This window comes from Jaculus jaculus, chromosome 15 (genome assembly GCF_020740685.1).
Source record: "Jaculus jaculus isolate mJacJac1 chromosome 15, mJacJac1.mat.Y.cur, whole genome shotgun sequence".
Lineage (NCBI taxonomy): Eukaryota > Metazoa > Chordata > Mammalia > Rodentia > Dipodidae > Jaculus > Jaculus jaculus.
In genome coordinates, this window is record NC_059116.1 from 62,180,981 (window position 1) to 62,302,876 (window position 121,896).

The window sequence follows — 121,896 nt, forward strand, 5'->3', positions numbered from 1 at the left end:
TTGATTAATTAGATTGATGAGGCTGCAATTTGCACACTTCTGTTTTCCTCACAGTAAGCCAAAGTAAATGTCATGATTCATGATTTTGAAGGTTCACATTAATTTTTCTGAGTGAGCTATGGAGATATGCATGTGTAATCCCAGTACTCAAGAGGCTGCAGACACAGGAGGGTTATGAGATGTAGGCTAGCCTGGGCTACACAGTAAGACCTATATTATGAAATAAATTATTTTTTCTGTTCAAGGAGTATATTTTGCATTTCTTACCTGTTTAAACTATTTGTTAGTTCCAGAAAAATCTCCTAGTTGAAGAGCAAACAGCCTCAAGCTACAATTACATGATCCTTAGAAAAAATATCCACCATTAAGGGGACTGAGGAGATGGGTCAGTCAGTAAAGTGCTTGTCAAGGAAGCATGAGGAACTCAGATTCCCAGTGGCCATGGAAAACCAGGCATGGGCTGGCAGAGATAAAGGATCCCTGGGCCTCGTGGCTAGGTAGTGTAGCCAGCTCAGTGAGCTGCAGGTTCAGTGAGAGTCCCTGTCTCAAAAGTAAGGCGGAGTGAGAGATTGCGGAAGACACCCATCGTTGACCCCCAGCCTCCATACACACACACACACACACATGCACACACGCACACAAGCTCACACAAGCTCACATGCATATGAACATGTTATGGGAAACTAGTCACACAGAGATGGCACCAGAAATAGAGTAGAAAATCAGAAAATTTATTCATGTTGACATGAACTCAGGGACATAACTTCTAAAGCCTGAGTACTGAGCTCTGATAGTTCAGAGTTTTCTTTCTTTTCTTTTCTTTTTTTTGAGGTAGGATTTCACTGTAGCCCAGGCTGACCTGGAATTTACTATGTAGTCTCAGGGTGGCCTCGAACTCATGGCGATCCTCCTACCTCTGCCTCCTGAGTGCTGGGATTAAAGGCATGCGCCACCACGCCCGGCTCAGAGTTTTCTTTTCTTTTTTCTTTCTTTCTTTCTTTCTTTTTTTTTTTTTAACGAGAGTTTTTAAGGCAGCCTGACATCACTTTGAGTTCCTTACACTGTTAGTGGGTTGCAAGTTTCTAAGGTTACATGATTTTGGAGCACAGACAAAGAATTCCTTAGCAATAAGTCAGCGAGAAGAAAGTACAAATGTAGAGGAGAAAGCTGCTTGCTCAGGGTGTTTGTGTCCACGGCTGCTCTAACCAGGCATCATACAAGCAGGTGCAGCTGCAGAGACAGGGAGGAGACTCGGGGTCAAGCTGTGTCCCTGGCAAAGGCTTGTACAATCGAAGCTGTGTTTTAGAGGATCTCTGGGGTCTGGTTTCTTTGTTAAATTTCTTCTGCCACAAATACACATGTAACATGCAGACGCCACACACACATGCAAACAGCAGAGGAGAGAGAAAGCCCAGCTTTTGGAAGGAGGACTGCAATCCCTCTCACCGCCCCTGACCGTGCGTAACTGTCAGAACGTTGTCCTGGAGCTTCAGGGTCATTCTGAAAGAGCCTTGTCATTAATGACAGTACCTGTGTGGGGCATCAGATAACCAAAGCTGCTCCTCTGTTTGTTGCCAAAGTTGCCCTGACAACTCAATTCTGTGGCAATGGCAAGAAATTTGATAACACTTCTTTGACATTTCCCTGACATGTTTGAACTTCAAAAAATATGAGCCATTATTTTGCTCCCCACATTGACTTTTAGAGCCCCATGCTCTTTGAACCATGATAAACAGAAAATGAATCTTTGCATGTGACTGCATCTCCCAGCCCATAGCTCTCAGACTTTCTTCTTCTTGCTTGATCTTTTGGTGCTACCGAGTTCACCTGTGCCCACCAACACCCCCTGATATCATTGGTTATACAGTAGTCAATAAATGGTTCGTCCTTACAATACCAGGGAGGGCATTCTCAAATGCTTATTGGCATAATAACATGAAACAAAAAATTGGATTTTTTCTTAGATGGAAAATAAGATCAAATGGAGATAACAGATAAGAGATGGGAAGAGTTTAACTTGAAAGAGACAATAGTTTTGTCTTATCTGTGTCAAAACTAATTTGGATTTTTTCCTGATAAAGTCCCATTTTATGTCCTTCCAATTCTTTGTTAAAGCTGATGAGAAATCCTCAAACAAAAGTCAGGGAGGGTTAGAGTGAAGCAAGCTACTCTGCCCACTATATGCCTACGCCTTAGCAGGTTGGCATGAAGTTGAAGTGATTGGGTATGCAGCTCAACTCTGAGCAGTAGTTCAGAAGCCCAGGCTTCTTCTACTTTATGACTGTGGTGTCTTTAATACATGACGTCCAACGTCAATGTGACAGTTTATCACATTGTGATGGTCAACTCTATTGGGTTGAGGAGAATCTAGGAAATTAGTAAAGCACACCTCTGGGTGGGTCAGTGAGGGCACTTCCAGAGAGAGTCCATTAAGAGAGGAAGATCACCATAATGTGAGTTGTGAAATCCCACAGGTGGGGTCTGGATGGAATACAAGGAAGAAAGGAGGATACCAGCCAGTGCAGGCCTTCTCTCTCTGCTTCCCAGCCGCCATCACGCGAGCCGCTCTGCTCTGCACGCTCTGCCCTGACAGACTAGAACTTCTGAAAATTCAAGTGGTGGTGGTTCAATTCAGGTGTCTCCCATAAAGTTAGATGTTCTGATACTAGGTCCCCAACTGATGGCATTTTGGGAATTAAAGCCTCCTGGACGCAGTGTATTATTAGGAGTGGACTTATGGGTGTTATAGCCCGCTTTCTCTTGCCAGTGTTTGGCACACTGTCCTGTTGCTGTTGTCTACCTGATATTGGCCAGGAGATGATGTTCACCCTCTGCTCAAGCCATCATTTCCCCTGCCATCAGGGAGCTTCCCCTTGAGTCTGTAAGCCAAAATAAACACTTCTTTCCCACAAGCTGCTCTTGATCAGGTGTTTTTTGCCAGTAGTGTGAACCTGACTGCAACATGCGCCACAACAAATCATTCCACTCTTAAGTTGTTTTTCTCGGGTATTTTGTCTTCGTGATGAAAAACTAACACAGAAAACTGGTAGCAGAGAAGCGGGGTTGCTGCTGTGAATACCAAATCATAATGGACTGTGGGAAGAATTTAGAAAATTTGGAGAGCTTGGATAAAGCAACAAAAGCACTGACCAAAGGCACTTGATAGTAGGATTTTTTTGTTTTTTTTTTTGGCTTACCGTCTTGCAGGGAAGCTTCATAATGGCAGGTGAAAGCATAGTGTGAGCAGACTGGATGTCACCTCCTTGCCAACAGAAGTTAGAAAACAGCAGCAGGAGAGTGAGCCAAGTTCTGGCAAGGGGAAGCTATAACACCTCAAAGACCACCCTCAACACCACACCTCCTCTAGCAAGGCTCCACCTACCAAATTGCCATCAAGCGGGGACCAAGCCCTTAGAACATGCATTGTGGAACACGTGATTCCAACCACCACAAGCCACTGCATTCCTTTGAGCAGAACTTAATGGGTGGTTTTAGTGTGAGCTCTTCTGTTCTGGAACTCCCCCGACTTCTTGGCCTAGTCATGAAGACAGAAGAGTATGACCAGTTTCCTGATTGGAAAGGAGAAATATGAACACCTCATGAGAATTAACGATTGGGCCAGAACTATACTTCCCTATACCACAGTCCAGACATTTTAAAGATCAACTTATTTCTTTAGCCAGAAAGCCTTATAAATGCTTAGACCAAGACACTCATTGGCAACCTGCTTAGGTCCCCTCCCTGCTGTGGGCAGCTTTATGCTTTTGCATTTTTTGTTTATTTTTATTTATTTATTTGAGAGCAACAGAGAGAGAGAGAGAGAGAGAAAGAAGGAGAGGGAAGGAGGGAGGGAGGGAGAGAGAGAGAGAGACAGAGAGAGAGAGAGAGTGAGAGAGAGAGAGAGAGAGAGGGAGAATGGGCGCACCAGGGCCTCCAGCCACTGCAAATGCCCTCTTGTACATCTGGCTAATGTGGGTCTTGGGGAATGGAGCCTCAAACCGGGGTCCTTAGGCTTCACAGGCAAGTGCTTAACCACTAAGCCATCTCTCCAGCCCTGCTTTTGCATTTTTAACCTTTGTTTTTCTATATAATAGGGCTTGCTTTCTCTCTGTAATAAGCTTTATTCCCTCTAAAATCACTTTCTCTCTGTAATAAAGATTCATGCTTGAAACGCATCCTTTATTCTGTGAGATTCATTGGAGTTCCACTGGGAAAAAAGGCCAGAGCCCTGACTCATCAGAGCTTTGGAGACTGCAGGGAGTCCAGCACCCTTGTTCCTGAGGTACGCCCACCCAAAAGCTGAGCTAAGGCACTATAACTCTCAAACAGGCATCCTGCAATATAATTTCTCTTTTAGAAATTCATTTGATTCTGGGCATGCATACCCCATATATAAGATCACAGTGAACCACTTCTGAATCAGTTCTTGTTTCTTTTAAATTGGTTTCTTATAGTTATAATTTGAATTATTGTGCAATTCTGAGGTAAACACATTTCAGCAGATAGATTTTTTTCTTCTATTGAATTATTTTCATAAGCTTAATATTGAACAATTATATTACTGGAATCAATAGTATGATTATTTTAACAATCGTTGATACACTTTTTCATCATACTGCTTATCCAGAAATTCACAGTGATTTTATTAAATTTGTTTTTTGATCCATGTCCCTCCAAAATTATATTTTCTTAAACTTATTCAGTATGTACAAATGGTACTTCACATTTGCCTTAATATTAATTACTTACATGAATATGTTTTCACTGTTGGCATCTATGGAAATCATGAGGTTTTATTCATTTGTTTGAAAGAACTGTTTATCTGGTAGAAATATTGATCATTTGTCTATTGTTTTGGCTATAGTTCTCTTCCTTTCTGTGATTTTAAAAAAAGTTATTTTTTATTGAAAACTTCCATAATTATAGACAATAACACATAGTATTTCCCTCCCTCCCCCCTCTTTCCTCTTTGCAACTCCACTCTCCATCATACCCCTCCCCCCTCTCAATCAGTCCCCCTTTTATTTTGTTGTCATCGTCTTTTCCTCCTATTATGATGATCTGGTGTACATAGTCATGGATATCCAGGCCATTTTATGTTTGGAGGAGCATGTTTTAAGGAGTCCTGCTGTTCTTTTGGCTCTTACATTCTTTCCTCCACCTCTTCTGCAATGGACTCTGAGCCTTGGAAGATGTGATAGAGATATTTCAGTGCTGAGCACTCCTCCATCACTTCTCAGCACCATGGTGTCTTCTGAGTCATCCCAAGGTCACTGCCATCTGAACAGAGAAGCTTCTCTAACCAAAAGTGAGAGTAGCATTAATATATGGGTATGAACATTAAGCAAAGCACTTACTGGGAAGTTTGGTGAGCATAGTATATTCATTTAGCCAGACAGCAGCAGATGGTACACCCCTAGGGCTCATGACTACCCCTGTCATAGGTTTTCAGTATCAGGGATGTATTCCCTCCCATGGGGCAGGCCTCCAGACCAATTAGAGAGCAGATGGTTTCCCCCATAACAGACATGCCACTATAGAACCTATTGGCTCATTTGACCTTGCTGACCAAATTTAAGGTTTGCAATGTCCTCTGTTGAGTATCTTTTTTTTTTTTTTTTTTGAGGTAGGGTCTCACTCTAGCCCAGGCTGACCTGGAATTCACTATGTAGTCTCAGGATGGCCTTGAACCCATGGTGATCCTCCTATCTCTGCCTCCCAAGTGCTGGGATTAAAGGTGTGTGCTACCACGCCTGGCCACTGTTGAGTGTCTTTACTGGTGATTTCTCTCTTTCCCATTGAATTGTATACAGTGTGGCTTTTCCCAGCTTTCTATCAGCTGGTCTACATGGAGGAGGTTTTCAACTCAGCTCCAGAAGGATTTCTCAGTGTCCTTGCAGCCCAAATATGTGGAGTCTTCAGCAATAGGGTCTTACCATTTATTCCTGGTGGGAAACAGAGCCTTGGCAATGGCCTGTAATGTTTTGGTAGCATCAGGGAGTTCCCTGGCCAAAAATTCACTGGAAGATATCCCATCAGTTGAACTGAATATTTTCTAGCAACAATCTATGGGTCCTGAGTGTTCCATTGCCCAAAAAAGTAAGATTCCATATGATTTATTTATACCCTCTTAGATTTTGATTAGCCCTCCTTCTACCTTTCCTTTACTCAATCTCTTCCCCTGACCTCACTTAGGCCTTTCCACTCCCATTAATCTGTTCTTCTACTTACATGTATACAGTACCACCCTATTAAGTCCCCCCTCACTCCTTTTATATTCCCTTCTAGCTTACTGGACTCTGCTACTGAGTTTTATTCCAACTCATATAGCAGTCCAATCATTTGTAACTATGATCCACATATGAGAGAATATATGACATTTGGCTTTCTGGGTCTGAGTTACCTCACTAAGTATAATCCTTTCCAGATTTATCCATTTTCCTGCAAATTTCATAATTTCATTTTTCTTTACTGCTGAGTAGATCTCCATTGCATAAATGGGTCACATCTTCATTGTCTACTCATCAGTTGAGGGGCATCTAGGGTGATTCCATTTCCTAGCTATTGTGAATAGGGCAGCAATAAACATGGTTGAGCAAGTATCACTAAGGTGATACACTAAGATGAGTCCTTAGGATATATGCCTAGGAGTGGTGTAGCTGGATCATATGGTAAATCTATTTTAACTGTCTCAGAAACCTCTACACTGATTTCCACAATGGCTGCACCCGATTGTATTCTCACCAACAGCATACAACAGCATACTGCTATATTGGCCACTTTTCCCTGGTAGCTCATGTAGCACCTTCCAGCACTAGATGGGCTAGTTGTCCGAGGACTGGCCCTCTTCTGCATTCCACCAGGTCTCTCCATGTTCCATGCCAACAGCATATGGTGTCTTTAGCAGTAGGGTTTTACCATTAAGCTCTGGTGGGTAATCAAGTACTTTGACAGAAGTCTGTCTTGTTTATTTTAGGAGATCTAGTAGGTATCTCTGATCAACAGCTCATTGTGGATGTAGATTACTCCCTGGCATAGGGCTCATCAATTTAGGGGCACCCTCTAAGGTCCTCTTGAGGATTCCACCTTTTAGTCTGACTTCAAGGATATAGAATTCTATGGTACCAGTTCAATTTGGGTTCAGTTTTGTGTCCCTCCAAACTTTCCAGTCCCCCAAGCCCCACCCTCCCTATTGTCCAAGCCTCAAGATGCTATGTCAGCCACTCAGGCTGATCCAGGTCAGGAACTGCAGATGAGTGAGACCATGTGACAGTTGTCTTTCTGTGATTATGTGAATTCACTTAGAATGATCTGTTCCAAGTTCAACCATCTTTCTAAAAATTTCAATGTGTCATATATTCTTACTGCTGAGTAGAATTCCATCATGTAGATATACCACATCTTGGTTATCCATTCATCCAATGATGAGCTCCTGGGTTGATTCCAGTTTTTAGCTAGTATGAATTGAGCAACTCTAAACATGGTTGAGCAAATTATCTCCAAACTGAGATGTGCAGCTTTTAGGGTAGATGCCCCATAAGGGAATAACAGGGTCTATTGGTAACTCAGTTTTCATCATTTTTAGTAGTCTCCACATTGATTTCCAGAGTGGTTATACTAGCTTACATTCCCACTAACAGTGAATGAGTGTTCCTATTTCTCTACAGCCTCACCAACATTTGTTTTCATTTGATTTTTTAAATGTTTGCTACCCTTACTGGGGTAAGGTAGAATCCCATGGTTGTTTCAGTTTGCATTTCCCCAATGGTTAGGGATGTTGAGAACTCCCTATTTAGTTCTCTGGCCAACTTTTGGAATCGGTTGTTTGATTTTTTTTTATTGTTTAGTTTTTTAAATTCTTTGTAGATTCCAGATATTAGGCTTCTGTCAGTGGTATAACTGGCAAAGATTTTTCTTCCATTCAGTGGGTAATCTATTGGCTCTGCTTATGATATATTTGGCTGTGCAAAAGCTTTTTAGCTTCATGAGATCTCATTGGTTGAGTGCTTGTTTACATTCCTGGGCTACTGGGGTTTTGTTCTGGAAGTCTTTTCCCAGCCTGATATTGTGGAAAGTGTCTCCTGTTTGTTCTTCCAGTAGTTGAAGAGTTTTATGTCTTATATTGAGGTGTTTAATCCATTTGGACTTGATTTTTGAGTGGGTCTAATTTCATTTTTCTTCATATGATCATCCAATTTGTCCAACACCATTTGTTGAAGATGCTGTCTTTTCTCCAATCTATGTTATTGGCACCTTTGTCAAAGATCAAGCAGTTGGAGTTACTGGACCTAAGTTCTGGATCTTCTACCCTATTCCATTGGTCTATGTTTCTGGTTTTTTTTTTGGTTTATTTTTATTTATTTATTTTGACAGTGACAGACAAAGAAAGAAAGAGGCAGAGAGAGAAGAGAGAGAGAGAGAATGGGCGTGCCAGGCCTCCAGCCACTGCAAATGAACTCCAGATGCGTGCGCCCCCTTGTGCATCTGGCTAATGTGGGTCCTGGGGAATCAAGCCTCGAACTGGGGTCCTTAGGCTTCACAGGCAAGCACTTAACCGCAAAGCCATCTCTCCAGCCCTATGTTTCTGTTTTTATTCCAGTACCATGTTGTTTTTGACACTATGGCTTTGTACTATAGCTTTGATTGGGTATGGTGATACCACCAGAAGAGTCCCCCCCCCACCCCCAAGGATATGTTAGGATATCTGAGTCCTTCTGACATTCCATATGAATTTTGAGATCATGTTTTAAACACTATTATTTTTATTGGTATTGCATTAAATCTTCATATTGCTTTTGGTAGAATTGCCATTTTTACAATATTAATTCTACCTACCTATCCAGGAGCATGACAGGTCCTCCTCAATATGTTTATTGAGTGCTTTTATGTTTTTTTTTAATTAAAAAAATTAAAATTTTTTTTTGTTTATTTTTATTTATTTATTTGAGACTGACAGACAGACATAGGACGAAAGAGGCAGATAGAGAGAGAATGGACACTCCATCCATTGCAAACAAACTTCAGACGCATGTGTCCCCTTGTGCATCTGGCTTACATGGGACCTGGAGAATTAAGCCATGAACCAGGGTCCTTAGGCTTCACAGGCAATTGCTTAACCACTAAGCCATCTCTCCAGCCCAGGTCTTTCACATCCTTGGTTAGTGTTATTTCAAGGTAGTTAAATATTTTTTTTGTTGATATTTAAAATGGTATAGCCTCACTGATTTTTTTCTCTGTATATTTGTCCTTTTCATATAGAAAAGATACTGATTTTTGTGCATAGATTTTGTATCTTGCCACTTTGCTGAAGGAATTTACCACCTTTAGAGGTTTGGAGATGGAGGCTTTTGGGTCACTTACATGGATCAGGTAATGTGCAAATAGGGTTGACTTGACTTCTTCCTTTCCAATTTGAATCCCTTTTATTTCTTTCTACTGTCTTATTGCTTGGGCTAGTACTTCTACTACTATGTTGGAGAGCAGTGATTAGAGTGGGCATCTCTGTCTTGTTCCCGATCTCAGTGAGAACTCCTTGAGTTTTTCCCCATTAAGTATTATTTGGGTTTTAGGAGCTTTATATATATAGCCTTTATTGTATCCATGCATATTCTTTACAGTGTTTTCATCATAAAGTGATGTTGTATTTTGTCAAAGGCCTTCTCTGCATCAATTGAGATGATCATGTGGTTCTCATGGTTCAGTTTATTTATGTGGTGTATTACATTGACCGATTTCTGTGAGTTAAACCATCCCTGCATCCCTGGGATGAAGCCTACTTGTTCAAGGTGGATAATGCTTTTGATGTGTTGTTGAATTCAGTTTGCAAGCATCTAAGTTCATTAGGGATATAGGCCCATATATATATATATATATATATATACATATATATATATATATATATATATATCACTAAAATGTGAATCTTTTAATGTAAAAGTAGAAAATAGAGTAAAAATTCAGTATCACATATTTGCCTCAAATATAAGAACAGTATTAAACAGGAACAACAATATAGTAACAACAATAGAACTTGTACATTTGCCCAAGCTGAATTAAGTTTCTTTGAATCAAGGTGAGTTGTTTCCCATCAGCATCCATTACCTGCTCATTTTAACACTGTTCAAACACTAGCAGGAGCAACTGTCTATTCAGATTTAACTAAGCACATGCTGATTTGTAAGTAGTTTGTCTTCTGCATTTGATATCTAACTATCAAATACATGTACTTCAAAAAAAGTGTCATGTGATGGTTTAGCCTCACCAGAAGCAGCATAAGGTATTTGGCAAATGTCTTGAGTCATTAACTGTAAATCAACATAGGTATAGGTCTTCATACTATGAAAGCTTCCCAAATGCTTTTATACTGTTAACATTGGGTGGGGTGGGGAGGAACCCCATATTTATCATCGATTCCAATTCCTGAAAATTCAGTTGAGGTAACCTCTGCAAGTCACTGCTCCACATTTGCATTCAGTTCTCACCCTCTTTTTGGCAGGGCTGGAGTCAACAGTATCTGAAGATAACTCACCAGAACTTTTCATTTGATGATCAAAAGTCAGCTCTTTTCTAGCCTTTATGGTTCTGGTGGAAAATAATGCTATTCTGGGAAGAAGAGTATCGAGGTTATTGATGCAAACATTAAACACTCGAAGATTTGGGTCACAACCATGATTCACAAAATGAGACACATTTCCATATTGAGCAGCATCCACTGTGAACTCATCAGATTCATAGTCCAGATCAAAGAGGTATGTGATTCCTCTGTTGTCACACAACTGCCCCCACCTTTCAGCTTCTTCACTCGTGATTACCTCTCCAATAGATTCCATGACAAAACTCATTTTTTTTAATCTTCACAAGGGTTTTTACACCCCAGCCACAGCCATTGCTAGTTCAAAAAATGCACAGTGAATACTGTGTGCCTTCCTGTACAATCCTGTTGGCACAGTCAGGCCCACACTGGCACCTTGAGTTGCCCTCGTAGACGGGAGTGCCAGTCTGGATCCTGATTTGCTGGTTCTTATTATAAGCCATAATGACTCCAGCTTCAGCAGGACAGCACTTCTCTAAGAAGCAGTCTGTGCACGAACACCCAAAGGTCGCTTCATTGTCTAAGCTGAGCTGGCTTGTACGCATTGATGCAGTAGAAGTCTGAAGGGGGCCCCTCCAAGTCCACAGTGTTTTCGACAAATATCATCCCCTTATAATTTTTTCTTTTTTGAGATCAGTAGTAGCCAAGTTTCTGGTCTTATATTGAGGGCTTTGATCCATATGGACTTGATTTTTGTGTGTGGCGAGATGTGTGGATTGTGTTTCATTTTCCTGCATATTGTTACCCAATTTGTCCAGCACCATTTGTTGAATATGCTATCTCTTTTCCAGCATCAATTGTTAGGGCCTTTGTCAAATATCAAGTAGCTGTAGTTACTTGACCCAAAGTCCAGATCCTTGTTTCTGTGAATTTTGGGTACAATATTCTATAGATGTCCATTAGGACTAATTGATCTATGGCTTTGTTGAGCTCTCTCATGCCCTGTTAATTTTCTGTTTGGATGATCTATATACTGCTGATAGTGGACTATTGAATTCTCCAACTATAATGGTGCTGGTGGTTATTTCTGTTTTGTTGTCAAGTTGGTTTTATTTCATGAATTGTGGTGCACCTATGTTTGGTGCATAAAGATTGATGATTGTGATATCCTCTTGTTGGATCATTCCCTTGATAAGTAGGAAGTGACCTTCTTTGTTTTTTTTATTACTTTTGATTTGAAGTCTGTTATATCTGATATTAATATAGTTACACTTGCTTGTTTCTTTTTTCCATTTGCTTGGAATACCATTTTCTACCCTTTCACCCCTAGGAGATGTCTGTTTTTCATGGTGAGGTAGGTTTCTTGAAGACAGCAGATTGAGCAGTGTAATTTTCTGATCCACCCTGTTAGCTTGTGTCTCTTGATAGGTGGATTAAGGCCACTAATATTTAGGGTACAACTGTGAGGTTTGATTTAATCCCTGCCATATTTTGGAGGTTTATGTGGTTTGGTGTTTTCCTGGACTTTGTAGTTTTTTGTTTCTTCTATGAGTTTGGTTATTGTGATCTGCTTCTTATAGGCCCTTGATGTTGGTTATTTGATTCTTCTATATGGAGAATTCCTTGAAGTACTCTCTGAAGGTTTGTCTTTGTCATATAGTTGCAAAGCTGAGTTTTATCATGAAAAGTTTTTCTTTCACCATCTATTATGAGGTATACTTTTGCTGGGTAGAGTAGTTTGGGGTGGAACCATAGGTGCTTAGACTTTGCAGCTCCATTCCAGGCCATTCTGGCTTTCAGGGTTTCCACTGAGAAGTTTGAAGTAATTCTTTTGGAGTTGCCTTTATATGTAATGTGCTGTTTCTCTTTGGCTGCTTTTAGGACTTTCTCTTTTGTATCAATGTTTAGAGTCTTAGTGATAATATGTTTTGGAGAATTTCTCCTTTTGTCCAGACTATTTAGAGTTCTTTTAGTTTCTTGTAACTTGATGGGACTTTCTTTTGAGAGAGTGGGAAAGTTTTCTTTAATAATTTTGTTGAATAAGTTCTCCATGCATTTGGTCTGAATTTCTTCCCCTTCTGGTATTCACATGATCCAGTTGTTGGCACCTTTAAGGGTATCCCACAATTCCCTCATGTTCTGTTCACAATTTTTTTTTCAAGGTAGGGTTTCACTATAGTCCAGGCTGACCTGGAATTCACTATGTAGTCTCAGAGTAGCCTAGAATTCGCAGTGATTCTCCTACCTCTGTCTCTTGAGTGCTGGGATAAAAGGCATGTGCCACCATGCCTGGCTCACAAAGTTTTTTTGAACTTTTTGAAACTTTTGGACTCATGAACTGTTCCTTCTGTTTTTCCCTCCAGTTCTAAGTTTCTATCCTCCACATGACTCTGTTCTTGAAAGCTTCTAGAGAATTTTGGCTTGTTCAATTTGGTTTGTATTTTCTACTGATTTTTTTTTTTTTTTTTGGTATAGTTTCAACCCTCTGTCAAGTTCCCTTTTCATGTCATTTTCTGATTTTATTTCTTTCTTTTTTTTTTTTTTTTTGGTTTTTCAAGGTGGAGTGTCACTCTAGCTCAGGCTGCCCTGGAATTCATTATGTAGTCTCAGGGTAGCTTTGAACTCATGCTGATCCTCCTACCTTTGCCTCCTGAGTGCTAGGATTAAAGTCATGCACCATTACTGATTTTCTTAATGCTTCTTGGAATTCATGCTTGCATTTCTTTATGTCTTCATTGAGCTTAGCCAGCTTGTTATTGAGGTCCTCTTTTTTTGTTCTTTTTCTCCTTCAGATAATTTAACTGTTTTTGGAACCCTCCTGGTTTTTGTCTATTAGGTCTTGATCTAGTGAGGACAGCATTCATATGATTATTGGTCCTTTGTTGCTTTTCTTTAAGTTCTGCTATTTGCTTGGTCAGGGTTGCATAGCTTGTATCTTCATGTTTGGGTTCTTATTGTCTCTTCTATGTTTTGGTTAGAGACGTACATTGTGTGACTGTGCAATCTTATTGGATTTACTTGCATTTGATTTTTCATGTTATTACTTTTGTGCTGTAGTCTGCTCATCACAGTGTAGGGATCTCATTTAACATAGGTGGAAGCTGTAATCTACCCTTGAAGTGTCTTCAGTGATTACTCCCTTACATGTTTGCTTCCACTAGGCTTCTGATTGCAACTGGGTCTGCCTGCTCAGAAGGAAGGAGGCCAGTAGTGGGGTCCTGGGGACCTGATGGAGGGTCTTATTGTTCCATGATTCAGAATATGGGACTGTGAGGTCAGGTGGCCTGAGGGGATGGGGAGTAGGGGGGGATGGGACAAAGGAGACTGTTGTTGTGCCTGGCTTGTGGAGGTGGGGAGGATGGGAATGCCTGGGTTCTGTGAAGCTGAAGGGTGAAGGGATGGGACAGTGAATCCCTTGGAACCCTGTAGCAGGGGTGAATGGGACTGCCATTTCCTGTGACAGGGCAGGGAAGGGATTTGGGACTTCTGTGGGTCAGGTGACATGCGAGGTGTGTGTGGAGGTTCCTTGTGATGGGAGAGCCTAGGGAGTGGGGAACCCTAGCCTGCTGGCCTAGATTTGTGCACGGAGGGGCAGTGGTATGTGGAGGTCCTTGGTGGCAGCAGGGGGAGTGCTAGCCTGCTGATCTGGGTCTGCATAGGGAGATGGGGTGTAGTGGAAAGTGGAAGGCATTTGTATGTGCAGGTCCACTGGGGGAACACTAGCCTCCTGGCCTGGGTCAGCAAACTGGCGGCGAGTGGAATAGTGGTCCTGCAGTCCCCTGGGGGAACCCTAGCCTGCTGGCCTGGATCTGCACATGGTGGTGAGGGGATGGCAGAATTCTCCTGTGGAACTCTGTGGGTGCAGGAATACCTGGTGGTGGGGGGGAACGCTAGCCAACAGGCCTGAGTCGGTAAATGGGTGGGGGTGGCAGCAAGTGGGACAGTGTTCACACTTGGTGGTCCCCTGGGGGAGTGCTAGCCTGCCGGCCTCGTTCTGTGCACAGGGGTGGGGGAAGGCGGTGAGTGGGAAAGTGGTCATGCATGGAGGTCCCCTGGGGGAGTGCTAGCCTGCCGGCCTGGGTCTGCGCACATGGGTGTGGGGTGGTGGCAAGTAGGATGGTGCTGGCAAGTGTGGAGGCATGGAGCTACCCTGGCCTGCTGGACTGGGTCCCCTTACCTCTGGTTAGTGCAGGATGAGCCTGCAGCTGGGACTATGGCTAGGACAGCTGCTTGAGAGGATTGGGGATCCGTGGATTCCCTGCTTTGATCCTCTGTGCCCTCCCACTGGAGGTCTTTTAGAGTCTGCTCACCCCTAGAAGACCCAGTGAACCCTAAACATCTTGCCTTTCCTTCCTGGAGTTGTGGCATGGTTAGGCGGATGCCATCTTGACCAGAAGCCTGCTCTAATCTTAATTATTTCTTTCTGTCTGGAGCTCTTTGGGTTGGATTCTTCTTGCTTTTCCAGCGTCTTTAGGTGGACAGACAGGTTATTGATGTGGGATCTCTCTGCCTTTGTAATAAAGGCATTTAGGTCTATGACTTTTCCCCTTAGGACTGCATTCATTATGTCCCATAAGTTTAAGTCGATTGTGTTTTCCTTATCATTCAATTCTAGAAATTTTACAATTTCTTTTTTGATTTCTTCCATAACCCATTCATTGTCTAAAAGTGTGTTATTTAATCTCCAGGAGCTGGTGGAATTCATGATATGTCTCTTGTTGTTAATTTCTAGCTTTAAAGCATTGTGATCTGACATGAAGCAGAAAGTTACTTCAATTTTCTTGACTTTATGAAGGCACACTTTATTGCCTAATGTAAGGTCAATTTTGGAGAAGGTTCCATGGGTTTCTGAGAAGAATGTGTATTCTGTAGAGTTCAGGTGGAAAATTCTGTAGATATCCATTAGGTCTAGTTGATCTATGATGTTTTTGAGATCTATTATTTGCCTGTTGATTTTCTGCTTGGATGATCTGTCTATTGATGATAGTGGACTATTAAAGCCTCTGACAATTATGGTTTTGCTATTTATTTCTGTTTTATTGTGGAGTAGATTTTGTTTTATAAAACGTGGTGCACCTGTGTTTGGTGCATATGTATTTATGTTTGTGATGTGCTCATGTTGGATCATTTCCTTCATGAGTTAGAAGTGTCCTTTTGGATTATTTTGTTTTGAAGTCTATTTTATCAGATATTAATATAGCAACACCTGCTTGTTTTTTATTGCCATTTGCTTGGAATATCAGTTTCCAACCTTTCACCCTGGGAGGTGTCTATCTTTAGTGGTGATGTGGGTTTCTTGAAGACAGTGGGTAGAATGGGCCAGTGTTTTGATCCATCCTGATAACCTGTGTCTTTTGATGGGTGAGTTAACTCCATTAATATTTAAGGTTATTACTGTAAGGTCTGAATTTATCCCTGCCATGATGAAGAGTTTTATGGGATTTGGTGCTTTCTTATGTTTTGTAGTGTTTTGAGCCTGGTCTATTCTGGTTATTGTGATCTTCTTATTGGCTCTTGAGATGAGTCATTTGACTGTTCTGTGTGGAGTATTCCCTTATTCCCTCAAGTATTCTCTGTAGGTTTGTGTTCATATAATCATAGAGTTGACTTTTTTATGGAAATTTTTGTTTCACCATCTATTATGAGGGATCCTTTTGCTGTGTACAGTAGCTTGGATTGAAAGCCATAGTTTGAATTGTTCCATTCCAGGCCCTTCGGGCTTGCAGGCTTTCCATTGAGGAATCTGATGTAATTTTGATGGGATTGCCTTTGTATGTTGTGAATTGTTTCTCTCTTGCTGCTTTTAACACTCTTTCTTTGTTTTCATTGTTCTTTGGTCCTGTCTGTTTGGTGTTCTGTGGGCTTCTTGTATCTGGATGGGCCTCTCTTTTGAGAGATTCAGAAAATTTTCTTCAATAACTTTGTTGAATGTGTTTTCTATGCCTCTAGCCTGGATTTCCTCTCCTTGTGATATACCCATGATCCAGATGTTTGATCATTTTAGGATGTCCCACATTTCTGTCATATTCTGTTCACTTGATTTTTTTTGAACTTAGCAAAGTTTTTGGCCTTCTGATTAATTTCTTCTGTCTTATCTTCCGGGTCATGGGTTCTGTGTTCCATATGAGTAACTCTGTCAGTGAGGGATTCTAGAGAAGTTTGTATAATTTCTCTTTGTTTTTTTTTTCTCTTCTATTATGTTATTTTGCATTGTGTCCATTTCCTTTTTTAGGTACAATTTCAATTCGAGTTTTTTCTGATTTTCCTTTTTTTTTTTTTTTGCAATGACTAGCATTTATTCCAGGCTAACCTTGAAATCTTCAGTGAGGTCATTTGTATATTTATATATTACCAGCTTATAGAATTTCATCACTAGATCAAAGTAAAAAAATGTATAGGACTTTTCCAGAAATATTCATTAGGGTATTATACCTTATCCAGAACACAGAAATTATACAAGTCACTTTTTGTACAATAATATTTGGCAATGTTCTGTTCAGATGAAATGGCATTTCATTTATGAAAACCATCTTCAATCAAAACACACACACACACACACACACACACACACACACACACACACAAAACCATCAGAAACTCCATTGGTTTTAATCTGCTTTTATAACTTGTCAAAGATTCCTGCCCTCTTATATTCTTTAAGTAATATTTTAAGAAAACCACAAATTAAAAAATTAATCCCAGATGCAAATATCATTCCTAAAAATGAGGCCCTCCCTATGCCCACTTTTGATTATATCAGAGGGAGACCTATCTTCAACAGCAGCTAGATTCCCTTGAGGTAGTCCTACAAAACAGGAGATGATTAGACCTACTAATGGCCAAAAAGGGAGGCGTATATTTGTTTTTACAGGAAATCATCCAGGACAAGATTAAGAGGCCCCAGCAAGACTTGGAGACAAGGCAACAGGACCTCCAGGACAGCCCACTGCGGATGGGCTTACATGGCTTCTTACCCTACCTTTCCCTCTACTTGGGCCCCTCCCCCTCCTTCTCTTTCTCCTTCTCCTTCTCCTCACTGTCGGGCCTTGTGTAATTAACAAAATTACACAATTTATTCACCAATGGCTAGAGGCAATAAAACTTCATCAGGTCAAAATACCACAGGCTGGCAACTCAGGAATTAAGTTCCTCAAATGACCCACTGCCACTTCCTCTGCCCTCCATGTGACCAATGATGGGTAAGATCTCAGACTGACTGAGACAACCTAAGACAGACCATGGAGTGGGTTCTCAGTGAGCTAAACACATAGTACCCAGTGACGGGTAAGATCCCCAGAGAGGGACAACCTAAGAAAGGGGCCATGGTGACTAATGCTCTTACAAAAACAAAAGGGGGAGATGTTGGGCCCTGAAAGGCCCAGGTGTGAGGCCTAGTGGAACTTCCTGAGCCTAGCTAAAGTTTGGAGACCTGTCTCTGGCCAGCTAGGACTCAGCAAGATGCCTAATGACTTCTGGCCTGCTACTTCCATGCAGCAGTTGGAATTTCAATAGTCATAGTTTACTATTGGTCTTTACTTCTTCCCCTATCCTAAAATCCCTGCCTTCATCCCCAACATGATATAGGCAACTGATTTTAACAATAAAGAGAGTTCCTACTTCCACAAGACTCCCGACTCAGTGTGTTTTTTCTCCAGTGACTAGAAGAGATTATGGGTCGACCAAATCCCACCCTCTTCCTCAACACCTTGGGAGGAACCAACAGGCCTGGTCCTTCCTCAGCACTGGAACCCGACATTTTCTGGGTCCTGAGGATGTAGCTTGTAGGTAAGTCTCTCATCTACAGAAACCATATTAGTGAATGAAATATCAGTACATTTCAGCTCCATTGTCTTCTTCACAGGGTCAACCACAGCATGCTCCTGCACATATGTTTTGGTTCTTGCTGCACCAATATGAGACTTCACAATGGAGGGTAGTCCCCACTCAGTGCTGAGAAGCCTGAGGCAGTGCAACTTTCCAAAGGATCTGTATATCAGTGGAGTACATCAATGCCAACCACACTTGGGTTCATTGGGCTTGGGTATTTTTGCATGGCAGCAGTAGTAATGGTTTCCCATGGGTGGTCAAAATGTGCTCAAACGTCCAGATCTTCATGGTGCCAGGGCCTGCCCCATGCCTGGTGGCATGAGGGAACAAAGATGAACTGAAGTTCACCTGTTCCTGTCCTGCCCCGTAGCTTCTGGCTGGCTTCGCTGAGTTTTGATTTTCTTGATGCTTCCTGTAGTTCATTCTTGCATTTGATCAAGTCTTCATTAAGCTTAATGAACAGGTTGTTGAGATATTCCATTTCTTGAAGTCAACTTATTTATACATCTTTGGAGGGTTCTAATGTTTTCTTCAATCAAGTTAAGCCTACTTTCAAAAGCTGAACACTCTAGGAGATGATTCTGTTCAATTTCATTGATATGATTGTTGGTTCTTTGATGCTTTGCTTCCAGTTTAGTGATTCTTTTCTTTTCTTTTTTCTTTTTTTTTTCAAGGTAGGGTCTCACTCTAGTCCAGGCTGACCTGGAATTCACTATGGAGTCTCAGGGTGGCCTCGAACTCACGGTGATCCTCCTACCTCTGCCTCCCGAGTGCTGGGATTAAAGGCATGCACCACCATGCCCAGCTAGTGATTCTTTTCATTAGGGTCTCATTGTTGTGTTTTCATTTTGGGAATGAATTTCTGTTGATTTCTCTATGAATTCACTGGAAGCTTACACTGTAGGAATAGACATTCCTGGTGGAGATCTCTTGTTTTTTGAATTTCATAGGCTTTTTTGGGTTGTTGGCTACCCAATTTAGGGAGACTATTTTATTGAGGAAGATGCAAGATTTTTGTCCTTTGTCCCTAGTACCATCTTACTCAGGTGAACAGGATGTTGGTACCCAGTGACCAACCAGGATACCAGAGCAAAAGACCTGATTCCACAGCTCACACAGGGACCAGACCTCCCCAAGCAAGGCACATTGGGACCAAGAGGAGCAGGGGACTGGGAGGAGCAAGGAAACAGGTATCTGGCCTACTTTGTGCTGTGCTGCACAGCACCCAGACCAGCTCAAGAATCCCAGACCAGGGAGGTGGGAGAAACCCAGAAACAGGGAACTGGCCCACTCACTCCAGACCACTGTGCTCATTCACACTCAGACCAGTGCAGGGCACACAGACTGGGGAGGCAAGAGGTGCTAGGAAACAGGGGTCTGACCTACTCACTCCAGACAGCTCTGTATGCCCTCATACTGTCTGTGCTGGTAACCTAGACTGGGTAGGTGGGAGGAGCCTGGAAACAGGGGTATGGCCTACTCATTCCAGACTCCTGCACCCACCCACACACTGTCTGAGCAAGGAGCTCAGACTGAGGTGGTGGGAGAAGCCCAGAAACAGGGGTCTGGTGTAGTCACTCCAGACTGCCACACCCATCCACACTCTGTCAGTGCAAAGAACTCAGATTGGGGAGGTGGGAGGAGCCTGGTAACAAGAGTCTGGCCTACTTACTCCAGATCATTGAACCTGCCTGCCCACAGCACATTGTCTGGGCTGACAATCAGACTGTGGAGGTGGAAGGAGCCCAGAAACAGGTGTCTGGCCTATTAACTCCAGACTGCTTGGCCTGCCCACACACTGTCCACGCAGGCAACCCAGACCTTGGAGCAGCTCTAACAATTTTCTGGTAGAGTCTTTAAGGTCGTTTATTTCTATTTATTTATTTATTTATTTATTTATTTATTTATTTATTTTTTGTGGATAAAAGGGTTTATTTTGGCTTACAGACTCGAAAGGAAGCTCCATGATGGCAGAGGAAGAAGATGGCATGAGCAGAGGGTGGACATCACCCCCTGGACAACATAAGGTGGACAATAGCAACAGGAGAGTGTGCCAAACACTGGCAAGGGGAAACTGGCTATAACACCCATAAGCTCGCCTCCAACAATACACTTCTCCAGGAGGCATTAATTCCCAAATCTCCATCAGCTTGGGATCTAGCATTCATAACACCTACATTTATGGGGGACACCTGAATCAAACCACTACAGGGTGGAATCTGGCACCTTGTTCATGCAAGACCCGTGCTCTGCCGCTGAGCTCAAGCCCCAGTGGTACAGTCAGGTTCTTGGGGTTTCCAATACTTTGTCCATGTGGCAGGAAATTTTAGTTCCTTCTTCTTCCAAAGTTGCTGACAAGGTCCTTTATTTATAGAATCATATCACCTGCAAATGATAACTTGATCTCTTCCTTTACAAATTGTATCCCTTTTTTAATGTGTGTCTCTTGCCTTATTGCTATGGCTAAAACTTCCAGTACTATTTTAAGTAAGAGTGGGGAGAGTGGACACCCTTGTCTCATTCCTGATTTTAGTGGAAAAGTTTCAAGTTTTTCTCCATTTAGTATAATGTTGGCTGTAGATTTGTCATAAATATCTTTTATTATATTGAGGTATGTTCCTTCTATTCCCAGTTTTTGTGGGACTTTTATCATGAAGGGATATTGAATTTTGTCAAATGATTTTTCTGCATCTAATGAGATAATCATGTGATTTTTGTCCTTCAGTCCATTTATACAATGTATTACATTTATTGACTTGCATATGTTGAACCATCCCTGCATCTCTGGGATAAAGCCTACTTAGTCAGGATGAATGGTTTTTCTGATATAGTCTTGTATTCTGCTTGCCAATATTTTGTTGAGAATTTTTGTATCTATGTTCATGAGGTAGATTGGTCTGTAATTTTCTTTTTTATTCTGTCTTTGTATGGTTTTGGTATCAGTGTGATTGATGCTGGCTTTGTAGAAGGAGTTTGGTATGATTCCTTCCTTTTCTATTTTATGGAAAAGTTTGAGAAGCATTGGTGTTAGTTCTTCCATGAAGGTCTGGTAAAATTCAGCAGTGAATCCATCTGGGCCTGGACTTTTTTTATTTGGGAGATTTTTGATAACTGCTTGGATTTCTATACTTGTTATAGGTCTATTTAAGTTATTAATCTCATCTTGTTTTAATTTAGGTAGGTCATATAAATCAAGGACATCATCCATTTCTTTCAGATTTTCATACTTCTGCTTTTGTCGTGGAATGTCCTTATTTCTCTGTCTATTTGAATGGATAGCTTTGCAGGATAAACTAACCTTGGTTGACAGTTGTTATCTTTCAGGACTTGGAATACATCACTCCAAGCCCTTCTGGCTTTTAAAGTTTGTGTTGAGTAATTTGCTGTAATCCTGATGGGCTTGCCTTTGTAGGTAACTTGATTTTTCTCTCTAACTGCTTTCAATATTTTTTTCTTTGGATTTTGTGCTTGGTAGTTTTATTATAATATGGCGAGGAGAGATTCTTTCCAGGTGTTGTCTGGCTGGGGTTCTAATGCCTTCCTGTATCTGCATTGACACCTCTTTCCCAATTTGTGGAAAGTTATCTTCTATGAGTTTGTTGAAGACACCTACTATGCCTTTGGAGTGAAATTCTTCTCGTTCTACTATGCCCTGAATTCTTATGTTTGGTCTTTTCATAGTGCCCCACATATATTGAAATTCCCATTCATACTTTTCTATTAGTTCATGTTTCTCTTTGTTGGACTGTATTAGATCTGCCACCTGGTCTTCTAGCTTAGATATTCTGTCCTTTCCTTCATTCATTCTACTGGTGAGATTTTCTACAGAGTTTTTTTTTTTTTAAATTTCATTTACTGTGTTCTTCATTGCTAGTAATTCTGACTGGTTTTTCTTTATTATTTCTATTTCCTTATTTATGTCTTGTATTGACTTCTTTATTTCATTAAATTGGTGTCCTGTGTCTTCTTTGATTCTTTTGATTTCTTCTTTGACTTCTTTATAGTTCAGTCATGAACATTCACTGAAAGGTAGGGCTGCCTGAGGATTATTTGAATTTCTAATGGAGGGTACCGATGTTATATTTCCAAGCCCCTTCAGATTTCTTGATCACTTACAACTTGCTGACAGCAGAGTTACTGACAGTGTGTGGAGTCTGGGTAGATTCCAGGATCTAGTTCAGTGCAGAGGACAGAGTTTGTGTATTGAATCTACAGAGGCATGGTGCAAATAAACTTTCTTCTATTTATTGCAGTCACAATCTGGTTATGTCCCCTGCCCAAAGCTTTGAAATGATTACTATTACATTTTGTTCACTGCTTCCTAGAGAGTTTCAGTTCACTATGATACGTTTCCACAAAATGGTTTGTTAAATATGTGCTTTTAAAGTTTGTTTTGTTTTTTGGGCTGCAGAGATGGCTTAGCGGTTAAGCGCTTGCCTGTGAAGCCTAAGGACCCCGGTTCAAGTTTCAATTCCCCAGGACCTAAGTTAGCCAGATGCACAAGGGGGCGCACGCGTCTGGAGTTTGTTTGCAGTGGCTAGAAGCCCTGGCGCACCCACTCTCCTCTCTCTCTGTCTGCCTCTTTCTCTCTCTGTCTGTCACTCTCAAATAAATAAATAAAAAGAAACAAAAAAGATTGTTTTTAAAAAAGTTTGTTTTGTTTTTTAGGTAGGGTCTTGCTTCAGTCCAGGCTAACCTGGAACACACTGCAGTCCCTGGCTGGCCTTGAACTCACAAAGATCCTCCTACCTCTGCCTTCTGAGTGCTGAGATTAAAGGCATGAGCCACCAGCTAATGATGTTGTTTGTTTATTTATTTATGAGAGATAAAGAGCAATATATATATATGTATATATATATATATGTGTGTGTATATATATATATATATATATATACATACACACATATATACATGTATCTATCTATCTATCTATCTATCTATCTATCTATCTATCTATCTATGGAGAGAGAGAGAGAGAGAGAGAGAGAGAGAGAGAGAGAGAGAGAATGGGCACACCAGGACTTCTAGCTGCCATCTGGCTTATGTGGGTCCTGGGGAATTGAACCTGGGTCCTTTGGCTTGGCAGGCAAATGCCTTAACAACTAAGCCATCTCTCCAGCCCAGCCCATGATGTGCTTTTTTTTTTTTTTTTAAAGATTTTATTTATTTAAGAGAGAGAGAGAGAGAGAGAGAGAGAGAGAGAGAGACAGAGACAGGTAGAGAATGGGCACACCAGGGCCTCTAGTCACTACAAATGAACTGTAGATGCATGTGCCACCATGTGCATCTGACTTACATGGGACCTGGAGAATTGAACCTGGGTTCTTAGGCTTCACAGACATGCTCCTTAACCACTATTCCATCTCTCCAGCCCCATGATATGCTTTTTTGATTATTTTTGATTATTATTATTATTTTGATTATTATTATTTTTTGATATTCTTGCTAACTTATATTTTTGATAAATGGATTCAGATTAATATATGGTTTTGTCTGTTTCACAACCATGTAACAGTTTTGCAATGGAAAGTGGAACATTTGTGACCTAAATTTGTAATGTATTACATTCTCAAAGGATGGAGTGAAGCAAAATGAAATGAAAATCTAGTGACAAAAATCACTGCAAGGGCTGGAGAGATGGCTTAGCGGTTAAGTGCTTGCCTGTGAAGCCTAAGGACCCCGGTTCGAGGCTCGGTTCCCCAGGTCCCACGTTAGCCAGATGCACAAGGGGGCGCACGCGTCTGGAGTTTGTTTGCAGAGGCTGGAAGCCCTGGCGCGCCCATTCTCTCTCTCTCCCTCTATCTGTCTTTCTCTCTGTGTCTGTCGCTCTCAAATAAATAAATAAATTAAAATTAAAAAAAAATCACTGCAAAATGCACAGAGTTCTTTCTTGAAGTGACCTTTATGTGTATGTGTGAACTAGTATGTATGGTGTGGTGTATGTGTGTGTGTTTATAGTATGTACATATGTGTGTGCAGATGCCTGGCCCCCATGCACATATATGTGAAGGTCAGAGGAGAACACTGGGTGTCCTCTATTCCTCTTTCTCTTGTTTCCATGAGATGGTATCTCTCATTAAACCTGGTCAGATGGGCAGAGCAGCAAGCTCCCATGATTTCCCTGTGTCCACCCTATCTATCTTACTCTTCTCAGTCTTTCCAGGGTCTCCAGCTGCACCAGCTTCTAAGTTCTGGGTCAGACCCATTGCCTTCACATTCAGTCTCCTTATATTCCTGGAAGGAAACCTGGGAGAGGGGCTGAGATTCCAGGGTCAGACCTCAGTTTTCCTACCTCTGAGTTCTAGTTCCTCCATTTGTTCTTTGACCTTGCTGGGTTACATAATCTTAATTTTCTTGTGACTTGGATTACTAACACACATAACTATTAGGGCAGAACTAAGGATGGAGTTGAAATAATCTATACAGGGACTGAAGAGATGGCTCAGTGGCTAAAGAAGCTTGCTTGCAAAGCCTGCTATCCCAGGTTCAATTCCCCTGTGCCCATGTAAAACGAGATGCACAAAGTGGCTCATGCATCTTAGGGTTTATTTGCAGGGGTACGAGGCCCTGGCACACTCATTCTCTCTTTCAAATAAAAAATAAATAAACAATGAGCTTGACATACTGACTGGCAGATAGTAAGTGATCAGTAAAAATATCTTTCATTTTACTCCCCCCCCAGGAAATAAACCTCCCCCCAAACCAAGGATCTTGTCTACTGTAGTATGTGTTATGATTAAGGTGTTGCTATTTTAGAGAAGGTATAACTAACTGATTACAATGGATTCTCTTATTGGTGGGTATAAAGCCAGTGAATACAAACAGAACATGGACTAAAAAAGATTTATTACTTGCATCAAGGAAGAAACCAGAGCAACGCATCCTCTCCAACAAAGAAATGAAGAGCATTTCTTGAGGAAACATGCATATGAGGAAGGATTTTATCAGCTAGAGAGGCAGGCACACTCCTGAGATGGGCAGTTCACAGTTTGAAGTCATACATGACCTGTTAAAAAATGGCAATCTATGGACTGGAGACATGGCTTAGTGGTTAAGGTGCTTGTTTGTGAAGCCTAAGGACCCAGGTTTGATTCCCCACATAAGCCAAATGCACAAGGTAGCACAAGTATCTGTAGTTCATTCTCAGTGTCTGGAGGCCCTGGAATGCCCATTCTCTCTTTATCTGCCTTTTCCTCTCTCTTTTAAATAAATAAATACATAAATAAATATATTTTTTAAAATGGTGATCTAGAAAGCCAAGATGAATAATTCAATAGTAAAAAAAAAAAATAATGAGTTGACTGCAGGTCCTCTAGGAGAGGGGCAGGAGGCTGCTTTAAGCAAGCTACTTGGTTTTTCTCCAGAGGATTGTACCCAAAACACCAGATGAAGTTCTGTGATACTGTGAGTAGCCTAGCTGGAGGGGCAGAATTGAAACTCCAGAGACTTGTTGCTGGTTAGAATTATCACACTTGGATATTTGTCATTGATTAAAGTTGTTGAACTTGGTGCTATAGAATTTGATGTTTGCCCTGTTTAAATCCTGTATTGGTTGAATATTTCTTTGCTATACTCAATGCTATCTTTTGCAGTGTGAATGTTTATTCTGTACCGTTATTTTTATTTTTTGGTATTAGGGCTCAGTTAAAAGACCTTGGATTATGGAGATGTTTGGACATCATTAGGGTTGATAAAAACTATGGGGTCTTCTTAAAAATTAATTTATTTTTTATTAACAACTTCCATGATTGTAAGCAATATCCCATGGTAAGATCCTTCCTCCCCCCACTTTCCTCTTTTAAACTCCATTCTCCATCATATCCAAAACTATGGGGATTTTTAAAGTTGGGCTTAATGCATTGCATTTTGCATCACGTATGGTTCAGTTTATGGGATTCAAAGGCAGAATATGATAGTTTGATTCATGTGTCCCCCATAACTTAAGTGTTCTGAATGTTAGATCCTCAGAAAATGGCAATTTTGGAGTTGGATCCTCATAAAACTTCATCTGGTGCCAGCAGATCTCCTTGGCAGCCATTCCACAGTCCTGGCATCTCCACTGGTTCTCTGCTGCAACCCACAGTTCATCCTCATGGCTCCATCAGGTCTCCCCACAAGTAATCCAACAAGCTAGCTTCAACAAGCCTGTGCTGTTGGGGATGGACTTTTGGGTGTTATAGCAAGCTTCCTCTTGTCAGTGTTTGGCACACTGTCTTGTTGCTTGTCCATCTGATGTTGGCCAGGAGGTGATGTCCACCCTCTGCTTATGCCATCATTTCCCCTGCCATCATAGAGCTTACCCTTGAGTCTGTAAGGCAAATAAACCTCTTTTCCCCCACAAGCTGCTCTTGGTCAAGTGTGTTCTGCCAGCATTGTGAACCTGACTGTAAGAACATGCACCTGCCCATGCATGTATCTACATTATGCATACATATACCACACACACTTACACACACACACACACACACAATCAGTTACCTTCTTGTTGCTGGAAAAAATATCCAACCAAAAGCAGCTTAAAGAAAGAAAGGCCTTTATTTTCGGTTGAGTTTCTAGGCAAATTCTATCATGGCAGGAACAAGAAAGCAGAGTTATATTGTTACATCCATAGGGAGGAAGTAGAGAGATATGAATGCTCAATACTCAGCTGGCTTTTTCCTTTTTCAAACAAAACAAAGGTTTTATTTTTATTTATTTATTTGAGAGAAAAGAGAGAGCGAGAGAATGGGCATGCCAGGACCTCCAGCCACTGCAAATGAACTCCAGAAACACGTATCACCTTGTGCATCTGGCTTATGTGGTACTTGGAGAAATGAACCTGAATCCTTAGGCTTAACAGTCAGGCTGCTTAAGTGCTAAGCCATCTCTCCAGCCCTTTCTCCTTTCTGTACAGTCCAGGATCCCCACCCACGGAGTGCAGCTGCTCACAGTTAGGGTGGGGTCCTCACACCTCAGCTATTCTAATCTTGAAAACCCTTCACAGACATGACCAGAGATTTGTTTCTATAGTGATTCTAAATCCTGTCCAGTTGACAGCTAGAGATTAACCATTACACACACACACACACTAGAAAATGTGATTAATCTTTCAGTTTGTAGACTGAGAAACCACAATATCCTTCATAATGTGTGTGGGAATCAGGTAGCTAAGGGTGGTAAGAGGTAAATGTCAAGGAAAGAATTCCGCCTCCAGGTGGGCTCCTCCCACCTCAAGGTGCAACGTCATTCCCCAGCCTGCAGGTTTGTTCTACTCTCTTCAGACTTGCCTGTCCACAGTGGCACAAGACAGCTCCTTATAACCAATCTCTATTTTTCTGTGTGTAGATCCATACTTATGAGCTCACTCTGTCTCTGGTGACCCTGACTGATACAATTATCTCAAAAAGCCATGATTGTTCTCCAGGAACCTCTTTCCTCTTCAGTCCTAATAAACTTTGACCACAGCAAGAATTTAGGAAGGAGGTAAATGCATATTAAAACTGGTCAAGCCAAATCAAGATTTCTGAAAAACACCTCATTTTTCTTTCTCTAACTTCATTTAGCTTGGTATTAACCTTTCCAAGTTAGCTTCTAAGTTTTTTGCTGATTCCAATTAGGAACTCATCATCCTATCTAACACCACTGTAGTTTGACACAGTTACCCCATGTTGACGCAAAACAGCTAAAGAAATACAAAGAGTAACCTAAATGATATGCATTTAATGTGTAATACTTGATTCAGCCCTGTTAACAGAGAGAATACAGTCACATCCTTGCCTTTATGATGGTTCACCTTGAATGTGACAGCTATGAACAAAACCAGATTCCAGTGTTTGACATCAGTGATGTGGTTTCCTAAACAGGTGAACAACTCAGCAAAATTCCCAACCATTTAAAATGCCCTTGAATATGGTAGTTATTGTAAGGTGGCTGATAAGTATATCTAAGTCTTGAGCTCAGATACTTATCAACAGGTTTTCATCTGCATGCAGGTCACAAGGGACGGGTGCAGGACTCAGTGGGGCAGGATTCTCCTTGAATGCCAGTTATCTAATATCTGATCCTTGGTCACCAAATAGCAGTGTATGCTCTGTGACAATGCAAGCCCCCACTTTAATTTCCTCACAGAGCCTACAGTGTGCTTCTTTAAAAAAATTTTTTTGTTGTTTATTTTATTTATTTGAGAGTGACAGACAGAGAGAAAAAGGGAGAGAGAGGGAGAGAGAGAGAGAGAAAGAATGGGCCTGCCAGGTCCTCAGCCACTGCAAAGGAACTCAGATGTGTGTGGCCCCTTGTGCATCTGGCTAATGTGGGTCCTGGGGAATTGAGCCTTGAACCGGGGTCCTTGGGCTTCACAGGCAAGTGCTTAACCGTTAAGCCATCTCTCCAGCCCTACAGTGTGCCTCTTGTTGAGAACAAATTATTAGACAATCTATTTAGAAAAGATAAAAGAAGATACAGAAATGGATGGTGGTGATGGATGCATAACAGTGCGAATGTGTTTATTGCTGCTGAACTAGACAGTTAAAGAAGTTAATAATTCTACATGAATATTTTTATATAATAAATATGTTTTCAGAGATAAGGGATTTTAAAATCATTTAAAAATCCAAGGATAAATTTCACTTTTAGTTTATAACTGCTTAGTATTACATAAAGGAAACTTTTTTCCAGTTATGTGCAGAAATTAGAGGTACTTCCCTATCACTGGTTTGAAGGCAAAGACCTCAGTAATGAGGACAATAAGTTCTCTACCCATCACACAATGCCTCAGCTGCCTTCTGCAGTGGCTCACAACCAGCTTTCTAGTTTCTGTCTCTGTGTACTTAGGGTGGAATGCATGAAATCATATATTGTATGTACTTTCATGACCACCTACTTCATTTAAAACAATCTTATCCATATTCCTGCATCTGGTAGCATGTGTCAGAATTCCCATACTTTGGAGGCTGAATCCTTTCCCAGCACAAGTCTCTGTTGTATTTTGCTTGTCTGTCCACTTATTGGTAGACCCTCAGTGTGTTTTCACTTTCACTACTGTGAATAACGCTGCCCCAAACAGAAGTGCAGAAACATTTCTTCTGGTCCCTGATTTCAGTTTCTGGGTAAAGCCCCACAAGTGACTCTGATTCTGGGGTAATTGTACATTTCCTTTTGTAAGGAATTTCCCTACTGTTTGTATAGCGGCAGCTACACAATTTTACTTTCTAACCATGCACAAGGTTTCTAGTTTCCCCATATTGCCAATACATCATTTGCTGGTTTGGTTTTTCCAATCAATAGCTGTCTTAAAAGCTGTGAAGTAGTAGCCCTGGAGTTTTAACAGATATTTCATATCTCTAGGCCATAAATTACATTATATTAAGAATGAAGATTTATGAAAAGTATAGTGTATTTAATGATTTTTTTCTTTAAAAAAAGCTTCGTGCTTCAATGACAATATGTGCTCACTATAATAATAAAGTTGCTAAATTCTGGACAAATAGGCAGACAAATTATATGAAATGCATGGGTGGGGTGCATGCACGTATGCATGTTTGTGTGCATGTGTGAGTGCAGGTGCATATGTGTGCATGTGCATGTCAGGGCCAGTGGTTGATGTCAGTCTTCCTCAGTCATGCTTTGCTTTGTTCTCATTGAATCTCGAGCTCACAATTCACAGAGACTAGCTAGCCAGTGAGCCCCAGGGAGCTCCATTTTCCACCTCCCCTGTGTTGGGATTACAGTTGCACACTTCAGTGCCTGGCATTTTATGTATGTCCTGGGGATCTGAACTCAGGTTCTCACGCTTGTGGAGCAAGCACTTTACCACTGAGCCATCTCCTCAGCCCCACAAAGTGAAACTTAAAGTCAATACAATATTCATTTGTGGGATACTTGGAAATTATTGGCAGGTAGAAGCAAAACAATGAGTATTTTAGTGTGATTTCTTTGTCCTGTGGGAAAAATTGTTTCTTTCACTGCTGGGAACTAAACTTAGGATATTATGTATGTTATACCATTTCTGTACCACTGAGCTACATACATCCTTAGCTGTCAACAATTTTATTTATGTAGTAGCAATCACACAGTCTACAATTGTATATCCTGCTTTCTCACTTAACATGAACATCATTTCATGCGATTATTACTAGTTTTGATAAATATTTACTAATATGTAACTTTCTCTTTAGTGGTTATCCAACAACATACTTATTATAACATTGATAATTCAGCTAATCAAATCCACACATCATAGTTGAACTACCAGACAAGTTTTATATGAGTAAAAATCAAGTAGACAGAAATAGCAATATAATATACCATATAAGTATGTTAAAAACAATTGAGAAATTTCATGTTAGCAGTTCATACATTTTACAATACAGAAAATACTTTTAAATATAATTGTTTTGGGCTGGAGAGATGGCTGAGCAGTTAAGGTTCTTGCCTGTGAAGCCTAAAGATCCATATTCCATCTATCTCCAGATCCCACATAAGCCAGACTCACAAAGGTGAGGAAAACACAAGGTTGCACATGCCCACTAGGTGGCACAAGCATCTGGCATTCGATTACAGTGGCTGAGGCCCTGGTGTGCCAATTCTCTCTCTCTCTCTCTCTCTCTTACTTTCTCTAAAAAAGAAGAGAAATTATTATTGTATTGTTATGAACTTCATGTTAAGAACGTATTGCATATTGGTTATATTTGAATAAGGTTATACTCATATCTCTTCTCTCTTACTCCCATTCTATTGAGGGCCTCCTCAGTGGAGTTCAGACAAGACTTAAAAATTTTTTTTGTTTATTTTTATTTATTGGTGAGCAGCATACAGACAGAGAGGGAAAGAGGCAGATAGATAGAGAGAGTGGGCATGTCAGTGCCTCCAGCCACTGCAAACGAACTCCAGGTGCATGCTCCACCTTGTACATCTGGCTTATGTGGGTCCTGGGGAATCAAGTCTTGAACTGGGGTCTTTAGGCTTCACAGGCAAGCAGTTAGCTGCTAAGCCATCTCTCCAGATCCAGAAAAGACTTTAAGATTCATGTGTGTTCATGAATGTGTGGAGGCCAGAGGACAACTCACGAGTCATTCCTTAGACACCATCTATCTTTTGAGCAGGAACTCTCATTAGCCTGAAACTTGCCAATTGGGCTAGCAAAGCCAGCCTACAAGCCCCAGGGATCCTCCTGTCTCTGCCTCACCAGCCCTGGGATTATAGGCATAAGTCACATATAGCACTTTCACGTGGGTCTTGGGGATTAAACTCAGGTCCTCATGCTTGTGAGGCGAGTACTTTACCAGCTGAGTCATTTCCACAGTCCTGTGAAGAACTGGCTGCATGCTGTATGACCCCAATCCATGCACAGATGTCCCATTTTATAATGGTTAGAACACATTTTTCTCTGGAAGCCCTATCATTCAAATGCCTCCTTAAAATGCAAGGTGATGACCTCAGTGTGAGTAGTTTGAGTTCCCAGAAAGACCCTGGGAATTAAAAAGCAATAAAAGCAGAATGAAAGGCTCAGTCAAGTGAAGGCTATCTTACCACAGGGAGCAAGTGGAAGAGATAGAGATGAGATGTGGTCGCACGTCAGTAGCTTTATGATGACAAAGAATAATAGGCAAAGTGGAAAGAAGGCAAGGAAGGAGGGAGGGAGGTACCATGTCTTGCAGTCAGGTTCACATTGTTGGCAGAAAACACCCAACCAAGAGCATCTTGTGGGCAAAAAGGTTTGTTTTGGCTTACAGACTCAAAGGGAAGCTCTATAATGGCAGGGGATAATAACATGAGCAGAGGGTGTACATCACCTGTTGGATGACATCAGATGGACCATAGCAACAGGTGAATGTGCTAAACACTTGCAAGAAGAAGCTGGCTATAATACCCATAAGCCTGCCCCTAACAATACACTGCCTCCAGGAGGGTTTAATTCCCAAATTACCATCATCTGGGGACATGGCATTCAGAAAACCTGTGTTTATAGAGGATGCCTGCATCAAACCACCACTCCATGTGAAGAATCATAATCATGGGGGCTGGGGAGATGGGTCAATGGATAAAACCTTTGCCCTGAAATTGTGAGGACCCAAGTCTGGATCCCACATAAAACTGATACAGAAGCAAGTACTTGCAATCTCAGTGTGCCTAGGGCAAGGAAGAAAGAAGCAGAGACATGAGAATCCTCTGGAAGCTGGAGGTTTACCTAGCCTGCTGAAGGGAGCAATGAACAAACAATCCTGCATAAAACAAAGTAGAGCAGCATTGGAAAGCTGTCCTCTGACCTGCACAAGTGTGCTGTAGCAAGCATGTGCCTGCACTCACATGTATGAACATGCAAATATGTACCATACATACACCATAAAAACAATTGTGGTCACTGAAGAGTGATGTTCACTTTATTCCAGGACAGTGGTTTTGGTTGATGTTCTCTGTAATATATATTCTGGACTATTAAAATTCCAAGGCAGCCTGGACAGAGATTATCCCTTGCACAATTAAGAATTATGGGTCCTAAAAATATTTCCATGTTTGAGAAGCACAGCAGCAGATACTGACAGCAGGAAAGAAGAGAAAATAGACTTACCAAGTATGGCAGTAAGTCCATCCTGAAGTGTTAAGTGTGGTAGCAGCAACCTGTGCGGTGGATTCTGTGAGCAAGAGATAAAAGATAGGAGCATTTATGGGAAACCTCCTATTTCCTTGTTTTTCTGGTTGGTTAATGATATAAAGAAATAAAAGAGCAAATGCTTCAAAGAGAGAAAGAGAGAGAGATCAACTATGCATTCAATGTCAAAGTGGTGTTTGCTTTTGACATTAACATGTTAAATAATTGAGAAGGGCAATGCTGTCTTTTAAAGCAGAAAAGAAAGAAGTGGAGATAAAAATACAAGAGTGAAAGGAATAATGTCCAACAGTAAGTTTTCTGGCATTGCTGTACTTTGTAATAAGCATATATGAAGTACTAGTTGGTTGAAAAATAACATATCCATATAATGAAAACGTATTTGCAAATCATGTATCTGATTAGCAAATTACATTTAGAATATATAAAAATGTCTTAAAACTTATTAATGAAAAGAAAACTAACTCAAAAACTGTTCTGAATTTGAATCTCTATATGAACAGTTCTCCAAAGTGTATATACAAATGGCCAACAATCACATGAAAAATATGATTTGAAAAATATACAAACACACATCAATACCACTACAAGGCATGCCAAACAGGATGGCTCCCATTTTAAAAAGGCTGTAAGTGCTGGCCAAGATGTCTAGAAATGTATTGCTGATGTATTTGTGAAATGTGCAGCCACTTTGGAAAATAGTTTGACAGTTCCTTAAAATGTTAAATATGAAAGTATTGTGTGATACAACAGTTGTGCTTCTAAGCATATGCCCAAGTAATGAAAACTTGTCACATGAATTATTATACACAAATGTTCATAGAATTGCATAATAGCTGTAAAGGGGAAATACCTAAAATGTCCATCAGTAGATCCATAGACATATTAAAAAAGATGGTATTATTGAAATGAAATGTTATTGGACCAGAATTAGGAACTTTGCAAGCAAAGCTCTTTCTCATCCTCATAAGCTAAACCTCACAAACCATAGTTCTTACTGCATTCAGGTCTTTCAACTCTGACCAGAAAAGTCCATCAGCACTTCAAGGCATCTCTTAGGCTAAGGTTTCAAATCCTTCCACATTTCTCTTGAAAATCAGCTCCCAAAAGCCAAAGCTACGTGGTCATATGTCTAGCAGCAAATTACTCCACTCTTGGTACCAACATAACTTGTTGCAGTCAGGTTCACATTGCTGGTAGAAATCACCCAACTAAGTGCAGCTTGTGGGCAAAAAGAAGTTTATTTTATCTTACAGCCTCGAGGGGGATGCTCCACGATGATAGGGAAAATGATGGCATGAGCAGAGGGTGAACATCACTTCCTGGCCAGCATCAAGTGGACAGCCAGAACAGGAGAGACTGTGCCAAATACCTGCAAGGGGGAGCTGGCTATAACACCCATAAGCCTACCCACAATAATACACTGCCTCCTGGAGGTGTTAATTTCTGAATCTCCATCAGCTTGGAACCTAGCATTCAGAACACTTAAGTTTATGGGGGACACCTGAATCAAACCACCACAGGAACTAAATGTAAATTTATGCTGCAATGTGGACAAATCTTGAAAATGTTAAGTGAAAGCTAGTCCCATGGATCCCATACATATATGATCCATGGGACTGAATATTATATATATATATACATACATACACACACACACACACACATATATATATATATATAAATAAAATCTTATTTTATTTATTTATTTGAGAGAGAGAGAAAATGGGTGTTCCAGAGCCTCTAGCCACTACAAATGAACTCCAGAAGCATGCACCACCTTGTGTATCTGGCTTTTGTGGGTACTGGAGAGCTGAACCTCAGTTCTTAGAGTTCACAGGCAAGCACATTAAAAAGTAAGCCACCTTCCCAGCCCCATGGATCTTTTATTTATGGTTGGACCTAGGGTTTCTTTTGCAGTTGATGAAAATATTTCAAAGTTAATAGTGGCACAACTTGAAGTCTGTGAATGTTATTACACCCGTTATCTTCTTGTTGCTGGGTCACAACACTCAACCAGAAGCAGCTTATGAAAGGAAAGTAATATTTCCAGCATTTTTTTTTACCTTTTTCTTGACAGCTTCCATACTTAAAGAAAATAGACTGTGATAATTCCCTCCCCACCCCCACTTTCCCCTTCACAGATCTACATTCCATCATGTCCCTTCCCTCTGTCCATTAGTCTCTCTTTTGTTCTGATGTCATCATCTTTTCCTTTTTTTATGAGGGTCTTGTGAAGATAGTGCTAGGAACTGCAAGGTCATGGATATCAAAGCCAATTTCTGTCTGGTCAGTTGCATTGTAAGGAGTCCTGCCCTTCCTTTGGCTCTTACATTTTTTCTGCCACCTCTTCTGCAATGGACCCTGAGCCTTGGAAGATGTGGTAGAGATGTTTTAGTGCTAAACATTTCCCCATCACGTCTTCTCAGCACTATAGTGCCTTTTGGGTCATCCCAGTAGTTACCACCATCTGAAAAGAGAAGCTTCTCCAACCAAAAGTGAGAGTAGCATTGATATATGAGTATGAATATTGAGTAAAGTGCTTACAGGGCAGTTTGGTGAGCAAAATATATGCATTTAGCCAGATAAGTGCAGGAATTACACTCATAATGGTCATGACCTTCCCCACCATAGGCTTTTGATTAGGTTTTCAGTACCAGGCATGTAATTCCCTCCCAGAGTGGACCTCCAGTCTATTTAGACAGCAATTAGTTTCCCCCATAATAAACATGCCAGTAGCTTCTTTGGCCTGGGTGGCCAAATTTGAGGCTTGCAGTGTCCACTGCTTTCATCACAGATGGTTTCTGTCTCCCATAAGGCTGCATGAAGTGCAGCTTTTTCCAGCTTTCTGTCAGCTGGTCTACTGGGAGAAGGTTTTCAGCTCAGCCCCAGTTTGATTTCTTGATGACCTTGCAGCCTAAGCATGTAGTCTTCAGCAATAGGGTCTTCTAATCTATTCCTTGTGGGAAACCAAGAGCCTATAATAATTTGGGGGCATCAAGAACCTTCTTGAGCAGCAATTCACTGGAAGATATCTCATCCCTGGCACTGAAATTTTCTAGTCTATGGCTTCTGGGTGTGCCATTATTCAAAAAGGTAGGTTATCATGTGGCTTAGTCACAATGTCCTGGATTTTGATTACCACTCCCCCGACATTCTTTTACTCAATCTCTTCCCCTAACCCAGGCCCCAAAAGCCAAACGTCATGTATTTTCTCTCATATGTGGATCTTAGTTACAAATGTTCAGACCTGTGTGTGAGTTGGAGTAAAAAGTGGAAGCAGAGGTGAGTAAGCTAGAAAAGGGCTATAAGGGAGGGAGGAGAGGGGTGGGCTTAAGGGGATGGTACCGTATATATGTAAGTACATGGACAGCTTATTTCCAGAGTTTAAATTCAACTTTGCTCAAGTTTTCCCGACATGAGCAGAACACCACCACCCTCTCCGCTAGAATATCACATAAATTGCCTATATCCTAGACCCAATAAGTCCTTCATCCTCCCTCTGAAATTTCGTAAGCTGAGCTTCCACAATCCACTCTTCTCTCTGCATTTTGATCTTCCAAACTCTCACAGAATGGCCTGTGAAGGTCTGCTTACAGAAATGTAAAGCTTCTCTTATCCAAAGTTCCACATACTCCCACATTTCCCTTACAAACTGTTAGGTCAAAATGGGATTCCCAGAAGGGAGTCACCAAAAGAAAAACAGGATGGCTACAGAGAGATATAAAGAAATGGATCATCCACATTCCTCAAGAATGATACCCCAAGAACAGGATTTACCACCCGCCCCTCCTTATCTCTCACCAGGCCACTTTTGGTCTCACCCTGAGATCAGAGATTTCCTGCCCCCCTATCTCTCACCAGGTGACTCCTGGTCTCTCCATATGGCTAATGTAAAAGAAGAGAGATTTCCTGTCCCCCTATCTCTCACCAGGTCATTCCTGGTCTCTCCATATGGCTAGTGTAAAAGAACAGAGATTTCCTGCCCTAACGAGGAAAATTCCTTCCCCTTTCTTACCTTCCCCCAATTGAAAAATCTTATAAAGCCCACTATCTGCTATAACCCCAGACTGACTGTTCCGCTCTTGAGAGTCAGTCCTAGCAACTCATGTCCCACCCCCCCCCCAAAAAAAACTTACATCTTTGCCTTATGTGGTCCTTGGTCACTCCTGAACCTTACACAAACCAGTTCTAAAAAGCTAAAAACCATATTGTGGGCTTACCACAGAAACAGCCTCAGTACCATTTTTATTTTTTTTTATTTTTTTTTTTTTGGTGGCAGTTACCTTCTAATTACTGGTTAAAAAAAAAAAAAGCTAGAAGCAGCTTATGGAAGGAAATACTTATTTCTGCTTATAATTTTGATGGGACACTTCATCATGGTGGGGAGGGCATCATAGGAGCAGACAAACTTCATATCAGTAGGAAGTCAAGGAGAATAAGCTGAGTGGGGCAAGCAGGGCTGAGCTATACCACTCACCAGGCCCAACCTCCATGACACACTTCCTCCAGCAAGACTCCATCTCCCAAAGGCTCTCCACCTTCCCCAAAGTGCCACCCACTAGGGAGTAAGTATTCGAGCACATAAGACTATCAGGGACATTTTATATTCAAACCATCATAGTACTTAAAACCAGAAACTGTACAATTTATACGTATGGGTATTACATATATAAATCATATTCTTAGAAAGTTGTTCAAAAAATGTTAACAATTAAATTTAGACAAAAAATACAATTTCTATATCATCAGCACAAAAAGTTCTAGATTCATATATTAGCTATTATTTCTCTTAATATTACAGATCACAATATCACCATTGTTTACTTGACTGGAACATAAAAGTGACATAGAAATCACTCTTCCATCTGACCAAGCTAATCTCAGCTTTGTTTTCTCTCTCTCTCTTTTCCTCTTTCCTTTTCTTTCTTTCTTTCTCTTTTTTTCTCTCTCTCTTTCTTTTTCTTCTTTCTTTCCCATTTTCTTATAAATCAGAAAGGAAAATGGGACTCCTTGTTGAGATAAAAAGACAAGGTTACTATTTGTTACTTTATAAGTTTTTATTATTTAATTTTTCTTTGTGTATATGCACACGTGTGTGCCACATCATGTGTGTGGAAGTCAGACTGTAAAGAGCAAAATGTTTTATTTCTCTACATTTCTTTTTTTAAAAAAAATTTGCTTACTTTTGTTTATTGTTTGAGAGTGACACAGAGAGAAAGCGGCAGATAGATAAAGAGACAGAATGGGCATGCCAGGGCCTCCAGCCACTGCAAACGAACTCCAGATGCGTGCACCCTCTTGTGTATCTGGCTAGCATGGGTCCTGGGGAATCGGGCCTCAAACTGGGATCCTTAGACTTCACAGGCAAGTGCTTAACCACTAAGCCATCTCTCCAGCCCTCTCTACATTTCTTTATACCTAACTTAGAGAAATATAGAAGTCACTTCCTTGTAGGAGGCTTTGCTGATGGTAGTCAAACAGGAGGCTCTGCTGGGATGAATAGCATTTCCTGGGGCCTGCACTGCTGAGCAAACTCCTTAAGACAAGTGGGACTCCTGGTCACGGGCCTACCTCACACCCCCAGGTGGCGCTTCCTGTAACTGACCAACAGATCTGTTTACAAGTTCCTTTTTTTTAAAAAAAACTTTTTTGGGGGGGTTTCCCGGCAGGGTCTTACTCTGGTCCAGGCTGACCTGGAATTCCCTATGTAGTCTCAGGGTGGCCTCGAACTCATGGCGATCCTCCTACCTCTGCCTCCCAAGTGCTGGGGTTAAAGGTGTGTGCCACCACGCCCGGCTTTTTTTTTTTTTTTTACTTTTATGGCTGTAACTGTCACATGTGAATTGTGATGTATGGTTTAACTCCCATCCTGTTTTTTTTTTCTTTCTAACATCATGTGATTATTTCCAATAAAAGCTGACACTGTGAACAGATTTGTCTAGAACAACACCTGACATTCCAATATTTACTAGGCCCTTATTAGCGCTGCCTGGAGAGAAGCAATGGGTTACCAATGGTTTAGCAGAAGAAGAGAGAGGAAAAAAGAGCAAGCTAGGGCCTCCTTCCATTGCAAATAAGTTTCAGATGCATGTGCCATTTTGTGCATCTGGCTTTACATTGGTGCTGGGGAATTGAACCTGGTCCATTAGGCTTTGTAAGAAAGCACCTTTAACTGCTGAGCCATCTCTCCAGCCCTGTAGATGGGCTCTTGTGTAGCTCTGTGTGCCCTAGAACCATGTAGCCCAAGCTGGCTTTGACCTGGTGATCCTTCTGCTTCTATCTAGATCGACCTGCCACTGCCTCCCATCCACTGGAAAGGTTCAAATAGTTTTTGTTTTTTGCTTGCCAGAAGAGAGATAGAAGAGGAGACACACACGGAGAATGGGTGTGCCAGGGCCTCGAGCCACCACAGATGGACTCCAGATGCAAGTGTCACCTTGTGCATCTGGCTCTACATGGGTACTGGGAAATTGAACTTGGGTCTCGTTAGTCTCTTCTAGCAAGCACCTAACTGCTAAGCCATCACTCCAGTCCCCAAATAGTTTTTTTTTAAATTGTAAAATCCAATCTTTTCTCCAAGACTCATCAGATGCACCCCAGTTTTCCTCCTCCTCTTCCCCTTCCCTTACCTGTTTTGTTCCCTCACTAGGGGGTGGAGAGTAGAGAGACTAGGAAAGTCTCTAGTACTTCTATGCCAAATGTATTGCTTCTTCATTTCATTCATAAGAGTTCCCCCCTGACATTATCTCATAATACCAGATCCAATAGGAAAAACAACTTGCTTTGCCCAACAGTTTGCCCATAAGTTCAGAGCTGGCTTTCATTGGTCCCAATTGGTTAAGCACATCCCTGAACTCCAAATTGTTACCAATGGGTTGGAATGCTCTGACTGGTTTTGTTTGAGTCCATTGCCTGGATGCTGCTGGAAGTGTGGGCTGAGGGGAAGAAGAAAATTCCCTAGGGAAAGATAGGTATCCTGTTTCCAGAGCCTGGAAGTGAAGCCAGCAGCAAGACTACCAGATGTGAGGTTTTACATGTTTGCCTCAAATTCACATGATCCTCCTAAATCTGCCTCCCAAGTGCTGGGCTTAAAGGTATTACCCTGTGAAATATTTTTTTTTTTTTAAGCAGAACTAAATCACCTTGCACTGCCTTTGGGAGCCCTGGGGGTGGGGGATATCCTTCATCATTGTTGATTCATTTTACAAATTTTTATTGATGTCACTCACTTCCAGGCTTTATCCAAAGGGAATCTGCTTTCCTCTTGAATCAAAAAATGTGACAATGGATATTAGCTGACTTCTGGTCAAGATGGTGACTGCCTAACCCTGTTAACCTCCATGGGAAGGAAAGGAAAAGCACTAAGCATTCACTGGGTATTTTAGGGGAGAGCAATCTCTAATAGATTGCCAGTGGGAGGGTGGAGAGGGGGCAAAAAAGTGAATCAGCCAATTCCTTCACTTTTGGGTAGCCCACCAGTCCTCCAGTCCCCCAAGCAGCTGCCCTAGCCACACTCCCAGCCTCAGGATACTCCTCACTTACTGCAGGGAAGGGGGCCCAGGCCAACATAGTTCCACTTGCCTCACTGTGCAGGCACGATCGCCCTGCTACCCCTGCCCACATGTGACCTCGGGCAGGCTCCGCCTGCTAGCCTGCGTGAGCTCAGGCTTGATCCATCCATTTACCTGCTGGCCACATTCTTCCCACCCACCTGTGTGAGCTCAGCCTGCTCTGTCCATCTGCCTGCTTGCTGCTTTGGCTGCCCATCCATGTGCGAGCTCAGGCCCATTCCAGTTGCCCTACACATGAGCTCAGGCTTGCTCTGCCCATCTGGCTGTGCCAGCTCAGGCCCAATCCCCCATCTGGATCACTGGCCACCAGCCCATCTGCCTGCCACGTGCAAGCTCAGGCCACTCTGGAGGCCCACCCACACATGAATTCAGGCCCACCCACAAGTGAGCTCAGGACTGCTCTGCCTGCCCACCCAGGTGTGAGTACAGGACCGTTCTGCCCATGTGCTTGCTTGCCTGCAAGCTCAGGCCAGCTGCCCCAGCAGGCACCACTTCCCCTGCCCATCAAGACCATACTCCTACTCTCCCCGCCCATACATTGTGATGGGCAGACCACAGCACAAAATAAATAACATGAAAAATCAAATGCAAGTATATCCAGTAAGATCACCCAGTCCTATAATGAATGTCTCTAATCAAAGCATAGAAGTGACATCAGGATCAAAATGAAGCTATGAGTAATGCAACCCTGACCAAGCTACTGGTAGAACTTACAGAAAAACAACAAAGGACCAATAATCATGTGGATGCTGCCATCACAAGACTAGACTTAATAGATAAGAAAATGGAAGGAGTTCAAAGACAGTTAAGAGATATGAAGGAGAGTGAAAAAAAGAGGAACTCAAATATCAGCTGGTGATGCTAAATGAAGACATCAAGAAATGCAAGTATGAATTCCAAGAAACATCAAGAAAATCAGAAAATGATGTGAAAAGGGAACTTGGCTGTTGTATAGTTTCCATAGAAAAATAGTAGAAAATGCAAACCTAATTTAACAGCTCAAAACTCTTTAGAAACTCTCAAGAAAAGAGTCAGCCATGTGGAGGATAGGAACTCAAACCTTGAAGACAAGACAGAAGAAACAGTTCAAGAGTTCAAAACTTTCAATACGTTCAAAAATTTCTGTGTACAGAACATGAGGGATTTGTGGGATACCCTTAAACATCCTAACATCTGGATCCTCTTAAACATCCTAACATCTGGATCCTGGGAATATCAGAAGGGAAAAAAATTCAGAGCAAAGTCATGGAGAACTTATTTAGCAATATAATCAAAGAAAACCTTACCACTCTCTCAAATGAAAGGCCCATCAAGATACAAGAAGCTAACAGAACTCCAAATAGATTTGACCAAAGGAGAAACTCTCCAAGACATATATTGTCATTAAGACTCTAAACATTGACACCAAAGAGAAAATCCTAAGAGCAGCTAGGGAAAAACAGCACATCACTTTTAAAGGTAACCTTATCAGAATTACTTCAGACTTCTCAATGAAAACCCTGAAAGCCAGAAGGGCCTGGAATGGAACACTGCAAAGTCTAAGAACCTATGGCTTCCAACCCAAACTACTTTACCCAGCAAAAGTATCCCTCATAATAGATGGTGAAAGAAAAATTTTCCAAGACAAAATTCAGCTTTACAATTATATGAATACAAAACTGAACCTACAGAGAGTATTTCAGGAAATTCTCCACACAGAAGAATCAAATAATCAACCTCAAATGCCTACAAGAAGTAGATCACAATAACCAAACTTAGGGAAGACACAAAAAAACTTCAAAGACCATGAAAATACCAAACCGCATATACCAACACAATATGGCAGGGATCAAACCAAATCTCAGTCATTACCCTAAATATTAATGGCCTTAATTCACCTGTCAAGAGACATATGCTAATAGGGTGAATCAGAAAATTAGACCCCTCACCACTAAAGACAGACACCTCCTCACGGTGAAAGGGTGGAAAATGATATTCCAAGCAAATGGGAATAAGAAACAAGCAGGCATAGTATACTAATATTGGATAAAATAAACTTCAAACCAAAAACAATCAAAAAAGACAAAGAAGGCCACTTCCTACTGAGCCATCAAGAGGATATCACAATCATAAATCTTTATGCATCAAACACAGGGGCACCACAGTTCATAAGACAAAAACCTACCTGTCAATAAAATAGAAATAACCACCAACACCATAATAGTTGGGGACTTTAATACACCATTATCAGTAATAGATAGATGTAGCAGACAGATTCAGGTTCGCTGAGATGAACTTCCAGACCAGGCACAGTTATGGAGGAAAGGATTTTTATTGAAGCTTACAGATCCAAAGGAAGTTCCATAAGTGGCAGAAGAAGCTGGCCTGCCTTTACAGGACCAAGCAGAAAGAGAGAAAAGCACAAGCTAAAAGTCAAAAGCCACAGCACAGCACACTTCAGGAACTCCAGCTAGGCATACTTTGCATATCTTTAGATTGAAGTCTGAAACCCACCACCATACCTAAAGATCCACCCACTGACATTGCCTCCAGCCAGGTAGCCAGCAGATGCAAACCACAAACAATAAAGAACTGAATATATTCCGGCCATCTATTCTATTCAAACCACCACAATAGATCATCTAAACAGAAACTCAACAGGGAAGTAAGAAAGCTCAACGAAACCATAGATCACTTAGACCTAATGGACATCTAACATCTAACAGAATATTCCATCCCAAATCCACAGATTACACATTCTTTTTAGCAGCCCATGGAACATTCTCTAAAAATAGATCAATAGTGTAAAAAGTGTGCCTCCATATATTCAGAAAGATTGACATAACTCCCTGCATGATATCAGGTCACAATGCTATACTGCTAGAAATTAACAACAAAAGACCCACTGCAAATCGCATTAGCTCCTGGAAACTGAACAGCATATTTTTAAACAATAAATGGGTAGTGGACAAAATAAAAAATGAAGTTGCAAAATTTCTAGAAATGAATGACGATGAGAACACATCATACCAAAACTTATGGGACACAATGAAGGTAGTATGCAGAGGAAAATTCATAGCATTAAATGCCTTCATAACAAAGACAGAGAGATCCCAAATCAATAACCTAACCATCCACCTAAAGTCACTGGAAAAGCAAGAAGAATCCAACCCAAAAAGCTCCAGAAAGAAAGAATAATTAAGATCAGAGCAGAAATTAATGAATTGGAAACTAAGAAAACAATTTAAACAATTGATGAAACAAAGAGCTGGTTCTTTGAAAAAAATAAACAAGATTGAAAAACCCTTGGCCAGTTTGATCAAGCAAAAAAAAAAAAAAAAGACATTTCAAATTAACAAAATTTGAAATGAAAAAGGAGAGATCACAACAGACATAGTGAAATTGGGAGAATCATCTGGGCTTATTTCAAAAACCTCTACTCCCCAAAACTGTATAATATGGAGGAAATGGATAAATTCCTGGACATATACCATCTACCAAAGCTAAACTCAGAGCAGATTAATCTCTTAAGCAAACCTATCAGACTCATCGAGATTGAAAAGGTAATAAAAAACCTTCCCCCAAAAGAAGAATCCAGGACCAGATGGCTTCTCAGCTGAATTCTATCAAACCTTCATGGAAGAACTGAAACCAATCTTTCTCAAACTGTGCCACAATTGGAGAACAGGGAAAGCTCCCTAACTCCTTCTTTAAAGCTAGTATCACCCTAATTCCAAACCAGACAGAGATGCCACAAGGAAAGAAAACTATCGGCCTATTTCCCTGATGAACTTAGATGCAAAGATCCTGAACAAAATCCTCATAAACTGAATCCAACAACACATGAAAAGCATTATCCACCTTGATCAAGTGGGATTCATCCCAGGAATGCAGGGGTGGTTCAACATACAGAAATCTGTCAATGTAATACACCATATAACCAAGGTTAAACACAAAAACCATATGATCATTTCAATAGATGCAAAAAAGGTCTTTGAAAAAATACAACATCGCTTCATGATCAAAACATTGGAGAGAATTGCCATGGTCAGTTCATATCTTAACATAATAAACACTATATATAAACCCCCTAAAGCCTAAATAATACTTAATGGAGAGAGACTGGAGGAATTCCCATTGAGATCAGGAACAAGACAGGGGTGTCCACTTTCACCTCTGCTCTTCAATATAGTACTTGAAGTCCTAGCTCAAGCAATAAGACATGAGAAAGAAATAAAAGGGTTACAATCTGGAAAGTAAGAAGTTAGGTTAGCTCTTTTTGCAGATGACAGGATTCTATATGTAAGAGACCCAAGAGACTCCATCCCAAAACTTCTGAAGGTGATTAACTCCTTTAACAAAGTAGCAGGATACAAAATCAATGCACAAAACTCAGTAGCCTTTCTATATGCAAATGACAAAGATACAGAGAAATAAATAAGGGGCATGGTCCCATTTTCAACAGCAACAACAAAAAATAAAATAAAATACTTTGGAAAAATGTTAACCAAGGAAGTGAAAGATTTATACAACCAAAACATAAAAACACTCAAAAAGAAATTGAGGAGGAATTGAGAAAATGGAAAAACCCTCCCATGCTCCTGGATAGGCAGAATTAACATTGTGAAAATGGCAATCCCACCAAAGGCAACATATAGGTTTAATGCAATTCCAATTAAAACCCCAACATTGTTCTTCACAGAGATAGAAAAACGATCTCAAAGTTCATATGGAAGGACATAAGGCCTCAGAAATCCAGGCATATCCTCAGCAAAATAAATACCTCTGGAGGAATCACCATACCTGATATGAAGATATATTACAAAGTTGTAGTAATAAAAGCAGCATGGCACTGACAAAAAAGCAGCAGTATAGACCAATAGAATAGAATTGAGGACCCAGACTTTGGGTCAAGCAACTATAGCTACTTGATATTTGACAAAGGCCCTAACAATATAGGCTGGACAAAAGACAGCATCTTCAACAAACGGTGCTGGACAAACTGGATAACCATAGGCAAGAAACTGAAACTTGATCCACACATCATGTCACACACAATACTCAAGTCCAAATGGATCAAAGACCTTAATTTAAAACCAGAAACTTGGCTTCTACTGGAAGAAAATATAGGAGGAACTTTCTATGATATAGGAATGGAAAAAGACTTCCTGAACAAAACCCCAGTAGCACAGCATCTTAAACGATCACTCAACCAGTGGGATCACATGAAACTTAAGAGTTTCTTTACAGACAAATATATAATAAGCAAAGGCAATAGATTAACCACAGAATGGGAGAAAATAATTGCTGAATATCCAAATGACAGAGGCCTAATCTCTAGAATCTACAAAGAACTCAAAAACCTAAACAATAAAAAGTCAAACAACCTGGGACAAAGAACTGGACAGGGAGTTCTCAGAGGAGGAAATACAAATGGCAAACACACACTTAAGAAAATGTTCATCATCCCTAATCATCAGGGAAATGCAAATTAAAACAACTATGAGATTCGACCTTATCTCAATAAGGATAGCAAAAAATCAAAAAATCAAATGAAAATAAATGCTGGCAAGGATGTGGATAAATAGGAACCCTCATCCACTGTTGGTGGGAATGTAAGGTGGTGCAATCACTTTGGAAAGTAATATGGAGACTTCTAAAAAAAAGCTGACTATAGAGTTACCAACAGACCCAGTTATTCCCTTACTGGGCAAGTACCCTAAAACCTCCAAGCCTCAGTCCTCTCTGGATTTGCTCAACCATGTTTATAGCAGCTCAGTTCATAATAGCTAAGAGCTGGAATCAACCTAGATGTCCATCACTAGATGAATAGATAACTAAGATGTGGTATATCTACATGATGGAATTCTACACAGCAGTTAAAAAAAAACACAACACAATGAAATTTGAAGAAAAATGGTCAAACCTGGAACAGATCATTCTCAGTGAACTTATCCAATCATAGAAGGATAATCACCACATAGTTTCACTCATCTACAGCACCTAACCCGAATCTACCCATGATGCCAACATAACCAGCAAGCTTCTCAAGGACTGGACAATAAGGTGGGTGAGGAGGGTGGGGAGGGGGGAGGAGGGGGTGGAGGACACAAATCTTGGCTCAAATGGCAATGGTACCATAAAATTCTACTTCATAAAAGGCAGAACAAATGGTTGAGCCTTCACCAGGCCCTTAGAGGGAACACCTGAGTTACAAGGCACTGGAGAGTGTACAATGGAGACTGACCTTAATCTTCTACTGCTTCTCTCTCTCTCCCTCTTCTCTCCAACTTTTTTATATTACATAACTTTTCTTCCTTCTCTTTATGGGCACTGACCTGTAACTCCCAGTTCCAGCAGGTGGCTATCATCCACAATGAGCTTTTGATCAGAGAGACCTACAAGGTTTCCTAAAAGAATGACAGATTTCTGTCAGAGTACTTGATGACCCATCAAAGGTTAGTGGCAAGACCCTACTGAAGACACCATATCCGGTTGACACGTAACATGGAGTGACATGGCTGGAAGCTGGAAGAGAGTCAGGCCCCAGACAGCACGTCTAGTGCCAGAAGGTGCTACATGGGTGACTGTGGGAAAACAACTGGTATCTGTCCAGGCAACTCATGGTCTAACCTACTTAGCAGCAAATAGCCTGCCATTATGCTCACATAAGTGCAATAGTGGCACACAGCCATGGTGGGAAACCAACTGCTCTTGATTTGGCTAACTGATCCACTCAGTGGAATGGAACCCATAGCTGGAGCTGGGAAACAAGTCAGAACCAGATCCAAACATGAGCCCACTCTCCTTTATCAAGCGACAACCAACTGTGGGCTACAAGAGGGCCTACATCTATTAAATAGTGGTATAGATGTATATATTCCCTCATTTACTTCCTCATAAAGCATCTATGAACCACTGATCCCTAAGTAGCTACATGTGCCTCACCTCTGCCACCTCCTGAGTATTTAAAGGCTTTTGCTCCAGGCATACATTTCACATGAGGTATTTTATAAGGTTCTCATATAAATTGAATATATAATGCAAATTAGACACATGAAATTTAGCTATACTTGTAATAATAACGAAGGAAGTATTATAATAAACATTTTTCTCATTGGCATGAAAAGGTGATTATGTCCTAAATGACAAGATTTGTCTAGAATAGCACCTGGCATTCCAATATTTACTAGTCCTTTATTAATGCTGCCTGGGGAGCAGCAGTGGCAGCTGACAGGCAGCCCTGAAGACACAGGCAGCCACCCTCCTGGGGAGGATATTCTGGTGGGAAAGACAAACAAGGAAAACAGAATTGTAACAGGCTGCTAAGGATCCAGGAAAGTCCTTGAACCCCAAACCCTAGGTTTGTTTCTAATTTTAATCAAAGAATTGAATAACTAAGAAAACAGAGAAGGATAACTATTAACTTTTTCCCCTTTTCAGTTCATACCCAGTTTGATTTCTTGGTGGCTTTGCAGCCCACGCATGTGGAGTCTTCAGCAATAGGGTTTTATCATCTATTCCTGGTGATTAACCAAAAACCTTGAGAAAAGCCTGTAATGTTTTAGGGGCATCAGGAACCTCCCTGGCCAACAACCCACTGGAAGGTATCCCATCACTGTCACTGAAATTTTTGTAGTAAGTCTATGGCTTCTGGATGTGCCATTATCCAAAAAAGTAGGTTATCATGTGGCTTATTCATAATATCCTGAATTTGATTACCCCTGCCCCCACACTTCTTTTAGTCAATCTTTTCCCTTGACCTTGCTTAGGCCATTCTACCCACAGTAATCTGTCCATCTACATGTATATATATAGTACCATCCTCTTTTTTCCACCCCTCTCCTCCCTCCCTTATAGGCTTTTTCTAGCTTACTGGCCTCTGCTACTGATTTTTATTTTTTAATTTTTTGCTACCGATTTTTATTACAACTCACATACAAGTCTGACAGGCCATTTTATGTCTGGAGGAGCATGTTGTAAGGAGTCTGACCCTTCCTTTGGCTCTTACATTCTTTCTGTCGCCTCTTCCACAATGGACCCTAAGCCTTGGAAGATGTGATGAAGATGTTTCAGTGCTGAGCACTTCTCTATCACTTCTTCTCAGCACCGTCATGCCTTCTGGGTCATCCCAATGTCACTGCCATCTCAAAAGAGAAGCTTCTCTAACCAAAAGTGAGAGTAGCACTAATATATGGGTATAAACATTAGGATAAGTGCTTACTTGGCAGTTTGGTGAGCATAGCATATACATTTAGCCAGACATCAGCAGACGTTATACCTCTAGGGCTCATGACTACCCCTGTTGTAGGTTTTCAGTATCAGGGATATATTCCCTCTCATGAAGCGGGCCTCCAGTATAATTAGAGAGTAGTTGGCTTCCCCCATAACAGACACGCTGCTATTGCACCTTTTGGTTCATTTGGCCTGGCTGGCCATATTTAAGGTTTTCAGTGTCCACTGTTAAGTATCTCCACTGGTGATTTCTCTTTTTCCCTTTGAACTGCATGCAGAGTAGCTTTTCCCAGTTTTCTGTCAGCTGGTCTACATGTAGGAGGTTTTCAGCTTCTGGGTGTTCCATTGTCCAGAAAAGTAGGTTTCCATATGACTTATTCATATTCTCTTAGATTTTGATTAGCCCTCTCTCCACCTTTCCTTTACTCAGTCTCTTTGCCCTGACCTCACTTTGGCTTTTTTACCCCCATTAATCTATTCTTCTACTTACATATATACAATACCATCATATTAAGTTCCCCTTCCCTCCCTTTCTAGTCTCTTTCTAGCTTACTGGCCTCTGCTACTGAGTACTCAATAGAAGTCCAGTCATTTGTAGCTAGGATCCACATGAGAGAGAATATGTGACATTTGGCTTTCTGGACCTGGGTTACCTTACTAAGTACAATCCTTTCCAGATCTATCCATTTTCTTGCAAATTTCATTTTTCTTTACCACAGAGTAGAAGTCCATTGTGTAAATGTGCCACAACTTCATTTTACACTCATCAGTTGAGCGACATCTAGGCTGGTTCCATTACCTAGCTATTGTGAATACAGCAGCAATCAACATAGTTGAGCAAGTATCTCTAAGGTGGTGAGACAAGTTCTTAGGAGATCCGGGTAAAATGGTGGCATAGTAGCCACATCAGAGCAGTCTGGGTAGAGACAGGAATAAGTAGAAAAACAGCAAAATAAACTCTTCTACTGAGAAGTGAAGGTATATAAGGAATTATTAATCTCAGTAGAGAAGCAGGACAGATCCAGAGTTTCTAGAAAGCAAATAACAGCCAGAATTAGCTCCTGCCATAGTGCTGGTCCACATGGAAGCATGGCTTTACCTGAGCCACAGGAGAAGCCAGGTGAAGGGATTTTCAACTTACTCCAGCCTCCTCACAAAGTCAGGGACCCTGAAGAAGAAGACAGCAAGAACCAGCTGAGTGGCTTGAGAGGAAAAGGATCATGTGGACCAGCTACCCAGCTCTGCTACATCAGGCACACTCCACAACCTCCTCTTCCTCAACTGCCAGTACCAGCAAGCACTGAAGACCCCAGGAAGGGAACTCAGCTACACAGCACCCAGCACAGACAATCAGAGCAGCATACTGTTCAACCCAGCCAGTGTAGCTGAGATAACAACACAGTAAACAGGGACCCAAGTGGGTATGCAGGATAGGTGAGTCTGAAGCCCTCTCAGAAGGTAACAGAGCCTACTTACACCAAGCCAGTACCTGCCCCGAAACCTAGTATATAGACCTGCATTGGAAATGCTAATCACAACCTCCACGTCAGGGTAGGTTATGGGTTTGGTTTGATTGATGGTCAGCTTAGCCATTCTTAAATAAGCTGTATTTTAGGGATATTCTTTGTTGTTTTCTGATTTATAGTGCCTTTGTCTTCTTCTGTCATTCTTGGGGGCAGCATCTCATTTGGCCCCAGGCTGACCCAGAATGCATTGCAAACCAGAAATCTCAGCCTCCCACTTGGCAGATTAAGAGTATGAGGCAACACATATGCTTAGGGACTTTGTGATTATCTGTTTGTTTTAATACCCAATCTTACATAAATATTTCATGCTGGTTTTGATTGAATGTGTGTATTTCTCAGTTGAAATTTATAATTTGCCTATATTTTTCTCCACCTAGAATACTAGAATATTTGCAGAGCAGGCAAACCCAATACCTCAGGTTACTTATGTCATTACTCTGGGAGTACTATAAGAGTCACATCGGTAACCTTAAGCTCCTACCCTGCAGATATATAATGTCAGATTCAAACATCTAAGAATATTGCAGATAATTAGAAAACCCAAGCATCAAATTAACCCAAGATGAAAAAATATCTACATTATGATACAAGAATCACAAAAATCTAGAAAATATAATTCCAACAAAAATTATAAATCCATCATAAATGACCTCATGTGAAACTGATTTAGGTGAAGTGCCTGACAAGGATTTCAAAAGAATGATTATAACCATGTTCAAAGAAACCAAAGAAGAAATCAAAGGAATCAAACAAGAAAACCAACTCCTGAACAAGAATACAGAAAACCAACTTAATTAAATAAAGAGGCCAATATAACACTAGAGTAAGGAAATAAAAATACTGAAGAAAAACCAATCAAATAAAAAATTGTAGAGAGCCTCACCAGTAAAATAAAGGAGAGAACAGAATATCTAGACTAGAAGAAAAGATAGCAGATCTAATACAGTCCAACAAAGAGAAAGACAAACTAATAAGAAGGTATAAGTGGGAATTTCAAGACATCTGGGATGCTATGAAGAGTTCAAACATACAAATTCAGGGTATAGTAGAAGGAGAAGAATTTCACTCCAAAGGCTTGCAGACTACATTAAAATGCAGAATCCTTCTGTTTGTTGCCTCCAAGAAACTCACTTTTCCATAAAAGATGGATAACATATTACAATGAAAAGATGGAAAATGGCATTTCAAGTAAGTGGGTCTAGAAAATAAGCAGGTCTTGCACTGCTAATATCTGACAGGATAGACTTCAAATCAACATTAGTCAGGAAAGATAAAGAAGGGTTTATACTGATTAAGGGAACAATTAAACAGGAAGACATTACAATTCTAAACATATGTACACCTAACATAGGTAATCCTAATTACATTAAACAAAAAGTATTAGAACTAAGGTCACAAAAAAACAGGTCATCCCAGCAAAAAATAAAAATAAAATAATTAGAGAGATATCTGGATAAAATTATGTCATAGAACAAATGGACCTAACAGAACATTTTATCCAAATGCTTCAGAATACACATTTTTTCAGCATCACATAGAATATTTTCTAAAATTTACCACATATTAGGACACAAAGCAAATTTTAACAAATACAGGAAAATTGAAATTATTCCTTGTACTCTATCTGATCACAATGGGATTAAACTACAAATCAACAAGAAAATCTATGGAACATATGCCAAATCATGGAAACTAAACAGTACACTACTGAATGATGAATGGGTCATTGAAGAAATCAAAAAGGAATTCAATAAGTTGATAGAATCGAATAATAATGAAAACACAACATAACAAAACCTTTGGGACACAATGAAGACAGTCATAAGAGAGATTTATAGCTTTAACTGTCTATATTAAGAAGTTAGAAAGTTTGCAAGTAAACAACTCAATACTTTAAGGCCTTAGAAAAACAAGGCAAGCCAAAAATCAGTAGACAGGAAGAAATAATAAAGATTAGGGCAGAAATTAAAGAAATGGAAAAAAATTACAAAGAATCAATGAAATAACTGGTTCTTTGAAAAGATAAACAAGATTGATAAACCCTAAGCAAATCTGACCAAAAGAAAGAGAGAAGAGGCACTTGAAAAAAAAATTATAGATGAAAAAGGCACCATTACAACAGGTACCAAAGAAATTTAAAAACTTATAAGGACATTCTTTAAGAATATATAGTCCACTAAGTTTAAAAATATGAATGAAATGGATGATTTCCTAGATTTATATGATCTACCAAAGTTAAATCAAGACGAGATAAACCATTTTAATAAACTTATAACAAGTACAGTGCTCCAAACAGTTATAAAAAATCTTGCAACTAAAAAAGTCCAGGTCCAGATGCATTTACTGATGAATTTTACCAGACCCTCATGGAAGAACAAATACCAATGCTTGTCAAACTTTCCCATAAAACAGAAAGGAAAAAAAAATATTACTAAACTCCTATGAAAACAGCATCACCCTGATACTAAAGCCAGACAAAGGTAGAACTAAAAAGGAAAATTACAAACCAATCTCCTTCATGAACATAGTTGCAAAAATTCTCAACAAGGGCTGGAGAGATGGCTTAGCGGTTAAGCGCTTGCCTGTGAAGCCTAAGGACCCCGGTTCGAGGCTCGGTTCCCCAGGTCCCACGTTAGCCAGATGCACAAGGGGGCCCACGCATCTGGAGTTCGTTTGCAGAGGCTGGAAGCCCTGGTGCGCCCATTCTCTCTCTCTCCCTCTATCTGTCTTTCTTTCTGTGTCTGTCGCTCTCAAATAAATAAAAATTAAAAAAAAATTCTCAACAAAATACTGGCAGTCAGAATACAAGAGTATAACAAAGAGATCATTCACCCCAACCAAACAGGCTTTATTCCAGAGATGCACAGATGGTTCAACATTCACAAAGCCATAAATGTAATGCACTATATAAATGGACTGAAGGACAAAAATCACATGAGCTTCTTAATAGTTACAAAAGAGGTATTTGACAAAATCCAGCATCTCTTCATGGTAAAAGTCCTAAAGAAATTTGGAATAGAAAGAACATATCTCAATATAATACAGGCTATTTATGACAAACCTTTAGCCATTGTAGTAAATGGGGAAAAACTCGAACCCTACCAAGATCAGGAACAAAACAAGGGTGTCCACTGTCCCTACTTTTAATATAGTACTGGAAGTCTTAGCCATAGCAGTAAGGCAACAGACACACATAAAAGGGATATATATTGGAAAGGAAGATAGCAAGTTATCATTATTTGCAGATGATAGGATTCTATACATAAAGGACCCTAAACACTGCCAGCAAACTCTTAGAGGTGATAAGCACTTTTAGCAACATAGTAGGATACACAATAAACACACAGAAACCAGTAGCCTTCCTATATACTAACAATAATTGTGCTGATGATGAAGTTAGGAATCACTCTCTTTCACAATTGCCTCAAAAGAAAAGTACCTTGGAATAAATCTAACTAAGGAAGTGAAGGATCTCTACAATGAAAAGTTTAAAGACAGAAATTTCAGAAGATATTATGAAATGGAAAGACATCCCATGTTCTTGGATTGGAAGAATCAATACTGTGAAAATGCCAATCTTACCAAAAGCCATCTACACATTCAATGCAATCCCCATCAGCATTCCAATGGCATTCTTCATGGAAAAAAACCTTGAATAGCCAAAACAATTCTAAGCAATAAAAATAAGGCTGGTGTTATTCCCATACCTGTTTCTAAGATATTCTGCAGAGCCATAGTATCAAAAGAGTATAGTACTGGCACCAATACAGACACATAGATCAAAGGAACAGAATAGAGGATCCAGATGTATTCCAGGCACCTGCAGCCATCTGATTTTTTTTTTTTTTACAAAGATGCAAAAACTGTTCATTGGGGAAAAGATAGCCTCTTTAAACAAATGATGCTGGGAGAAATGTGTATCTATATGTAGAAGGATGGAAATCGATCCTTATCTTTTTCCATGGACAAAAATCAAGTCCAAATGGATAAAAGACTATAATATCAGACCTGAAACTGCTAGAGGAAAATATAGGGGAAATACTTCAACATATAGGTATAGGCAATGACTTTTTAAATATAACCCAGTTGTTCAGGAAATAAAACCACTAATCAACCACTGAGACCTCATGAAATTGGAAAGCTTTTGTACAGCAAAGGACACTGTGAATAGAGCAAAGTGGCAACCTACAGAATGGTAGAAAATCTTTGCCAGCTATCCATATGAGAGAGGATTACAGGATATAAAAATAACTCAAAAAATTAAATAATAAGAAATAAAACTACACAATTAAAAATGGGCTATAGGCCATGCATGGTAGTGCATGTCTTTAGTCCCAGCACTTGGGAGGCAGAGGTAGGAGGATCACCATGAGTTTGAGGCCATCCTGAGACTACATAGTGAATTCCAGGTCAGCCTGGGCTACAGTGAGACCCTACCTCGACCTCCCCCCACCAAAAAAGAGGCTATGGAACTAAAATAGCTAGTTCTCAAAAGAAGAAATACAGATATAGCATATAAACATAAAAAAATGTTTGACATCCTTAGCCATCAGGGAAATGCAAATTAAAACTACTTTGAGATTCCATCTCACTCCTGTCAGAATGGCTATCATCAAGAAAACAAATGACCGTAAATGCTGGCAAGGATATGGAAAAAGAGAAACTTTTATACACTTTTAGCAAAGATTTTTATTTGTTATAAACCTGGAGAATTTCATTCTAGATTTAAATCCTTGGACTGGAGACATGGCTTTATGGTTAAGTCATTTACCTGCAAAGCCTAAAGATCCAGGTTTTGATTTCTGCAGAACCCATGTAAGCCAGATGCACAGGTGGCCCATGTGTCTAGAGTTCATTTACAGTGGCTAGAGGCCTGAATGCACCCATATTCACTCTGTCTCTCTCTCAAATAAGTTAAAAAAGAAAATAAAAATCCTTATTTTAAAATACTCTTCTAGAGTTCACAACCATGTTGTCAGATGTACTTTTACTTTCCTTTTGAGTGCTCCATCCTTTGCCTGACCCTCATGCTTAAGCTCTTACTAAAATATCTTTAATAATCCAGGTGTGGTGGCACACATATTTAATCCCAGCACTCAAGAGGCAGAGGTAGGAGGATCACTGAGTTCAAGGCCACTGTGAGACTACAGAGTGAATTCCAGGTCAGTCTGGGCTAGAGTGAGACCCTACCTCAAAAAACCAAACAACAACAAAAACTTTAATAAAATCTTCAACTCTGCTTCATACTGGCTCTTCCTAAAACTAAATGAATGCTACATACGACCTGAGATGAGGTCCCCTAAAGTCCAGGAGAACACCTCAGGCTGACAATGTCAGCTGCGTCTCAGCCTCCTTGCTGCTATTTTGGGTCCTCACAAAAGATCCATCTAAAATATTATGGGTTAGTTTTGATAATTACTGCTTCTCCTCAGCTGTATTCTTAGGTGGTATGATATCTTAGTTCTTTGATTTAACCTATTTTTCTGGACAAAACTCATTTAGCATTTAATGTGTGCCACAGGCACTGAAGATAAACATCCCCTAGATATGCCATTCCTGGGTTAGATGGAATAGTATATGGCTTTTCTGGGGGACAACACATAAGGGCGGATCCCCCAGATGTCCTAAGCTACTCTCTTGTCCCAAGAGAGCACCAGAGACACAGTGAGGAAGCTACTCCTAGGAGTAGCACATTCTGAATCCTAAACCAAAATTGGCCATGTCTCTAACCTTCCCCGGCCTGTCCACTGCTGCCATCTCTTCTGCCCGGCCCCAGGCGAAGAGTCTCCCCAAATACTGTCCTTCCCATCTTTCACTTCAAGGAACTTATAGCTAGCCTTTCTCTTACAAGCCTGATCTGTCATTAAATCCACACTTTTACTATATTTTGAAACAGTGTCTCTAGCATTCAAGACAAAACAGATAATTTTAATACAAGAATAAGACATTTCCATGTGTAAAAATTCTCGCCCTCTACTTTTTAGCTCTTGAAAACACAAAGGAACGATTATGTGCTGTAGATTGACATAACAAACTTCACATTTGATCTGTGTTACTGACTCTTACATCTCAAAGAGAGAGAATATAAACTTTCCACTTAATTGTGCTTTTTTGGGGTGTACTTGGAATTTATGTGTTTGTGTCATTTGTTGATGATCTTTTACATGTTTGTTTTTGTGTATTTTGTTAAAAAAGTTAAAAAATAAAGTTCCAAATATATATATATGTATGTATATATATATATATACATACATATAACTTGAGACCACTTCAATTTTTTTGTTATTTTTGTTTTTTATTTCTTTTTTTTTTTAGGTTTTATTTATTTATTTATTTTTACTAAGAACATACTTTGTGTAGATACATCATGTGTTGGTACCATCTTCTCCCTATTTCACTTGGGGCACTCCTCAGTGGGGTTGCTGGTATTCCCCATTGGGTTGTAGGTTATGCTTTGTGGGAGCAGGAGTCATCTATTAAGGGGAGGCAGTGTCTTTGGGCATGACATCCCAACCTGAGGCTCTTACAATCTTTCTTCTCCCTCTATTGAAAAGAGCCATGGTGGGTGTGTTTTAAGTCTACTTCAGTGATGAGCCCATGGGAGCCTCTGGATCTGCTGTGGTAAGTGTGGAGTGTCCTCAGTGTTTGTCTCCTTCACCCTGGTACCAGTTGTCAGGCTCACCATGGAAGCAGCACTCTTGCTCGTCTCCCCAATTCCTGTATGGACTTTGATTGAAATGTGAGGGGTGGTTTATCTCCTTGGGACTTTCTACCTTTCTGTGTGAACAACTTCCAGAGCCTTTTATTTTTTTCTTATAGGATTTTTTGGTATACCAACTTAAAGTGTGACTATGTGAATGTGAATGTTTTGATTAGCTATTAAAAGGCTTTATAAATCCATATTCTTAAACGTAAGTAAATTTTAGCTTCTTAAAACTTGTAAAATGTTATCTTTAGATTTAATAAATGTTCACAAACTTTAAGTGCTACTTGTTTGTGTAATATAATAGTCATTGGATCTTGAGATGAAAGTTTCATTAGGCTATAAAAGTTAACATTATATGCATAGATATTGATTTCCTTCCAAAACAGATTTTACAATTCTATTTCACCTTTTTTTTTTTTTTTTGGTTTTCTGAGGTAGGGTCTTGCTGGAATTCACTATGTAGTCTCAGGGTAGCCTTGAACTCATTGTGATCCTCCTACCTCTTCCTCCCGATATAAGATTTTTAAATTTCATGTGCTCATGAAGAATATTTTAATTCTCTATTCACAGTGGAGATATCAGAAGATGTAACCCACCCCCCACCAGACATTCAGAATCTACAGAGGTCTATTTGTGTGTAATGATGATGCCATGTTATTAAGTCTAAAACTGATATATTATAATTTAAAAAAATTTTTATTAATTTTTATTTATTTATTTGAGAGTGACAGAGAGAGAGAGAGAGAGAGGGAGAGGGAGAGAGAGAGAGAGAGAGAGAGAGAGATTGAGAATGGGCACGCCAGGGCTTCCAGCCACTGCAAAGGAACTCCGGACGCGTGCGCCCCCTTGTGCATCTGTCTAACGTGGGTCCTGGAGAATCGAGCCTCGAACTGGAGTCCTTAGGCTTCACAGGCAAGCACTTAACCGCTAAGCCATCTCTCCAGCCCGTGATATATTATAATTTTTAATAAATTTTAACTTATAGTTATGACATTAAGATGTAAAAATTATTGACTGCCTCTGTGTTCTCCTCCTTCAAAATAGTTTATAAAAAGTTTTTATCAATGTTAAGCTGGGCATGGTGGTGCACACCTTTAATCCCAGCACTCGGGAGGCAGAGGTAGGAGAATCACCATGAATTCAAGGCCATCCTGAGACTACAGAGTTAATACCAGGTCATCCTGGACCAGAGTGAGACCCTACCTCCAAAACTCTCCCCCCAAAAAAAGCTTTTATCAATGTTAAAAAAGGTCATTTAAAGGCCCAATTTTTTCTTTTCAAATTTTTTTTATTAACAACTTCTAGGATTACAAAAAACTATCCCATGGTAATGCCTTCCCTCCTCCCCCCACTTTCCCCTTTGAAACTCCATTCTCTCAATCTCAATTAGTTTCTCTTTTATTTTGATGTCATGATCTTTTCCTCCTCTTATGATAGTCTTGTGTAGGTAGTGTCAGGTACTATGAGGTCATGGATATCCAGGCCATTTTATGTCGGGAGGGAGCATGTTGTAAGGAGTCCTACCCTTCCTTTGGCTCTTACATTCTTTCTGCCACCTCTTCTGCATTAGACTCTGAGCCTTGGAAAGTATGATAGAGATATTGCAGTACTGAGTACTCCAGTCATTTCTTTCTAGCACAATGATACCTTCTGAGTTGTTCCAAGGTCACTGCCATCTGAAAAGAGAAGATTCTCTACAAAAAGTGAGAGTAGCATTAATATAAGGGTATGAACATTAAGAGACATGCTTACTGTGCAGTTTGATGAGCATAGTATGTACATTTAGCCAGACAGCAGCAGACGTTACATCCCTAGGGCTCATGACTACCCCTGTTTTAAGTTTTCAGTATCAGGGATGTATTCCCTCTCATGGAGTGGGCCTCCAGTCCAATTAGAGGGCAGTTGGTTTCCACCATGATAGATGTGCCACTATTGCACCCGTTGGCTCATTTAGCCTGGCTGGCCAAATAAATATAAGGCTTGCAGTGTCCACTGTTGAGTATCTTCACTGGTGATTTCTCTTTCTCCCATTGAACTGCATGCAGAATGACTTCTTCCAGCTTCCTGTCAGCTAGTCTACATGGAGGAGGTTATCAGCTCAGTTCCAGCAGGATTTTTTTTTTAATTTTTTAAAAAATTATTTATTTATTTATTTGAGAGTGACAGACACAGAGAGAAAGACAGATAGAGGGAGAGAGAGAGAATGGGTGCGCCAGGGCTTCCAGCCTCTGCAAACGAACTCCAGATGCATGGCCCCCCTTGTGCATCTGGCTAACGTGGGACCTGGGGAACCGAGCCTGGAACCAGGGTCCTTAGGCTTCACAGGCAAGCACTTAACCACCAAGCCATCTCTCCAGCCCTACAGCAGGATTTTTAAGTGGCTTTGCAGCCCAAGTATGTGGAGTCTTCAGCAATAGGGTTTTACCATGTATTCCTGGTGGGAAACCAAGGGTAAAGTCCCCATTTTTAAGATATAAATTTTTGCTTTATTTCTATTAGGTCATATGTTTTTAAGGTATAAGTTTAAAAAATAGCCAGACTGATATCTAAAAGAGAAGCTAACAATGATAGATCTAAATAAAAGTAAAAAAAAAAAAACCTTTGCTTTTAATTTAGTTTATCTCTCTATATAGTTATATGTTTTGTCTATATGTTTATATTTTTATAATTCTTATATATTGTCAAATTGACTTACAAGTAAACAGTCAGATAGATAAAGAGCATTAAATTAGTTCAAATTCCTTTGAAAAGTAATATAATTAAAAATTTTACAAAAGGTATACATAGTTAACAATCCTACTCAAGATTTTATTTGACAAGTCCTTGTCCTAATTCAAATTCCACAAAAGTCATCCTTATTGCTTAAATTGGATCTGAGGACCCAACCCTGTGCCTTAGTACAATGGCTCCAACTTGAGGAATTGAGGAAAGCAATGTTTCTTCTAGGTCTGAAATCCAAAAATTGAGATAATGACTTATCTCTGCTCTCCTTGAATAGTTATGTCAAGCCTTTGACAATAATTTTTTTTCATGGTAATGCTGGAAAGGAGAAAGCCCACTCCCTCCTATACAAAGAACTGGTCTTAGAGATATAAAGGAAATAATATGTTTGTAGATGTGAAATGTTAAGTAAAATGTCTCGATCAAAAGTTATTAAAGATTGTGAGATGGAGCCAGGTGTGGTGGCACACACCTTTAATCCCAGCACCTGGGAGGCAGAGGTAGGAGGATCACCATGAGTTCAAGGCCACCTTGAGACTACATAGTGAATTCCAGGTCAGTCTGGGATATATGAGACCCTACCTGGGGGAAAAATATTAAAAGAGATAGTGAGATGGGCTGAGCTCAGGGTTGTGCCCCAGGGTAGTGCCATCCTTGAGTAGCTGCCTGGGAGGGCCCGACCAGCACAAAAGAGGCCAGGAGCTGAATACCATCGTGAGATGGAGCTGAGCTTGGCATTACATGCCAAGGGTGGAGCCATCCCTGGGCAGATGCCTGAGAGGGTAAAACCAGGGTAGAACACCTGGAAGCAGCCAACCAAAGTGGATCCTACTCCTCTCATTCATCTTCCAAGCTCACTCCCAAAATCTGAAGGACTGACGTAGAGAGCAAGTGTGCAACAGCTTCAGCCCTCTATCCCCAGCCTCCTGGAAAACTTGGAGCAGATCTCACCCCAAAAGCCAGGCAACAAATAAGTCTAGATGAGAAGTACCTAGCTCAGACAGACACTAAGAAAGCCATGTCCCCCAAGATCTTACCCAAAATTTCCCAGAGGAGTCACACTCACAGTAGACCCTGTTCAGACTCCAGTGCACTCACCCAATCTAGTGGACAGTCTTCTGTCCCATACCTACCTTGATCAATTTAGACTGGCTACCCAGCACGGGCTATGCATGAGCTGCTATTGCTGCATCCTCTGAGATAACTGAAGTCAAGAGGGGCAGACCCACAAACAAAGCAAACAACAAACAACACAGAGGTTACCTGCTTCCACAAGGGAAGCCTCCAGTGAAAGCTTAGAGGAAATCAATGACATGGAAGCCCAGAATGAAATCTCAACAAATATTTTAAATGAACTCAATGAAACTATGAACAAATGACTTCTCAAATGAAAAGAAATGGAATAAAGAGTAATCAAACAGAAACTCCAAGAGTGGCTGGAGGAAATGGAAGAAAAATTCAAAATTTCTAAAATTCAAATACAAATTAAAGGTTGGCTGAATAATTTGAATGAAAGAGAACAAAAAGAACTCAAAGGATGGGTGAATAAAATGGAAGGCAATCAACCAGAAAACTTCAACTGATGGCTGAAGGAAACCAAAGAATCAGGAATAGTACTCCTTAGACAGTGTTGCAGTCAGGTTTGCATTGCTGACAGAAAACACCTGATCAAGAACAGCTTGCGAGAAAAAAAGGTTTATTTTCTCTTATAGACTCGAGGGTAAGTTCCATGATGACAGAGAAAATGATGGCATGAGCAGAGGGTGGAAATCACCCCCTGGCCAACGTCAGATGGAGAACAATAACAGGAGAGTGTGCCAAATACTGGCAAGGGGAAACTGGCTATAACATGCATAAGCCTGTCCCCCAAAACACACCACCTCCAGGAGGCTTTAATTCCCAAATCTCCATCAGCTGAGGACATCATTCAGAACACCTAAGTTTATGGGGGACACCACCACATGGCTTAATGAAATTGAAGACAATCAAAATGAGATCAGCAGAAGGCTAAAGGAATTTGAGGAGAACCAACAAATAAATGAGCCATGGACCAGCGGAACAAGCTCAGTGAGGACCTATACAAATGGAGGAATGAACTCCAAGAGACAATAAGAAGGTCAAATCAAGAAATCAAATCACATTTCAAGCAAGAGCTTGAAATGCTGAAGAAAAACAAAACAGAAATGCAACAACCCTCTTAAAAGGTCCTCAAGAAAGCCTCCCCATCAGAACAGACAGCATGGAGGACAGTTTTGGAACTTAAGGACAAAACAGAAGAATTAGACTGGGACTCCAAAAACATTGTCAAGTTCAAAAAAGTGCTTCTTTTGTAATGGCTTTATCAGCAACTCCTGTCTCCTGAAGGTGGTTTTCCTGACTACTACTCAGCCTTATCTATACTACATCCTAAGAATGAGCCTTCCTGGGTACATGGGACATAGTAAATAGAATATTTGGCTTTTGCATGCACAAATGTGATACGTAGCCTACAGGGGGAACTGGGAACTAAAGTTACCAGAAAAGTGCTGCATCTGTTACACCCACTTCCAGCAAGGATGAATGGACTGATAAAGCTCCTGTGATCACAGAGATATGGAATGCTGCAAGTCAGAGCCAATTACCATGGACTACCTTTAGACCATAGATAACCATTTACTGCCCACCTCTGTGTCTGACCTAACATCCTGGTGACTATCAGTTGATTAGGTGTGATTCTTCTGGGGATGTAAGAACAAATACCCAGCTTCCACCAACCCAAGGACTAGGAATGTCATCAGATTGCATCTGAAGCCTATAGTGTGTAGTTCCCCTTTTGCTGTAACCTGCCTACATGATGGGTCAGTCAGTGTATTTGAAAAGTGCCTTGATGTGTGACTTTCTTTTCTTCTCTAACTATAAAACCTTCATGGAACGTGGAATTTGGGGTAACCAACTAAATCTGTGTTCCTGGGCCATGGTCACTATACTTGGCTCCAGAATAAACTATCTCTCATCCCCTTTGAGATGAGAGCTATGTCTTTTGTGTTGACACTTACCATGAAAAAGTCTTCACACTGACTAGTGTTACAGAGTACTTGACCTCGAGACTGAGTGAACACTGACACTCTTCATTGTTTTCGTAGGTATTACATAGGTAACATGTAGCTGAACAGTTGGGAGCATGAATATAGAAACCATACTTCCTAAGCCAAACAGAGGATAGAATAGTTCAAATCCAAATTTCTGAGCAATCTTGAGTTTATTGCTGTACATATGATTTATTGGGTGATAGCTTAGAAATGCCTTAGTCAGTGGGTGATTCCTAAGCACCACAGAGAGAAGACTTTGTTTTCTGTCTCTTTGATTAATGATCATGCCAAATGATTTCTTGTTGATTTTGGCTTTATATTTATTTATGAGAGATAGATAGATAGATAGATAGACAGACAGACAGACAGACAGACAGATAGATAGAGAGAGAACCAGTACCTCTAGCCACTGCAAATGAACCTCCAGATGCATGTGCCATGCTGTTCATCTGGCTTACGTGGGTACTGGAGAATCAAACCGGGGTCCCTAGGCATCACAGGCAAGTGTTTTTGCCAACAAGCCATCTCTCCATCCCTGAGTTCTTATTGAAATGTTAGAAGATTCTACTGTGTCTCTCTAAGTTAGCCCAAGTCCCAACATATGGCAGCCCAACAGCACCTGTGATGGATGGCCATGGAGAGCAGCTTGCAAACAAAAGCAAACACTGATTAACTTCCCAACTGTTGAAGGAAGGCCAGAAGCTTCCTGCATTCAGATTTTACTGGAGTTAAAAAAAAAACACAAAATAAACCCTGATGGGAATAATGTTCCCTGAAATTCTTTAACCCTGTGGGAAGATAGGCTAGGTTAGGTTACATGAGCAATAAACTGTGATTATTGAGAGCATGCTGTCCAATTAAATTTAGTTAATCTGACACATGTGTGCTGGCGTGGATTATTGTGAATAGGCTGGGTAGTAATTATGGAAGTGGCTCTTAGTTCACATGAATGGCTATAATGGGCATTATTTGCACAATGAGCCATTTAAAAGCATTTTTTTTCTGTATTTTATTTTCTGAGTCTTCCTATGTTTGTAATCAGAATGAGAATCGCTGTTTTCACCCACTTTTGTATCTGAGCCTTCAGGCAGACCCCTGTTGAAAGGCAAGGGTGCAGAGTTCCCCAACACTTCCCCTGCGCCCTCTCCTACCTGTGCCTCCTAGTCTCCACCAGAGCTGCCTGCGCGCTTCATGGTGCTGTGGACAATGAGTTTCATGCCACAAGGGTTTGAGGTGCCTTGTGCATGCACTCGTGTGTGGAGGTCACAGGGGACACTAAGTCTGAATGACAGAAGGGAGCACGGTGTCGGTTTTTCTCCTGTTCTCATTTTGCTCTTTGTTCATGAGTCAAGCTCTACCACATGATGCTGCACAATGTGTGGCCTCTCTACAGCAAAAGACACAGCATCAAGTGACATGGGCTGAAGCTTCCCAGACTATGAGCTAAAATGAGCCTTTTCTCACTACCAGTTGGTTATTTCAAATATTTGTTACAGGAAAAGAAATCTCACATGGACACCTCACTTCCCAATATCTGCTGTGCTTTCATTGAGCCTAAAGACCAATTTAGGGAGAATAAAAAATTAAGAAAAACCCTAAATATATTGACTTGTATTTTCACAATTTAATACATGTACATAATATATTTTGATTATATTTTCCCCACTACTCTCTCTTATCCCCCTTTACCCCTACTAAACCCTTTCTTCTAATTGCATTTCATAAACATGTTTATCTCTCTACTTATTATGTCTTGTTTATCTTGGTACTGGTTTCAGTTTGGAGCAAATCACATAGTTTGTTTTTAACATTTTATTGACAACCTCCTTGATGAACATTCCCTCCTACCACCTCCTTTTTTTCCTCCCAAATTTACCACTGAATTCTTTAATTTTGGTAACTAATGTCTCTTCTGGAATCAACCCAGTTGTCCATCATTTGATGAATGGATAATGAAGACATGATACATATACACAATGAAAATTTACTCAGTAGTATGTTGTCTCTGTTTATAATATGTCTATCTGTACAATAGCTTTTTAATTTCATTAGATCCCACTGGTTGAGTGGTTGTTTGATTTCCTAGGTTACTAGGATCTTATTCCGGAAGTCTTTCCCCACCATATCCTGGAGAGTTCTCCCTCCACATATATTCTTTCAGTTGATTAAGAGTTTCAAGTCTTGTATTTAGGCTCTTATTCCATTTGGAGTTCATTTTTGTGCACAGAGAGAGGAGCAGGTCTACATTTATTTTCCTACATTTATCTATCCAATTTCTATAGCACCATTTGTTGGAAATGCTGTATTTTCTCTGGTGTACATTGTTAGTTCTGTTGCCAAGGATCAGATAGGTATAGTTGCTTGAACTAAGGTCTGGGTCTTCTATTCTGTTACATTGATCAATTTCTCTGTTTTTATATCAATACCATGCTGTTTTATTACTATGGCTCTAAAGTATAGCTTTAAATTGAGTATGGTGATACCTCCAGAAGTGTTTCTTTTGCTGAGGGTATTTTTGGATATCCAAGGTCTCTGCCATTCCGTATAAATTTTGAGATTTTTTTCTGTCTCTATTAATAAGTCCTCTTTCACAGTTGGTGGGAATGCAGACTTGTATAACCACTCTGGAAATCAGTATGGAGATTCCTGAAAAGGAATATAGAACTACCAACAGACCCAGTTATTCCCTTATAGGCATTTACCCTAAATGCTCCATGCTTCACAACAGAAATATTTGCTCAACTATGTTTATAGCTGCTCAATTCATAATAACTAAGAACTAGAATCAACCCAGGTGTCCATCACTGAACAAATGGATAACAAAGTTGTGGTACATATACACAGTGAAATTATACTCAGCAATAAGAAGAAATGATACAAAGATTTGTAGGAAAATAGATGGATTTGGACCAGATCATACTCATTAAACACTCAGAGTCACAGAAGGACAAATGCTGCATATTTTCACTCATCTGTGGTTCCTAACCTGGATCATCTTTAGTTGCTGGTATACTGAACAGGCAACTTGAAGCCCCCACAATCAGGATGGAGGGGTTTGGGAGGGAAGGGAAGTAGAGGATGTGTGTGGGGAAATAAATACAAAACTAAACCCAAAATCAGCTGGTACCATAGAAACCTTTCTCCTTGAAGGTAGACTAAAAGATATAACCCTCAACAGGAGTTTAGGGGGAGAGCCTGAAAAGAAGGGCTCTGGGGAGGGTTGGATGAAGCCTAACATTAAAAATAAATTGGCTCTGACTTGAAACTCCCAGTTCCAAAAGTCTACCCACATTAATTGAAGAGACCTATGAGGTCCCCAGAACAAGATAGACTTCTGTCAGATTATCCACTTGAGATACAAGGTAAGATATTATTGCTGAAGACATCATATATTGCTGACATAGAGCACAAAGAGACCTGGCTGGAATCCAGAACAGAGCCAATCCCCAGACAGCCCATTTAGTGATGGAAGACACTACAATGTGAGCAGCCAGGGGTCTAAGCTACTCAGAAGCATCCAACCTGACAAGAAGTATACACCAGTGCAATGGTGGCAACACACTTGGTGGGCAACCAAAGGCTTTCTGATTGGCCAAGACATCAGTTCAGTGGAAAGGAACCCATATCTGGAATTGGAAACCAGGTCAGAATCCTATGGAAGCAAAGATTATGCTCTCCAGTGTCAAGATCCCACTAGTCTTTGGCTAAAGGTGGGGCTACATCCACCAAAATCTCCCTAAAGAGAATCTATTTTTCTTTTTCAGAAGGTAGTGACACCTGAGAACATAAACCACCCAAGGTCCAGGTGAAATCACAGAAGAACTTGGGAGATGAGTAAGAGTACTGCTTCCATAGTGAGCCTGACGGTACCACTAGGATGGAGGAGACAGATGCTGAGGATTCACAACGCAAACCAAAGCAGAGATCCAGAGGCTCCTAAGAGCTCATCGCTGAAGAAGACTTAAAATATACCCACCAAGGCTCAGGGAATTTTGTGGAAGAGGAGGCATAAAGATTGTAAGAACCACTGGTTTGGATGACAAAACCAGATGCAGTACCTCACCCAAATAACTGACCATTGCTTGCCCATCTCAAAACACACAACTCCAAGGTCAATACCAGCAATCCCACTGAGGAGGGCTCCCAGCAGAATGGGGCAGGGAGGAGGGAAAAGATAGTACCAGCACATGATGTACCCATGCAAAGTATGTTCTTTTGTATAAATGTTTTAATTGCCAACTTCTATATTTACAGACAAGAAACCATGATATTTCCCTCCCGTCCTCCACTTTCCCCTTCACAGCTCTGCTCTCCATCATATCCCCTCTCTCTCTACATTGGTCTTTCTTTCATTTTTATGATTTCTTCTTTTTCTCCTATTATGAGGTCTTGTGAAGGTATTGCTAGGAACTGTGAGGTCATGGATAGCAAGACCAATTTTTGTCTCAACAGTTGCATTGTAAGGAGTACTACCCTTCCTTTGGCTCTTGCATTCTTTCTGCCACCTCTTCCACAATAGACCCTGAGTCTGGAAGGGTGTGATAGAGATGTTTCAGTGCTGAGCACTCCTCTGTCACTTCTCAGCACTATGTTACCTTTTGGGTCACCCCAGTGGTCACTGCCATCTGAAAAGAGAAGCTTCTCTAACAAAAAGGGAAAGTAGCATTAATTTATGAATATAAACATTAAGTGTAGTGCACCGTTCAGTCATTTAGCCTTTCTGAACAAATTTGAGGCTTCCAGAGTCCACTGTTTTCACCACTGATGACTTCTGTCTCCCATAGGGCTACCTGCAGTGCAGCTTTTTCCAACTTTTTATTGGCTGGCCTACAGGGAGAAGGTTTATAGCTCAGCACCAGCTTGATTTCTCAGTGCTCTTGCCACCCAGGCATATGAAGTCTTCAGAGATAGGGTCTTATCATCTATTAACCATGTGAAACCAAGGGCCTTGGCAATAGCCTATAATGTTTTGGAGGTAACAGGGACCTCCATGGTCAATATCTCACTGAAAAGTATACCATCCCTGGCACTGAAAATTTTATTGTAGCAATGTATAGCTTTTGGATGTGCCATTATCCAAAAAATGTAGGTGTTCATATGACTTATTTAGAATATCTTGAATTTTGCTTGACTCTCCCCCTACCTTCTCTTACTCAGTCTCTTCCCCTGGCCTCACTTGGGCCTTCCATGCCCTGTAAGCTGCTCTTCTCCCTGCACATGTCTCATGCGTCCCCAAAGCCCTTCCTCTGTCTCCCTTCGTTGTAGCCCTTTTCTAGATTTCTGGTCTCTGCTACTGACTTTCTTTTTTTTTTAGAAAGTAAGACTTTTACTTTTCATTTATTTATTACTTTTTGTTTATTTATTTATTTGAGAGTGACAGAGAAAGAAGCAGATAGATAGAAAATGGGCCCTTATTTATTGCTTTTTAATAGAGAGAGGGGTGGGGGAGAGGGATACTAGGGCCTCTAGGCACTGAAACAAACAGTAGGCACGTGCACCACCATGTGCAACTTATGTGGAGAATTGAGACTGGGTTCTTAGGCCTTGAAGGCACGTGCCTTAACCACTAAGTCATGTCTCCAGCCCTGCTACTGATTTTTGGTTCCAGCTCACACACAAATCTAAATATTTGTAGCTAGGACTCACATATGAGAAAGAACATGCAAAGTTTGGCTTTCTGGGCCTGGGTTACCTCATTTAGTATAATACTTTCCAGATCCACCCATTTCCCTGCAAATTTCAAATTTTCATTTTTATTGACCACTGAATAGATCTCCATTTGTGTAAATACAATACATCTTTATTATCCATTCATCTGTTGAGGGACATCTTGGCTGGTTCCATTTCATAGCTATTGTGAAGACAGCAGCAATAAACATGATTGTGCAAGTATCTCTAAGGTAGTAAGAAAAGTCATTAGAATATATGGCTAGGAGTGCTATAGCTGGATCATATGGTAAATCTATTTTTAGCTGTCTCAAGAACCTCCACACTGATTTCCACAATGGGTTTGCTGGATTACATTCCCACCAACAGTGTAGGAAGATTCCTCTTTTTCCACATCCTCACCAACACTTATTGTAATTTGTTTTCTTTTTTTTTTTTTAAATTATTGACAACTTCTGTACTTACACACAATAAACCATGATAATTCCCTCCCCTCCCCCTCTCTACCCTTCACAACTCCACTCTCCATCATATCCCCTCTCTCACTCCATTAGTCTCTCTTTTATTTTGATGTTATCATCTTTTTCTCCTATTATGAGGGTCTTATGAAGGTATTCCTAGTCACTGTGAGGTCATGGATATCAAGGCCAATTTCTGTCTGGACAGTTGCATTGTAAGGAAGGGTACCCTTCCTTTGGCTCCTACATTCTTTCTTCCACCTCTTCCACACTGGTGATAGAGATGTTTCAGTCATGGACACTCCTCTGTCACTTCTTCTCAGCACTATAGCCTTTTGGGTCAACCCAGTGGTCACCACCATCTGAAAAGAGAAGCTTCTGGAACCAAAAGTGAGTTAATTTAATGTAGTGCTTTCTGGGCAGTGTGGTGAGAATAATATATGCATTTATCCAGACAAGAGCAGGCTTTATACCCCTAAGGCTCATGACCTCCCCTACCATAGACTTTTGCTTAGGTTTTCAGTACCAGGCATGTATTCCCTCCCACAGAGCAGGCCTAAAGTCCAGTTAGAGAGCAGTTGGTTTCCCCCAGAGCAGACATACCACTTTTGCACCCATTTGGTCATTTGGCTTTCTAACTAAACTTGAAGCTTCCAGAGTCCACTGTTTTCACCGCTGATAACTTGTCTCCCATAGGGCTACATGCAGTGCAGCTTTTTCCTGCTTCCTGTTGGCTGGCATACAAGGAGGAGGTTTTCAGCTCAGCACCAGCTTGATTTCTCAGTGACCTTGCTGCCCAGGCATGTGAAGTCTTCAGTAAAGGGTTTTACCATCTGTTTCCCATGGGAAACCTAAGGCCTTGGCAATTTTCTCACAGCAATAGAACTTTCTATGAGCTGCTGAGAAGAATGTGTGTTCTGTGAAATTGGGGTGGAATATTTTGTAGATGCTTGTTAATCTAATTCATCTATGGTGTTGTTAAGATCTATTATTCCCCTATTGATTTTCTTCTTGGCTGATCTGTCTATTGTTGATAGTGGGGTATTGAAGTCCCCTACTATGATGCTATTGGGACTCCTTTCTGATTTGCTGTAAAGTAGGTTTTACTTTATAATCTGTGATACACCTGTGTTTGGTACATATTGCCTTAAGATTGTGAAATCCTCTTGTTGGATCATTCCATTCATGAGTTAAAAGTGACCTTCTTTTTAAAAAATATATTATCTATTTATTTATTTGAGGGAGTGAGATGGATGGATGGATAGATAGATAGATAGATAGATAGATAGAATAGGCACACCAGGGCTTCCAGCCTCTGCAAATGAACTCCAGATATATGTGCCCCCTTGTGCATCTGGCTTACATGGGTCCTGGAGAATTGAACCGGGATTCTTTGGCTTTGCAGGCAAACACCTTAACCACTAAGCCATCTCTGTAGCCTCAAAGTGACCTTCTTTGTCTTTTTTGATTATCTTTGGTTTGCAATTTATTTTGTCACTATAGCCACACCCACTTGTTTTTTGTTTCCATTTGCTTGGAATATCATTTCAATTCTTTCCCCCTAAGGGGTTGTCTATCCTTAATAGTGAAGTGGATTTCTTGAAGACAGTAGATAAAAGGGTCTATTTTTCTTTATTCGTTATATATGTACTCAGTGTGTAAACAGCACATGTTGGTACCATCCTTACCCTCCTCCTTGTCCTCTACCCTCTGAAGAGACCCTCCTCATTGGGGCTTCCAGTTATCCCCTTGGGGATAGTGGGTTGTGCATTGTGGGGGTAGCCATCAGTTATGGGGAAGAGGAAATGTCTTTGTGCATGATGTCCCAACTTGTGGCTGTAACAATCTTTCTGTCCCCTCTTCTGTGAATTTTCCTGAGCTATGTTGGGTTAGTTTTAGGTCTACTTCATTGGTGAGGTCTTGGGAGCCTCTGTGTCTCTGGATCTCTGGTTTGGTAGAAGTTGAGTATTCTCTGTGTCTATCACCTTCACTCTTGTGCTGATACCAGGTTCACTAAGAAAGCAGCACTCTTTCTCATTTTCCCAATTACTCTACAATTTCACCTAGGGCTCTGGTGAGTTGCAGTGGGCTGGTTTTCTACTCAGGATCTGCGTCCTTCTGAAAAAGAGAAGCAGATTCTCCAGTGCAGAGTGAAGTCAGCACTGGATAAATGGGATAGCCATTATTAGCTTAGAGAGAACTTAATAGGTGTAGGCCCTCTTCTAAGGCTCTGTTTTTCTGATCCACTCTCTTAACCTGTGATTTTTGATTGGTGAGTTGACACTTTTAATATTTAAAGTTATAATTGTAAAGTTCAATTTAATCCCTGCCATGCTGAAGGCTATGTGGATTGGTGCTTTCTTGGGTTTTGTCCATTTTCATGCCTGCTATAGTTTTGGTTGTTGGGTTCTTCCTCTGGTAGGCTCTTGAGGTTGGTTCTGCAAGTCTTCTATGTAGATTGTTTTCTGAAACATTATTTTTCATTTTTTTGTTCACATAATCATAGAGCTAGATTTTATCATGTTAAGTTTTCCTTTCACAATCTATTATGAGGGATACTTTCACTAGGTACAGTAGTTTGTGTTGGAAATTGTAGTTTAGAATCTGAAGTACTCCATTCCAAGTCCTTCTGGATTTCACTGTTTCCATTTAAAAATCTGAAGCAATTCTGATGGGATTGCCTTTATGTGTAATGAGTTCTTTCTCCCTTGGTGCTTTTAGCACTTTTTGTTTTCATTGTTTGAATTTCAACTATGATAGACCTTGGAGAGTTTCTTTTATGGACCAGTCTGTTTGGTGTTCTGTGAGCTTGTATCTGAATAGCTCTCTCTTTTGTAAGAGCAGGAGATTTTTCTCCAATAATTTTGTTGAATATGTTCTCTATGCCTTTGGACTATATTTCTTTCCCTTATGGTAGACATATGATCCAGATACTTGGTAAATTAAGGTACCCCACAATTACCTCTTATTCTTACTTTTTCCTTTCTTTAATTTGAGAGAGAGAGAGAAAGAGAGGGGTTGGGGGAGAGAGAGAGAATTGGCATGCCAGGCCTTCAGCCAGTGAAATAGAACTCCAAATGCTTACACCACCTAGTGGGCATGTGCAACCTTTCACTTGCCTCACCTTTGCATGTCTGGCTTATGTTGGATCTGGAGAGTAAAACATGTCCTTAGGCTTTGCAGGCAAGTGCCTTAATGACTAAGCTATTGCTCCAGCTCCTCCTATTGTTTTTTTTTTTTGACATAGGATCTTACTGTAGCTCAGGCTGACCTGGAATTTACTCTGTAGTCTCAGGGTGGCCTTGAACTCATGGCAATTCTCCTATGCCTCCCTCCCGAGTGCTGTGAATAACCATCAGGCCTGGCTCAGCCCCTCATATTCTATTCATATGCTTTTCTGAACTCATCAAACTTTTTGATTCCTGATCAATATCTTTATTTTGTCAAGTTCTGAGGTTCTGTCCTCCACATGATCTATTCTGTGAGCAAGGGCTTCTAGGGAGGCTTTTAAAATCTCTATTTGATTTTTGTTTTCTGCTGTATTTTTCTGTATCACATCCACCCCTTTTTTGAGTTTCATTTTCAGGTCAAGGTTTAATTTGCTTGATCTTTCTTAAAACTCATTTTCTTAAAATTCATTTTTGTATTTGATCATGTATTCAGTAAGCTTAATCAGTTGACTATTGAGAGCCTCTATTTGTGGATTTACCTTCAATTCATTTATCTTTCTTTTAAGATCTCTCTGGTTTTCTTCAATTATGTTATGCCAAGTGATAAAAGTTGCTTGCTATAATATATGACTATGTTGCTTTTTATTTATGTGATTTATGCAATTTTACTTATGCAAAAGTTTTTTGATGACTTGTTTCCAAATTTGCTTCTCATTTGGTTTGGTCTTATCATGTTTATTTAATAAGATTATCATGCTTTAATTTTGGGATTATATTTCTGGTGTATCCTCTATATTTTCATCAGACACTTCCATTGTAGGGCTAGACATTCGTGGTGGAGATCTCTCAGCTTGTCTTGTATTGTAGTTTTTGTGTTGGGGTTTACCCGTTTCTGGGTAGATGTCTTTTTTAAGGAGAAAACAAATAGTGGCTCTTAGGACCTTCCGTGAGTGTTCGGTTTGGGTTTGAATCAGATTTGAGTGGGATGGCATCTGCAAGTGCGCAGGTCATTTCGTCGCAAGCACACCAGCAACTCTGGGCTGGTGGCTGGTATTAAAGCCCATGGGGGACCACGTTGGAGGTCCAAAGGGTCTTCAGCATAGCAGTACCTCACCCGAGGAGCTCAGGCACTACTTTGAGGATGAGTGCTTGCTCCAGCTCCCTCTCTATGCCATAGCGGTACAAATTGTGGAGGCTGCACTAGAACCGCTGTGGCAGGCATGTATCAATTACTCCCATGCTTTCTGGTGTCCACTGAAGATCACCAGGACCTTCCACTGTGCATCTGCAGTGGTGCCACCCCTCTGGAGCTCAGAAGCTACTCCACAGTATGAGCACTTGCCCCAGTTCCCCCACTGTATCTCAGCTGTGCTGGATGTGAAAGTTGTACTGGAATCACCCTGGCAGGCATGCACCAACCACTTCTGTGTTCCCTACCTGGATGCTAATGCTCCCATTGAAGGATTCAAGGCCCTGCAGCTTGGAGTCTGTGGAGGAACTCAGGGGTCCACCTACCTGTGTAAAGAATCGGCTGTTCACCAGTGGAGAATGTGCTACTTGCCAAAATGAGTGACAGCACACCCAGGAACCTTGGTGGGAGCTTGAGTTCTTACCCTGCACTGTATGTGTCAGGCTTGTTCCACCCCAGTACGTGATATCTGCTTTGTGAGTTGGATGGGGAGTGGAGGAAGGCAGATCACTCTCCCACACTGCCTGCCCCACCTCAGCTGGACCCAGTGGGAATTAGTCAGGCACCAGTCTGCCCCAGCATGGGAGACCAGTAGGGTTTCTTCTTTTGCACCCTAGTTGTTCTGCAGAGTGTGTAGGATTTGACAGATTACTGAATATATCCCTCTGTGTCCACCCAGTAGTGTGTCTGCTAGGTCCTTTCTAGTACTGGAGTTCCCAAATCTTGCTTTATTTCACCCCTGGAGTTCTAATGTAGTTGAAAATCTGCCATCATAACCAGAAGTGCCACCACAGGCTTTTGATTAGGTTTTCAGTACCAGGCATGGATTCCCTCCCATGGCATCAGAGAGCAGTTAGTTTCCCCCATTACAGACATGCCACCGTTGCACCAGCTTGTACATTTAGCCTGGATGTTTGCTGTTACATTTGCAGGGTCCACTGCTGGTTAACAATCTTGATGGCTTTTTTTCCCACCCAAAGGCTGCATGCTGCATAGCTTTTTCCAGCATCTGGACAGCTAGTTAATAGAGAAGAGGCTTAGAACTCAGCCCCAGCTTGATTTCTCAGTGACCTGTAGCCCAAGCATATGGAGTCATATGCAGAAATAGCGTCTTCCCATCTCGTTTTGGTAGGTAACTAAAAGCCTTGCCTATAACATGTAATGTTTTGGGAGTATCAGGAGACTTCTTGGGCACTAATTTGCTGGAAGGTATCACATCTCTGGCACTGAAATTTTTCTGATAATAATCTATGGCTTTTGGATATAACATTATCCATCTCCACAGGGTACTTCTGCTCAAACTCTCTCTTTTTTAAACTCTCCTTTTTTGAAACACACAATTTATAGCTAGTGAAAAGGCACATTTTTATATGGCTTATTCATAACATCTTAAAATTTGACTAGTGCTCTTCTCACCCTCACCTGTCTTCCAACCCCTCCTCTGATCCAATTTAGAACATTTCATCCCTAATTTCAGAACTACTTTACTTTCCCATGAAGCCTTCTTCTCTCCTCCATCCCTCATGGCCCCTTTCTAGCTTCCTGGCTTGTTCTACTGACTTTTGCTCAAACTCACATATGAATTAAACATTTGAACTTAGGATCCACATATGAGAGGGTATATGTGGCATTTGCCTTTCAGGGTCTGGAGTTAGCTACTTAGCAAAATCTTTTCCAGATTTATCCATTTATTGCAAATTTCATATTTCTTCACAGCTGAATAAAACTTTATTGTGTAAAAATAGACTATATCTTCACTATCCATTCAACACTTTAAGGCATCTAGGCTGGTTCAATTTCTTAGCTTTAGTGACTTGTGCAGCAATAAATATGAATGAGCAAGTATCTCTATAGTAATGAATAGAGTCCTTAGAGTATATAGTGATAGAACTGGATCATATAATAAGTCTAATTTATCTGGGACCTCTACTTTGATTTTCACAATGACTCTACCAGTTTACATTTCCATCCACAATGGAGAAGGGTTCCTTTCTCTCCACACCCTTGCCAGCATCTATTGTCATTTAATTTTAGATATTTATTGGCCATTTGCATTTCTTCTTTAGAAAACTCTCTATTTAGTTTTATAGAGCCTATGTTGTGATTGAGTTGTTTGATTTTATTTTATTTTGTATTTTTTAAATTTTTATTAACATTTTCCATGATTATAAAAAAATATCCCATGGTAATTCCCTCCCTCCCCCCCGACACTTTCCCCTTTGAAATTCCATTCTCCATCATATTACCTCCCCATCTCAATCTGATTTTTTTACTATTTAGTTTTTTGAATTCTTTGTATATCCTGGATATTAATCCTCCATCAGATGTGTAGATGGCAAAGATTCTCTCCCATTCTCTAGGCTGCCTCTTTGCTTTATTTAGTATCTTTTGTGTACAAAAGCTTTTTAGTTTCATGAGGTCCCAGTGATTGGTTACTTACCTTACTCTCTGAGCAACTGGGGTTCAATTGAGGAAATCCTTGCCTATGTCTCTATGTTGAAGTGTTGCCCCAACTATTTTTTTTTAAGCAATTTCAGAGTTTTGAGCTTGATCTCCCAGTTTTTGATCCATTTGGATTTGATTCTTGTGCATGGAGAGAAAGAAGGTTTTCATCCCTCTACATATGTCCAGTTTTCCTTTTGTTTGTTTTTTCAAGGCAGGGTCTCACTCTAACTCAGGCTGACCTGGGATTCACTATGTAGTCTCAGGGTGGCCTCAAACTCTCAGCAATGCTGCTACCTCTGCCTCTTGAGTGCTGGGATTAAGGGCGTGAGCTACCACACCAGGCTCCGGTGAATAAAGTTTGCCATTTTTGTAAAAATCAGATGGATATAGTTGCCTGGGTTCCCATCAAGTATGGTGATACTGCCAGCTTTAGTTTTGTTGCTCAGAATTGCTTTTGTTATTAAAGGGTTGTGTGTGTGCACTTCCAAATGAATTTTAGAGTTTTTTTTCTAGTTCAGTGAAGCATGCCATTGGAAATTGGAATTTTAATGGAGTTTGCATTAAATCTGTAGTTTTGTTTTGGTAATATAGACATTTTCACAAGATTGATTCTTGAAATTTATGAACATGGGATGTCTTTTCATTTCCTAGTGTCTTTTTCAATTTCTCTCTTTAGTGTTTTAAAGTTTTCATATGAAAGATTCTTCACTTCCTACGTTAGGTTTATCCCAAGGTTATGTTACAATTAATATTAAATTAAATTTTATATTTGAGGGAATTGTTAATGGAAGTGTTTCCCTGATTTCATCATCAGCACATTTAATATTGGTATACAGGAAAGGCTACTTATTTCTACATGTTGATTTTGTACCCTGCTACTTTGTCCAAAGAATTTATCAGCTCTAACAGGTTTCGGGTAGAGCCCTTAGAGTATGAATAGAATCATATAATCTGCAAACATTGATCTTTTGACTTCTTTCTTTCCTATTTTTTTAATTAATTAATTTATTTATTTGAGAGCGACAGACACAGAGAGAAAGACAGATAGAGGGAGAGAGAGAGGATGGGCGTGCCAGGGCTTCCAGCCTCTGCAAATGAACTCCAGACGCGTGCACCCCCTTGTGCATCTGGCTAACGTGGGACCTGGGGAACCAAGCCTCGAACCGGGGTCCTTAGACTTCACAGGAAAGCGCTTAACCGCTAAGCCATCTCTCCAGCCCATTTCTTTCCTATTTTTATCACTTTTCTTTTTTCTTTTATCTTATTGCTGTAAAGAAGACTTCCAGTATAATATTAAATAAAAATGGAGAAAGTGGACACCCTTGTCTGGTTCCTGATGTTAGTGGAAATGCTTTATTTTTTCATCTTTACTGTAATATTGGCTATAGGTTTGTCATGAGTAGCTTTTATTATGTTGAGTTATGTTCCTTATATCCTTCATCATGAAAGGATGTTGGATTTTCTCAAATGCTTTTTCTGCATCTATTGAGATGATCAGGTGATTTTTGTTTTGCAGTTCATTTATATGGTACATTACATTCATCAATTTGCATGAGCTTAACCATTCCTTAATCTCTGGGATGTAACCTACCTGGTCAGGATAAATGATCATTTTTATTTTTTCCTGTATTCTTTTTTGCCAGTATTTTGTTGAGAAATTTTTGCATCTATGTAAATGAGGGGGATTGATCTGTAATTATTTTTTGGTGTCCTTTTGTCTTGTTTTGGTATCAGGGTAATGTTGGCTTCATAAAAGGAGTTTGGTAGTATTCCTTTCTTTTCTGTTTTATGGAAAAGTTTGAGAAGCATTGGCATTAGATCTTCTGTGAATGGGTGATAAAATTTGCCAGTGAACCCACTGGGCTTGGACATTTTTTTTTTTTTTTTATTTATTTGAGAGCGACAGACACAGAGAGAAAGACAGATAGAGGGAGAGAGAGAGAATGGGCACGCCAGGGCTTCCAGCCTCTGCAAACGAACTCCAGACGCGTGCGCCCCCTTGTGCATCTGGCTAACGTGGGACCTGGGGAACCGAGCCTCGAACTGGGGTCCTTAGGCTTCACAGGCAAGCGCTTAACCGCTACGCCATCTCTCCAGCCCAAGCTTGGACATTTTTTAGTTGGAAAATTTTTTATAGTTTCTCTGATATCATTGACTGATATAGGTCTGTTTAAATGATTTATCTCATCTTGCTTTAATTTTGGGAGGTAATATATGTCTGGATAATTATCCATTTTTTCAGATTTTCTTTTTTTATCTTCTTTATTAGATATGGACATATTTTGTATGAAAACATCACATGTTGGTACCATCCTTCCCCTCCTCCTTGTCCCTTATTTGAGGCCTTCCTCATTGGGGAATGCAGGTCAACCCCATGGGGATTGTGGGTCATGCATTGTGGGGACAGCAGTCAGTTATGGGAGAGAGGCAATGTCTCTGTGCAAAATGCCACAACTTGTGGCTCTAACAATCTTTCCACCCCCTCTTCTTAAAAATTCTCTGAGCCATGATGGGAGCATTTAAATTCTACTTCAGTGATGGGCACTGAGGAGCATCTAAGTGTCTGGTTTGGTAGGTGTTGCATGTGCTCAGTATCTTTCTCCATCACCCTTGTGCTGATATCAGCTTAACTGAGAACACAGCATTCTTGCTTATTTCCTCAATTGCTTTCTGGTTTCAGCTGGCACCGGGGTGGAGTGTGCTGGGTCATTTATCTCCTCAAGTCCAGTTCCCATCTGAAAAAGAGAAGCAGATTCTCTAGCAGAGAGTGGATAACCATTATTAATTTAGAGAGAATTAAAAGTGTTTCGACACTTTCATAGTCTAAGGTTAGTGGGAGCTTGACAAGGGAAATCAGAATTATTATCTGGATATGATTCTGACTTGTTTCCCAGTTCCAGATATGGTTTCCTTTCCACTGAGCAGATCTGTTAGCCAATCCAAGAGCAAGTGGTTACCCAGCATGGCTGTGTGACACTATTGCACTTGTGTATCATGTCAGGTTGTGTGCTTCTGAGTCGCTTTGACTTTGAGTTGCTCGGACAGATGTTGTCACTTTCCCCTGGTAGCTCATGTATCACCTTCCAGCACTAGATGGGCTAATTATCTGAGGACTGGCTCTGCTCTGGATTCCAATCAGGTCTCTTTATGGTCCGTGCCAACAGTGTTTGGTGTCTTCAGCAGTAGAATCTTACCATTGACCTCTGGTGAGTAATTAAGTGCTCTGACAAAAGTCTGTCTTGTTTGTTTTGGAAGATCTCGTAGATCTTTCTGATCAACAACTCCTTGTGGATGTACTCCACATCCTTGTACAGGGAATTAAGGGCCAGTTCCAAGAGAAAAGAAAAAAAAAAGAAAAAGAAAAAGCCAGTGAAGAAAGAGAAACAGGAGAAATTTGAGGTTAGGTTTCTCCTGGGCCATCTGATTCAGGTGTTCCCTCTAAGATTTGCTTGAGGGTTCCACCTTTTAGTCTGATTTCCAGGATATAGGATTCTATTGAACCTGTTCAATTTGGGTTCAGATTTTGTGTACCGCCCACCCTCTCACTTTCCTCAAGCCTTACCCTTCCTGTTGTCCAAGCCTCCAGATGGTATTCAGTTGTGTCAGCAATGTGGGCTGATCCAGGTTAGGAACTGCAGATGAGTGAGATCATGTGATGATTGCGTTTCTGTGATTGTGTGAGTTCACTTAGGATGATCTGTTCCAAGTTTGACCATTTTTCTACAAATTTCAATTTTTTTTTTTTTTTTTTTTACTGCTGAGTAGAATTGCATCATGTAGATATACTACATCCTTGTTATCCATTTATCCAAAGATGGGCACCAGGGTTGATTCCAGGTTTTAGCTATTATGAATTGAGCAGCTATAAACATAGTTGAGCAAATATTTCTGAACTGAGATATGGAGCTTTCAGGGTAAAGTGCCCAGTAAGGGAATAACAGGGTCTGCTAGTAACTCTATATTTATCCTTTTCAGGAGTCCCCAAATTGATTTCCACAGTGGTTGTCCCAGATTACATTCCCATCAACAGTGAATGAGGGTTCCAATTTCTCCACAGCCTCACCAGTATTTGTTTTCATTTGATTTTTTTTTAATGTTTGCTATCCTTACTGGGATAAGGCGGAATTTCATATTTCTTTTAATTTGCATTTCCTTAGTGGTTAGGCATGTTGAACATTTTCTTAAGTATGTGTACTTGTAATTCTTTCTCTGAGAACTCCCTATTTAGTTCTTTGCCCCACTTTTGGATTGGGTTGTTTGATATTTTGTTGTTTAGTTTGAGTCCTTAGTAGATTCTAGGTATTAGGCTTCTGTCACTATTATAGCTGGCAAAGATTTTCTCCCATTCAGTGGGTAGTCTGTTGGTTCTGCTTATGATATGTTTGTCTGTGCAAAACCTTTTTAGCTTCATGAGATCCCATTGATTGAGTGCTTGTTTAATTTCCTTGGCTACTGGGATTTTGTTCAGGAAGTCTTTTCCCAGTCCTATATTATAGAGAGTGCTTCCTACTTTTTCTTCCAGTAGTTTTATATTATACTTTAATCCATTTGGACTTGATTTTTGTGTATGGAGAAATGAGTGGGTCTAATTTCATTTTTCTATAGATGGTCATCCAATTTGCCCAACACCATTTGTTGAAGACGCTGTCTTTGTTCCAGTCTACATTATTGGCACGTTTGTCAAAGATGAAGCAGCTATAGTTGTTTGGCCTAAAGTCTGAGTATTCAATTCTGTTTCATTGGTCTTTGTTTCTGTTTTTATTCCAGTAGCATGCTATTTTTGTCACTATGACTTTGGAATATATTTTTAGATCAGGTATTGTGATACCACCAGAGGTGTTTCTTTTCCTGAAGATATGTTTGGATATTTGAGGCCTTCTTCCATTCCATATGATTTATGAGATCAATTTTTCACCCTCACTGAAGAATGATGCTTGTATTTTTATTAGTATTGCATTAAATCTGTATATTGCTTTTGATAGAATTGACATTTTCACAATATTAATTCTACCTATCCAGGAACATGGGAGGTCCTATGATCTTCTTAAGTTCTCCTCTATTTCTTGCTTGAGTGTTTTTATGTTTTTTTAAAAAATTTTTATTTATTTATTTGAGAGCGACAGACACAGAGAGAAAGACAGATAGAGGGAGAGAGAGAGAATGGGCGCGCCAGGGCTTCCAGCCTCTGAAAACAAACTCCAGACGCGTGCACCCCCTTGTGCATCTGGCTAACGTGGGACCTGGGGAACCGAGCCTTGAACCGGGGTCCTTAGGCTTCACAGGCAAGCGCTTAACCGCTAAGCCATCTCTCCAGCCCTATGTTTTAATTATATAGTTACTTCATATCCTTTGTTAGTGTTATTCCAAGGTATTTAATTTTTTTGTTGCTATTGAAAACGGGACAGTGTCATTGATTTCTTTCTCTGTATATTTGTCCTTTGCATATAGAAAAGCTACTGATTTTTGAGCATTGATGTTTGTATTCTGCCACTTTGTTGAAGGAATTTATCACCTTTAGAAGTTGTGGGATGGAGATTCTCAGGTCACTTATATATAAGATCACATCATCTGAAAATAGGGCTAACTTGACTTCTTCCTTTTCAATTTGAATCTCTTTCATTTCTTTCTCCTGTGTTATTACGTGGGCTAGTACTTCTAGTAGTATGTTGAAGAGCAGTGGGCAGAGTGGGCACCCATGTCTTGTTCCCAGTCTCAGTGGTAACTCCTTAAGTTTTTCTCCATTAAGAATTATTTGGTCTTTAGGAGCTTTATAGGTAGCCTTTATTGTGTTGAGATATAAACCCTCCATGCCTATTCTTTCCAGTGTTTTGATCATGAAGTGCTGTTGTATTTTGTCAAAGGCCTTCTCTGCATCACTGAGATGATCCATGTGGTTCTTATGGTTCAGTTTATTTATGTGGTGTATTACATTGACCAATTTGTGCATGTCAAACCATCCATGCATCCCTGGGGCAAAGCCTATCTGATCAAGCTATATCATTTTTTTGATGTGTTGTTCAATTTGGTTTGCAAAGATTTTGTTCAGGATCTTTACATCTAAGTTCATTAGGGATATAGGCCTATACTTTTCTTTCCTTGTTGCATCTCTGTCTGGTTTTGGTATTAGGGTGATGCTAGCTTTATAAAAGGAATTGGGGAGGATTCCCTGGTCTCCAATTATGCAGAATAGTTTGAGAAAAATTGGTTTCAGTTCTTTTATGAAGGTTTGATAGAATTCTGCTGAGAAGCCATCATTCTTGGACTTTTCTTTCAGTGGAGGTTTTTGATTACCTTTTCAAACTCCATGGATGTGACAGATTTGTTTAGGAGATTAATATGCTCTGAGTTTAGTTTTGGAAGGTGGAATCTCTCTAGGAATTTATCCCTTTCTTCCAGATTATTTAATTTTGTGGAGTAGAGCTTTTGGAAGTATGCCCTGCTGATACTTTCAATTTCATTGATGTCTGTTGTGATCTCTCCATTTTCATTTCTGATTTTGTTAATTTGAGACTTCTATTTTTTGTGCTTGATCACTTTGGCCAGAGCTTTGTCAATCTCATTCTTTTTTTTTCCTCACAGAACCAGCTCTTTGTTTCATTGACTTTTAAAATTGTTTTCCTAGTTTCCAATTCATTAATTTGTTCTCGAATCTTGATTATTTCTTTCTGTCTGGACCTCTTTGGGTTGGATACTTCTTGTTTTTCCAGTGTGTTTAGGTAGACAGTCAGGTTATTGGTTTGTGATCACTCTGTCTTTGTGATGAAGGCATTTAGGGCTATGAATTTTCTTTTTATGACTGCCTTCATTGAGTCCCATAAGTTTTGGTAGGTTTTGTTTTCATCACTATTTAAAACTAGGAATTTTACAATTTCTTTTTTGATTTTTTTGATGACCCATTCATTGTTTAAAAGTGTGTTTAGTCTCCAGGAGTTGGTGGTGTTCTTGATCTGTGTCTAGTTGCTAATTTCTCGCTTTAAAGCATTGTGATCTGTCATGGCGCAGGAAAATACTTCAATTTTACTGACTTTATGAAAGCATGCTTTCTGGCCTAACATATGGTCCATTTGCTTGGGATATCATTTTCCAACATTTCACCCAAGGAGGTGTCTATCTTTGGTAGGGAGGTGGGTTTCTTGAAAACAGCAGTTTCTTATCCATCCTGATAAGTCTATGTCTTTTGATAGGTGAGTTAAGACCGTTAAAATATTTAAGGTTATTATTGTGAGGTTTGAAATAATCCCTGCCATGATGAGGTGTTTTATGAGGTTGGGTGCTGACTTATGTACTGTTTTGAGCCTGGGTTATTTTGGTTATTATGATCTTGTTGGCTCCTGAGATTGGTTGTTTGGCTGTTATATGTAGAGTAATTTCTCAAGTATTCTCTGTAGGTTTGGCTTTGTGTTCATATAATTATAGAGTTGATTTTTTTTCATGGAAAGTTTTTCTTTCACTATCTACTATGAGGGATACTTTTGCTGGGCAGAGTAGCTTGGATTGGAAGCCATAGTTTTTCAGGCCTTGAAGTATTCCATTCCAGGCCCTTCTGGCTTTCAGGCTTTCCACTGAGAAATCTGATGTAATTTTGATGGGATTGCCTTTGTATGTTGTGAATTGTTTCTCTCTTGCTGCTTTTAACACTCTCTCTTTGTTTTCATTGTTCTTTGGTCCTGACTGTTTGGTGTTCTGTGGGCTTCTTGTATCTGGGTAGGCCTCTGTTTTGCAAGATTCAGAAAATTTTCTTACATAATTTTGTTGAGTATGTTTTCTATGCCTCTGGTCTGGAATTCCTCTCCTGCTTGTGTGCTCATGATCCAGATGTTTGGTCATTTTAGAGTGCCCCACAGTTCCCTCATATTTCATTCACTTGATTTTTTGAACTTAGCAAAATTTTTGGCCTCCTGATCAATTTATTTTGTCCTATCTACCAAGTCAGAGGTTTTGTCTTCCACATGAGTAACTCTTGGTGAGTGGTTCTAGAGAGGTTTTCATAAATTCTATTTGATTTTTGGTTTCTGTGTGTTGTATAATGTCTATCTCTTTTTTGAGGTATGATTTCAATTTGAATTTTGATTTTCTTGATGCTTCTTGTAGTTCATTCTTGCCTTTGATCAAGCCTCCATTAAGTTTAATCAACCAGTTGTTGAGGTCTTCCATTTCTTAACGTACCTTCAGTTTATTCACATCTCTTTGAAGGATTCTAATTTTTCTTCCATCAAGTTAATCCTACTGTCAAATGTTGAATGCTCAAGGAGACGATTCTTTTTAATTTCATTGATACTGTTGTTAGTTCTTTGGTAGATTGCTTCAAGCGCTGTGATTTATTTATTTTTTTAATCATGGTCTCATTGGTTGTTGCGTTTTCATTTTGGGAATGCATTTCTGTTGATTTCTCTATGATTTCACTGTAGGCTTCTGTAGTAAGACTAGGCATCCTCAGTGGAGATCTCTCAGTTTTCTGACTTCTGTTGTTTGTTTTTGCATTGTTGTCTACCCATTTTAGGAAGACTATTTTATTGAGGAGGAAGCAAGTTTGTGTCCTTTGGCCCATGTACCCTCTGACTCAGGTGAACAGGGATATTGGTAGTGAGTGTCCAGTCAAGATACCAGAGTAAAAGGCCTGATTCCACAGCTCACACAGGGGCCAGGCCTCCCTGAGCAAGTCACAATGGGACTTACCAGGACCAGGGGAATAGGAGGAGTAAGGGCAGAGGGATCTGGTCTACTTCATGCTGAGCCCTCCAGGACATGGACCAGTGCAGGCAACCTACACTGGGGAGGTGGGAGAAGCCCAGATACAGGGGTCTGGTCTACTCACTTCAGAGGGCTGTGGCCTCCCACACACTGAAGTGCAAGGAACTCTGACCCGGGCAGTGGGAGGGGAACAGAAATGGCTCCAGCCTACTCACTCCATACTTTTGTGCCCACACACACACTGACAGCACAAGGAAATCAGACCCAGGAGGAGGTGGGAGGAGCCCCAAAGTGGGTCCTGCCTACTCACTGCAGACCACCATGCCCACCCACATAATGACCATGCAAGGAATTCAGACCCTGGCTGTGGGAGGGGACCAGAAATGGGTCCAGCCTACTCACACAAGACTGCCACACCCACTCATGCACTGATCATGCAAGAAACTCAGACCCAGGTGGTGGGAGGGGGCTATACCCTGAATTCTTAAATTTGATCTCTTTATAGTATCCCGGATGTTCTAAAGTTCCTACTTGTATCTTCTTATTAGTTTGTCTTTTGCTTTGTTGAGATGTTCTAGGTCTGCCACTTATGTAACAGGAAAATTGGGGTCCTAGGGTGCTTCTTGGAACCCTAAGCCCTGAGTTCATATCTGCAAACTAACCAAAGAATTGGCAGTTCCAGACTCAAGAGAATGATTTTTAAAATACCAGTTCATTCAGAATTTACAAAGGAGTACAGAAAGGAGAAGGCTGAGAGGTAAGGGGAAACAAAGCTGGGAGAAGAGAAGTACATCACATGGATCCCAAAAGCCTATATGGGCCACATGTAGCTCAGGAGTCCATGTGACTAGATATGGATATCTGGGTAAAAAGCATGGAAAGGAGCTCCTGCCATGTGGGAAGCTGCAGGAGATAAAGAACCCATGTGGAAAGGAAGGGCTGTGGGACCCTCCTGGTTGGGCCTGGGCTAGGGCCTAGGTAGAACCCCTCTTGGCTGGGCCTGGTCCTGTACCAAGCCAGCCCAGGCCCAGATGAGGGAAAAATTCACCCACAGCTGGAAGTTCCCGTGTTATCAGAGTGAGAGGGCCTGCCTTCCCCTTGAAAAGGTATTTATGGAAGTTCCCATGTTATCAGAGTGAGAGGGCCTGCCCTTCCCTTTAAAAGGTATTTATTACCTTTGGGTGGTGGGCTGTCTTTGGGCTCAGGTAAACCAGAGGGACAGCTGGTTGGTTAGGACTAGAGGTTGTTTCAGGAAGAGATTAGCTTAACTTGACCAACCACAATGTTTAAATCCTATGAAAGACCTCTGTCCCAGGAGGGGTCCTGACTGTGGAAAAACAATTCTTTGGAGCTAGGCAAGAGATAAGAAAAACTTTCCTGCCCTTTTTACCTTCAGAGGTCCAGTCACCCTAACTCTACCCCCTCACTGTCTTCAAGCTCTGTCCTCTAGTTCATCCGTTCTATTGATGAAACTTTCTACATTTTTAAAAATGTGATTTACTGTGTATCCCATTTCTAGTATTTCAGATAGATATTTCTTCAGTATTTCTATTTCCTTATTCATATCTTTTGTTTGTTTGTTTGTTTTTTGAGGTAGGGTCTTACTCTAGCCCAGGCTGACCTGGAATTCACTATGTAGTCTCGGGGTGGTCTAGAACTCATGGCAATCCTCCTACCTCGGCTGCCTGAGTGCTGGGATTAAAGGAATGAACTACCACATCTGGCTTCCTTACTCATAACTATTTTTGTTTGTTTGTTTCCCCCATAACAGATATATAACTATTGTACCAGTTTGGTCATTTGGCCTTGCTGGTAAACTTAAGGTTTGAAGTGTCCACTCTTGCTTATCTCCATTGATTTCTTCTCTCTCTCCCATGGAGCTGCACAGCGCAGCTTTTTCCAGATGTCAGCTGGTCTACATGGAGGAGGTTTTCAGCTCAGCTCCAGCAGGATTTCTCAGTGACCTTGCAGCCCTGGCATATGGAGTCTTCAGCAATAGGATCTGACTCTCTATTCCTGATGGGAAACCAAGAGCCTTGGCAATGGTCTGTAATATTTTGGGGGCATCAGGTACCTCCTTGGCCAACAACTCACTGGAGACTGGAGAAAGGGACTATAATCTATGGCTTCTTGGTACGCCATTGTCCAAAATAGTAGGTTAAGTAGGATAGGCTTATTCATACCTTCTCAGATTTTGATTAACCTTCCCCCACCCTTCCTTTACTCAGTCTCTTCCCTTGACCTCACTTAGACCTTTCTACCCCCAGTAATCTATTCATCTACTTACATATATACAATACCACCCCCTTAAGTCCTCCCTAGTTTCCCTCCCTTACAGTCCCTTTCTTGCTTGCTGGCCTCTGCTACTGCCTTACTCATATATTCTATCAACCTCCTTATTTCATTAAGTTGATTTCCTGTGTTCTGTTGGGATTCCTTCAGGTGTTTTCTTCTTTGATTCCTTTGACTTCATTTTTTATTTCTTTGGGCATATTTTTGAGTGCTCTGTCTAGAATTTCATCTACTTCAGTCTCATTGGAGGTCATTACTGTTGGATTTGTAATTTTTGGATGAATTATGTTCTTGATTTTTTTGTTTTCTTATATTATTGCATAGAGATTTTTGTATCTTGAGTTATTTCAATGCTTGTTTTATCTAGTTATCAGCTGTATTCTTAGATGTGTGGGAGCTCCATATGGCTTGTATAATTACTTCCAGAGAAATGGCAGGAGTGACCCAGCTTTTGGATATGCCTGCTATGAAAACACCTTAGTAGCAAATTAGCAACAATGTGTGTGGGAAGAGAGCTTATTTAAGAATGGCAAAGTACATTAACCATAGATCAGTCAGATCTAACACATCAGTATTTTTGTGTTAGTGTGCTAAGTTTTGAATTCCTTCCCTCTTTGGGATTCTTTTCTGTGGCCACCTGCCATGATATAGAAGGTGCAGTTAGCACTTCCAGTGCAAGCTTATATATGAGGCTTTGGGTATGTATTGCTACAGTGTAAAACAGCCCTATAAAACAGCCCTGTTACCTTTTGGGTGACTTTTTAATCTCACTTAAGTTGTGTGTGAAGCAAGAACCTTGTGTTTTTGCAATGTGAGCTCTGCTTAGCTAGTTACGTCATAGATCTGCTCTTCAGATTAGCTCTGCTGGATGCCTTGTGGAGTCGGGGTGGGTATAAACCCTTGGTATCTCTGAGACCCTCATTGTTTCCCAGTGAAGACCAATGGAAGGTGGGAGGCTGTGAGGAGCTCTCTCAAGTTGTTCTGGAGCACATTTTTGATTTTGCAGGCCAGTGTGAGTGGGAGAATCCCTTCCTGGTAGTTCTGCTCTCACTGATTGTGTGGTTGCTGGAGGCATCTACCTCCCTCTTGCTTCTTGGAAGTGCTCTTACTTGGGTTAATAATTCTGGTGGAAAAGTGTGTTTGATTGCCTTTTTTTCTCTCCAGGTTTCTTTGATGTGTTTCTTACTTTTCCAGCTTAATTGGTAGTCTCTCACATAATTTTTATGAAATTTATTCAAAAGTATTTTATGTTATTTGATGATAAATGGTAACTTCCTAAAATTTAATTTCTAACTCTTTGAGTCCAGCATATAGAAATATAATTGATTTTTGTGTGTTGACTTTAAGTACCACAATCATATTAAACTCAACTATTTTTAGTTCTAATAACTTTTTGATTACTGTAGATATTTATGCTCAAAACCATTTCATCTGTGAATAATGGGTCTTTCTTTCCAATTGTTATGATCTTGTCCCCACTCTCTGTCTTGTTGCACTAGCTAAAGCTGCTAGGCTAATATTGGACAGGCATGATCAAAGTGGACATCATTACATCCTTATTTTATTCCTGACTCAGAAGGAGTGAATTCATTCTAAGTCCATCACTAGGAATGATAATGACTGCAAGTTTCTATAAAAAAATGTTTTACCCCATTGAGAAATGATGCCCCTGTGACTTGTGAATAGTTTTATGACCTACTGTTGACTTTTATCAGGAGCATTTTCTTCATCTGCTGAGTTAATTGCAGGCTCTGCTCTTTTATTTTGTTGGAAGGCAGAGGTAGGAGGATTGTTGTGAGTTCCAGTCTGCCCTGAGAGTACATAGTGAATTCCAGGTCAGTCTGGGCTAGAGTGAGACCCTACCTCAAAAAAAACCCCCACAAATAAACAAATATATAAAAATCAAGAATTCATTTCACAGATTTGGAAGCTGGAAAGTCCAGGATTAAGGTTTCAGCACTGGTGTGGGCCGTAGTGATACACTGGCATGTTGTGGAAGGTGGACAGACAAGGTGGGGGGTAACCCTGGAAGTCCATTTTGAAGCAGAGCATTCATGCATTTATGAAGCTGAGCTCTCGTGACATGCACCTTCCAAGGACACCATTTGTTACCCTGTGGATTGCGTTTTCAACACATAAATGCTGCAAGGGACACATTCAAATTATAATATTCATTATTTACCTTTCCAGCGTTAAATCAAGTTTGCATTCCTGGAATAAATGCCACTTTGTATTGAAGTATTATCCTTTCTATATGCTACAGAATTGATTTTTTAATAATACATTAAGGATTTTTATGTTTATGGAAATATAAGCCTGTAATTTTATTGTAGTGTCCCTTTCTCAATGTTATGTTGGTTTTATAAACCAGGCTGGAAACATTCTTTCTTTATACACTGAAAGAGTTGGGTTATTGCTTCAATTCTTTCTATAACGTTCATATGAATTCACCAGTAAATTATAGACCTAACCATTTAATTTCCTTAATGGAACTTTTATTTCTGCTTGTGCCACTTTTACCAGTTTTTCTTTCTTTCTTTCTTTCTTTTTTTTTTTCCAGTGCTTTTGAAGTAGAGTCTTACGCTAGCCCAGGCTGACCTGGAACTGAAGGAGAAATGGGAGAAAGCTAGATTCTTTTAGCAGTTTCAGTTAGAAATTGAGGCCTAAAGAAAAACCAGGGGATACCATCCAACATGCCAACCCTCCTTGGCACAAATGGAACTCTTGGCAGGAATGGAACTTGTTTATGACCAAGTCTCCTCTACAAGACTCATCTACAAACTGCAACAGTGCCTTCTGCTGTCCACAGTCTAGCATACTGCCTAAGTGGGCTGCCCTCTTAGGTCTACCTGCCAAATCTAAAAAGCAATCTGGTCTTCCCCTTGCATACTTAAATCTGACAAAAGAATAAATTTTATGTACTCAGAAGGGTGAGGTCTTCGTCCTGTTCCTCTCTGCCTGCCTCTCTTGGCTCTGGCCACAGGGATGCACATGAGCATATATTGTTTCTTGCTCTAGGGAAACTTTTTTGCTTGCCTCTGCTTTATAGTGTGGGGTAACTTTTCACTTTAATTACATGTATGGCTTTCTTCTGGTCTCTATATCTACCACGTGTGTATTTCCTTTACACTCCAGATCTACCATGTGGATGCCTTCACTAACTCTAAATCTGTGACCTATGTAACTTCTCTAAACTTAGGGTAGCCATGGGCACAACTCTCTTTACTACTTATTTTTCATCTGTCTGCTTTGATATTTTTCCCTCTGCTATTCTTCCTTAAGCTCCCATGTCTGCCCTCTAATTTGTACTTTAGTGGAACATGACTTAGTACGGAACACTACTTAGTCCACATGGTATATTCTGTGATAGCTGCAGATTAAGAGTCGAGACATAAGTTATATTTATTTATTTTGGCTTTACAAAGTATGGTCTCAATCTAGTCCAGGCTGACCTGGAATTCGCTGTGTAGTCTCAGGGTGGCTTCGAACTCACAGTGATCCTCCTACCTCTGCCTCCTGAGTGCTGGGATTAAATGCACGTACCACCATGCCTAGCTAAGACATAGATTAATGTACTATTGTTTTTTTTTTTCAAATCAAGGAATTTGGGGATATATTATTGTTACTTTATTAGTTATTTTAGTTAATGTACATAATAAAGGACTATGTGATATATTTTCCTACATGTATGTCATTGTACTTTGCATTAACCCCTCATTACTCTATTTTATCCTTGTTCCCCCTCCTGACAGGTCCTTTGTCTCTCTCCAAATAGTCCCTATTATGCATTATTACCATATTTACTTATTTGTATTAATATTTATATTTATTTGAAACTTTAACTACTGAACCATCTTTCCAGCCATATTCTCTTCTTTTAACTAAGTACTGAACCCAAAGGATTTTGCCAAATATGTAGTGTCTTGGTCAATTTTTGTGGCTGTAACAAAGTATCCTAGATTCAGCCATTTACAAATAGAAACTTCCCCAAATGTCCTGGAGATTAGGAAGTCCTAGTTCACAAGTTCACAGCTCTGGCAGCCTCTGTGTGGGGCAGATCTCTGCTTGCTTGCTTTCTCTCTCTCTCTCTCTCTCTCTCTTCTCTCTCATTCTTCTTTCTTTTTCTGTCTTTCTTTCTTCCTTTCTCTCTCTCTCAGAGACAGAGGCAGATAGGTTGATGATTGATTGATAGATAGATAGATAGATAGATAGACAGACAGACAGATAGATAGAGATAATGGGCATACCAGGGTCTCTGGCCACTGCAAATGAACTCTAGGTGCTTCTAACACCTTGTACATCTGGCTTATATGGGTATTGGGGTATCAAACATGGGTCTTTAGGCTTTGCAGGCAAGTACCTTAACTGATAAACCATCTCTCCAGCCCCATAGCTCTCCGCTTTCTAAGTTCACAATTCTGGCAGGTCCCATGTAGTTAGCCTCTGCCTTTAGAAGGTGTACTGTTAATATGTCCTTTAGAGGGACAATTGCTGTGTGCCCAGGTGATAAAAGGATGGAAGGCTATGTCCACACCTAGAAAAGCAAGCAGCTCTCTGAATCCTTTTCTATAAGGCATCAGTCCCATTCAAGAGGACAAACTTAATAACATACGAAGATAGAAGTGACTTTAAAATTTCCATAGGACCCAACTTTTTAATATCATCACTTTGTGGTTGAAGTTGCAGCATATGAATTGGTCAGGAGACACATATTCAGATCATAGCTCTCAGGGTGTGCATATATGCTTACTGTGTGCTCTTTAACATCTAGTGGGAGAAGACAAACATGCATATATGTAATATGCCAAGGGTAACTGAGAGGTTGGATGAGATGAGTATGTGCTAAATATGGAGGCAGCTAACTCCTGCAACCCAGATGGAAAAGCTGAGTTTATGGTGTGGTCTTGGCAGGGTTGGGAGCAGAAAACTGGCCAGATGGAACAGGCTCTTTGAAATCACCTTTGTGACTGTAGATCAAGTGATTTGCTGACAAAATCCCTCATTTGGTACTAAAAATGCAGATTTTTATAACTGAAAATTTTATGAGTATAATTAGAAGCCATTAAAAGCACCACTTAGATCCAAATGACTTCCCTTAACCAAGGGCCATCATGGTTTTGGGGATAACAGCTGCTGATGTGAAGAGCACTCAGTAGTGAATTCTGGGCCAGAGCAGAGGGACTCAGTTGTTTCATCCAGCCAGACCTCCGAGTGAGCAAGCTGCTGCTCTTTCCACCTCCCTGGACCCTGGGCTCTTCTACAGGGCAGCTGGGAACAGAGAATTTGATCTTGGCAGTGATCCACTCAATAGTGTTATGAATTCAGAGTAAGAGTGTTTTGTGGTGAAATAAACTTAGGAAATACTGACTGACTAGTCACAAATTTAGAAGTGATTTTCTACTGCAAGACTTCCTCAGGATTTTAACACACTGATAGCAGGAATTTATAAGAGCATGTTACATATTGGTTCATCTAGCCAGCCTCCTTTCCTAGATAGAATCTTTTTAAAGAATTGTGCTCCACAAAATATATTTTGGAAGCATGTTATTAGGTGAGTCTTTGAAAATAGATTATACCTGAAGTAGCCATAGAATTTGTTATATAAAAGGGGCAGTTTTGAGGGTCTGGAGGGACTATCAATTATACTTGACAACAAACATAAACTGGGGCTGTCTTGGGCAAACCAGGATGTACAATCCTCCTACTTGCAGCTCGTTGGGGATATTGTCACAGTAATAATTTCCCAAAACTAACAGTGCATAAATAGATGGGGTCAATTTATGTCCTCTGAAAAAGTTCCAAGATGAAAAGAAGAAGGTTCTCAAGAGATTTATGGGGAAGAAAAGGAGGTGGGAGCAAAAGGCAGTAGGTCTGATACCTGTAAAAGGAAAAGAGACAGAGGGAAGGGAGGAAAGAAAAAAGGAGGGAGAGAGAAAGGGAACAGCAGAAGCGAGATCTTAAAACCTTGAGAGAGAGAGAGAAAGAGAGAGAGAGAGAGAGAGAGAGAAAGAGAGAGCGATTCTGTTATGATTTCTAAGCCTAAATTCTGTAACTTTCTGGGGGAAACTTCAGGTATGTTGTGCTTTTCCTGCATCTTCTGGCAACTAGACTTATAATTCATCAAGATTTAGGGAACATAGCAGAAGAGGGGCAGAAAGACTGTAAGAGCCACAGGGTGGGAAAGAATATTATATTCAGAGGCATTGCCCCAAAATGACTGACTACTGCTCCCAAAACTCATAACCCATAACCTTATGGTCAGTACCAATAACCCCACTGAGGTGGCCCTCAATGGATTGGGGGCAGGGAGGATAGGAATGGGACCAACACATGATTTAAAAAACATTATTATTAACAACATATTTGTGTGGATATATCATGTGTTGGTACCCTCTTTTCCCTCATCCCTGCCCCACTGTTGGGGGCACTTCTCAGTGGGGTTGCAGGTATTCCCCATGGGGTTGTGGTTTATGCTTTATGGGAGCAGCAGTCAATTATTTTTTGGGGTAGGGAATGCCTCTGGGCATGATGTCTTAACCTGTGGCTCTTACAGTCTTTCTGCCCCCTCTTCTGCAAAATTCCCTGAGCCGTGGTGGGTGAATTTTAAGTCTACTTCAGTAATGCGCTCTTAGGAGCCTCTGGATCTCTGTTTTGGTAGGTGTTGAATATCTTCAGGTGTTGTGCCTGGAAATGAGGCCGAGTGGAACTTCCTAGCTAAAGTTTGGTGACCTGTCTTTGGCCAGCTATGACTCAGCAGGGCGCCAAATTGCCTCTGGTCTGCTACTTCTGCAAAAAAAGTTAGAATTCCTGCACGTGCTTAGAACCCATCATTTCAAAAGTTGTGATATGCTATTAGCCCTTACACCTCATCCTCTCCTGAGATCCCCACCTTTGTTCTCAATGCTATCTAAGCACCTGCCTATTACAATAAGGTGAGATTCTGCTTTGACAAGTCTCCCAACTCAGTGTGTTTCTCTCCAGTGACTAGGAGAGGGTCTGGGTCACTGACACTCACCATCCCGCTCAGCCCCAAGGAAAGACTGGGGGGACCGGCTCTCCTACAACCCTACCTGTCTGAGGACCAGGCAGACTGGCGCCCAACGTGGGGCATCTCTCCGATGGAAGAACGCTGATGGGCCAATTGGTCTGCAGGTGAGTGTACCCTCATAAATTGTGGGGCAGTCCTCGACCAACCCAAATCCCTTGTGCTTGCCTGAGCCCTTGTATCCATCCTAGACCCCTTTGGAAGCACTTCTTGGCCCTCTAAGGGTCCTATACCTCCAGATCCCCCTACCAATCCTTTTCAGACAAATCCTTCTGAGACCCCCTCTGCACCTCCATCCTACTATGGGGATGGCAACCCTGGGGGAGAAACAACCTACCTCTTTCCTGTCAACATTAACCCCGGCGGTAATTGCCCCACTGCTTGGTACCCCTGGGCAGCTCATGATCTAAAGGACATTAAAAAGGCTATGTTGGAGGATGGACCTAATTCCCCTGAGCAGAGACCATCTTCTAGGGTTTGGCTCATCATCACTGTACCACCCAAGATTGGAAAAACCTAGCTAAAGCTGTTCTTTCTGGCCCCCTGTACATAAAATTGTGTGCCTTCTTTCAGGATGAGTGCTGTATTCAGGCTGAGTGGAATCAGGCCGCTTATCCCCCAGTGCCAATCACCTTCAGCATGCTTTCGGGCACTGCTGATGTGTTTTCCATGGGCCTCCAGCAAGCTGCCACCCCTGATCCATTACAAGATCAGGTGTGGGCTTTGGGAATGGCCGCATGGAGGAAACTAGAGGAATGCCTATCTGAGCCCCCCATCACAGGAATCACACAAAAGGCTAATAAAGACTTGGCCACCTTCATAAAAAGAGCCTACAGACAATCCTGTCTGGGGTGCAGTAAAGATGGTCATTTTAAGAAAGAATGCCCCAATCGGGCCAAAAATACCCCAACAGTCCCTGTGGCCCCTAACATGCAGTGTACTCCCTGCCTCAGGTGTAAGAAAGGTTTCCATTGGGCCAAGGATAACAAATCCAAGTTCAGCCTTCAGGGTGAGCCTTTAAACTCCCCCAGAGGCTATCCCCAGCCCCATTACACACTGAACTGTGCCCCTGATTCCGGGACCAAGGCCAAAAATGACACTGGGGCTGACCACACTGTCTCTCTCGAGAAAACAATTTGGCTGATAAAATGGCTTCTATGCCTCAGTGTAATACTAATTAGAAAGGAGGAAGTCCCTTCTTCATGGCAGTTAGTCCCTGGCCCACCTTTACTTGGTGTGGACAGTCAACATCCTGGGAAATGGCCAACTGGCAGCCCTGGACTGATCCTGATGGTAACCATGGGGAGGTGTGCCCTCTGGTGGTGGCTGGCCTAACGGCTGACCTCCTAGGTCAGGATATAATTGGAGAAGCTAAGGCTTATATCACCACTGAAACTGTAGGAAGCAATCCTCGAGGGCTCTGCCCTAATCATCTTTGGCAAATTGATGTCACACACTGTTATCCATTTAGAAAGCTTAAATATATTTTTCTTTCAGCTGATACCTTTTCCCAGGCCTGCTGGACATCGGCACATGCCGGGGAAAAATCTAAACATGCTATTAGCCATATACCTGACCAACTTAAGACAGATAATGGCCCCTGCTTTGTAGGCAAGAATTTTGTAAATTTTCTCCAGACCTGGAGAATCTCATACTCCACAGGTATCCCATATAACCTCTGGGGTCAAACAATCGTTAAAAGCTATAATCAGACTCTCAAGTCACAATTACAAAAATAAAAGGGGGAATCCTTACCCCCATACGACCAACTAGAAAAGGCATTATTTACCCTAAATATTTTAAATTTTTCTAAAGAAGATAAACAATTATCCCCTTTTTGAAACATTGGTCTCATCCATTACCTACAGTTCTATCTGGGTAAGATGGAGGGACCCATTGACTGGGGCCTGGAGAGGACCAGACCTGCTCCTCACAGCAGGGAGAGGGTTTGGATGTATCTTCCCTAAAGATGAAAAAAGACCAATTTGGGTACCAGCAAGAGACCTAAAATATTTGTTCCAAGAAGTGGACACTGAAAATCACTTCTCCATGGAGTGTCCCCCCTGCCCCCCGAGGACTGTTCCTCAAAAGGTCTTCACCCTGCTAAACCAAACAACTTCCTCCCTTGCAGAGAATTGCTGGCTTTGCCTCTGATCTGGGCCTCCCCAGCTGCTTGCAGTAATCATCAATGATACAAATACAGTTGCCCATACGACCCTAAAACATTGCTCAGCCACCTTATCCATCTCCGCTCAGCTTTTCCCAATGCCTCCTTCTGGAACTTGCATTTGGGCCCCGCCTTCCCCTAATAACTCCAATACAGATGTGGGATACATTCATCCTTCCTTCTGTACTTTCAACACAGCTGAGCCCAGTGTTCAACACTGCCTGCCTTCTGGAATGGCTTATGTTTGTGAAGGTGGGATGGCCTATGGCTTTATACCCACCAATTGGACAGGCCTTTGTGCCCCAGCCACTTTTGATTCCAGATGTGGATATCATTCCTGGAGATGAAGCCCTCCCTATACCCTCTTTTGATTATATTGGAGGGAGACCTAAGAGCTGTAAAAATGATACTTTTACTCATTGGGTTGGGAATAACTTCAGGCATGGCCACCAGGACAGCTGGGATGGGTATGGCAGTCCATCTGCACAGAGAGCTCTCTCTCCAGTTAATCAGGGACATAAAAGCCATGTCCAACACTATCCTTGATCTCCAACAACAGCTAGATTCCCTAGCTGAGGTAGTCCTACAAAACAGGAGGGGAATAGACCTATTAACAACCAAAAAGGAGGCATATGCTTGTTTTTACAGGAAAAATGCTGTTTCTTTGCCAATAGATTGGGAATCGTTCAGGACAAAATCAAAAGGCTTCAAGAGGACCTGGAGGAGACAGCAGGACCTCCAGGATAACCTACTCTGGACGGGCTTACATGGCTTCTTACCCTACCTCCTCCCTCTACTTGTGCCCCTCCTTCTTCTCCTTAATCTCACTGTTGGGCCTTGTGTAGTTAACAAAATTACACAATTCATTCACCGAAGGCTACAGGCAATAAAACTCCTTCAGGTTGAGATATATTACCACAGGCTGGCAACTCAGGAATTAAGTTCCTCATATGATGTTGGGCCTTGAGAGGCCAGGACGTGAGGCCTAGTGGAACTTCCTGAGCTTAGTGAAAGTTTAGTGACCAGCTATGACTCAGCAGGGCACCAAAGTGCCTCTGGCCAGCTACTTCTGCAAAAATGTTAGAGTTCCTGCACGCACTTAGAACCAATCATTTCAAAAGTCGTGATATGCTATTGGCCCTTACACCTCATCCTTTCCTGAGATCCCTGCCTGTTACCATAAAATGAGATCCTGCTTTGACAAGTCTCTCGACTCAGTGTGTTTCTCTCCGGTGACTAGGAGGGGGTCTGGGTCGCCAACACTCACCATCCCACTCAGCCCCAAGGACAGACCATTGGGACCGGCTCTCCTACAGGCCTACCTGCTGGAGGACCTGTCACTCAGGGTCTGTCTCCTTCACCCTGGTGCTGATTATCAGGTTCAGCATAGAAGCAGCACTCTTTCTTGTTCATCTCCCCAAATACTCTGTGGTTTCAGCTGTGGCTTGGCTGAAGTGTGAGGGGCAGTTTATCTCCTCTGGTCTTGCTACCTTCCAAAAAAGAAGAACATATTCTCCAACAGAGATTGAAGTCAGCATAGTTTAAATGGGATAAACATTATGAATTTAGGGAGAATTTAATGTGTGTAACCCTTCTTTTATCCAAAGACTAGTGAGAGCTTGACGCAGGAGAGCATCTTTGTCTCTGTAGAATTCTGATCTAGTTCTCAATTCCAGATATTGATTTCTTTACACTGGGTGGATCTCTTAGCCAATCAGAAAGCTATTGATCACTCACTAAGGCTGTGAGCCACTATTGCACTGCTGTGTACATCCTGTCAGTGTGTTTGCTTCTGGGTAGCTTAGAACTCTGGTTTCTCAGACTGTTGTTGGCCACTTTCCCCTAGTAGCTCATGTAGTTTTCTAGCACAGGATAGGATAACTGTCTGGGGACTGGCTTTCTTCTGGATTCTAGCCAGGTCTCTCCATGCTCTGTGTCAGCAGCATATGGTGTGTTCAGCAATAGGATCTTACCTTTTGCTTCAGGTGCTGGAGACTGCTTCTATCACAGTGGATCAGGAAACAGGGAATGAGTCTGGACCAAGGGGCCAGGGGCCAGGTATAACTCTCAGAAGCCCATCCTTAGTGACCCAGGCCTCACCTTCTAAAGTTCCACAGTCTCCCAAAAGAGTATTACTTGCTGAGAACAAGCATTCAAACCTAAACCTGAGGACATTTCAGATTCAAACCATAATAGCCACTGAGTGAAGAGAGAGAGAGAGAGAGAGAGAGAGAGAGAGAGAGAGAGAGAGAGAGAAGAGAGACATACAGAGAGAGAATGGGCACACCAAGGCCTCTTGCCACTGTAAACAAACTCCAGATGCATGTGCCCTTTGTACATCTGGCAAACATGGGTCCTGGGGAATTGAACCTGAGTCCTGTGGCTTCGCAGGCAAATGCCTTAACCAGTAAGCCATCTCTCTATCCCCTAATTTAATTTTTCTACATGTGGTTATCCAATTTGTCCATCCCCATTTGTTGACAATGCTGTCTTCTATAGTCTATGTTATTGACACCATTATCAAAGCTAAGATGTAGGTCTTCTATTCTGTTCCATTGATCTGTATTTTTGTTTTTGTGTTGGTACTATGTGTTTTTGTTAGTATGGCTTTGTTATGTTAGATCAGGTATAGAGATACCTCCAGAGGTGTTTCTTTTGCTGAGGGTGTGTGTGGATATCTTAGGCCTGCTGTCATTCCGTATGAATTTTGATATCATTTTTTCTATCTTTGTAAAGAATGATGCTGGAATTTTTATTGGTATTGCATTAAATCTGTATATTGCTCTTGGTAGAATTGCTACTTTTACAATATTAATTCTTGTTTTTTCAATGCTTTTAGGTGGATGGTTAGTTTATTAATTTGAGATCTCTCTGTTGCTATGAAAGCATTTAGTCCTATGAATTTTTCCATTAGCTCTGTCTTCATTCTGTCCCATAAGTTTTGGTAAATTGTGTTCTCATTGTCATTCAATTCTAGAAATTTTATCATTTCTTTTTTTTAAATTTTTACCACTATCAATTCATTGCTTAAAAGTTTGCTGTTAAGTCTCCAGGAACTGGTGCAATACCTGATGTGGCTCTTCTTAATTTTAAAGCACTGTGATCTGCTATGAGGCAGGAAGTTATGTCAGTTTGCCTTTATTTATGGAGGCATACTTTATGGCCTAATATATGATCTATTTTGGAGACGGATTCATGGGCTGCTGAGAGGATTGTAGAATTATGTAGAATTGGGTAGAATGTTCTATAGATGTCCAATAAGTCTAGTTGACCTTTGGTGTTGTTGAGCTCTATTATTTCTCTGTTGATTTTCTGTTTGTATGATCTGTCTATAGGTGATAGTGAAGTATTAAAGTTCCCAAATCTGATGGTGTTGTTGTTTATTCTGTTTTGTTGAAAAGAAGGTTTTCTGTTATAATCTGTGGTGCACCTGTGTTTGGTGCATATCCTCATGATACTATTCTCATTTTGGATCATTCAATTGAATAGTAAGAGGTGTCTTGTGTCCTTTTTTCAATTACCTTTGGTTTTAAGTATATTTCATCAGATATTAATATAGCAAAACCTTCTTGTTTCTTATTTCCATTTGCTTGGAATATCATTGTCCATCCTTTCAATCTGACGAGGTGTGTCTGTCTTTAATGATGAGGTAGGCTTCTTGAAGACAGCAGATGGAAAGTTCCAATTTTCTGATCTACTCTGTTAACTTGTGTCTTTTGATGGGAGAGTTAACACTGTTAATATTTCGGTTATAACTGTGAGGTTCAATTAATCCCAGCAATGATGCGGTGCTTTATAGGGTTTAGTGTTTTGGGGGCTTTCTATTTTTTGAGCCTCCTCTGGTTTTGGTTACTGTGATGTTCTTCTTGTAGGCTCTTGAGATTGGTTGTTTGCCTCTTCTGTGTGGAGAACTCCCTGAAGTATTCTATGTAGGTTTGGTTTTGTGTTAATATAATCAAAGAGCTGACTTTTTTTCATGGGAAGTTTTCCTTTCTCCATCTATTATGAGGGATACTTTTGCTGGGTACAGTAGTTTGCAGTGGAAGCCATAGTGTTTTAACTTTGAAGTGTTCCATTCCAGGCCCTTCTGGCCTTCAGGGTTTCCATTGAGAAATCTAAGGTGATTCTGATGGAATTACCTTTGTATGTAGTGAGTTGTTTTACTCTTGCTGCTTTTAGCACTCCCTTTTTGCTTTCCTTGTTAAGAGTTTTAATTATGCTCTGCCCTGGGGAGTTTCTTCTTTAGTCCTGTCTGTCTGGTGTTCTGTGAGTATCTTGTATCTGGGTGGGCCTTTCTTTTGAGAGATTTGTAAAACTTTTCTCTAATAATTTTGTTGAATATGTTGTCTCTGCCTCTGACCTTGATTTCTTCTCCTTCTGGTATACTCATGATCCCAATGTTTGTTCATTTTAGGGTATCCCATATTTCCCTCATATTCTGTTTGCCTGATTTTTTGATTCCATTGTGGTCAGATAGAATGCAAGGAATTATTTCAATTTTCCTGTATTTGTTAAGATTTGCTTTGTGTCCTAATATATGGTCTATTTTAGAGAATGTTTCGTGTGCTGCTGCAAAGAATGTATATTCTGCAGCATTTGGTTGAAATGTCCTGTTGATATCTGTTAGGTACATTCCTTCTATGACCTCATTTAGTCCAGATGCCTCTCTGTTTATTTTTACCCAGGATGACCTGTTAATTGATGAGAGTGGGATGTTGAAGTCATCCACTTCCACTGTGTTTGGTATCATCTGTGACCTTAGTTCTAATAGTGTTTGTTTGATGAATTTAGGAGCCCCCATGTTAGGTGCATATATGTTTAGGATTGTAATGTCCTCCTGTTGGAGTGTGCCCTTAATCAATATAAAGTAACCTTCCTTATCTTTCTTAACTAATGTTGGACTGAAGTCTACCTTGTCAGATATTAGGATAGCAACCCCTGCTTGTTTTCTAGGTCCATTTGCTTGAAACACTGTTTTCCAACCTTTCACCCTAAGATAGTGTCCATCCTTTGTAGAAAGGTGAGTTTCTTGGAGGCAACAAATTGAAGGATCCTGCTTTTTAACCCAGTCTGCCAACCTATGCCTTTTGGTTGGGGTATTGAGGCCGTTGATATTAAGAGATAATATTGAAAGGTGTGTATTCATTTTGGCTATTTTTTTTTGTAGTTCTTCTGGTTTTACCTTTGTTCTCTCGTGTTAACTAGTATTTGAATATTGTTTGCTTTTTCCCGGTTCCTTATATGTGTGCTTTTCTTTTTCTTCAGCATGGAGAATTCTTTCAAGTATTTTCTGTAGAGCTAGTTTTGTCTTCAAATACTCCTTTAGCTTGCTTTTGTCATGGAATGTCCTTATTTCTCTGTGTATTTGAATGGATAGTTTTGCAGGATAAAGTAACCTTGGTTGACAGTTGTTATCTTTCAGGACTTGGAATACATTACTCCACACCCTTCTGGCTTTTAAAGTTTGTGTTGAGTAATCTGCTGTAGTCCTGAGAGGCTTGCCTTTGTAGGTAACTTGATTTTTCTCTCTGACTGCTTTCAATATTTTTTCTTTGGTTTGTGTGTTTGGTATTTTGATTATAATGTGGTGAGGAGAGGTTCTTTCCAGGTTTTATCTGGCTGGTGTTCTAAAGGGTTCCTGTATCTGCATTGGCACCTCTTTACCAATTTGGGGGAAGTTTTCGTCTATGATTTTGTTGAAGATGCCTACTATGCCTTTTGAGTGAAATTCTTCTCCTTCTACTATGCCCTGAATTCTTATGTTTGATCTTTTCATTATGTCCCAAATATCTTGAAATTCCCACTCATACTTTTCTATTAGTTTGTCTTTCTCTTTGTTGGACTGTATTAGATCTGCCACCTGGTCTTCTAGATTAGATATTCTGTCCTCTCCTTCATCCATTCTACTGGTGAGTTATTTCATTAACTGTGTTCTCCATTGCTAGTAATTCTGACTGGTTTTTCTTTTCTTTCTTTTTTTTTCTTTTTTCTTTTTTCTTTTTTTTGGTTTTTCGAGGTGGGGTCTCACTATAGCCCAGGCTGACCCAGAATTCACTACAGAGTCTCAGGGTGGCCTCGAACTCATGGTGATTCTCCTACCTCTGCCTCCCGAGTGCTGGGATTGAAGGTATGTGCCACCATGCCCAGCTCTGGTTTTTCCTTATTATTTCTATTTCCTTATTTATGTCTTGTATTGACCTCTTTATTCATTAAATTGATGTCCTGTGTTTTCTTTGATTCCTTTGATTTCCTCTTTGATTACTTTGATTTCTTCTTTGACTTCTTTGAACATAGTTATAATCATTCTTTTGAAATCTTTCTCAGGCATTTCTTCTAACTTGTTCTTACTGGAGGTCATTTCTGATGTATTAATACTTTTTGGTGGATTTATATTGCCTTGACTTTTGGTGTTTCTTTTGTTAAAATATATATAATTTTTCATCCTGGATTATTTAATGATTGGATTTTCTAGTTAGTTGGGTATTATTAGATGTATCAGACAATCTGATGTTATATAACTTCTGGGTAGGAGTTTAAGGCATTAGATGTGGCTCTCAAGACTCTCAGAGTATCTACAAAAGTGACCCTAGGTGTTGGGTTTGCCTGCTATGAGAGTATTCACGTAGGCTGAGTGGAACAAAATACAGGAAAATTCTGAAATTTAACTAAACAATGTACACTTTCAATGAAAATCAGCTCAGAGTATTTATCCAAGAGTAGGTATTATGACAACCAGATTCTTTAACTGTCCCTTAGAGTGTGTGGCACCCCTCCTACACCCTTAATCCTGACAACAAGGAGGTTAAGATTTCTGATCTGTTGAGGGTTCCAAGTCAGCTTGTAACCAGGTGAGACCCTTCCCTGGGTCCCGCTGTCGGTTCAAGTTGGTGTGGCCAGGTCCCTGGACCACTGCTCTGTTTGCTGGAGCTGGGGGAGTGGAGGCTGTCGATGCTACTCTAGTTCTTTTGCTGTTCCACGTGTTCTTCTACCTCGTGATCTGCTCCTCCATCGTTCACTACTGCTCTCCCTTCAAGTTTCTTGAGTTTGCGGAGAACTCCAGTGTGAGTGGAAGCTCCCCTTGCCTGGCTTTTCCTATGGCTCAAGCCAAGCCTGGCAGCTTTCTGGTGTGCTGCCACTTCTGCTGTGGTTGGTGGACCTGCTGGAGCTGCTTCTGGCAGCCTATGTAGGCTCTGGATGCTCTAGAACTCTCCTACTTCTCTGCTGCCATTTCAATTTCCTATACACCTCACTTTTTAGTAAAAGTGTGTATTTTGCTGAGGTTTTTTTTTTTTTTTTTTTTTTTTTTTTTTTTTTTTTTTTTTTTTTTTTGGCTTTCTCCCTTAGGCTGCTTTGGCATGGTACCTATGCTGCCATCTTAACTGGAAGTCGATTTTTTGAACTTAACAACAAAGTTTCTGGACTCCCAACCCAGTTCTTTTGTGCTGTCTTCCAGCTCAGAGGTTCTGTCCTCCACTGTTAGTAAAGGGTTCTAGAGAGTTAAAAATTTTTTTTGTTTATTTTTATTTATTTGAAAGCAACATAGAGAGAAAGAGGCAGGTAGACAGAGGGAGAAAGAGAGAGAGAGAGAGAGAGAGAATGGGCATGCCAGGCAAGGAACTCCAGATGCATGTGTCACCTTGTGCATCTGGCTTATGTGGGTCCTGGGGAATGGAGCCTCTAGCTGGGGTTCTTAGAATTCACAGGCAAGCACTTAACTGCTAATCCATCTCTCCAGTCCCTAGAGAGGTTTTCAAAAGCTCTATTTGGCCAGCCATGTTGGCACATTCCTTTAATGCCAGCACTTGGGAGGCAGAGGTAGGAGGATTGCTGTGAACTTGAGGCCATCCTAAGACTCCATAGTGAATTCTAGGTCAGCCTGGGCTACAGTGAGGCCCTACCTCAAAACCTCAAAAATAAATAAATAAATAAAAGCTCTGTTTGATTGTTTCTTTTCTGTTGTGTTATTTCGTATTTTGTCCATCTTTTTTTGAGGTACAGGTTCAGTTCTAGGTCTGATTTTCTTGATGCTTCATTCTTGTATTTGATCATGCCTTCATTAAGCTTACTCAGCTGGTTATTGTGAATCTCTATTTTTTGACTCACATTCAATTCATTTATCTCTTTTTTGAGGCTCCTCTGGTTTTATTCAATTAAGTTAAGCCTAATGATAAATGCTCTGTGCTCTAAGATATGATTCTGCTCAATTTCATTCATGTGACTGTTAGATTTTGATGATTTGTTTTCAGTTCAGCAATTCTCTTGATCAGGGGTCACATAGATTTGTGTGTTTAATTTTGGGATTCAATTTGAATTCTCTGGAGGTTTCCATTGTGGGACTAGGGATCCTTGGTGGAGATCTCTCAGTTTCCTTACTTTCATTGATTTTTTTTTTTTGCATTGTAGTCTCCCTATCTTGAGGTAAAAGTCTTATTTTATTGAAAAGGAAAGAAGTATTTATCCTTGTAGGATCTTCAGTGAATGTTCTGTTTAAAATGAGAACTGAATTGAAGTAGGATGGGTTTATAACCACAGATGCACAAATTGTGGAGGTTGCAAGTGCATCAAGGGTACCTGGGGAACCTGGAGGTGGGGAACTAGGATCTCAGTCCTACTCACTCCACTTGTATGCTCTCTTCAGGAAAGTGAGACCTGGGGTTGGGGAACCAGGAACTGGGAAGCTTGGGGGCAAGGAGCAAGAGGGTAGTTCCCACAGTGGCTCATGCACCCTGTGGCTTAGGAGAACAGGGAGTTGGAGACCCATTGACCAATCAGGATGCTGGAGCAAAGGGCTTGCTTCTACAGCATATATGCAGGGTCCAGGCCACCCCAAGCCAGCAGTAGAGGTTACTAGGACCAGGGAACTTAGACTTGGGGAATGAACCAGTAGCTTTGGTGTATTTACTCCATTCACACAGCCTCTGGACCATGGGGTCCAGGAGTTGGGAACCCAGGGGTGTTAATCAAGAAGTTGGAATTAAAGGCCTACTTCTGCAGCACACATTTAGAGTCCAGGCCATCCAATATAGTAGCAGGAGTACTGGAATCAGGGAACTGGGAGGTGGGAAGAATCCTGGAAGTCTAGCCTATGCTCTCCATATGCATGTACCCTAAGGAGCAGGGGTTCCAGGAGTTGGGGACTCAGGTGCAGGTTAATGAGGGAAGTGGAGCAAAAGGCCTGCTTCTTCAGCAAGCAGGCAGGGTCCAGGCCATCCCAAGCCATAAGCAGGGTTACTGTGACCAGGGAACTGGGAGATGGGGAAGGAACTAGGAGCTATGGCCTACTCACTCTGCTTGCACACCCTCTGGAACAGGGCACCCTGGAGCCTGAAATTCTTGTTGGTTGTGAGACCATAGATTGTTTTCTCATTCTCATAAAATAACATTTTCTGGATGTATCAAGTAATGACCACAGTGGTTTATATGTTGTGCAATTGTATGAGAGGTAGATATTCATCAGTACTAATTTTCTTACCTAAAGGAAATTCTTTTGAATATTTTCCCTTCCTAAAATAGTTTTATCATTTCTCCTACCATATTCTCTGACTACAGATTACCAAACATAAGTGGCTATTTTATCTGCAAATTATCTCAAACACAAATTTTATCATTGTCAATATTTTATTTTTATTTGTTTGAGAAAGAGTTAGAGGCAGAGAGAGGGGGGAGGGAGAGAGGAATGAGAACGGGCATGCCAGGGCCTCCAGCCACTGCAAATGAACTCCACATGCATGTGCCACCTTGTGCATCTGGGTTATGTTTGTCCAGTGGAATCAAACCTGGGTCCATTAGCTTTGCATGCCAGTGTCTTAACTGCTAAGCCACCTCTTCGGTCCCATAAGTCTTACTGTCAAGATAGGATACTTGCAATGCTTTGATTCTTGAGGATGCTCTTATTAGAATGGTCATGCTTCAGACACCAATATAATAAAATAAAATTAAAACAAGTGGTCATTATTTTCATCAAATTATATCATATACTTGAATCTCTTTTCTGAAATAGCATTTACACCTAATGAATTAAATAGCACATAAAATAGAAAGGACAGTAAAATTATGGGAAATTGTAAAGGATGATTTCAAGTTAAGATTAAGAAGTTATATTGTGCATTTGAGGATATAACATTGGAACTATCTAAAAATATAAAATACTCTTTTCTTATAGTGATTTTTGAGACTAGTTTATGCATCAAAACAATTAAAATTTAAAAAGATATAAAATGAAATTTGATAATAATAATTCTCCCTGATCTATTTTCCATCTTCCAATTCCCATATCTTTGAAAAGGTTCATCTCTGTGCTTATTTTCTTTCTTTTTTTATTATTTAGCTTTGTGATCAGTGAATACAGTCAAGTTGGTACCATCATTAGCCCCCTCCCTATCCCCCCTCCCCCTGGCCCCTCCTTGTTGAGGTATATGGGTCATGCATTGTGGTGTTAGCCCTCAGTTATGGGTAGGAGGAAATGTCTTTGCATATCATGACCGAACATGTGGCTCTGAAATTCTTTCTGCCCCCTCTTCCACAAAATTTCCCTAAGCCATGTTGGGCTCCTTTTAGGTCTGTTTCAGTGATGAGGTCTTGGGAGCCTCTGTGTCACTGGATATCTGATTTTGTAGGAGTTGATTGTTCTCTGTGTCAATCTTCTTCACCCTTGTGCTGGTACCAGATTCACCAGGAAAACAGCACCCTTGCTTGTTTTGCCAATTATTCTTAGTTTCAGCTGGGGACATTTGAGGTATGATGGGGTGGTTCTCTCCTTAGGATCTGCATCTGAAAAATAGAAGCAGATTCTCCAAAGGAGAGTAAAGTTAGCACCAGATAAATGGGATAACCCTTATATTTTTTAGAGAGGATTTTATGGGCGTAAGCCCCCTTGTAGCCCACGATTGGTGGTAGCTTGATAATGGAGAGTGGGCTCATTTTTGGATCTGGTTCTGACTTTTTTCTCAGCTCCAGCTATGGATTCCATTCCACTGAGTGGATCAGTTAGTCAAATCAAGAGCAGTTGGTTTCCCACCATGGCTGTGTGCCACTATTGCACTTGTGCGAGCATCACATCAGGTTATTTGCTGCTAAGTAGGTTAGACCATGAGTTGCCTGGACAGATATTGGTCATTTTCCCCCAGTCACCCATGTATTACCATCTGGCACTAGACATGCTGACTGTCTGGGGACTGACTGTCTTCCAGCTTCCAGCCATGTCACTCCATGTTATGTGTCAACTGCCTATGGTGTCTTCAGCAGTAGGGTCTTACCACTAACCTTTGGTGGGACATCAAGTACTCAGACAGAAATCTGTCATTCTTTTAGGAAAGCATGTAGGTCTCTCTGATCAAAAGCTAACTGTGGACGATAGCCACCTGCTGGTACTAGGAGTTACAGGCCAGTGCCCATGAAGAGAAGGAAGAAAAAGTTAAGTAATATAAAAGAGTTAGTGATGAGAGAGGCAGAGAGAATTTTCTTTAAAAATTTTATTCATGTATAATGTATTTTGATCATAATCCACTCTAATTATCTTCTCTTGATTCTCCACCATGTACCTCTTCTTCTGACCCTTTTCTTCTTTCTAACTATTCCCTCTTGTGCCTATCCTTTGAGTACTTTTTCTTGTATTTCTTCCATTTCATTGATCCCTCCTTTAATTTGTAATTTGAATTCTTTTTGCTGATTTTTCTCCATTTCCTTCATCCATTCTTGGAGTTCCTGTTTGATTGCTCTTGTCCAGTGAGTCTTGGACAATAGGGAGGGTAGGGCTTGGGGGAAGGGAAAAAGTTGGAGGGGGATACAAAACTGAACCCAAATTGAACTGGTTTCATAGAATCCTATACCCTGGGATTCAGACTAAAAGATGGAACCCTCAAGAGGACCTTAGAGGGAGAACCTGAATAGAAGGGTCCTGGATAGATGAAACCTAACCTCATATTGAGGACAGAGTATTGAAACTTTAGGATAAAACAGAAGAAATAGATTGCGACTCCAAAACATTATCGTGTTCAATAAATGAGCAAACAGAACATGAGGGAACTTTGGGCCATCTTAGAAAAGCTAAATATTTGGATCATAGGCATACTAGAGAAGGAAGAAATAAAGGTCAAGACATAGAAAATATTTTCAACAAAATTACTGAGCAAAACTCCCCTCCCCTTGAGAAAGAGTGAGTTATCTACCTATAGGAGGTGCACAGAACATGAAGTAGACAGGGCCAGAGAAGCAACACCCACATCACATAATAATCAGAATACTAAACACAAAAAACAGAGAGTACTAAAAGCTGGAAGAGAAAATAGGCTTGTTGCATACAGAGGGAAGTCCATCATAATTATCTCAGATTTTTAAATGGAAACTCTTAAAGCCTGAAGTGACTGGAATGGAGTATTTCAAAAGCCAAAAATTATGGCTGCCAACCCAAACTAGTATACTAAACCAAAAGTTCCTTCCTAATAGAAGGTTAAAGAAATAACCTTTCACAAACTATAAGCTACCTTTATGACTACATAAGCACCAGGCTAATCCTACAGAGTATACTGCATGGAATACTCCACACTCAGGAGATGATCCAACACACACATGAGGGGAGAAAAAGAAACAATCAAAACTTAAATGGACATAAAACCATGCAAAGACCCAGAATACACCAAACTCCACAAAACCTTCAACATGACAGGGATTAGCTCATAACTCACAACTATCACTCTGAACATTAATGGATTCACCTCCACAATCAAAAGACACAGTTTAACTAGCTGGAGCCAGCCATTTTTTGTCTACAACAAACATACCTTACAATTGAGAAAAATAAATACCACATTGGGAGGAAAGGATGGAAAACAATATTTCAAGCAAACAGAAACAAGAAACAAGCTGGAGTGCTCTACTGATTACTGACAAAATAGAATTTAAGCTAAAAGTAACCAAAAGAGATAAAGAAGACTACTTCATACTCATTAAAGAAATACATCAACAAGAAGGTATTACAATTATCAACTTATATGCACAAAACACAAAGCCACCTATTTTTTTGGTGCATATCTCTGATTTTTAAAAATTTTTTTATAATTAAGAACTTCCATGACTGTAAATAATATCCCATGGTAACTCCCTTTCTCCTCCCACTTTCCCTTTAAAACTCCACTTTTCATCATATCCCCTCCCCCTCTCGCACAGTCTTTCTTTTATTTTGAAGTCATCATCTTTTCCTCCTATTATGATGGTCTTGTGTAGGTAGTATCAGCAAACTTTACCACGCAATAAAACAGATGTATATCCCAAGATAATAATAGTAAGAGGCTTTAGTACCCTACTACCATCAATAGACAGACAGTTATGCAGAAAAGAGGAACCCTTGCCCACTGCTGGTGAGAGCGCAAACTGCTATATACACTCTGGAAATCAGTATGGGGACTCCTGCAAAAATAAAAATAGATCTACTATTTGATCCAGCTCTACCACTCCTGGGCATGTACCCTAAAAACTCCATTCTTTGCTATAGAGATACTTTCTCAGCCATGTTTGTTGCAGCTTTATTCATAATATCTAGGAACTGGAATCAGCCCAGATGCCCATCAACTGATGACTGAATAATGAATATGTGGTACATATACACAACAGGGTTCTACACAGTGGTAAGGAAAAACACAATTACAGAATGTGCAGGAAAATGAATGGAATTGGGAAAAATCAAAATCATTCTAAGCAAGGTCATGCAGACTCAGAAAGACAAATGGTGCATGTACACTCCCACCTGCTTGTGCAAACTAGTCAACTGGAGATGAGTGAAAAGAGTAGTAAGCACCATGAATATGGTCATAAAACTAGAATGAGACCAGAAGAGAGAAGAAATAGGAAGAGAAAAGGAGTTACTGGACAGGTTAGGGGAGGACAGAATATTGGGGGTAGGGGTCTCTTGGAGGGCTACAAGTGGTAGGGAGTAGGTATAGCATGGAGGGGATTACACAAAAGATAAGACACATGAACCAGTTCTGTAGTTACCCTCCTGGCTAGCATTTGACACTTTATAACCACGAGTAAAAAGAGAGTTGACTCAGTCCAGACAGAAGTAAAAGCTTATCCTTAAAAATGGTCTCTGGCTGGCAAATCCTAGGCCCTGATTTGGATTGCATCCTCCCCACCCCCACCGCAAGCTGTTGGTCAGGGAGACCCATGAGTTCTCTAAACAATGTAGGTTGTAGGCCATTGCCAAAATACTTGATTACTTGCCACAGATCAAAAGTAAGACACTATTGTTGAAGACACCACTGGCTGTAGTCACAAGAAACTGGAATATCATGCTGGAAATGAAAAGGAAACTGGCTCCTTCCTGGCTAGCCCTCATAGTGCTGGAGAGCCCTATGGCAGCCACTAGAGGACAATGGTCAACAACTGTATGAATAAACAGTGTACCAGTTAGACTACGAAATCAGCCCCCTGGTTAAAATAAACAGTGTACCCGTCAGACTACGAAATCAACCACCTGGTTAAAATAAACAGTGTACCCTTCAGACTATGAAATCAGCCACCTGGTCAAGGAGTACACATTTGTGCAATAGTGGCACACAGCCTCTGTGGTAACTAACTGTTCTCTGATTGGACATGCAGCCTGCTCAGTGGTACTGGAAACCAAGTTAGAATACCATGGTCAGGAAAGTCAGCCTTCAGAAAGTAGCCCCCACTGTAATCTGGAGAAGAGTAGGCTTTTACACCAAAAAATTCCTGCAGAAAACTTTGTTCTCTCACTCTTGGCTGGAGAATGTTTTATCTCAAAGATGGTACAGAAAATGGAGGAGAACCAAAATCCATTGATAAGGCAAGAAGATAGCCAAATTGCCCACCATGAGACATGATATGTCTATCTCATCTGCCAACACCCAGGAGAAATTGCAGAGGAAGAGACAACATGAATAGTGATCATACTGCTAGCCTGACAACCAATTCCAGGATGATGGTGACTGATATGGTGATCAATCAAAACCTATCAAGGCAGAAATCTAGAGGCTACCAAGAACTCAACACTAAATATGAACACCAACAGGCCTGCCATGGTTCATGGAACATTGCAGAAGAAGGGGCAGAAAGACTGCAAGAGCCTCAGAACAGCTGGGAATACTGAGACATGGTTCCCCTACTACCCCGTAGGGACTGACTGAGGTCTTTATGACCCCACAATGAATACCATAATCTCACTGAGGAGGGCCCCCAGAGTATTGGGTGCAGAGAATAAGGGATAAAAGTATAACCTCTTATATAAAATTAATAAAGTGAAAAAAGTTTTCAAAAAAGAAACCTAATAGAGGAAATATTTATGTTTGTCCATGGTTCCAAACATATCACTCTATTATGGTGAGGAAGGCAGACAGAAAAGAGCAGTTCATATTATGGCAGTCAGGAACTACAAAATCACACACCTCCAGTGACCTCAGACACATGCCTCCAGTGACCTCAAGCACATACCTCCAGTGACCTCAGAGACACCTCCAGTGATCTCATGTACAGTCCACCAGTGATCTCAAGCCCACAGCTCCAGTGACCTCAAGCACAGTCCACCAGTGACCTCAAGAACACACCTCCAGTGATCTCAAGTACAGTCCACCAGTGATCTCAAGCACACTCCACCAGTGACCTCAAGCACATATCTTCAGTGACTAAATAAAGCACATTGCAGTGACCTCAGGCACACACTTCCAGTGACTGCAAGCACACATCTTTAGTGAACTACTGTTTTCAGTCTGGTCCCTCTTACTTTTCACTGCTTTGCAATAATGCCATCTTCTTTTTGAATCCATAAAGGGGTTAATCTATTCATTAGGTTAGAGCTTTCACAATTAACTTTCTTAAAATATCCTCACAGACATACCCAGTGATGTGCTTTACTGATATCCTAGGTAATTCTTAATCCAGTCAAGTTGTCAACTAAGATGAACCATCACTTGGATTGACTTTAGAAGTGTCACTGAATCCTGCAATAAATCCTTTTTTTTAAAAAATACCTTTTCTTTATCTTATCAGAACTAACAACAGCCTTCTGACAGTACTGTTATGGTATTGTTATCTCTTTCCACTGGCTTGCTGGAAGTTTGTACACACCTTGGCCAACTTGCCATTCAGGGCGTATCTATTTATGTCATTAATGACAGAGAACCTATTTCAGTTATCTACCATCTAAAACTGTTTAAAACAGCCATCATCTAATCATTCCTAAGATTCTCTGTCTCTTAAGGCTCAGTTGAGATATTCTCATTCTGCAGTTAGCATTTATTGTAATCAATCAAGTAGATACCTTTTGCTGAGAGCTCAGATGGGGCTAGAACATTCAAGACAGCTCCCTTCATACATCAGGGTATTACAGCTGATGATGAAAGTAGCTGGACTAGGGTAAAACACATGGTTAAAGCTAAAGGGAAGAAAGACTTATTTGGGCTCATGATTTAAGAATATTTAAGAATAAGTAGTCCTCCATGGCAGTAAGGTGTGCCAGCAGTAGCTTGCACACATCTAGATGGGTCAGGAATCAGAAATAGGACCAGAAGTGGACCTGGGATATGAACCTCAAGGTTTGTCCCTCATGGTCTGTGAATCAGGCCCCATCTCTCAAATGTTCCACATCTTCCCAAAACAGCATCACCAGCATATATATCTACTATACCTAACCTTGAAGCCCTTCCCTCTCCTCCCTTCTTCACGGCCCTTTTCTACCTTACTGATCTCTACTACTGACTTTTACTCCAGCTCATGTGCAAATATGGACATTTGAAACTAGTATCCACATATGTGAAAGAACACGTAGTGATAATGACTTTCTGAGCCTGGTACTTTTTAGCTTCTTAAATAAAATATTACATCATCTGCAAACAATAATTTGCCCTGTTTTTTTTTTTCCCCTATAAGTATGGCTTGTATTTGTGTCTCTTGTCTCATTGCTGCAGCTAAGACTTCCAGTACTATATTAAATAAAAGTGGAGACTGTGGAGACCTTTGTCTTATTCCTGATTTTAGTGGAAATGCTTTGAGATTTCCCCCATTTACTGTAATGTTGGCTGTAGGTTTGCCATAAATAGCCAGGCTTGAGTTCATTTTCCCTTTTCTCCTGGATGTTCAATCTACCATTGTTAATTCTATATAATATGCCTCTTTTACCCAAATTTCACAGGGCATATCAGGATCACTGGGAACAGCAGCAGAGATATGTCCTATGTACTCACATTGATTTAAATACTACCTTTTGTTCTTATAATTCTAATTATTTAAATATGAAAAGTTATAGACATGCAAGGTAATTTCTATCTATCAAATTTTTATGTCTACCTGGAAACATTACTTCAGCAATTCAAGTGTTCTTGTCATATAATCCACTTCTTCTCATTTAATAAAAGGCACATTTGACAGGAAGTTAGAATTACCTACTTGAAAAACCTTAGGTTCATTTTCCTAGAATGTTACTTGATGAGAAATCTAAGAACCTTAGTGCATGAGACACTGAAGACTCCTAAGACATCTAAGGGTATGCTTCCTCAGCTGCCATTGAAATGACTTGTTGGCCTTTTCTGTGGGGACATCTGTCAAGCATCTCTCCTTTATTATTTCCCAGCTTGTCCCAACGGGAAAGGCATATGGACTTTAATATTTCCTCTCTCCTCCCACTCCCTTTCCTTAGAGAATACTTCTTAAATTCCATACAAATGTAAGATCAGTCTTTGAATGGGACTGTTCCTCCTTTTTTATTATTTTCTAGTTGCATTAAAAGACTGTTCCTGAAGATAATTTTTGAGCAGCAGTTTAGAGATAAATGTGAAAGTCCTATTTTTTTGCAACTTTAGTATTAAATAGAAGGAAATTATTTACTATTTGCCCTTTTCTCAGCAGGGAAATCATTATTCAGATGACAGAAAGCTATGTTCTTTCTCTTCTATTTATAGATGTTTTTGGACTCTCTTACTGCCATCTTCAAAGGAGCAGTTCAAGGAGCAAAGGAATTTGCATATTTAATCTGGCAGGTTGTAAATGTGGAAGGCAATCATCTAAGTAATTGAGGTTTTCATCATCACATTATTATCATTTCATTCCACGCGAGTTGCTTAACTATAACGACGTGGGACCCCTCTACTGTAGGATAGGGAAAATCTATGTAGAGGCGAAAAGGACTATTCAGATGGAATTTCAGAAGCCAAGCTAGTGGTTGGGAATTCTTACAAAAGTGTTAATGTCCTCTGAATACTAGCCTACTTTGGCAAGAGAGAATGCTGGTGCAAATAATTTTTGTAATATTAATCCTGGATCCTTATGGGCAATGAAATTGGTTGTAGCTCACATGGCCTACAGCATGCTCACAAGGCATTTATGAGGGTGCTATAATTTGAATATTTTAAAAATAGAACTTTATGTAGCTCAGGGTGGTCTTGAATTCACTATGTAGCTGAGCCTAACTTTGGACTTCTGGTCCTCCTGCTACTCTTCCCAACTGCTGGCATTATGCGCATCTGCCACTATGTCCAGTTTTCTGTGTGGTACTGAGGATTGAGCCCAAGGCTTCATGCATGCTAGGCAAACACTCTACCAACTGAGCTACATCCACAGTCCTGCAATTTGGCTCTTGACTATCCCCCAAAGGAACATGTGCTAATGGTTTTGTTTCTAGCCTGTGGCATTATTATGGCATGGTGGAACCTTTGGTATGGGGTCTAGTGGAAGGAAGTTGGGTCGTTAGGGGAGTGCACTTGGAGGGGATATTGAGATCTAGGCCTCTTATTGTTTCTGTTTCTGGTTTGGCCAAAATGAAGTGACCAGGCTTCCCTCCTGATCCCACCATAAGGTATTGTGCTATCACAAACTAAAGTAGAAGAACCAAGTGACCATGAATGGAAACCTATGAATCTTTTTTTTTCTTTTTGCAGTTAGCTTTTGTGTTGCTGGCTTAAGACACCTGACCAAGAGCAGCTTGTGGGAGGAAAGGATTTATTTTGGTTCACAGACTCAAAGGGAGGTTTCATGATGGCAGGGAGAACGATGGCATGAGCAGAGGCTGGACATCACCTCCTGGCCAACATCAGATGGACAACAGTAACAGATTATGCCAAACACTGGCAATGGGAAACTGACTGAAACACCCATAAACCCACCCCTAACAATACACCGCTTCCAGGAGGCTTCAATTCCCAAATTGTCACCAGCTGACCTAGAATTCAGAACACATAAGTTTATGGGGGACACTTGACTCAAACAACCACACCATTGTACTGCTTTTCTCATTGCTAGGACAAAATATCTGACAAAAACAACCAAAGGGAAGGTATTCTTTAGTTTGACTCATGGTTTGAGAGTACAGTAGTCCATTATGGTGAGGAAGGTGAGGAGGTGAGAGTGGCTTTAGCTTTAATGGCAGGAATGTGAGGTAGCTGTTCACATGGACTCTACAGTCAGGTCACAAATATGAATGCTCAGTTAAGCCTTTCTAAAAACACCTTCACAGACTTGCCTGCAGGTATGTCTCCAAGGTGATTCTAAATCCATTCAATTTGGCCTTACAAATTAATCATCACAAGTTCAAGAAGCAAGGAGGAAATAACTTCTCTTTTAAAAATATTTTATTTATTTGCAAGAGAAAGAAAGACTGAGTAAGGGCATGTCAGGGTCTCTTGCCACTGCAAATAAACTACAGATGTATGTACCACATATAGATTTATGTGGGTACTAGCAAATTAGATATAGGCTAGCATACTCTGCCGGCAAGCATATTTATTTTATTTTATTTTATTTTTAATTTTTTTATTTATTTGAGAGCGACAGACACAGAGAGAAGGACAGATAGAGGGAGAGAGAGAGAATGGGCGCGCCAGGGCTTCCAGCCTCTGCAAACGAACTCCAGACGCATGCGCCCTCTTGGGCATCTGGCTAACGTGGGACCTGGGGAACCGAGCCAGGGCTTCCAGCCTCTGCAAACGAACTCCAGACGCATGCGCCCTCTTGGGCATCTGGCTAACGTGGGACCTGGGGAACCGAGCCTCAAACCGGGGTCCTTAGGCTTCACAGGCAAGCGCTTAACCGCTAAGCCATCTCTCCAGCCCTGGCAAGCATATTTAACCTCAGAACCATCTCCCTACCCTCTAAGAAAACCTACTCTTAACATAAACAGTACCTTCTGAGGTGGTTTCAGTCAGATGTCCACCATAAACTCATGTGTTTTGAATGCTTACTCCCCAGCTGATGGCAATTGGAAGTACAATCTTGCTGAAGCAGGTGTGTTGTTGGAGAGTGGCTTGGCTTACTTCTCTGCTGCTGTTTTCCACATGCTGTGGCAGAAATGATGTCCAGCTTCTATTCATGCAATGTTTTACCTTCCATTGTGAAGCTTCCCCTTTAGACTATAAGCCAGGACAAAAAACTTTTCTCCCATTGGCTGCTTTTGGGGGGGTGCTTTATCCCAGCAATGAGAAGGTAATTGTAATACTGTCCAAGAGATGCCTCAGGTACAAAGAAGTCCAAGGAACAGTGTGCACTTGCCTGCCTGCACTCCCTCTCCCTGAGCCAGTGTGTTTATTGCTACTGCTGCTTCCACCAGCTTCCAGCTTCCTCAGCTTTTCAATGTGGATTCAACATCTATAGGGAGCTCAGGACCTTTAGTGCTGAACTTGGACTTCTGAAGCATCCAGCTTCATGGAGTGACCAGCTACTGAGTCCTCAGAATCTTCAGTGTACAGGTATCTCATGCTGGATTAACCATCCCCTATGTTGTAATTCAAACTAATATGTGAATACATTCTATTTGTTCTGTTCTAGGGAACCAACTATCCAACCACAAGCTGCTCATGGTCAGGTGTATTCTGCAAGCAATGTGGACTTGACTGCGAAGCTTCCCCTAAAATTTGTAAGCCAAAGTAAACCCTTTTTTCCCACAAGCTGCTCTTAGGTGATTTCTTCCAACAATGTGAACCTGACTCCAACACTATCCTATTAAGTCCCCCCTCCCTCCCTTTCTATTCCCTTTATTTCCCCTTTCCAGCTTACTGGACTCTGTTACTGAGTTTTATTCCTACTCACATTTGTAGCTAGAATCTACATATGAGGGAGAACATGTGACATTTGTCTTTCTGGGCCTGAGTTACCTCACTAAGTATAATCCTTTCCAGATCCATCCATTTTTCTGCAAATTTCATTTTTCTTTGCCACTGAGTAGAACTCCATTGGATAAATGTGTCACATCTTCATTATCCACTCATCAGTTGACAGACATCTAGGCTGGTTTCATTTCATAGCTATTGTGAATAGAGTGGCAATAAACATGGTTGAGAAAGTATCTCTAAGGTAGTGAGACAAGTCATTAGGATATATGCCTATGAGTGCTACAACTGGGTCCTATGGTAAATCGCTGTCTCAGGAGCCTCTACACTGATTTCCACAGTGGCTGGACCAGATTGCATTCCCACCAACAGCATAGGAGGGTTCTTCTTTTTCTACATCCTTGCCAGCATTTATGGACATTTGTTTTCATGATGGTAGCCATTCTGATAGGATTGAGGTGGAATCTCAACATAGTTTTAATCTGTGTTTCCCTGATGACTAGGGATGTAGAACATTTTTTTAGATGTTTATATGCCATTTGTCTTTCTTCTTTTGAGAACTCTCTATTTAGTTCTATAGCCCATATTTAAATGGGTTGTTTCATTTCTTATTATTTAGTTTTTTGAGTTTTTTGTATATTATGGCTATTAATCCTCTGTCAGGTGTATAACTGGCAAAGATTTTATCCCATTCTCTAAGTTGCCTTTTTGCTCTACTCACAGTGTTCTTTGTTGTACAAAAGCTTTTAAATTTCATGTGGGCCCACCGGTCGGTTGATCTGTGGTTTTATATCCAACCTCAGGTATTTTATTTATTTATTTATTTATTTATTTATTTATTTAAGAGTGACAGACACAGAGAGAAAGACAGATAGAGGGAGAGAGAGAGAATGGGCGCGCCAGGGCTTCCAGCCACTGCAAACGAACTCCAGACGCGTGCACCCCCTTGTGCATCTGGCTAACATGGGACCTGGGGAACCGAGCCTTGAACCAGGGTCCTTAGGCTTCACAGGCAAGCGCTTAACCACTAAGCCATCTCTCCAGCCCAACCTCAGGCATTTTTGATTAAGCTTCCTAACTAGTCTCCTGATGAGGAGTGTGTTATGGGGGTAAATTTTGAGTCTATCCTACTAAGTGTTCCAAGCCAGCTTAATCTCTGGCTTTTCTCTTCCACTCTCTGCTGTGGATGTATGGTGAAGTACAACAGCTCCTTCTACCATGATGAAACTTCACCTGAAACTGTCAGCCTGAAATAAACCCCCTTTTCCCATAAGCTACTCTGGTTGTGTTTTTTGTTCCAGTAATGAAAAGGTAACTAAAATTAAAAAAAAAAAATTGGGGGCTATGAATACGGGACGGCGGCGAGCTCGGCCGCTGATGGCTGCCGGTGCGCGCAGCGTGCTGCTTCTCTGCTGCTGAGACGCCCGCAGCTGTTTCTCGGGTCTCCGGGGCCGCTGTCCCGGCCGCCCGCACTGCGTAGGTCCGTGGCTCCGACCCGCCGCTGCGGCCTGCATCTCCTTGTCTCAGCTCCGCGGCCCGTTTCCTCTGGATGAACTTGCGTCCTTTCTCTAATTCGCCATGGAATTCTGCTCCGTGCTTTTAGCCCTTCAGAACCAAAGAAACTCCAAACAACAGACGCCCATGCCCAGAGTATAGCAGTAACTCCCAAGCTCAGTTCCGTGCCGTAGTTTACAGTATTTGATTTTATGTAATATATACTATTTATTACAGCGTTTTGATACCTCATATTCTGTTTACACATCTTGAAAGTCGCGTAGTACTTCTTTTATTTAAAGAACCACTACTGTAGAAAATGACATCTACCGAAGCACCTACCCTAGCTACTACTCATTTGGTGGGTTACCTATGGTTGCTCATCTTGGGCTTCATCATTGCATTTGTCTTGGCATTCTCCGTGGGAGCCAATGATGTAGCAAATTCGTTCGGTACAGCCGTGGGCTCAGGTGTAGAGACCCTGAAGCAAGCCTGCATCTTAGCCAGCATCTTTGAAACTATGGGCTCAGTTTTGTTGGGGGCCAAAGTGAGTGAAACCATCCGGAAGGGCTTGATTGATGTGGAGATGTACCGCTCAAACCAAACGATGCTGATGGCTGGTTCGGTCAGTGCTATGTTTGGTTCTGCTGTGTGGCAACTAGTGGCTTCGTTTTTGAAGCTCCCAATTTCTGGGACCCATTGTATTGTCGGCGCAACCATTGGTTTTTCCCTCGTGGCAGAGGGGCAAGAAGGTGTCAGGTGGTCTGAACTGATAAGAATTGTGATGTCTTGGTTCGTCTCTCCACTGCTTTCTGGTATTATGTCTGGAATTTTATTCTTCCTTGTTCGTGCATTCATCCTCCGTAAGGCAGATCCAGTTCCTAATGGTTTGCGTGCTTTGCCAGTTTTTTATGCTTGCACAATTGGAATAAACCTCTTTTCCATCATGTATACTGGAGCACCGTTGCTGGGCTTTGACAAACTTCCTCTGTGGGGTACCATCCTCATCTCGGTGGGATGTGCAGCTCTCTGCCCTTTTCGTCTGGTTCTTTGTATGTCCCAGGATGAAGAGAAAAATTGAACGAGAAATAAAGTCTAGTCCTTCTGAAAGCCCCTTAATGGAAAAAAAGAACAGCTTGAAAGAGGACGCTGAAGAAACTAAGTTGTCCCTTGGTGATAGTGAGAACAGGAATCCTGTTTCTGAGGTAGGATCTGCTACTGGGCCACTCCAGACTGTGGTGGAGGAGAGAATGGTGTCATTCAAACTTGGTGACCTGGAGGAAGCTCCAGAGCGAGAGCGGCTTCCCAGTGTGGATCTGAAAGAGGAGACCAGCATTGACAGTGCCTTCAATGGTGCAGTGCAGTTGCCTAATGGGAGCCTTGTTCAGTTCAATCAGACGGTCAGCAACCAGATAAACTCCAGTGGCCATTACCAGTACCACACTGTGCATAAGGACTCAGGCTTGTACAAAGAACTGCTCCATAAGTTACACCTGGCCAAGGTGGGGGACTGCATGGGGGACTCTGGGGATAAGCCTTTGCGTCGCAACAATAGCTACACCTCCTACACCATGGCAATTTGTGATATGCCCCTGGATTCATTCCGTGCCAAAGAAGGTGAACAGAAGGGAGAAGAGATGGAGAAGCTGATGTGGCCTAATACAGATACCAAGAAGCGCATTCGAATGGACAGTTACACTAGTTACTGCAATGCTGTGTCTGACCTTCACTCAGCAAGTGAGATGGACATGCCCATCAAGGCTGAAATGGGTCTGAGCGACAGAAAAGGAAGTAGGGGCTCTCTTGAAGAGTGGTATGACCAGTATAAGCCAGAAGTATCTCTTCTCTTCCAGTTCCTGCAGATCCTTACAGCCTGTTTTGGGTCATTTGCCCATGGTGGCAATGACGTCAGTAATGCTGTTGGTCCTCTGGTTGCTTTGTACCTGGTTTATAAAACAGGAGATGTTTCTTCAAAAATGGCAACACCAATATGGCTTCTTCTTTATGGTGGTCTTGGCATCTGTATTGGGCTGTGGGTCTGGGGAAGGAGAGTTATCCAGACCATGGGGAAAGACCTGACACCCATCACACCCTCTAGTGGCTTCAGTATTGAACTGGCATCTGCCCTCACTGTAGTAATCGCATCAAACATTGGCCTTCCCATTAGTACAACACATTGTAAAGTGGGCTCTGTCGTGTCTGTTGGCTGGCTCCGTTCCAAAAAGGCTGTTGACTGGCGACTCTTCCGCAACATTTTTATGGCCTGGTTTGTCACAGTCCCTATTTCTGGTCTGATCAGTGCCGCTATCATGGCAATTTTCAAATATGTCATCCTGAAAGAGAAGCCAGAATTAAAATAAATGTCAGTGTCTAGGACCACCGTATGTATTCCTGCTCCCTGGAAGATTTAGTGTTACAGAAGACGGACGAGAATTCCTGACATTTGGGAGCTATGGGAAGGAAGTGTTACTTATGCTGTAATTGCTTTTGTGCTAAATCCAGTTTGTCTCAAAATTAGCTGTGTAAAATTAACCAGGTTTCCACTGGTTCCTTCTAAGATTCCCTTTTCTTCTGGGCTGTGAACTCCTGTACATATTTCTCTATGTTTTGTATCAGGCTTCAATTCCATTATGTTTTAATATTGTCTCTAAAGATAAATTTTGGTCTGTGGGTTTTGTTTTAAAACAGCTAGGTAGGGCCATTTGATGGCATCCACTCTGCTTTGTTGGTTTCACCAGCTTCCACCCCAACATGCACAGTAATTTAACAACAAAATGTAACTGAAGCTTCCCTCGTAGTCTCTTGTAGAAAAAGTCATTGGCACTATGCCTTCCTGTCTCTTGTGGCAGGTTGTATTGGCAAATGTGGGAACTTCTAAGATGGATGAAATTATTTGACACATTGGAAATTTAAGTTAGTAGTAACTTCTTTGCAAGTAATCAATTGACATTTTGCTAAGAAGTAGGAAGTAAAAGCCTTCTTGGCAATTGTGGTTATTTCTTTGAGATTTCTGGCAGTGTGGGATGGGTGAATAAAGTGGAATATGAACTTTGGGTAAATTAAATGGGACAGCCTTCCATGTTCATCTGTCTACCTCTTAACTGAATAAAAAGCCTACAGTTTTTAGAAAAAAAAATTGGTACTAAGAAGCGGGGTCATTGCTGTGATGAGTCTAACCATATGATCTTTTCTCTTTGGAACATGTTTGGAGAGGAATATTGAAAGGTATGGTTCCTTGGACTGGAACCTTGCAGTGTTGTAAGCAGAGCTTGGGGAGCTATTCTGATGAGAGCTTGAAAATGCTATGAGAAAAAAGCTGGAGGCTGTCAAGGCTTGGCTTATGAAGTTTCAAAGGGAAGGAAATAGCTTTGTTAGATAGTGGCTACTGGTGGAAATGCTGGGTGAATTCTGCCAGTGTTCTGAGAATTTGGACAAAATTCAATTAAAAATAATGGACTGGAGTGCTTAGCAGAGTTATAA

At 40.9% G+C, this 121,896-nt stretch overlaps 2 pseudogenes; one reads left to right on the top strand and one right to left on the bottom strand.

Moving 5' to 3' along the window:
• Nucleotides 1-10,411: 10,411 nt before the first annotated feature.
• Nucleotides 10,412-118,436, bottom strand: LOC123455068 (annotated as a pseudogene).
• LOC123455125 lies at nt 118,413-121,542 on the top strand (annotated as a pseudogene).
• Nucleotides 121,543-121,896: the final 354 nt, after the last annotated feature.